The sequence below is a fragment of the Arvicanthis niloticus genome, chromosome 3 (assembly GCF_011762505.2).
Source record: "Arvicanthis niloticus isolate mArvNil1 chromosome 3, mArvNil1.pat.X, whole genome shotgun sequence".
In the NCBI taxonomy this organism is placed as follows: domain Eukaryota; kingdom Metazoa; phylum Chordata; class Mammalia; order Rodentia; family Muridae; genus Arvicanthis; species Arvicanthis niloticus.
In genome coordinates this window covers 92512253-92655689 of record NC_047660.1, presented here as the reverse complement: position 1 = coordinate 92655689, position 143437 = coordinate 92512253, and the positions used below count along the sequence as shown (strand labels likewise).

The 143437-nt window shown below is 43.0% G+C and overlaps 6 protein-coding genes and 1 pseudogene across 11 annotated transcripts in view; 2 read left to right on the top strand and 5 right to left on the bottom strand.

Annotated features, from left to right (window-relative positions):
• Positions 1-10155, top strand: part of Sftpd (surfactant protein D) — a 14192-nt gene extending 4037 nt beyond the window's left edge. The window contains exons 3-8 of the mRNA XM_034498556.2: positions 5311-5427; positions 5668-5784; positions 6112-6228; positions 6629-6745; positions 7809-7892; positions 9671-10155. Of these exons, the coding sequence (XP_034354447.1) occupies positions 5311-5427; positions 5668-5784; positions 6112-6228; positions 6629-6745; positions 7809-7892; positions 9671-10047 (929 nt within the window). The 3' untranslated portion in view covers positions 10048-10155. The remainder of the gene's footprint in view (positions 1-5310; positions 5428-5667; positions 5785-6111; positions 6229-6628; positions 6746-7808; positions 7893-9670) is intronic.
• A 13356-nt stretch (positions 10156-23511) lies between these two features.
• On the bottom strand, positions 23512-29222 carry Mbl2 (mannose binding lectin 2). The gene is made up of 5 exons (XM_034499020.2): positions 29065-29222; positions 26948-27110; positions 26439-26555; positions 24835-24909; positions 23512-23968 (listed from the first exon to the last, which is right to left on the bottom strand). Exons 2-5 carry the CDS (start codon positions 27099-27101, stop codon positions 23595-23597), a joined length of 720 nt encoding a protein of 239 aa, XP_034354911.1. The 5' UTR covers positions 27102-27110; positions 29065-29222; the 3' UTR covers positions 23512-23594.
• A 1988-nt stretch (positions 29223-31210) lies between these two features.
• LOC117705675 (pleckstrin homology domain-containing family F member 2-like) lies at positions 31211-32145 on the bottom strand (annotated as a pseudogene).
• Positions 32146-42656: 10511 nt separating this feature from the next.
• Positions 42657-47204, bottom strand: LOC117706038 (pulmonary surfactant-associated protein A). Of its 2 annotated transcripts, none has more exons than XM_076931516.1 (5): positions 47103-47204; positions 46365-46559; positions 46045-46164; positions 45282-45359; positions 42657-44907 (listed from the first exon to the last, which is right to left on the bottom strand). In XM_076931516.1, exons 2-5 carry the CDS (start codon positions 46534-46536, stop codon positions 44531-44533), a joined length of 747 nt encoding a protein of 248 aa, XP_076787631.1. In that variant the 5' UTR covers positions 46537-46559; positions 47103-47204; the 3' UTR covers positions 42657-44530. The 2 variants fall into 2 exon arrangements, with proteins under 2 accessions (XP_076787631.1, XP_076787630.1); XM_076931515.1 differs by having other exon boundaries at positions 42659-44907; positions 47062-47189.
• A 7814-nt stretch (positions 47205-55018) lies between these two features.
• Positions 55019-74055, bottom strand: Mat1a (methionine adenosyltransferase 1A). Its single transcript, XM_034498821.2, has 10 exons — positions 73836-74055; positions 73398-73752; positions 69383-69460; positions 67725-67847; positions 65141-65253; positions 64608-64751; positions 58737-58955; positions 57505-57687; positions 57064-57197; positions 55019-56482 (listed from the first exon to the last, which is right to left on the bottom strand). The coding sequence occupies exons 2-10, from the start codon at positions 73489-73491 to the stop codon at positions 56380-56382; spliced, it is 1191 nt and encodes a 396-aa protein (XP_034354712.1). The 5' UTR covers positions 73492-73752; positions 73836-74055; the 3' UTR covers positions 55019-56379.
• A 13022-nt stretch (positions 74056-87077) lies between these two features.
• On the bottom strand, positions 87078-96741 carry Dydc1 (DPY30 domain containing 1). The gene is made up of 6 exons (XM_034498363.2): positions 96577-96741; positions 96034-96135; positions 94957-95046; positions 92177-92230; positions 90993-91094; positions 87078-87230 (listed from the first exon to the last, which is right to left on the bottom strand). Exons 1-6 carry the CDS (start codon positions 96721-96723, stop codon positions 87201-87203), a joined length of 525 nt encoding a protein of 174 aa, XP_034354254.1. The 5' UTR covers positions 96724-96741; the 3' UTR covers positions 87078-87200.
• A 5306-nt stretch (positions 96742-102047) lies between these two features.
• On the top strand, positions 102048-114221 carry Dydc2 (DPY30 domain containing 2). 5 transcript variants are annotated; one of them, XM_076931510.1, is made up of 6 exons: positions 102055-102243; positions 104856-105434; positions 108277-108572; positions 109293-109448; positions 109778-109900; positions 113894-114221. In XM_076931510.1, the coding sequence occupies exons 4-6, from the start codon at positions 109302-109304 to the stop codon at positions 114041-114043; spliced, it is 420 nt and encodes a 139-aa protein (XP_076787625.1). In that variant the 5' UTR covers positions 102055-102243; positions 104856-105434; positions 108277-108572; positions 109293-109301; the 3' UTR covers positions 114044-114221. The 5 variants fall into 5 exon arrangements, with proteins under 5 accessions (XP_076787627.1, XP_076787628.1, XP_076787625.1 ...); XM_076931512.1 differs by lacking the exon at positions 108277-108572 and having other exon boundaries at positions 102048-102134; XM_076931513.1 differs by lacking the exon at positions 108277-108572 and having other exon boundaries at positions 102054-102134; positions 104856-104904.
• Positions 114222-143437: the final 29216 nt, after the last annotated feature.

The following is a 143437-nucleotide window of genomic DNA, read 5'->3' as shown; positions in this document are numbered from 1 at the left end:
TGCTGGGAATTGAACTGAGGACCTCTGGAAGAACAGTCAGTGCTCTTAACTGCTGAGCCACCTCCCCAGCCCCGAGTTTATTTCTTATACACCATTCATTTTGGATGACTCACGGTAGCTACAACAAATCTTAAAAGGTAGAGTGAGGACATGGGAGCCAGGAATGTGCTTCTGGATTTACAGGAAAAAGTCAGGTCAGATATAATTTAGCAACAGTTATTCTCAAGTGTAAAGCTCCAAGGAAGGCCTCTGTTGAACAAGTAATCTGCTGCACTCAAGTCTCAGTGAAAAGAACAACTATCATTAAATCTGTATAAGTCATGAAAATCTTACAAGACATTTGAGGAACAGTAAGCTTCTTTAAGTCCTTAGGTTCCATTGAATAGAGAAAGTACCCAAATGCTTAATTTCTGTTCATAAGACCAGGGTCTAATAATAGGTTTAGTCTTAAAGATTTTGATCTTGAGGGCAAAATTGAATGACAATGCTATAAAATAAATTGAAAGATGATTATTTCAATAAACATTATCATAAAAGCTATAAATAACTTTTTTGTATCTAACAATCCCCTTCTATATAATTTATATTCATTCATTGGCCTTGGGGTCAGATATCTATGTTGATGTAGAATATTTGTTGCCTGACTAAGAACAGTCTCAGAGTCTTGATAGCCACTGCCATGGCTCCACACAGGTTCAATCACGTAGCTCAGGGCCTCTTGCCTCTTTGAACGTTTGTATCTTAAAACACCTGTTATTTTGCCTCAAAGCTTTGTCTCTCTTCTTTCCTGTTGTCTGGTAGTTCACTGGTGCTTCAAATTAAAACAAGAAGACTCCATATGGAAAAGAAATACTATGTTTCTTGTCCCAATTTGCATTTTGGTTGGAAGGAAGCCAATGACATTTAGAATAAATAGTCTATATGGGTGACAGGGCAAGAGAAGATATGTCAAAGGTAAGACACAAAGTGACCCCCTATATAAATGGTCTGGGGCTTGAGAGCCATCCAGGAGTAGCCTCAAGAGCAATAGGACTTGGTGTAGCAGCTCCCTCTCTGAAATCCCCATTTCTCTCTTGATCCCAGAGGGAGCTGTGGATTGAATGTTGCATGGCCTTTTCCCACAGTGGTTCTAGAATCGATCTCACCTCTTTATATTTTCTGCTCTTTGGCTGGGCCTTGGGCAAAGAAACCACTAGTTACTTTTGATCATCTATTTGGAGAATTTTGAAACCTGCCAGTCCTCAGAATTTGTTGAAAGGAACAGTTGGAGCCCAAGAAGATACACTCTACAGCAGGTGACATGGGGGCAAGGATTAGATCTGTGGGTCACTACAGTGAGACATCAGGCTAGGAGATAGATGCTCAACCTGAGTCAAGGACTGCTTACCTCAGTAGGATGCATAGTTAGATACATGATGTGCCTCTACCATGATTAATCATGGGAAGGACTATGAAACCCAGGATCTTCTAGAAAATTCACATGTAACCCATCCTAATTACACTTCTTGCCTTGGGAAGGCCTTATCTTTCCTGTTTTCAAACCTAGAGTTTCATCTTTTCTCTTCTCTCTAAAATAATCTACATAGGATTTAGTCTCTAATCCCCTGCTAGTCTTGCTTCCTCTGAGGTCATAATGTGTTAGGCAGAGCTCTGTGGGGAGAAAAACATACTACACTTCCTCTTCTACAACAGTTGTTTTTGCCCCATGGTTTGTTATGAATCTCATGAAGAGCACACATGCAACAATGCAAGCTAGTCAAACCAGTCTACTGCTATCAATGCCCCAGCTTCCCAACTGTTCTCACTAGTCACTATTTTACATTCAGGTTGGCATATGTTTTGGTGCCATATAAAACAGAACATGGGGCATTTGTCTTTCTGTGTCTTGCTTTCACTTAATGTGATGTTCTTCACATCCCCCAATATTGCTACAAATGATAGGATTTTTTTTATTATGCCTAGATAATATCCCACTGTGGATTTATACCACATTACCCATTTGTCCATTGGTGGGCATATCCTAAGCTGTTGGCATATTTTAGCAATGATGAATGATGCTTCAATAAGCAGGTATTGCTTTGGTTTGTTGATTGCAGTTCAATTGGATATATTTCCAGGCATAATAAAATTATATGGTAATTATAGTTCTAGTTTTTTTTGGGTTGTTTTGTTTTCTACTTAGGAATCTCAACACTGTTTTCCACAGCAGCTATACTAAGTCATTTTCTATATAAACCTTCCCTTCTATCCACATCCATGCCACTATGTTATTTCTGTACCTATTGGGGGTTTTACACACACACACCCACACACACACACACACACACACACACACACACACAAGTAACAACATGTGGCTTATCTAGTTATATTTTGTAAAAGTTATTCTAACTAGTGAAAAATGGAATTTCATTGCAGTTTTGATTAATATCTCCTTGATAGCTACTGAATAATGAAAGTGAAACTGACATTTTTTTCATTTACTTTCTGACTTGTATTTCTTTTTCTGATTAGTCTGTTCAAATAATCTGCCCATTTTAAAATTAGATAATTTGCTTTTCATTGTTGTTTTTTTTTAATTCCTTACATATTCTGGATATTAACCCTGTGTCAGGGTACTGTTTGACAAGTGTTTTCTCCAACTCAGTAGGCTGTCTCTTCACTCTGTTGGGTATTTCCTTCATTGCACAGAAGCTCTTTAGTTTCCTACAATCTTATTTATAAGTTTTTATTCTGGGTCTCACTGAATGCGGAGGTAGCTTTGTGTGGTCTCATCATCGCGCAGCCGGGCCTACACGCAAGGAACCATGTCTAAGGGACCTGCAGTTGGCATTGATCTTGGCACCACCTACTTGTGTGTGGGTGTCTTCCAGCATGGAAAGGTGGAAATCATTGCCAATGACTAGGGTAACTGCACCACGCCGAGCTATGTTGCTTTCACTGACACAGAATGATTAATCAGGGATGCGGCCAAGAATCAGGTTGCAATGAACCCCACCAACACAGTTTTTGATGCCAAACGTCTGATCGGATGTAGGTTTGATGATTCGGTTGTTCAGTCTGATATGAAGCACTGGCCCTTCATGGTGGTGAATGATGCAGGCAGGCCCAAGGTCCAAGTCGATTACAAAAGGGAGACCAAAAGTTTCTACCCAGAGGAAGTGTCCTCAATGGTTCTGACAAAGATGAAGGAAATTGCAGAGGCGTACCTTGGAAAGACTGTTACCAATGCCGTGGTCACAGTGCCAACTTACTTCAATGACTCTCAGCACCAGGCAACAAAAGATGCTGGAACTATTGCTGGCCTCAATGTCCTTCAAATTATCAACGAACCAACTGCTGCTGCTATTGCCTATGGCTTGGATAAGAAGGTCGGAGCTGAAAGGAATGTGCTGATTTTTGACTTGGGAGGTAGCACTTTTGATGTGTCAATCCTCACCATTGAGGATGGAATTTTTGAAGTCAAATCAACAGCTGGAGACACCCACTTTGACAACCGAATGGTCAACCATTTCATTGCTGAGTTTAAGCGAAAGCACAAGAAGGACATCAGCAAGAACAAGAGAGCTGTCCGCCGTCTCTGCACTGCCTGTGAGCGGGCCAAGCACACCCTCTCCTCCAGCACCCAGGCCAGTATTGAGATTGATTCTCTCTATGAGGGAATTGACTTCTATACCTCTATTACCCAGGCTCGATTTGAGGAATTGAATGCTGACCTGTTCCGTGGCACACTGGACCCTGTAGAGAAGGCCCTTCGAGATGCCAAACTAGACAAGTCACAGATCCATGATATTGTCTTGGTGGGTGGCTCTACCAGAATCCTCAAGATTCAGAAGCTTCTGCAAGACTTCTTCAATGGAAAAGAGCTGAATAAGAGCATTAACCCTGATGAAGCTGTTGCCTATGGTGCAGCTACCCAGGCGGCCATTCTATCTGGAGACAAGTTGGAGAATGTTCAGGATTTGCTGCTCTTGGATGTCACTCCTCTTTCCCTTGGTATTGAAACTGCTGGTGGAGTCATGACTGTCCTCATCAAATGCAATACCACCATTCCCACCAAGCAGACACAGACTTTCACCACCTACTCTGACAACCAGTCAGGTGTACTCATTCAGGTGTATGAAGGTGAAAGGGCCATGACCAAGGACAACAACCTGCTGGGAAAGTTTGAGCTCACAGGCATACCTCCAGCACCCCGTGGGGTTCCTCAAATTGAGGTTACTTTTGACATTGATATCAATGGCATCCTCAATGTTTCCGCTGTAGATAAGAGCACAGGAAAGGAGAACAAGATCACCATCACCAATGACAAGGGCCGCTTGAGTCAGGAGGATATTGAGCGCATGGTCCAAGAAGCTGAGAAGTACAAAGCTGAGGATGAGAAGCAGAGACACAAGGTTTCCTCCAAGAATTCACTGGAGTCCTATGCTTTCAACATGAAAGCTACTGTTGAAGATGAGAAACTTCAAGGCAAGATCAACGATGAGAACAAGCAGAAGATTCTTGACAAGTGCAATGAGATCATCAGCTGGCTGGATAAGGACCAGACTGCAGAGAAGGAAGAGTTTGAGCATCGGCAGAATGAACTGGAGAAAGTCTGCAACCCTATCATTACCAAGCTGTACCAGAGTGCTGGTGGCATGCCAGGAGGAATGCCTGGTGGCTTCCCTGGTGGAGGAGCTCCTCCATCTGGTGGTGCTTCTTCAGGACCCACCACTGAAGAGGTGGATTAAGTCAGTCCGAGTAGAGGGTGTAGCACTGTTCCACAGGGACCCAAAACAAGTAACATGGAATAATAAAACTATTTAAATTGGCAAAAAAAGTTTTTAATTCCTTGTGCATTTGGAGCTCTCTGCAAATAAACAATGATCAAGTAGATAAATAACAATAAACAAGGTGGTATCTATCTGGTGCGATTTTTGATTTAAAAGAAGTAGCTTACTTTCCTGATACACACTCCCCATACACTTGCTCAGATATGCACACACATTTACATGCATGCACATGAACATCTACACTCTTGCCACTGATCAATCAATGCTGGCAGATTGCCTTCTGCTGACACAGTGGCTTTGGAGCAGGGGAAAGAACACTACATGAAAGGTTGTGAAGCTCTTGACTTGAATTCATTTCTAAGCCAAAGATGCCTATTTTCTCTAGGTGGAGAAACTAATTTTTATTAAGTGGGTCACCATAGGACCAAGCCAGGCTCAGCAGAATCCTAAAGGGATGCCAGGGACTTCATCTTATAGACACCGGTCTCTCCTGAGCACAGGACTAACTTTGGGTCCATTTCTTTGGTTTCTATAGGTTTGCCAGGACCTATGGGGCTCTCGGGGTTGCCTGGCCCTACAGGTCCAGTTGGGCCCAAAGGAGAGAATGGCTCTGCTGGAGAACCTGGACCAAAGGGAAACCCTGGACTAGGTGGTGAGCAATGGGTCATGGGATTAAGATAGTGCCTCCAGCTGCTGCTTCCATCATGAGAATGTGAAAGTGGCAGGCACAGAACCTGTCCCAGGAAGAGGAAAGATGAACGTTCTGAAGGAGGCACTGGGTTGTTTCAGAATGGACTGTTGTCTCTTTGACCTCTGCTCTGACACGCATCTTCTAAGCTCCCACTTCCAAAGGAGTTTACTGTCATTGACTGGGCTGATCCTTTTCTGCCAGGACCTCCAGGACTTCCAGGTCTTCCTGGTCCAGCTGGAAAAGAAGGCCCTTCTGGGAAGCAGGGGAACATAGGACCTCAAGGCAAACCAGGTCCTAAAGGAGAGGCTGGGCCCAAAGGTAAGTGAGGGCTGTGGTTCATCTGGGAGGGAGAGAAGAGGAATGACAGTGAAAGCTATTATTGTGATCTGAGGCATGGTCAGACTGACAGGAAGAATCCAGAGTAATAACACTATGAAGACCTTGGCATGCACACCTCTCTCACATCTCTCCACACTGATAAGATTTCTCTATCACCTTCCCCAGAGGAACCCTGGGCAGCAAGAAACAACATTCCCAACTCTCTATCTAACCCAGTAGTTCTCTGTAAGAAGGCCTACTGCTGAGGAAATGGTGCACACTGAACACACTCTTAGCAGCGTTTCTTTCTGTTTGTTCCTTTCTCAGGAGAAGTAGGTGCTCCTGGCATACAAGGAGTTGCAGGGGCAAAAGGCCCTGCGGGCCCCAAAGGAGAAAGAGGTGCCCCTGGTGTGCAAGGAGCCCCTGGCAATGCTGGGGCAGCAGGTGAGTGATGAATAGATGTAAGGCTGAATGAAGTTCTACTGAGCACCCTTTGAGGTGACAAGGCCTATATCCTTTCGTAAACTTACCCATTAAGTAAAAACTGAGCAGTGAAGGCAATCTGCTTCCAAGGAAGGTGAAGGTAAGACCCCTAGGACTAGTCTCATGTAGGAAGAGGGATGTTTTAAGCCATAGAGTGTCTTTTTTCAGGGAAGTTGTACACAAACAAAGTTGATTGTCAGATGCTAAAGACAGTCGTGGACAGAGGGAGCATGTGTCTGGGTTCTGTGAAGAGTCCATATGTAACGAAAGAACACAGCTGGGATAAAAATAAACTATGTACAGTTAAGTGAAAATGTTGGGAAATAAACATACAGTCTAGCCAGATCTTCTTGGATTCCAGGACCTGCCGGACCTGTGGGTCCACAGGGAGCTCCAGGTTCCAGGGGGCCCCCAGGACTCAAGGGAGACAGAGGTGCTCCTGGAGACAGAGGAGTCAAAGGTGAAAGTGGACTTCCAGGTAAGCCAGAAGCTTTGGGTCCTGGGACCTGCACTGGGATGTGGCCCTCTTCAGCTAGGCAGGAGCATCTCATTAGTATGAATGGTGAATGGAACTTGGGGTCAGCTGATAAACTTGAGGGCAAATTATGATCTGGCTTAGCTATCTCCCTAAGTCACATGGGAAGGCAAACTCAGATAATTTCATCATCTGACCATGGGGGATAGGTGACAACAGCTGACTTCCTAGTTTATAGGCTAGCCTTATACGTCTAACAATCCAGTGAGTGAGAATTTTACATAATGTGTGTTTCTATTCTTTCCCCAAGAATGTCGAAATGTCACTATATTTCCTGAACCTTGACCCAAGATGCTATCTGGTTTGATCTGCCACCTGCTTTAGGCTTAGTTGAGGCTCAGGGGCTTATTTAGGGACCATAAGAAATCCCTAGACAGAATCTGGGTATCATGAATCATACTTGTAAACCTAGTACTGGGGAGACTAGAGCAGGATTACTGAGTTGGGTGCTAGCCTGGGCTACATTAGATACTGTCTTGAAAACAAACAAACAAACAGACTAAGGAGATGGATGGGTGGGTGAAATGTTTGACATACAGACATGAGTTCCAGAGTTCAGATCCCCCAGTGGAGAATGGACATGACAGCCTCGCAGTAATCCCAGTTCTATAGGGGCAGAGATGAGATCCCTGGAGCAAACTGGCTAGCTAGACTAGTCAAATCAGCAAGCTCTGGGTACAAGTGAGAGACTCTGCCTCAGTACATAAGGTGATAGAGGAAGATGACCAACATAATTGTTGGGCCACGTGTGCACAGACATGTAACAAGTACAACACACACACACACACACACACACACACACACACACACACACTACCCCCAACCCATAAAAATTTTGAAAAAAGAAAGAAAAACATTCACAGCAGGGACCAGCTATGCCTACAAATGTAAAACTTGATATGAGTAACAAGACCTTTCCCCTTTTTCTGGGGCACCAGCTGAATTTATCCTAAGGCTTGCAGCATAATCTTCACATGGTCATTTCTCTTCTTTACCTCCTATATAGACAGTGCTGCTCTGAGGCAACAGATGGAGGCCTTAAATGGAAAATTACAGCATCTGGAGGCTGCCTTCTCTCACTATCAGAAAGGTGAGTTTCTGGATCCAAATAAAATCTGGCTGAGCTCTGCTCCTGGTCTAGGATGATAATGAGCAAGAACTAAGTCTAAGGCTGTACTGGGGCTTGAGCAAGACATTTGGCATCTATCAATACACAGGTGTGCATGTGTGTTACAGGCACACATGCACATCAGGATTGGGTCCTTCTATGTGCTTTGTATAATGAGTGGGTATATTCGTGTAGAACACACCAGTCCACCCAGGATCAACCCTGAGACAGCACATGGCTTTTGCATGGCCCTATTCAGGGCTGTTCTCAGTACCATACTGAGCCTATGGAGACTCTTCCCCCAGATCTTTTTAAAGATCACAGAGGAAAAGAACAGTGAACCAGAGTGCAGCTTAGATTCTGATCAGCCTCACAGGGTAGGACTGGGGCACAGACCTCACCAGTATCTAGTTTCTTTTGCTGACTTCCATGCATGGACACAAAGCCACAAAGATGGGTACACACTGAAGGAAAGATATATGACATGCTATAAAAGATGATGCTTTGGTGATGTCATCCGTCACTTCAGAGTCAAGGAAATGGAGAGAGAGTGACTTTGTCTTGCCCTCTCAGATAGTCATTGCTAGAATCGTAATAACTAACTTGATTCTTTTCTGGGATTCACTATTAACCCTACCCTCAATTTCCCCCAAATAAATGGACCTCTCAAATGAACTTCACCCCCACCACCACCAGCAGCACTTACAAGGCTAGGAGGCCCAAGGACAGCCTGGGACTTGACGCAACTCTCAGATGCCCTACTATTTCCTTGGCCGTTCCTTAACCCTGGCACATAGCACAAACCCTGGCTAACAACCTATGTTACTAACACTAGGGTGACTGTGGGTTTATTGAACTGTGTCTTCTGTACACTCAAAACCAACTTTCTAAAAAAGGTTGTTCAGTTCTATGCAGTTAATGGGATGAACATGAAAAGTCAGAGTTTTGTTTTGGAAGTAGCTTTGTGTGTGTGTGTGTGTGTGTGTGTGTGTGTGTGTGTGTGTGTGTGTAAGCTAGAGGTTGATATCATGTCTTTCTCTACCACTTTATACTTTATTTTTATTTAATTATGTATGTGTGTGTGCATGGGCTACACAGCCAAGTGTACCATGGTGCTCATGTGGAAGTCAGAGAACAAGTTTATGGATTCAGTTCCCTCCTTCTACCTTTATGTAGCTTCCAAGGGCTGAACTCAGGTCACCAAAGGGCAAACACCTTTACCTGTGAGCCATCTAATTAGCTTTCCATCTTGTCCCATCTTGTCTTTTTTGAGACAGGATCTCTCTCTAAACTTGGTGCTTTTTGTTTTAGTGATATTGGCTGGTCAATGGGACCTTCCACCCTACCCTAAGATCCGCCCGTCCTCATACTCCTCTGTACCCACATGTCCAGCTTTTATATGAATGTAGTGTGTCAGCTCTTCAGACTTACACAGCCAGAACTTTATCCATTGAGCTGTCTCCTCAGACTGTGTCTGAGCTCTGGTGTCAGAGATTCCTCCAAAATCATATCAACTTGGGACCTCGTATTGAACTTCTTTGAGCTTAAGTGCTCTTGCTTGTGAATGAGGAGAGATGGCACCCTCTCACAGAGTACACTGTGGTACTATGACCACAGTCTTTGCCTCGTCATTTCTGGTTCTCCAATGCTCTTCATTAGAAGGTTTGGAGGAGGTTCCAGCTCCAGCTCAAATTTCCCACAGGCCCAGAACTCTAGTTAGGGGCTGCCACAACTTCAACTCACCTTCCGTTTTCTTTCAGCCGCACTCTTCCCTGATGGTCAAAGTGTTGGAGACAAGATCTTCAGGACAGCAAACTCCGAAAAGCCTTTTGAGGATGCCCAGGAGATGTGCAGGCAGGCTGGAGGGCAGCTGGCCTCCCCACGTTCTGCTGCTGAGAATGCTGCCATACAACAGCTGATCACAGCCCACAACAAAGCTGCTTTCCTGAGTATGACAGATGTGGGCACGGAGGGCAAGTTCATTTACCCCACAGGAGAGTCCCTGGTTTATTCTAACTGGGCTCCAGGGGAGCCCAACAACAATGGTGGGGCAGAGAACTGTGTGGAGATCTTCACCAATGGGCAATGGAATGACAAGGCTTGTGGAGAGAATCGCCTTGTTGTCTGTGAGTTCTGAGCCGCTCGAGCTAGAAGACAGGACAATACTTGGCCAGGAGCTTGGCCAGTGTGGTATGGCTCAGACCTATATGTTGCCAAGATCCTAATAAAAGGTGTATAGCTTGGGCTTTCTGTATAGCTTGGGTTCTCTATAGAAAGCAGCCCAAAGGCAGGGCTATCACAGAATATGTCCTTCAGAGTATCATACAGGGCTGCTGCCTTCACATGCTGAAAAACTCTCAGGGAAAAAAAGGGCTGTGTTTTACCACTTGTGAGAGATAAAAATCCATCTCTATGGCCTGTCAAAGAACATAACTTCTTGGCCTGCTGCTTCTCCAACTTGCAGCTGTGTTTGGCCTGGCTGATGGCACCTTTTTTAAGCATTCTCCTCTGGGCTTTTCTCCACTCTTGCCTGAGGTTCCTGGTGCTCCTGATGGCTTTTTCTTGCATCTCTGTTGCTCTCCTTCACCATCTAACAGGAACACACAGGCCCTAACTCTCAGTTCTCATCCTCTGTAGGATGAAATCTTCCTGGATCCTGGCAATATATTCCATCTGTGGGCCATTTCTGGTCATGACATTTTGACATTTTCTTTGATGCTTCCAAACTTAACAATAGCAGCCTGGAAACCTCCAGTTACCTGAAAGCCCAGCAGAATGACCTGTCAGGGAATCTATCTGTTTCCCTACTCAAGGTCATGGCAACACCTAGGATAACATTCTTCAAAAGCCCTGTCAATGGGACTGAGAAGGACCTCTGTGCCATTCTAAACTCATCTGTGATCTCAGGGAAGCAGGAGAAGAGGGGCTAGCCATGATCATATCCACCCAAGCCTTCTGTAGCCACACAGTTCCAGAACATTCTATCCCTTCTGCTTCAAAGATATCCTAGCAAATAACCCTTATCTGGTTTTAAATTTTATTTATATTTATTCTATGTATATACATGTTTTGCCAGCATGAGTATTTGTGCATCACATGCCTGCCTGTTGACTCTCTGGAACTGGGATTATGGTTGTGAGCTGCCATACGGGTGTAGAAAATTGACCCCAGGTCCTCTGCAAAAGCAACAAGTGCTCTTAACTGCTGAGCCATTTCTCCAGTCCCACGCTCTTTATTTTTTCAAATGTGGAGAGTGAGGTCAGAGATGGGAGAGGACTCAGGTGAGGATGACTTGGGATGTTAGGGTTAGTGGGTCACAGACAAGTTTTTCCTGACCTCAAAGCTAACAATTCTGTGTACTTGTGCTGGTTTTGTTTTGTTTTGTTTTTTGACTCATTCCTCCAAACTTTATTTTAACTATACCTGTATTTTAAAAAAAAAATGGGAAGAACAGCTGGGTGGGCTACAAGCCCATAAAAGAAACAAAAATACCCCCTTTCTAGGCAGGAACCCTCACTCTCTTGTCCCAGAGACCAGAAGGAATTGCCCATTCTGTATAATCTCCTCCACTCAAACTGAATCCCTCTCTTCAAAGTCCCTCAGCGTGACCCATAAATAAGATACCATGTTTTATGAGACAAGCCTCACACGGTTAGACAACGTGAAGGCAATGACCAACTGAGGTGGGTTTTTTCCTTGTTACTGGGGAAAAAATTCTTGGCACCTCCTAAAAAACAAGTCAGTTGCACAATAAAGGACAAATAATTCTTGGTGCAGAGGCCTCACCCAGGCACACCTGTAGAGGGAGGTTAGAGAGGCACCTTTTATAGTCAGGAGCAGGAAGCAACTGGATTTTTTTTTAAACTAAAGAGAACCCTTTTCTATAAATAGATGGGCCCATGTGTGCTTCAGAAGAACTGGGGTATAGGCAGGGTCAGGCTGTATCCTCGGACCCTTCATACACCCAAGTCTTTCTTGCTCAAACCCTCCTATGTCCTGCAGCTAGAGCAGGAGCTCTCAACCTGTATGTCACAACCCCTTCAGAGGTTACATACCAAATATTTACATTACAAGTCATAACGGTAACAAAATTACAATTATAAAGTATCAACAAAATAATTGTATGGTTGGGAGTCACTACCACATGAGGAGCTGTATTAAATGGTGGTACTATTTAGGAAGGTTGAGAGCACTGCTCTAGACTCTCTAAGGGCAGAAAACAGACATCGAGCATAAAGGTAAGAATCACATGCCTGCTTCCAGCCAAAAACTCTGGTGGGGATAAGTCTGTTCATCTCAGATGTCCACCTTGGTTATAGTAGCTAAGTTTTGGGGATATGACCACACAGCACAAAACTGCCACTGAGAGTCCCTTAGTGTCATGAAAGTCTTGGGAAATCCTTTCAAAGAAACCATTGCTATTTCCAATAACAACACCAAATCTGTTTATAAATTTAATTATCTTTTTCATGTATATGAATGCTTTGCCTGCCTGTATGTCTCTGCATCACATGCACGCCTGGTTCCAGCAGTAGCCAGAAGAGGGTGTCGAATTTCTTAAAACTGGAGGTACAGAATGGTTATGAGTTGCCATGTATGTGCTGGGAATTAAAACCTGAGGTCCTCTGGAAGAGCAGTCAGAGCTCTTAACCACTAAGCCATATCTGTAGCCATCTCCAGCCTGACTCTTAACAACATGAAGGAAAGAGCACAAAACTCTATGAACAATCTCCTATCACGTCGAAGGTCTGGGATGTTGAGACTGCAACCGCTTTCAAAAGAACCTTCAGATTTTCCAGCACCACAGGCCATGAGAGCTTGGTTTGCTCCAAACACAGAGAACATATCAAGAAGGATTATTTGAGTTCTGTAGACACAGCCTGATTAAAAAGAAGAGTGACGCAAATAATTCAGAAGTTCACATTTTAAAGTTTAGAGCCACTAGGCATCCCCTGCTCAGCATACATATGAAGGCCAACATGAATTTTAAACTGTTAATCCTACCCTCAGCAATATTGGCCAAGGTCTCTTTTTAACTAGCATAAGGGAGAGTTGAGCTGGGATTATGGGACTTTTTTATTTAATTTTTTACATCTCAATTGCTGGCTCCTGTTCTCACCCACAGAGTCCCTCCCCCATCCTCCATCCCTCACCCTCTATTCCCTTCCCCTCTGAGAAGATGCCTCCCCTTCGTATTCCTCCATTTTGGTTCTTCAAGTGTCGGCAGGGTTAGGTGCATCCTCTCCCACTGATACTAATGCTTGCAGACAGGAGTCTAACATTAACTATCCTCTCAGAGGCTCTACCCAGCAGCTGACTGAAACAGATACAGATACCTACAGGCAAACATTAAATTCTTAAACTCTTAGGAAACATACCAATTTACAAACTTACAAACTGCCACTTGGCTCAAGAAAGATGATGGCATCCATATATATATATATGTCTACAGCAGAGTCTTCTTCAGCAGATATATCACAAAACCCTGTTTGGTTTAATATTATTCTTATTTTATTTTAAGTTGTTTATTTCTTCTTTTCTTCTCCTTTTTTCAAATTACTTTTAATTTTTTTACACCAGCCGTTGCCTGCCTCCTGGTCCTCCCCCTCCCACAGTCAGAGGATACTCCCCCTGACACACTCCCTGCCAGGCCTCCCCACTCCCTGGGGCCTCAAATCTCTCAAGGGTTGCAGCATACATGAGATGATCTTTTTCCTTTTTTTGAAAGAGAATCTCTCTATGCAGCTCTCCATTCACCTGCCCTCAACTTTCAGAGTCTGGGATCACAGGTGAGCACCACCATACCCAACTAGTTTAATGTTTGTTCCCAAGACTCCTGATTCTCAATCAGCCTGAGATGAGCCCTCTGATGTTTTCCTTTTCTAGGATTCTATTTTGCTCTGAATCCCTCTGATACACAATTGTCTGAATCCACTGACAAATAAATTACTTATTTGGGAAATTTTTAACTACTCTTTCCATTTCAAAATCCTTATTCAAGCTCAAAGGTGTGTTTGAAAAACAGAACAACCCCAGCTCGCAAAACCTTCCTGCTAAGGAATAAAAAAAATGTTAATTAAAATACCAAATATTTATATAGGGCTGGAAACAAAGACGAAATGGCTAGTCGTGTGCTCTGAGATCCCTAAGGATGCAGAGAAGTCATCTCTAGGGCTGAATTACAGCAGGACGCGGTAAAAGTGCTGGGCAGTAGATTTCGAATGAATGGACAATGATCTAAGAGCTCCTAGCCAGGACCACAGAGAGAGCCATCTTCTTGTGCTGCTCAGAGATCAAGACCTTTCATTGGCACATGGCCTCATCTGTGACTGCATGGCTTCTGTATGGACACTCATGGTAGATGTTCTGGGTTTCTCTAAGGAGACGGGCATAAACCTCTGGCATTTGTTACTTCCAGATGATCAGAATGGGATCTGTGCCCATTTCTATCATGCCTCTCTTTTGTGACCATGGTGATTAGGGAAAGATTGGTGGAGATGAAGTTGTACATTCAAATGTCCTATAACCTTAAACAATGAAATGGGAAATATTCACCTTGAGGAACAACTGGATTCACTTGGATTATGAGTAAGAATCGGAGTCTATAAGTAGATATTTTCAAATATTAACATACTTGATCTACATTTACTTGGGAGTCTGTAAACTCTGTCACCCTGCTTTGTTGAACCGCATTTGTGTCACAAACGGACATTCCTGAGAGAAGTGGTCCCTTCTATATTTGTTTAGTAAGAAGAGCAAAAGGAATGAATAATGAAGGGAGCTAAGAGAACAAGACTCTTAGTCTCTGCTTGTAAGTGCTCAATAAAGTCTTTCTGAGATGTCAGCTGTCCCTTTGATCTGAAGTAAGAGTGGAGTGACCTCACTGCTTATTCTTCTGCCTATTTATTTCACTTAACACTTTAACTATAAGTGCCAGGGGTCAGATCAGGACTGAAATGTGAGCCGGCAACTTCAGGAAAGTGGATCCTTCTATGACTAGAGCAATGGTTGGGGCATGAGTCAGAGTAGGAAGGAGAGGAAATCAGGTGGCAGGTTTTGAGTAAGCCTGACACCCTAGCTGGAGAGGAAGCAGCTAAAAGAGCAGAATGAGGAAGAGAGAGCTTTGTGAATTCTCTGAAGGATCTAGAAACTCACTGCATTTTCCATGAAATCTTCACCATGCAGAAACAGTGATTAAAAGTGGAATGATCTCCTGAAATGATTCCAAGGTTCCTAAGAAAGAAATGCCAGTAGCCAAGGGGGGGGGGGGGGAAGGAGCAAAATTGTGTAATTGGATAGGACTTGGAACAAAGAAACAATGAAAGAAAGGTAATTCATGTATTGATTTAAAAATTAAAGGAAAAACCAGAAGATATGAGTATTTTATCAAGTATTCTTGGAAGAGAGGCTATCTAAAAACATTGTTGGAGATGGAGACTCAAAATAATGATGATAATAATAATAATAGTAAACTGATGAAGAATGCAACACAACATACAATTAAAATAAGAGTGTTGGAGATGCAGAGCTGGATGAGTTGTTAAGAGCACTGGCTGCTCTTCCAAAGGACCCAGGTTCTATTCCCAGTACTGACTATAACTCAGTTTCCAGGGGATTTGACACCTTCTGTTCTCAGCTGCACAAGATGACGAGTGTCTGATCCTGCTTCCACCTCCCAAGTGCTGGGTTACAGGCAGATGTGTCACTACACCAAGTTTAAAGTTTGTTTTAGAAAGATGAGCACTGTTATGAGACATAATAGAGTATACCTGTAGTCCTAGAGTGTGGGGGCTCTTGACAGTTCTTGTATCAAAAAGGGAAAATGAACAAGCAATAATGATAAATCTCCCAAAAGTAAAAGTAAAAAACAGAAACAGAATTTTGACATACCAAAAAGAAATACTAAAGTTAATTAAATGCAAAACCAACAGCAACAACAAAAACAATAGAAACAATAAATTAGCTAAGAGGTCAGAATTTTTCTAAGACAGGCTTTCTCTGTGTAGCCCTAGCTGTCCTGGAACATGCTCTGTCAACCAGGCTGGCCTCAAATTCAAGAAATCTGGCTGCCTCTGCTTCTTGAGTTGCTGGGATTAAAGACCTGAATCACCATGCCTGGCTGAGGTCAGACTTTTTAAAAATTTTGTTTAAAAGACTATATCCTTATAAATCTATTTTAAAAATTCACCAAGATGGAAAAATGCCTGTTAATTTACAATGAAATTGTGCCCTCATAGACTCACTGTAAGTTAAAAATATTACACATTGAAAATTGATTTATTTAATACACCTGGCCTCTAGAACATTAAGGCTTAGGCTAGCTTGCCTTGAATATAAGAGCGCTCACATAAGCCTGTAGCTGGTCAACATTGTCTAACATAAAACTTAGTTTTTAATAAAATAGTGACTGTCACATATACACAATCATGTGTGTATTTTGTAATGAGTTGTAAGAACACAATACCCCAAAATATGCTGATCCCACTCATGGTCTCAGGAGCCCATCGACAACTACAGCTCTCTGCTGTTTGCCAGCACCTTGAGAGACAAACACACTTGAATGTTTCTGTCCTGGGAAAGTCAATATCTCAAATATGATTTTTACACTGTCATAAAGTTAAAAATTAGAAGTCAAACCCTTTAAAGTCAGGTAGCATTTGAATTAGCAGCAAGAAAGATGCCTATAAGCACAGATATCTTACAGGCACTGCCAGAACTGAAAGAGGCAAGGATGGATCCCGGTTGGCCTCCACCCCCTCGGTTTTTTGCTTTTGTCCTCTGTCCTGGGCTCACATTCTCCACCTCTTTCCCAGAAGCTCTGGGTGGTTTATAGCTCCCTGATATGAGCTGTGTTTTCCCTATGTGAACTAAACCTGTAGCTTTGGTCAGGAGCCACCAAACAACCATGAGAGGTATGCTCAGCTCCCCAACCATTTTGGGCAACCTAATTGGTAGAAGGACCATGATTCCTTAAGAGGTCCTAGGAAGTATCTTCCTGGGGATCATTAATGAAGCCTAAGGTGGTTCCTTTATTAGGTCCCTCTGTCTACAGAGAGAAGGGCAACCATGAGCACATGTACGGGCCCATCTCCTTCTTATCCGTGGCAGACAAACCTAACAAACTGGCACCAAAGTCTGACTCCATCTCAGGACTCTCCTGTTTTCTTAGCAAAGCTGAAATACATACCATTTATTCTTTTTTTAAAATTATGAAACATTTAATTTCTAACTTAAATAAATCCTTTACCCATGTTAGACATTGGACAGAGGATGATCCGATTCTTGTATTTGATCTAAGTATTAGAACACAAAAATAGCTTTTAAAAAGGCTTAAATATGAGTGTGCAAGTGTCATAGTTCACATGCTTCCCCATAACATACTGAACAGCCTCATGTGGCAGCGTGTGTCAGTGACAAGGGGCACATGCAAAAGAGGATGGCCAAACACTTAGGTGGCCTTGATTTGTGACAACACACTCTCATACAACCTAATCCAGTCCTAGGATATTTCACTCATTCCTGTGATATGAGATTTAATCCTGTCTGAGGCCATATTCCTATCAGTTTATTGCCCCTGGTAGGACCTATCTCTTAGAGATTCCACCATTCCTCGTTACTATTACTGGTTAACAGCTTTCCAGGATATGAACCTTTAGAGGACAAACAATACTCAGCCCATAACACAAGATATTTCACCTCACAGAGCTACCAGGCTGTTCCACCTTTCCTGATTCCTGCCTTAGGATTCTTAGGTAATTATTACAATATTATAGGCTTCCAGGGTCTTAGAGTGTCAGTGTAGGAAGTGGTTGATTTACAATGAGATTATGACCCCACAGAGGCACTGTAAGTTAAAAACATTACAAATTGAAAACACATTTATTTAATACACTTAGCCTATAGAACAGCATGGCTTAGCCCAGCTTCCCTTGAATATCTGTCATTGGCAAGGGTAGGGAATACAATAGATGTGCTAATGTCCACCACCCTTGGCTTAAAGGACACCACTCAGTAGGCTGGAAGACACTGATCAAGGGGAATGTCTTTGAACCTTATTAGTGAGATAAGTAATGATACTTTCTAGGACCTCTGAAAGAATCCTGGTGCTTCCTCCCTTTGGAAGGACCAAAGGCAAGGACAGTGCAAAGAGTTTAGTTACAGTTAGTGACACAACAATACCCTCCTCTTAGGAGTTATGGAAGATGTATCCACTATCCCACTGTACACTGACCCCCTGTCTCATGGGTCCCCAACAGGCTGCATAGTATCCTTAGTTACAGTACCCCAGTGAAACATCCCTTCACTTTTGAGATTCTTTGAGGTCACTGTAAACATTGCAAGTGAACTATTTTGTTGTGTCCTCAAACAGAACCTATGCGGGGTTGTTAGCTCATGCGTGGGCGTTCATGGGTCCTGTTGGGCTGTTGTGGTTCCCACGTGTCTGTCGCCCTAGTCAGCTGGAACTGCAGCTCTGGGGAGCAGAAGCACAGGATTTTGACTGAGTTCACTCCACACAGCATCGGGCAGATGCTGTAGAGCCCCGCCTGGGTGCAGGGAGATCTCAGTCAGAAGTCCCACAGAGGCAGAGCTTTTGAGTGGTGATCTCCGGGCCTACGCAGCTGACCCAGGAGGCTGGTGGTCTGTCCTTGAGCTCCTAGACACCATTGGGAACCACAGAAGAACAGAGACTGGGGGCTTACAGGCTGGCCCGCAGAGGAACGAGGGGGAGGGAAGCCCCAACATCGCCCCGAGGGTTGAGACTCTTGGTATACTCGCTGGGCTGGATCAAGGCTGGCTTGCTTGAATTGGCGGCCTCCACAGCGGAATGTAGAGAAGTCTTCAGCAGATTAGACGGCAGCAATAGCTCATTAGTTAAAGGCCTTCTCCATGGTTCCCCATGTCAGGGGCCCCAAAGGCACAAGGAAGTCCATGTTTTAAAAGATTTATTGTCATGGAGGAAAGTGGGTAAATCTGGCTGTAGCACCCCCCCACCCCCACCCCAGGGCGGACCTGAGTTAAATAGGGAGGGAAGAGGGAGAAAGGTCTGGGTAGAAATGCTTAATTGGCTATGCCCTCTGGCCCTTAGGTATCTCATTAATATGTAGATCTTTTGAGGCCCTAAGGCCTGTAGTCATGCCCTCCACCAGTGGAGGGGCTGGCAGGGGTGTTGCCCTACATGACTGAAAGGCACGGATCAATGGAGGTCTTTGGCTGTGTGTCAGGAGTGAAATGTATGCTGTCCCTTGTAGGGTCTCCAGCCATCTCTAGCCAGTGCTCCAACAGAAATCAAGCTATCCTTTCACGGTCCCACAAACCTGCTTCTGAGAAAATCCCCAATTTTCCCCTGCTGCTGCCAACAAAGAAAAATGGAAGTTCGTTTGACTCAGAAAGCCATTCAGCAGCAAAACCTCCTGTTTTGAGGGAACATGAAGTCACTCTGGACATAACTGTGTGGGCAGGGAAGAGGGTGGAATGGCATGGGAGTCCTTCTATAAAGAGCTTACAGTCTAGATTTGAAATGGAGCAGACACTGATGTAAGGAATAGGGTATTGCTGCAGAACCTTGGCACGCAGAGGATATATAGTCAGTAGGAGCAGCCATCTTCATGTGGCCTGGAAGTTGTACCAAAGATCCAGGTGGATGCAGCAATAAGGGCAGTGGAGACAAAGCAACAGGACCAACCCAAATTGTAAACAGTGGGGCTTATGGGAACCTGAGGCTCTTCTGGATCCCCCTGCTTGTGAGACTCTCAGGGTGTGTTGGCCCTGCCTTCAAAACAACCAGCAGAGGGCAGCACAAGCCCACTGCTGACAGGACTAGGGCTGCATGAGAAAGTAGACTATGCTCATACCCATCTTCCAAAATGAACCCACTGCTTTTCTGGAATCCAGCCGGGCCTCAGGTTAATCTCTAGAAATGAGTTGAATCTCACATCCTGGGGATGGAGTCAGATTCACTCATGAACTCATTCATGAATGTGTTTGTCAGCCATCAACTGTGCTTATAAATGATTCCCACCCATTTCTAGACACTGGATCTGTTGAGGTGAGTGATACAGCTTTGGAAAACTCACTGAGGCATGTCTACGGCTAGTGCGGCATTATTTCCAAGTAAAGGTTGTTGTAATGGCTTCACTGATAAGAGCTTATCTGTCCTTGATGACAACCTTCTGACATAGGCACAATTGTTATTCCAGTTTTACCAAAAAGAACACAGGAGCACAGTGACTGTATGCAACCTCCCAAGGGTAAATCAGCTGCATCATGTGGAGTCAGAATTTAAATCCAGACAGTCTGGGATCAATCCTTACTTCTAATGACATTGTCAAATATATATTTGACCAAACTACTATCAAATATCTACAGTTGCTGAGAGGAAAATAAAAACAAGTTAAAAAAAAAAAAAGACTTAAGGCTGGGTTTGGGGCCAACTTAGATTCACTGGTCAGATGAGTTGGACAAAGGCAGTATTGGCAAGATCTAAAGTTTGCCTAAGATTATACCAGTGCCTGAACAGTCGTTGCCGATTCCACAGCCTCCTCAACATATCAACCGCTGTTTGTGGACAGTTTGCACATGACCAACACACATACTCTTCACCTAGAGCCTCTGGAATATTCATCAGAGAAGGAGACAGAGACATGCACACAGATGAAAGAAAGCTGGGATGAGTTGCTGCCAACAGGGTGCAGGGAGTTTCAGGCTTTGGGTCTGTTAATTCCATACTTACACTTGACATACATGTGTGCACAAAAATATGTACAACAGCCTGAGTCCTAGTCACACAAGTGCCTGCATGAGACCTCATGAACCCAGCACCCCCCCCCCCCATACTCTGGTAACTCCTTGGGGCCTTTCAGTTCTAGTTCTATCATTCTCTAAAGTCATAGAATGTGGCAAGACCTTATGATGTGTACAGATGGGTTTAGACTAGCAACCAGTTATATGTAGGGGTAATTGGGAGAGAGTGTTAATGAACAGACACTATGCATAAAAGCAGAACCCCTTTACATTAAGAGAGGCCTCCAGAAAATGAAGAGAGCCTGCCTCTGCCATGGGTAAAGATGTACACAAGTCACCAGGGTGATTGTTATTTCTTGGGACAATGATTTCCAAAAACCTTGCCAAACATCTAGATCACCTGAGAACCTCACAGTGGCAGGAGCTTTCTTAAAAAAAATTTAACAGGACCAGAGATTTTAGACTATGTCATGATTCTAGTCAATTCTGCTAGCCCTGCTCTAAAGAGATACATAGAGTACACAAGCTCATGGATTACCAGGACAAGACAGGCTAGACCACATGCCGCCAGTGGCTAACCTAGTCTAAGGCTTGTGTTGACTTTGTAAATGTCTACCAGAATTCTATCGCTTTTGAATGTGGCAGTTATATCTGCCAAGAGCAGACTGTTTCATACATGGGGACCTTCTATCTACACAGGTCACTGTTTCCCAGCTGGTCTCTTGTCAGGAGCACCTCTCATTTTTTTTTTTTTTAACAATCCATCAGCCACTTAAGGTTACCATGGTGATGTGGCTTTTTAAAACCCACTTCCTGGCATCTCTAGCCTGGGCCTCAGATGACAACTGATCCTTTTCTGGCTAATATGTATGTGGAAAACCCCAAATTCCTGACAATTACCAAAGTACAGATCTGTTACATAACAGTGAGCAAACAGCCTTAGGGCAGAGGCTCTACAGTGAAACCATGCCCAAGGGTCAGGACCATGGCCTGGCCCTTTGAGCTGATTGACATCTGACAGCCACAGAGAAAGGAGGCGCCTGGACCCATGAAAGATGTTGTCTAGTGTGAGTGACAAGCCTTCAGCTAGAACCCTATGTCCCTACCTCTGGCTAGAAACCAGATGTCAGTATCAACAGCAGAGATGTCTGAGTCCCGAGAAAGACTGCCCTGATGAGCAGGCCCTCTCATTGTAGGATGCAGAATTCAGGCTGGAACCTGGATCATGAGTCTCTCAGTCTTTGAATATCAGTTTTCCCTTTTCACAAACTATGACCCCAGTAGCTGTGTCCTGCATGTCTACCAAAGGAAACTCACTCACAGACACAATTTAAACCCCAAGTCCTTATTTCCTGGATAATCTACTTTTATGATTCTAATTTATCCTGTAGAGGTACTCTATATCTTAAGCCATATCTCCAGTGCCCGTGTTTAAGCATCTGGACTCAAAATGAACCAGTGAATAATTCTATTATATATCAGAAGTGTATGTTGTCTGAAGAACATTCAGTAATGTGACAGTATGGGCGTGCTAGAAACCAAGGCACGTGGTCCTTCCCTCTGAAGGTCCCAGCCTAGTTTTCATACCTGCTGGGAAAGTTTTGTAGAAGCAGCACACAGCCAGATCTTGACTGCTCAGTAGCCAACTTATCCATCCATTTGTAAATGTTTGCTGTATCCATTGAACAAACATCCATCAACCATGAAATGACTGCAGAGTGCTTTCCCTGGCAGTTCAGGAGAAGTAAACTACAAATGGAAGTGAACAAAGCCTCCACCGTGAGTGAGAATGACTATTAGCTCCTTCGGGAAATGTTTTTCAATTTCACTTGTGAACAGTAAGCAGCTGGGGCCAGAATTCACCTTCTTCTGGATCGACTCATTGTGCTATTAAATCTCAGCTCAACTTACCCTCAGATTAGTGGAAAACAAAAATCTAGTGGGCACATAGATAGATCAAAATTTTGGACCAAGAGAGAACAAGAGCTGCGCAGGAAGGAGGTCCAGTGCTGGCCACTGTGGTGGCATCATTTATCCCTTAGGGGAAAAAGCTAACTATAGAACTTCTCTCTATGAAGTGATAATGGGCTCACTCATCCATAATGAGATGTTTCAGTGAAAGGGAGAGATGCTGGACAGTGGAGACTGACATTGTGAGATGAACCCCCCCTGGATGACCATCTGCCTCTTTCTATGTTGTTCGAACACAGTATCACATCAACCTCATACATCAATGCAGGGAGAAAAGGCAGCATTTTGCTTTGGGGAGTGAGTAAAGGAAGGACACAGCTATTTGGCAAGGTTTTCTTAGGACCGAGTGTGGTCACTCACAAAGAATACTGCCCTTTGCTATGGTCAGGTAGACAGAGGGCCCCTGGGGCAGCACATGGACTCTAAAAGCAACAGCTCTGTCACAGAGAGGACCTAGCTCACCTATGCCTGGGGTATAGTAAGTGTCCAGAAATGTTAGCTCTCTTCCATTCTCCACCAGATATAGATCCCTGTAAAGGAACACACAAGAGCCAGGAACACCTTTTAAACTGAGGATGGCTTTCAACAGGCAAATTTGACACCACTTAGTAACAACTCATGGAGAAAAGGAATTGAATCCTTTTATAGCTGAGATCAGCTGCCACTCTGGCACAATTATGGCCCACCTTTGATTTTTTTTTTTTGGGGGGGGGAGATATTTATTGTAGGTTATCCACAGTTGACTCCTTGCTTTGTTATTAGCAAAATGGATGCGACCTTTGCTCCATGCTCATCTAGACCGTGGTGCCTCATGGTCAGCTTCCCTTCATGTCCTCATGCCACAACCAAATCTATCCTCTCCCCTCAAAAGAATCACTGAACATTAGACTTGAGAAACCAGTACTGAATTTTCTTTGGAAGCAACTGAGAGTTCAGAGAGGAGCCAAGGAAAAGATGGAGGCACTAGTTTCCTCAGGCTGGGAACTCACAGACAGCCACGAAGGAAGCTTGGCAGGAAATGTCATTCCACAAACCATTATCTAATATAATGACACAGTCTTCCCCAGAGCCATGGTTATTGGGCTCGTCCTTTTTCCAGTTGCTGTAGGTGAGTCTCCCCCCTGTCACATACATGAATTGACCTTCAGTCACCTCGTCTGTGATGCCTAGGAAGGCAGCTCCTGTGGACACTTCTTGGATGGCCTTGTTCTCCTCAGCATTCCTGGGGATAGCCACAGTGCCTTGGAGCTCTGTGCACAGAGCCTTCACTTTGGAAAAGGGCATCTTTTCATGGTTGGTCACAAAGAACTTCTTCCCAGTCTTTTTGCCCATTGAGAAGGCATGCACTGAAATCAGAGTAGATGAGACTCACTCAGTGCGTTGACCAGTTAGGACCTTAGTTGAAGAAGTCCTCTGGAAATTCAGGCCTCTAAATAGTAGTTTCAGGTCCAAACACATGAGGCCAGAATGGAGGAAAAGGGTATGACCCAGAACAGCAGTAGAGCCATGAAAGAAATCTACAACATCATAAAATTAGTCATAAAAAGCCTCCTGGAGTAGCCCACCATTGATATCAACATGAGTCAAAAACAGGTAAACATGGGGTGGCACTGGTGGCCCTCCCTGCCCCACTTAGGTACCAGAATAAGAGAAGGGTACCAGTATTCACCTAAGAACAGTGAGTAGGGAGCAGACAAGGATGTTGGACAAAACAGACTTCCACTCGGCCCTTTCTTGCTACTGTCTGCAAGCTGTATGGATATAGAGTAAGTTATTATACTTCTTGATTTCCTTTTCCTCATTAGTGAGAAGAATAATATCTTTTTTTAAGTGTGTGTGTGTGTGTGTGTGTGTGTGTGTGTGTGTGTGTACATAACATGGCACAGTGTTCCTGTGTAGGTCAGAGGACAACATTTGGGGGTTGATTTTCTTCTTCCACTGTAGGTTCTGGGAATTGATTTCAAGTCATCAAGCTTGTGTGGCAGGTGCTTTTTACTACTGAACAACCTCCCCCAATCCCAAGATAAGTATAATGTCTCAACCAGAGTTGCTGAGGAGATTGAACGATATTACCTCATAAGAAAGAGCCATGCCTGCAGAGATCTGGGGTAAGAGTGTTCAGAACTGTTAGCCCTCTTCTACTCTCTCCCCAACTCTAGTCCTGCAGGGAAACTTTGGAGTGAGAACACCCTGGGGCTCAGGGAAAACTTACACTTGTTGGTTAGTTCCAGTTTTGATTTCAGGGTCCTTATCTCTGCCTCCATATTTGCCAGCTTCACCTCAATGGCTGCAAGAGCATCAGGAAGAGGGTACTTAGTGAGAAGAAGACTTTAACCTGGAGACTCAAATAGTGGGGTGGAGGGTAGGGGTGTTTAAAAAAAGCTCATAGCCTGGGGAGAAAATGCAATAGGTAAAGAGTTTGCCATGCAGACACGGGGACATGATTGATTCCTAGAACCTACATAAATGCCAGGCATGTCATCCCCGTGCTGGACAGACACAGAGAGTTGCAGACAGGTAGATCTCTGGGGCTTACTAACCAACCAGCTTAGCCTAGCCTACTTGATAGTTTCCAGGCCAATGAGAGACCTTGTCTCCAAAAAAAAAAAGAAAAGATGGATTTTATCGTAAGAACAATACCTCCAATACCTCCATATGACATCTGGACTCCACATTCATCATGCACACTTATGTATACCCACTACACGTGCACTTGCATATACATGAATATGTATGTACATGAATATTTTTATACACACAAATGATAAGGCTCATCAAAAAGTAAGCTTATTCCAGAAAAATCTGAGCGCTAAAGAAGCAAATGGGGAAAAGTAGCCTTGCTGTTTTCCCAGCTGTATGTTAGTTACCTAATGACCTGTTACAGTCGCTCTCCTTCCTTTGTTTTAATGAAGTGCTTAAACAGTATAATATTATATTAATTTCTAAAAAATGCTCTCTAGTCTGTGATTTTTCTATATGATTCTCACTATTGGTAAATTCTCTCTGTGTTGTTCATGTGTAGATGCCTATGTGTGTGTTGGGGGGCGTGTGTATGTGTGTGTGTGTGTATGTGTGTGTGTGTGTGTGTGTGTGTGTGTGTGTGTGTATGTGTGTGTGTGTGTGTAGAGGCTGGAGATCAACCTAGAGTGTTATTCCTTAGGAGCCATCTTTCTGTAAAGACTAGATTTCTCATTGGTCTAGAGCTTGCAGAATAGGCTAGACTACTTGGCTAACAAGCTCCCGGTATATGTCTATCTCTGCCTTGCTGGTGTTAGGATTGCATATGTGTGCCAACATAAATATTGGGTTTTTTATTTTGTTTTGTGTTATGTGGGTGCTTGGGATTGAACTTAGGCCTTCATGCTTGTGCAGCAAGTATTTTACCAACTGGGGCTCCTCCCCAACCTCCAGGCAAACTCTTTAATTTTTTTTTTTTTGCTCAATTTCACTCTGAAGCAGTTGCTATGGTATTCTCCATTATTCAGAGGCTCAACGAGACAGACCACGTTCATGCAGCCCTACTTACAGTAGACATGAGGAAGGGCCACAGTTCCTCCCTCATAGCCTGGATCACACACTGGACTTCCATCTGAAGAAAAGCTAACCCATTGTCCTAAGAAGAACTGATGGGGGAATGGCCCTGGGGGGTGGGGGGGGCATTTCTTGGGGACATAGTGACACTGAGTCAGGGAACAACACTGTGCATGTCCTTGTGAGGCATGAAAACCAGAGGCACTTCCCCACATGTCTCCTTCTTCTTAGAACAATCCCCCACACACACACACTCAAGCCAGTCATGCTAAGGCATTCTCTTACCGCTATTGTCTCCATGGTCCCCTTTTTGGCCTTTTGGTCCTGGTGATCCAGGGATTCCTACATTTCCTGGAGGCCCCACTTTTCCCGGAGGGCCCTGCAAGCCCCTGAGCCCTTGACCTGTTGGGAGATAAAGGCAGCATGTCCCAGTGGCTGTTATTCATTCTTTTTCTCTAGAAGATCAATGTGTAATCCACACTGACTCCAAGAAAGAGCCAGAGAGCTAGTTATTGGTGATTCAGAGTTGAGAGATTCTTCTGCCTCCCAAGTCTGGATATCTGTTCTGAGAAACAACCCCACCTCACAGACCCTGTGTGGAAGTACGAGATTCAAGAGAGCTGTTAAGCACTGTTGATTGGGAGGCAGTGATATTGTTGAGAGATTGTTATGATGAAAAGAACATGTCATAATGAAAGCCGAGCCTCCCCAGGTCCCTAGACTCCATCTCTGAACACAGAACAGTCCCCCACTGGAGGTAAAAGTATGGAAAGCCAGAGTACAGTGCTCCATACCTGGTTCTCCCTTCTCCCCTTTGGGTCCATCTCTCCCATCTCTGCCACAGGCTATCACAGAGCAAGTCTTCAGGGTATCCTCACAGGTTTGTGACCCTGATGAGGACACGGTCAACACACACAAAAGGACAGGTAGCAAAGGAAGCAGGAGCATGGTCCTTACCTGAGAGGGGAGAAAGTCAATGATACGAATTTCATCTCTCTTGGCTTATAGCTTTTGTTCTTAACTATAGCAATCTGCACCTCTGGCTAGGAACCGCAGATATGAGGAATATCATACCCTTTGGGTCTGAACTACTGAAGATACTTCACAACCAAGGCTACTGAAATAAAAATGGAAGTTGGGTCAAGGCTAAAGCCAAGAAAGATTCAAGAGGAAGGGGGCTTGTTTTCCCAAGGGGCCCAGAGTCCAGAGTCCCTGTGAGCATGATGCTTGTGTCACCCTGAGACCCTACGAATTCTGAACATTATAAACCAGCCGTGCTTGTGGTGGTCTGGCAGAAATGCAGACTGCTTAGCACCCAAAGGACCCTGGATCTCTGTTTCTTGGCTCCTCTTCTACTTCACAGGAGTCCCAGTCCCCTACTTTTCCCCTTCCACATGGGTCCTCAACCCAGATGGTAGAGGGGTCATCTAAAGACTCACAAGATCTATTTTTCAGCCAGCCATGGCTCATATTTCAAGTAAAAATGCCTATTTTCATGCTGAGGCCTCACCTACTCTCAGAGTTGTATTTTCCCAACATCTGGTCAGTGTCATGTTCAAAGTCTCTATTTTGTGACAAGAACTTGCTGGAAGCAGACCACAATCAAAGTGGGGACTTCTTCGTTCATTGATCCTTTCCATAGGAGACTTTTCTTGCCCTGAAATCTCAGCAAAAGGTCAATTCCATAAGGATGAACTCAGGCTCCTACCATGCCTGTTTATGCAGGCCTGGGTGTGTCTCAGCATGCTTCTCCCAGCAGAACAGTCTGGCTATCCAGGTCCCACTGTGAGCCACTGGCCTCCCAGGGCTGTCCCTCTGCTTTGACCTAATTCCAGCGTCCTTAGTCCTGGTTGACCAGCTGTTGTATTTGTCCCTGCTGAATCTGCTCTGCTACTTCCCATCATTTTTTTTTTTCTTTCTCCAGCACACAGCAAGAGATGACCAGTTGGGAGGCATCTCCCATGACTGCATCCTTCTCTATCTTTCCTCTTTCTAACTTTTGTACATGTTTTTAAGACTCCTTTGATCCTGCTGAGGACCATTCCCGGTTACCCATGAATGGTTACTTGTTGGTGGCACCTCCCCACCTTCCACTCCTACTTTTCCCTTTAGAAGTGATTGTCATTTAGTTTGCATATGGTCAAGTCAATCTAGGAAGGGCACAGATGAGAGAAACAGGCCTACATGGGCTGTCCCATTAGACTCTTGCCTAGCCCTTACAAGGTTAAAGCTGAGCGACCAGACTCCAGACCCAAGACCCACTTTCATCCTGAAAGGATTTACTGCCAAGAAACCTTGCTGCTATGGTTGAAATCTGACATTAACAAACTGCCCCGAGCTCGGTACAAAATGATTCCCTTTGTCAGCAGGGCTTCTTCTTCTCTACCTGGGAGATCCTGGACCCAATCTGAGGAATGTCAGTAGTCCAGCACCTGAGATTCCTGGAATGCCTCCCCATGCTAATGAGGCATCTCAGTACCTTAGCCTTCAGCCAAGGAATGACCTTTGCCCACCCTGGATATTCTCACCCCTTCCCCAAAACTATATATAACCCTCAGTTTACTCCAATAAAGTGTATGCATACAAGCCCACCCCAAATAAAGGAATATGCACAAGCTAAGATCATCTCCGAGAGCTGTTTTATTGACGATCATTGGAGAAGGCCTTCACCTAAAAGAGATGTAACATTAAGATCCTCAGAAAAGAAGGCCTTCTCCATGACAACCCTCCCCCAACCCTCTTGCCTCCAGCATTTACTCCCAGCCTGACCAGGATCTTGCAGAACTTCACCCATCCCAGGCTCCACTTTCGCCTTCCAGATTGCTGTACAGCAACATCTAAACAACCTGAGAGGAGGAAAGCAGAGGACACAGAACCACAACTGGACCCCAAAATTCATACCACAACTTACTAGGGTTTCTTTAGAGTAAAGGAGCAGTGAAAGAGAAACTGTATCTCCAGTCCAGCTTCTGGTAGCTTCCTCCTCAATGACAGGCCCATTAACCTGGTGACCCGGGACAAAGCTGGACTGGCCTTCAACCCCAGTTTAATAAGCAACTATCCTTGGAGCTGTTGTAATTGGAAAGCTGTCCAGAACTGCTGGGATCTCTGCTCAGTGCTGAGTAGCTCTGCTTTAACCGTCTACAATCTTCCTACCCCTGTATTCCCCTCCCAGATCTCCATCCATATAGCTTAGACACTCTGATCCTCTATTGCCACAGGCTCTTGGCATGGCTCCATCAAGATACTTCTTTTTTTTTTTTAAGCTGCAAAATATTTTTATTGTAAAAATAGTCAATAGAAGTCAACAATCCGAAGGTTATCTCAGGACATTTCCCCTTGGTTCCTGAATTTCCAAGTTTCCATCAACATTTCTCTGATTTTTATGCTTACTTACTACATGTATATGTTGCTTTGAAACAAACAAAAATCTACCTGATAGTAAAACCAACCAAATCAAAAAGCAGGAACAAAGCCCCTAAGCCATGTTCTATTGTGGTTGTTTATTTTTTCTCACATTTTCTACAGGGAGACCTATACAGTTCATACACTTTCAAAACCAAACAGAAAAGTAAAATTTGCACTGTAACCACATAGTTAGATACCAATGACTCTTCCATTCACAAGTTACTGAATCAAATCTTAGGACAGAATCATGCAGGTTTTAAAATTTGAAAAGGGGGCAGGGTTTGAAAAGAACTCTGGGGAAAAAAAAAAAAAGACCTTTCAGCCTGCTGGTTTCCCGTATTTGAAAACCTAGTTACTGCAGCACGCCAGCAGCCAGAATGTGCACGGCACATCCAGTGAGTGCTATGCACTGAGTTTGCCTACTGCCTAACGCCTGCCTCCAAACACAGAGAGAACAACTACCAGTTCTCAAAGCAATCTCGACCGATGGTCACAATTTAGAAAGATCAACTGCTACTCTATCTCCATATACTGCGAAATGATTTCAGAAACAGATTAAACATTCAACTGTTTTACAAAAATAAAAATTGTTTGGGGCTCTGCAAAATAAAACACTATGTTGTAGATCAAGGTTATTTCACAAAAATATTGACAATGCTTGCAGACAGGGAATCTGGTCAAATTCTGATCTCTTCCAGGTCTGTAAGACTCCATGTTCTACTGTGAGAATTCTCTTAAAACTTTTGATTTTTGCCAGGTGGTAGTAGTGCCTGGGGAGGCAAAGGCGGTGGATTTCCGAGAATTCAAGGCTAGCCTGGTCAACAGATTGAGTTCCAGGACAAACAAAGCTTCACAGGAAACTATATATGGAAAAAATAAGGGTTTCCTCAGATTTTTCCTTCTAGAAATATTGTAAAGCAAAGAAAGGTATATGTAAAAATATCTTAGGAAAGTAGAAGCTTATGAATATGCCACTTCTATACTAGTGATGAATTTCAAGTCAAATTCCTAAGAGTGGAAACTGGCTAATTTTAAACATATGTGACCATTATAATTTGGTGAGTAAAAGAGGTAAAAATATAATCACAACTATCTTATGGAAAATATGTATTCATATAAGAGTGTAGATACCTCTAAATTTAGTTCCTTGTAGCTGTCAAATAAATATTCTTACCTATATCCATCAAACACTCATTCTCCACCAGTAAGAGCACCAGTGTGTTTAAATCAAAGAAGAAGGTAGGGATTACATTTAGTTCAATGACAATGCTGCCACTTTGAATTGAGAAAGGAGAATAAAGAATTTCCAAACCGTGTTCTCTCACTGGTGTCTTAACCATTACATAGAAAGCTTGGGAGAAAATCACCAAGATTCTTGTTCCATCATTCTGTGCTTTGAGTTTTTCCATATCAGAGAGAAAATATAATACAAGATCTCTTAAATAAACATCTTCTCTAACTTACAAGAAAATCATCTAGAAATAAGGAGAGTAGAAAGCCAAGACCCTGCCGGATGTATATGCAACAGTTTGTCCCTGTGAGAGTGTAGACTGAAGCAGAAAGCACAGGCCTGCTTTCTATAGGATACAGAGAGGCACAGAGGTTAAGACCTTCTCAGGCAGTCAAGGCTAGAGCAAAACCGAGAGAGCCTAAAATTTTCCACGTCCCCCAAAGCTGATTCTCAGGCAGTCAGACCCAATTAAATATTTCACAGCATGTCCTTGGTCACTGCTATCAACATCGTCATCATCATCAGAGCATCATTTAAAGGAGACTTCAACGACTGACTGTAAAGTCTGATCTAGCTGGCTGACACAGAGCTCCATCCCCAGTGGAAAGCGGGTCATAGCAGAAGTCACACATCCACACAAGCTTAGAAGACTGGCTGGGAAGAAGAAATCTCTTTTCCCAGCAGGGACCACACAACAGAGCCACATTTGCAGCAATGGTGCCACCGATTCACTGGTGTGAATTTTGCTTTCTGACAGTGCATATACACAGGTATCTTCTCACTTTTGGAGAGTAAATCAGCGACACACTTATTTATGTGACTTCTCCTTGGCTGTGGCAGCATAAATTGCAAACGACTTAGTTGGAGGTCTTAATAAGCCGTCCATTCCATAATTCCCCTTCACCTTTGATGGAATCAATGGTTGACATTTTTCCAAGGGAATAATGTGTTCTTTGTTGTACTTTTTTCTTCTGGATAACAATATTGTCGTATATATTAAATAAGACAAACTGCCTTGCTTGTTAATTCTTGGCTTCTAGCAGCATTGTGTGGCAACAGTAGGTACCAGCAAGCAGCAGCAGGTGGACCTTCTTGAATTACAGTGCTCATACAAGCCATATAGTAGCATACAGGCCTACCGTGTCAGGACCCTCAACCCTGTACAGCAGCCTACAGTGATACTAGTAATTCTTGGCTTCTCTCTGCACAGCTTAGTCGTCAATGTTCCTTCTCCAAAAAGCACCCATCCAGGATGGTCAAGGCTGACCAGCTGCTCCAAAACAGTTCTCCACAATACTTAATGCGTCTAGTATTTGCTTCACTATTTGCCAGGCGATCCACCATCTTTTGCTAATAACCAAGCCCAGCACTGGGCAACAGTGCCTTCATCGCCAACTCTGGGAGTGGACTCTGCCTGCTCCCCAGCCCCAGTCTCATAGAGTGTGTGGGGCGCCATCTGGTCGCATAGGGCAGAGCCACTCACAGGTAACTTCCAAGATACTTCTTTCCATAAGAAACATTCATAGATGTTGTACCAAACATTCTCAATCGGGCATGCACAGAAACAATGGAGATAACTAGGACTGTGAAGAGCTGAACTGTCTGCCCTGGTCGTTGGGAGGGTTTCAGGGAACTACTTATTAAGCCTTTGTAGCCAAGGGTCTCACACACTCTAGACCTGAGAACTGTATCACTGGCTGCTGTAGAGGGCTGAGGGTCCTGACATGGTAGGTTTGTATGCTATTATATGGCTTGTATGAGCACTGTAATACAAGAAGGTCCACCTGCTGCTGCTTGCTGGTACTTACTGTTGCCACACAATGCTGCTAGAAACCAAGAATTAACAATAGCTGTTAAGTGCTGGGGCCTTTGGTGGTAAAGCTAGCGTCATAAGCCTCCGATCTAAGTGCCCAGAGCCATATGTCTCTTGCTTCTAGAGGCTATAGTAAATAACCTCCTACCTTCAGGGTTTGGAGTCTTAAAGCTCTGGTCTGCCAGTCTGTATACACTATTTCTTGACTGTTAGAACTGAGGATTGTCAGCACCAAATGAGCTTTACTTTGTCTGCTAACAGTTCCCACTTAGGTGGAATAAAAGAACCCAGCCCACTTATTGGTAACCTGCCTACCTGGCAGAGCTTCCAACCTGCCGGTGCTCAAGAAAGATCTGTAGAACAAATGAACCCTCAGTGCTATGTTCTTGGAGCAGCCCTTGTGACTTCCCTTGTAGAACTACAGCTGGGCCCATTCAACAGTGTTGATACTTTTCTTGGCCAGGAACTAGATCAGTCCACTTTACCCAAAAGTGTAACCCAGGCCTGGGCACAGAGGATGCAGTGAGAGATGGAAGAAAGAAGTTTGGCAGCTGTCTCTCTGCCCTCTGATTAGTCTGACTAAGGGTTTATCTATCTTGTTGCTTTGCTCAAAGAACCAGCTCCTGGTTTTATTGTCTTTGTATAGTTCTTTTTGTTTCTACTTGGTTGATTTCAGCTCTGAGTTTGATTATTTTCTGCCACTTACTCCTCTTTGGTGTGTTTGCTTCTTTTTGTTCTAGAGCTTTCAGGTGTGTTGTCAAGCTGCTAGTGTATGCTGTCTCCAGTCTCTTTTGTAGGCACTTAGAGCTGTGAGTTTTCCTCTTAGCACTGCTTTCATTGTGTCCCATAAGTTTTGGTATGATGTGTCTTCATTTTCATTAGATTCTAAAAAGTCATTAATTTCTTTCTTTACTTCTTCCCTGACCAGGTCATCATTGAGTAGAGCATTGTTCAGTTTCAGATTCAGTCTGGTTTATGCAATAAAAAAGGGGGAGATGTGGAGAGCTTTGGGGGCTGCCTGGCAGGAATCTGACATTGGCCAAAGATAAGGAAATGGGCTGCTTGGAAGGAATCTGACATTGGCCAAGGACAAGGAAATGGACTGCAGGCAAGAATCTAACATTAGGTGAGAACAAAGATGTAACTTCAGGCAGAAATCTAAATCCTAGGCTAGAACAATAGAAGTAATTACAGACAGGAATCTAAATCTTAAGCTAGAACAAAGAAGTACGCTTTAGGCTTGAAAATGACTTTGGGCTAGGACAGGGAAGTAGACTCAGACATTTTGGTCATCCTGATAAGTCCTTAGAAATAGTGATCACAGGAGTGATCACACAACTCTGTTTATTGTTCTGCATGTTCTTTGACTATTTGCATCTATTGTATTGCTATTTCCTCAACCTAAAACTGACCTTAATACTTGCATGTAATTAAAATGGTATAAAAGCAAAAAGGGAGGAGGAGGGATGGGATAGGGGATTAATGGGGGTGGGAAATGGGGACAGGGGATAACATCTGAAATGTAAATAAATAAAGAATTAAAAAAGAACTAAAAAAAAATAAAGAAGAAGTTTGGCAGTTCACAGACTAGGTTGGGGCTCCTTGAGCTTGGGTTTCTAGGAGTGTCCAGTGCTTACAGTCAGAGACTGATCAAATGACCTAAGTCCCTGATGTGACATTTGACGTCCATTCACTGGAACTCTGTCTTACCAAAGAACTTGAGAGGTTTGTTTTCCTCTGAACAGAGTGGGTGGGCCCAGGCTACTTCCTATGACTCTGGTTGCTATTTTGGCTTCTCAAGGACCATCAGTCCATGTTTACGCAAGACACCATGTTCTCTCTACAGTCCTGTTAGAGGAAGCCTGCCAGGTACCTAGAAGAGCCTCCATGGTTAAGAAGATGCCTTTCAGGGTTGTGTTTTTCATTATTGATACAAGCCACTGGGTCCATAGGTTTAGAAGAAAAATGGCATTTATTCTATACAGCCAATGAGTAGATTGCTCCTGAAAATGGAGATTTAAAAGTTTACATAAAACTCCATCCTAAATGTGTTATGGACTCAGAAAAGGTAGCTGAAGAGAGAGAGAGAGAGAGAGAGAGAGAGAGAGAGAGAGAGAGAGAGGTATTTGTGAACGAGGAAATAGTAAAAAGATTGTAATCTGCCTTGGTATAGTGGCACATGCCAGTCACCATCATCCTTGGAAGTATAATAGGAGACCATCCTGAGTTGTACAGTGAGTTTCAGGCTTTCCTCTGCTGCATATTAAGATCTATGCCAAAAACCAAACAAAAGAAAGAAAAAAGGGAAGGATGATTACATTAACAAAGTAAAGTAAGGAAAAAATTCAGAAATTGTAATAAAATATAAATTGGTTATATAAGTAAATAAATATTTGGCAGACATGACCCTGGTGGTTGGAATTCTTGTTTCCATATGTTTGTTTATTTCTTATTATAGAATTACATGCCCATGCTCTTTGCTAAAGCACTTTGTAGAAGGGTCCACTTGAGCCTAGAGAGTAAACATTCAGCCCTTTGATGTTTGTCTTGGCTTTATGACTGAGCAGTTTGGGAGGAAGCAGCAGCCTCAAGAGTGCTCACAGGTTAGATGTGACCTATTGTGCTTCTTTCTCAGCCCTAGGAAGAAAATGCTGCTGATAGCCATTACTAACAGGATCATTGCATGGACAGAATAGATACAAACTCACCTAGATGTCCTGTACACAGCACTTGAGTCCAAGCAAATTCAACCAATATTTTCAAAGCTCAGCACACAGTACAGGAAAGAAAAATGAGTGCTGTGTTGTAAGCTTCTGAGATTGTAACTTATTTTGTTAATATCTGACATGTCAGATAGGTGTTAATACCAATGACTGTAGAAACAGTATAATATGTAGACAAATCAGGAAGAAAACAAAATGTTATGCTGATATAGATATTGTTAACAATATAAATCTATGCTATGTTCAACAGACCTTGTGGCAATCTGAAAATTAGATAAAATTGTTATTAGAAGGCAATTTTAAATTATTTAAGTTGCTGGGCAGTTGCGGTACACACCTTTAATCCCAGCAATTAAAGACAGAGGTAGGTGAATCATTGAGTTCTAGGCCAGCCTGGTCTACAGAGTAAGTTTCAGGATAGCCAGGGCTACACAGAGAAACACTATCTCAGAAAACAAAACAAAAAAATTGTTTGAGTTATCCTAATGAATGTTAGAATGACTGATACATTATCAATCATAAAGTATTGTAATAGACACTATTTCACTAGACTAAGTAAAGTCACTATCAAGAAGTAAAGCTTTAAGATGCATTTTATTAAATCTTTAGAGATTATTTCTTCCTCCTATCAGTGGCTGGAATCAAAAGGAAACTGTACTCAAATGATTAGCTAAATGCAGTTAATCAAAACTCAAAAGTTCATCACAAATGAAAACAACTCTTATTTATCTTTATATTTTTACTTACTAATTCTTTAAAATTTTATAAAATAGATTTTTTTACTATATATACCCCTCTTCCTGATCCTCCTCCTCCTATCTCTTCCCAGATCCATACCTAACTCCTTAACCCTTCAGTTTCCCAGTCTTTGTCGTCTTCTCCTTCTCCATCTTCTTCTTCCTCTTTTTCTTCTTCTTCTCCTCCTCCTCCTCCTTCTTCTTCTTAATAACCCATCAAGTCTAATTTGTCTAATCTAGTCCTGAGTGTGGGGCTATCCACTGGAATGTAATCTTCTACCAAAAGCCATACTCTTAAAAAAAACTGATTATTTTTCCCCCAGAAACACCAATTATCAATAGTTCCTCAGTTAAGAATAGGATCTCGTGACCCTTACTCAGCCCATGCTAGAATGTTGACTGACTTGATCTTCCACAAGTCTTATGCAGGTAACCACGGCTGCTGTGAGTTGAACACAGCAGTTCTATCATGTCCAGAAAACACTCTTTCACTCCAGACCTCTCTGACATCCAGTTCTTGCAATATTTGCAGCCCCTTTTCTGTACTAGTTTCTGAGTACTGGGGAAAGAATGTCAAATATAGATGTCATGTTTATGGCCAGGAACACTTATTCTTAGCACCTTGACCAGTTGTGACTTTCTGTGCTAATCACCATTCATCATACAAAGAAATTTCACTGATGAGGTCTAAGAGCTGCACTAATCTATCTGTGAAAAGATATTAATCTAAAAGGAAGTCTGATACTATGTCCATTTAGCATATTCATAGTACTAGGTCTGCCTGTGGAACCTAGAAGCTCGCAAACTGTTGAGGTTTGGTATGTTGCTGTGTATTGTAATGCTAAATACTAGCCCCCAAGGTTTGGTTGCCCTGAGAGATCAAGAGATCTTCATATACACCAAGTGATGCACATGAAGTAACCTTGTCCTACAAGTTATCCCTGATTGGTCAATAAAGATGCCTGCAGCCTGTAGCTAGGCAGAAGAGAGGTAGGCTGGGCTTGGGTTCCCGGGCTTGGGGTCTGATTCAGAGACCATGAGGAGAGAGAATAGTAGAAGGAAGAAGATACCATCAGGTAGGCGAATCATGAAAACATGGTCATGAGGGCTGGCCCATTAGAGAAAGAGCATCCCAGGCATAACATGACAAGTCATAGCTTGGGATTATAGACAATAAAGTATACAAATAACACAGAGAGTTGATATCTGCCCAGCTCTAGTGATGCTAAAGCTTATTATAAATATAAAAGTTTGTGTTATTTATTTGGAAACTGAATGATCTAAGTTGGGATAGAAACCCCCATTAGATATTTACCACAACACCCAGACTTTGGTTCTTAGATAGATTTACAGCACCAGATATATGTTTCTTCCTGTGAAGCTGGCCTTAAATCCAATCAAAAAGTGGTTGATTGTCCCACTAATATTCATGCTGTTATTGTACTCATGGGTATATATTTCTACTCCAGCCATAATTGTGGTTCACAGAGTTTACACCTGGTAAAGATTGTTAATGATTTCCTCCCATTCCCAGTACCCTACCTAGGGCCTTGCTAGCTATCATTGAGAATGCTTTCTGGTCAATACGAAATTAATTTATCCATGTCCTCTGGTCCTTGTGTGTAGTGTTGTCAGAAAAGAGGATCTTACTATCAAGTTCTGGTAGGCAGACAAGAACAATAGCAATAGCCCGTGTTGATTTAGATGACCCTGGGACACCTGTTGCCAAGAACCTGAAGAGAAGTTTCCCACATCTGCCATTGGGTTTTTACCTGGAAACCCATGGTTTCTATTTTCTGAGATGAGCATTACCTGCTGTGTAGGATAAGTCTAATTAAACTCTCTTATGTGAATATATATGAAGCTTATAAAACAGTAGGTTTCCATATGAATTTTTTTCAAACATCATTCATATTAGCTATCCCTCCTCCTCACATCCTCTCCTCCTGATACCAACAAAGAAGCTTCCTCCCTTCAAGGAGGAAGAGAAATCTTAAAGAATATGTGTGTGTATATATATCTTAGTTAGGGTTTCTATTACTCTGAAGAGACACCATGACCACAGCAACTCTTATAGGAAACATCTCATCAAGGCTGTCTTACAGTTCAGAGGTTTAGTCCATTATCATCATGGTGAGAAGCATGGGCGCACACAAGTAGACATGGTGCTGGAGAAAGAGCTGAGAGTTCCACATCTAGATCAGCAAATAGCAGGAGGAAGGTGAGACGCTGGGCCTGAATTAACCACCTGAAACCTCAAAGACCATCCCTAGTGACATACTTCCTCCAAAAAGGCCACACCTCCAAATAGAGCCAGTCCCTATGAGCCTATAGGGCCATTTTCATTCAAACCATCACAGTATGTATGTATGTATGTATGTATGTATGTATGTATACATGTATGTATTATGTGTGTATTTATGTAGAAATACAAACACAAAATGACGTAATTTGAAAAATCACTACTAGAGTCTAGCAGCACATTTATAGTGTGGCCTCTGAAATTTGACTTCATGCTTTCACTAGTCTACAAATCGGCTGTGTGAGAACTGGTAAATATTTTTGACCTTTATGTACCTCGGTATTCTATTTTATGGGATTTTTGTTGGTGGTGGTTGGTGGTGGGTTTGCATTTTTTCCTCTCTCTCTCTCTTTTTTTTTTTTTTTTTTTTTTGAGACAGTTTCTTTGTAGCCCTGGCTATCTTGTAAGTCACTCTGTAGACCAGATTTGCTTTGAACTTAGATGTCCACTTTCCTCTGCCTCCCAATGCTGGGATTAAAGGCATTGAGCCACCACCACCCCACTAATATTCTAATTTATAATTGAAAAGAGTAATAGCATCTAGATTACAGTCCCTGCTACAGAGCAAAGGACATGAGAATATTAACTACTAGACGGACAGGCATCTTCTCTCCCTTAGTGACACATACATAGGCCAGATTAGACCAGATTAAAAGTCGATAAAAGCAGGTTTATTAGGAGGCAGCTCTCGGGTGGGTTCACCAATCTCACAGGTGGAGGTCAGTGAAGTCACAATCTGGGCTAAATGACAGGGTTTTATAGAGCTTAGGTGAGGAGTGATGTCGTGCCAGCTAGGAGCTGGAATTGTGTTCACACATGGTCAAAAACTGAGCCTCTGGGTAGAGACTCTGGGGTGGGTTGCCAGAAATGTGGAGATAGGGAGTGATGACATGTTAGCCTGAAGCTTTCTCCAAGAGGGCAGGGGAGTTTCCTCTGTATGGGCCGGGTTGGGAGAAGAAGGGCAGATGGGGTTTCACAGCTTAAACAGAGGATGAGCAGGAGTTCCAACATAACGCATGTGCATAATGCAGAAATTCAAAGATGGCTCAGTGCTAAAACAAAATAAACCAATATAATACAATAAGTTAATATACATAAAGTTTTGCTAAAATTCTCAATTCAAATGTGTACAAGCTTAACACTTGAAGCTTACTCTGTTCTCAATACAGCTACAAGGTTTCAAATTCTATACGTACTCTCCTCAAAGACTGTTGCAATGCCAGACTCCTGGGTTTGATTTAAAACATACTCTAGATGAATTTGTCCCTATGTTTGTAATTAATATTTCTTATTTTATACTCAATTCATCACTGCAACCAAAAGTGGTGACAGGGTTTGAAGCTGACACTTCTTAAAGTAAAGAATAAGTTCAGCCGTGCCCTTCTTCCCGAGTTCGAATCCCACTGTCTCTCCCGCTTCCCGTGTGTGACTCTCTCACCGAGTCTCATGGTGACAAAAAAGAGTAAGTTGAGGCCTATTTTTTGCATGTGTGACTGTTATTGGTATTAATATTAGTTTGGAGATCATGTCCCTGGCAGCTCTAAGAAGTCAGGTTCATTTACCATACTCAGTAAGACAAGTGAAAGAGCCAAACTGATTGTAAAAATCAGAAAAGGGAGATTTATTCAATGTAGTCATACATTGAAATAGGGACAAAGAGATCCAGTGATCCCTAAGCCTATTTTCAGGGTCCAGGTATGAGATTAAAATTTAAGAATTATGATAGCCAAGCATTCCTAGTCAAGGTATGGTCCCACTCATCTTTAATTCAAAATCATCTTGATTCTAGTCTCTTCTCTAAGGTTGTGTCAAGACTTGTCAGAATTTTGTGAAATTCCTCTTGGAGAAGCAAATCTCTCCTCTGGCTGGCATCAGGCTACCCTTTTCTTTCTCCCAACATGAGATTCCTGGAGGAAATTCTAATCCACTGGGATACTTTGTTTCATTGTCTGATAGCCAAGGGGGTAACACAAGAGTCAGTCTAGGCTCTCCTCACTCCTTTAGGTTTGTATGACAGTGGCATGAAGTTGTAGGCATGGGTGTTGTTTTAGGTTACATGACAGAGGAAGAGAACATTAGAACATCCTCCTCTAAAGGGGAGACATGTCTGGTCTTACAGAGAATTACTAGCCAGTGAGGATATTGTTGCTTCCCAGAACACACTGACTGGTTGTGTCTGATTGTTCAGTGGCTTTTGACAGTTCCTCTTGGGAACTAGTTCCTTTGGAAAAAGAATCTGTGAGCGCCTCCCACCAAAGCATAGCATCAGTTGTGTGTGAACGTCCATACTGTCTTGTTGCTGGGGTCTTATGTAGTGAGTAGATGAGATGATGCTTCTGTGACTTGGCATTCAAACAGCCCATAAGCAGGTTTCTCCGAGCAGTGAGGTGGGACCACATTCTCTGAGCATTGTGAAGTTCCCAATTTCCTCCATTCTTCTGGTTTATTTTTTGATGTCTGTTACTAGGTGGTTTTTATTTATTTATTCATTTTTTGAGATTATAATATAACTAAAATATTTCTCCCTTCCCCTTCTTCCCTCCAAACATTCCCATATACCCCTCCCTGCTCTTCAAATGCATGGCCTCCGTTTTTACTACTTATTATTATATTCTTAAATGTAACCTACTCAATCTATATAATGTAACTTGCATAAATGTTTTCAGGACTGACTTTTGGCACTGGACAACCAATTAATGTGCTTGTCTCTGAGGAAGATTGTGTCTCCCACTCCCAGCTTTCCTCAGTTGCCTCAGTTGTTCCTTGTGTAGGGTTGAGGCCTCTCGTTTCTTTTTTCCTCATGACTCAGCAAAAACAGACCCTCTCCTGGTTCAGCTCCTAGAACTGGGAATGACTCTTCCGACTTCCATAGGTAGTACCTTAATCAGGGAATCTGAGGAAATTTAAGTATCCTTACGCATAAAGACTAGAAGGATGATCTCCTGGGCAAGGTAAGGGGAAGGATATGTTTCACTATGCAAGCTGAGAGATCACCCAAGAGTGGTCAGCTTCCTTTTCTCCTTCTACTCTTCCTTGAACTGGAAATGGAGGTTGTAACTCTCCTATTTAATGAAGAGCCTCCTCTCTCCAGGCCCAGTGGCGGCAATCCTGGAGTCCTCCTTTAGACTCGGTATCTCTTAGTCTCAGCTGAGCACTGGACACCAGCACCCAGGACTAGGAACTGGCTCCCTTCATTCTTTACTTTCTCTGTGTTAGCAGATCAAAGAAAACGCCAGAGAATTGTGGCAAATTTCAAAATACACATTCTTGACTTAAACAAACAAATGTACCTTAGTGGACTAGGGCTATAGTTAGTAGCTGTGTGGTACATGGCAGCCTACATTTTATCCCCTACAAAAATAACTGAAAATAAATCTTAGAAAGCTAAGAAAAAAGAGCATGCTTCACTACCTTGGTCCAAGGTATCTCTTAGAAACCTAAAACATGTGATTTAAAAAAAAATACAAAATTGGCCTTACTATGACATTTTCATACATGCATAATTTGTGTATTGCTGTGTTCATCTCTTGGTCTCTTTACCATCTCCAACTTCTCCCTCCCTTCCACCAAGTCCCCTATCTGATTTCGTGTGTGTGTGTGTGTGTGTGTGTGTGTGTGTGTGTGTGTGTGTTGGGGTATGTACACAAATGTACAGAGATATATTAAATATGGTTTTTACACAAAAGAAAAAGTAGAACTTTTTTCTGAGCCTGTCTTAGTTCACCCAATATGTTGATTACAGTTCTTCAGTTTTCCTGGAGATAATTCTGTTGGTTTTTATGTTAGGATAAAACTAAATTTTGGACATATGCCATGCTTTCTTTGTCTACTCATCTGTTGATGAACACTTAGGCTGATTTCATAACTTAGCTTTGTGAATATTGACACACTAAGTAGGTATATACAACTATCACTGTGTTATATGAATTCAGAACCCTTCAGGCATCTACTCAGGAAAGATGTAACAATAAAATTTCACTGGTGAAGTATTAGAAATTCTCCTATGACACATTAGGAGAACATATGTGTATGTTTATAGCCTTCAGTGGGTGGCCCCATATCCATGCATGCATGGGCAGCACATGCACTAAATGAATTTAGTGGTTTAAGAAGAAGATATGAAGTTGGGAGGTAGATGTGTAGTGGGAGATTGAGAGGTGTTAGAAAAAGAAAATGAGGGTGGGTGTGATCATATTTAATTAATACACATGAAATTCTCAATTTGAGAATATATATATATATATATATATATATATATATATATATATATATGCAGGAAAAAAGCACCATCATTTATAAATGCAATGATATATGTAGAAAACCAAAAAGAGACACCTACATTGAAAGTATTACAGGAAAAGTAAGAATCCAAAAAGATGGTTGAGTATATGATCAATTTTTAAAAAATCATTTTCCCCCAAACCAGCAATAACTCACTAAAAATGTTTTCAAAAACAATATAGTTGCAATAGCAAGTAATGTCATAAAAATATAGATCTAATGGGAAATAGGGCAGTGTCGGCTTTTAAAGCTTTAGACTGCTGATCTATAAAACTGAGAATATGTATCTTTTTCTGGCTCTTTTGATCTCTGCAAACCCTCAACAGCTTATATGTTGAGTCCTCAGCACACAGGTGGAAAGGTCAGCTGGGCAGTTAATATTCATGAAAGTGTAAGTAGCAGTTCTCCAGCTGGCTGTTCCTGGGCTTCCTTTTGCCCAAGAAAAGATGGAAATGTGGGAAGAGTGTCACATGAGAGGAGCACAGGAGACTTCTAGAGATAAGATGAATAGGTAGCTGTCCCCTCAAGGCATAGTTACACCCCTATGGATGGATACCTGGAGTATGGATCATAGTCACATTCCACACAGCTGAGACTAGGATGGGTCTCATAATCCATCCGACGCATTTGAGAGTAGGATAACTCATAGAAACCTGTGCCTTGAGTCCCACCTCCACCCAAGGCACAGTAGATTCCATCCCAGTGGCTGAGTAGAAATGAAAAAGATGATGTCACTCCTCAGCATGGACCATATGGGTGCAGATCTGGAGTTACCTTGACCCCAGCACGGATGTCATGTTTTTCCTAATACCTTTTGATCTCCCATGCCCCTAATCTGGTTCTGTGGCACATTTAAAGATTAAATGGTATCTAATAATAAATGTTATCAGTGCTTGTCAAGGTACTTGGTATGTACCATGTGATCAGTCTTTGCTTTAGTAACTGTTATAAGTAGTGATTTTGGTAGGTTGAGAAAATGAAATAATTACTTTATTTGTATCCCATAGTGAAGAAGTAGGCTCAAAGAAAATAGCCCAGAAGATGACCTGACACCTGGAGTGCAGTTGGCTTTAGTGGAATAGCTGACTGAGTTCATAAGAGGAGAAAATAGAGTTCAGTTAGTGTCATGAATGCCTCAGTGATGTAAAGTGAACTGAGATTGTGTCTGTTAGCAGGAAATTACTTGGGTCTGGACTGGGAAAGTGATTCTCTCAAAACCCAGGGTGGCTGCTGTTAAGTCAAGAGGTCAAGTTGGCACCTCCAGACCCAAAGAGGAGGTCATACATGCCAACCAGGGAGGTTATGTTTCCCCAGTACTGTGTTGTAGCCCTACCTGGTTGTCTGGCTTCTTAGAGACAATGTTTGCCTTGAAAGCCATGGATACAGATGGCACTGAATGTGGCCTACATCCACATGCTGGGCATTTCACAGAAATCCCCTACGGATATCTTTTATGTTTACCCTGGACTTCTAAATCTTGGGACAGTGAGCTGCAAAAAAAGGGTAGAAGGGTCAGGGAGCAAGCATTTTCTGTGTAATTTATAGGGCCCTTTCATGCTGCTTCTTCATGGCCACCATTTATAAATAAAGACTGAACAAGATAAGGAAAAAGGAAGTCTCCATCCATCTTATCACAGTGAAGGCCAAGGTTGACAGTGGCTGCCTTGAGTGAATGCTCAGATGAGACTCTAGGGGGACACTCAGGATTACTAATGAATATGGAGAAGAGTTTGGGGGCTGTGTGGGAGATGGGATGACTAAGGATGCTTCTAATTCTGATGGTCACAAGTAAATTTTCTTGAAAGGGAGTTGCAGGGTCTTATAGACCGGATGGATCATCGAGATAGAAGCTTAAAGACAATATGAGGTTTTTATCTTTTCATCAAAATTCACAAATGGCCAGCCGGTACTGCAGGCAGCCCTTATCATTCCATTTCCCATCTGTATACATTTCTACACATTTCTCCTTGCCCCGACCCCTGGGCTCTCCTGGGTACCAGTTGGTGTAGTTCACAGAAGCCCCATCCAGGTAGCGGAAGTCTCCAGGAGTCTGGTCTTCAATCACACCCAAGTAGGCATAGGTGTTGTGCTTCTTTGCAATGCTTGCGATGGCCTCGTTCTCCTCAGGACTCCTCGGAACAGCAATGTTGCCACCTGCTCTGCTACACATCTCTCTAATGGTGTCAAAGTTGACCGACTGCCCATTGGTAGAAAAGACTTTATCCCCCACTGACAGCATGGATCCTTGCAAGCTGAGGACTAAGCAAAGGGGTCTGGGTTAGAGCCATGGACCCCTGTTTCTCCATCTATTCCACCGACTTAGGCTCTTGCCCTTAAGCTTTCTCCACACAATCTCAGCATCTCTGCTTTTCTCGGTGTTTTCACATTCTTTTCCAGGCCTAGTTTTTAAATCCATCTCTCTGTTCTCATTCACCTAACAATTACTTATTGCTAGAATCTATACTTTCATGCTTTCCAGTGATAGTGGGAGTAAATCCTTTCTATAAGACCCATGTCCACACTCATTTGCTAGGCACTTATGTTCTGGATTCTGGTACTGAAAATTATAGAAAAGAACTGAGGGTAGTGTGCTTGGTGGGACACCCTCCCCCCCCACCAAGCAGTCCCTTTACCTCCCATTGTTTGCAGAATCTGATGTTTGATCTCATAGAGTTCAGTCTGGAGCTCCTCATCTAGGTCAGCTGGAAACCCTGTGAAGGCCACACACATCCAGGATAGGGGAAATTCAGCAAAGATCTCCACTTGCTACCAGACAGGTATTCTGCCAGCTGTAAGACTGGAGTTCTGTCATCTAATGCCATACTAAGAGCCCACATCCCAGTTTTAAGAGCCCAGAAGCAGTTTCCATACTCATACACACCCATCTCTGAATATAGCTTGAACCTGCTCAGCTTTCCTGTCCTATTTTTCTGTATCCCAGAAAAAGACATGCCCATCTATGTCTTTTTCTGACTTATAAAAAAGACCCTCTCTCATATACTCTACCAAGATCAACAATGATGACCTCTGAACTCTGCAGATAGGCCACTATACTGATCTATATCCTGGAGCTTTTGTCATGTGGGATTCCTGATCACACTGTCTGCTCAGATTCCAGGTCCATGTAGCCCTCTCTACTTTTTGAATGTCCAGAGCCTTGGCCCTAAGAAGGACCCCTAGGCTTCCTGATGCTACTCCCCTTCCCCTACAGGACACTCTGTGTCTCTTAATCAGTAGCCATGATGCTTGTCAGTCTCTGAAATAAGTTATTCAAACTTATGTGGTTTTTCTCTTCAAATTCATGCTTTCTTACTTAAGCTTAGCAGTGTTTCTTGAACCCTTCCTTCCATCCCTCATGTGACATCACTACTTTCTACTGGCCCTGGTCCTGCTCACCTGGAGGGCCCCTTTCTCCAGGCTCTCCCTTGTCTCCATGTTCTCCAGGTGCACCAGGGGCTCCAGGAAGCCCATCACGTCCAGGAAGGCCTGGCATTCCTCCAGGAGGACCCATGGGACCTACAGAGTGAAGAGAACACAGATATATGGACCTCCATTAGCATGCGGGTGACTCACTTGTCCACCCACAGGAACTTTGAAGACACATGCTCCAGCTTAAGGACTCCAGAAAAGTCCCTTCAGATAAAGCCCCAGACAGATGATCACCCAGAAAACAGGCCCCTGTCCCTGAGCTAACGATGGGTTCTCCCATACAGTACCTGGAGGTCCAGGATCTCCTTTGATACCATCTCTCCCATCTCTGCCGGGCAGACCATGGTTTCCAGGAGTGCCAGGGATCCCAGGGCTTCCGGCACAAACTTCTGTCCCATTGCACTTGATACCAGCAACAACAGTCAAGAAGAGGATGAAGGCCAAAGAACCTAGTGACATGGCTACCGTACCAGTGGCTTCTCCTGCAGGAGGGAAGGACCACCAGCCAATCTGTAGCATTAGTGTAGCTCTCCTCTGATCCCCATTCCTGCTGCACTTTGCAGGACCCAGGAACACAGAAGAACATGACAGGCAGACACAGCCAAGAATACCAAGAAGACTCAAACTATTTCTAGTCAGAAATCCCCAGCACCATCTGGTGTCTAACCCAATCACTGCAGGCCTCTGACTTCAGATCCCTGAACAGAGGAGGAGCACTCTGGTGAGTCAGAGGCCTGAGTTCTCTGAAAAGTCTTGTCTGTTATAACTTTGCTGTGTTGCCTCAGGGAATTCACTGTGCCTCTCTGACCTTAGCTAATCCTGCTATGCTCTGTAGACAATCCTAATAGGGCTGTCTATTAGGAGGTGTGTAGTCACCAGGTTACTCTATCTGTCCCTCGATATTTTAAGTTATTCTGTTTTGGGTTCTCAGATAAACAGAAATGAGAATGGTCCACAGTCCTGCTAAATTGTCATTAGCAGTACCTTTCTGCCCAGTCAGCCCTCGATTAATATGTGGTTCTTACTGCCAGAAACCCAGACACCAGTGGATACCCAGGAGCTGGTGGCTAAGCTCGCCCACACACAGAGCCTGCAAGCTGTGTGGATATCTGCCTCTGAGTCAGAATGGACAAGTGGACAGCAACCTTTATAGACATGTAGGCTGATAGCTCTCCCCACCCTCAGAGGCCCTATCACAAAGGAGGGCCAGGAAGGAAGCAGCCATCTTGTGTACACAGCCCAGTTTCCTTCAAAGCACTTAACAAGAAGAGCACTTAGAACCCTTGAGGCGAGCACAGAACCGCAGAAGGCAAACTCCATGTGTGGGGGAAGGGAATCTTTCTGTTGTCAGGGTCACCCTCTATTCTGAATTAACACTTGTGGTAGCAGCACAAAATGGAAGCCTTTCCCAGGTCCTGATGAAGATCCACTACCATTCAGAAAAGAAAGCAAACCGTCAGAACAAATGAAACTATAACAAAAAAAAAAAAAAAAAATCAATCAGTTAAGCACAGCTACTCTATCACCAATGGCCATAGGAAAGAAGCAGAAAGAAAATAATAATGTTGAAAATTAATTTAAAAAAATAATGGGAATAATAACAAGAAGGTTAAATAAAGGGGGGGTCAGGGAAAAGAAAAAATGAAGAAGCTTGGTTAAATAAAAAAGCATGGGGGGACAAAGGGGAGGAGAAAAAAGGAAGAAAGCAGCAAAAACACACAAAAAAATCTGTTTACAAACTAAAAACACAAAATCAAATAAAGGTAAGGAGGAGAATGGAAGAATTAAAAAAGCGTTTTTCAGAATAAAATAAAGTGTGAAGCAGGGCCTGAAGAGTTGTTTCAGTGACTAAACCATTTGCCATGCAAGTGTGAGGGCCTGTGATTGCGTCCCCCAGGGCAACATGAAGCAGGGCTCGGTGGCACCTTGTGTCCCAGCTGTCCTCTGTCCAGACAGGAAGTGGACAGAGGAGAGCCTCCTCAGTCTCCTGTCACCCAGCCTGCGGTGCTCAGTGGCAAACCAGACCCCGTATGAAACAAGGTAGATGGTGAGGACTGACACTCAAGGTTGTCCTCCTGCTTCCGTATGTGTGCAGTGCCAGAGGCATGTCCGTACTCACACAAACATGCATGGAAGACATACAACCTGACACATTAAAAGGGAGTCAACACCACTGTCAACCAGGGAAATACAAACCAACACTGTGACAGGATGCTGCTATCCGGCCATTCCGAGGGCTACCACTAACGCAGCAAGTACTGAGCGCACAGCGAACCTGGAAAGCTCAAACGCTGCTGGTTGGATGGAAGATAGTACAGTGATTTCGAAAGACAACGTGGAAACTGCTGGAAACATGAAACAAAGAATTATTCTTACAATGCAATTCAATTCCTAAAATAATTGGAAATATGCATTCCAAAGCTTGGACACAGCTGTTCATATCGAAAGCCCAACTGTTTATTATCGACTCAGTGATGAGCAAACAAAATGTGGCACCACGTTATTTACTCATAAAAAAAAAAGGATGGAAGTAAACTTTGAAAGCATTTTGCTAAATGACAGGTGCGAAAAGCAGTATATTGAATTATTCTAATTATATTAAATACCCAGAGTAGGCATGTCATCCAGACAGGAAGTAAATAGTCAGCACTAACAGGCAAGGGAGAGAGGAGCTGAGAATGACTGCTTAATAGAGGGATTCTTGGGGGAAATGATAAAAAATAATCCAGAATTAGATAATGGACGTGATACAGCATGTAAGGCCATTGGCTTACATGCTTTTGAATGATGAAATGTATAAAATGTGTATTAATTCATTTTTTGTTTTCTATAACAAAATGCTTGATTCCCAGTCAATGCACTTTAAAAGGCAGCTATTTATCTTAGCAAGATCTTACCTATTGTAAAAAATCCTGGACTACAAAATAAAATCTTGTCTCAAAAAGCAAGCAATCATGGGGTTCAAGAGAAGGTTCGGCAGTTTAAGAATGGTGGCTGCTCTTCCAAAGGGTCCAGGTTCAATTCCTAGCACCCACATGGCAGCCCACAACATCTGTAATGTCCAGTTGCAGAACACCTGCTACCCTCACACAGACATACATGCAGGCAAAACATCAATGCAAATTTTTTAAAGTACCTATAAATAAATAAAAAGCAAGCAAACAAAGAACCAACAAACAAAAAAAAGTTTACTTATCAACAACTCACTTAAATGTCAATGGACTAAATACTTCTGAAGTAGATGAACCTGGTGGCAAAGACCTATAACACCAGTAATCTAGGAGTCTGAGGCAGGAGGATGCAAGCTCAAGTCTTGCCTTCGTTACAGAGTAAATTCAAGGCCAGCCTAGACAACTTAGTAAGGACTATATGAAAAAAAATAAAATAAAAAGATGAAAAGGAGGCCTGGGGATATAGGCCTGTGGTTCCTACATGAGCAGTTTACCTACATGACCACCTCCAAAGAAAGCAAGAACCTGGCAGAGACTCACTGTGTCTTTCAGGCTCTTCCCAGGAGTAACAGAGTGGCACTGTTTACATCATGGGATTCCAGCCAGGCTCAGGGCGACTGTGGTCCTGGTGAACATGTCAGTGCTGTACAGGAATTATAAAGTTCTAGGATGCCACAGCATGTGCTACACTGTGGACATGGGCTGATGTCCTTAAGCAAAAAGACCCCTGAAGCCCTCAAAAGAGTGTTGTGAATCTAAGCTTGTGGCTCTCCTCCACTTCAGACCCTAAAATGACTGTGACCCAGCCAGCAGGTCCTAGGTTATTCGTGAGGGACAAGGAGGATTACAACCTGAAAGAAGAACGGGCGAGAGAGAGAATGGACTCAAGGAAGCAAATGCTTGTCAAGAGTCATATATTTGGGCACAAAGTGCTTATTTATAATACATTTTGCAAAGGGAGGGGTAAGAGGGATCCAGGTGATGGGAAAGTACAGAATCTTCTTGGCCTTTGCCCTGAAACAATGACGGTCTAACTGCTTACTTCAAAAGATACGGTACACTGCTTTACATCTAAAAATCTATTTGTAACTATTAAGCAGAACCTTGTGGTTGCTAGGAAGATGAAGCTGCAGGGGACATTGTGCAGGTGGGGAGAAGTAGGGGGTGAGGGTAAGAGGCTAGGGTCCTGGCTTCTGACAGACTGTTCTAAGATCAATGGAGCCTGGTGCCAGACACTACCTCTAAGCCATCTTTCCTCATAAGCACCAGGCTTTTGTACCTCAAAGAGAACCAGAGGGAAGACAGAGAACATGCACATACAGAATTCACCTCCACACTTAACTGGGCTCCGTTACTTGTTGACCATAGTAACATTGCAACAGGCTTCAGTGATTATATTTGTAAAATAAATTGTTGCATTTATAAAACAATTTTTAGCAGTTCGTTGCTGCAGGCATTGCACGGAATAGCATTTTTGTGTTTGGTCCTATTTTTTAATAAAGGACTCTCTCAACAAAGGAGAAAAAAAGAAGCATTATATTAGACTGGAGGGTTCTGAGACGCAGGTACAGTAAGGCCTCCAAGAGCCCTGGGTGGATGGATAGGGAAAGTAACAAATCAATTACAGAGGCTCATCCTCTCTCAGAATGAACAGAACTTTCAAGAGGGCTTTTCCAGTGTTGTGTGAGTCAGCTCTGCCCTCTGCTGGTTGCATGGGAAAATGTAGCCAACTGAAGTGCTGTGTGGTCAAATGTTAAACAGAATGTGCCCTCCCCGTCAGGTTCCACATTTCTAGAGCTCTGTTTTGACTCAGGAGGCTTGTTGGGGACGGAGATGGGGTTATTTTGCTGTCTAATGAATTTCTCTCCTGCTTCTGCTATCCTTGTGACTCCGTCTGAGAGACAGAATCTTTGTTCTTGTGTGTGTCCCTCTGTCGATGCCCTTCTGGAAGATCGGTGCTGGGAACTTGGAGAAACCTAATGGGAACCACTATCCACTCTGGTGTTCCTGAGAGGTATCAGGTACTGGCTAGATCCTTCATGTCTTCTACATTCATCTCTCACTCACCTCCCAACAGGATCCGTCTTTATTCCCTGTAATATATAAGGAAACCAAGTCTCAATATAGCTCTAGTGACTTTCCAGAGATGATACAGCCTGCAAGTTGTGAAGCCTTGGTCAGACCTCATCCTGCTGGGCCTCTGAAGGTCTGTTTTGAATTTTCCTGAAGAATCCAGTGCAGGTTCTGTTCACAATAACCAAAGCCATGAGCCAGGCTTAGAGAGGCCTTTCAATTTACACGGTGGATCCAGCCTAAGCTTCAGCTCCCAAGACTGTGCACCACATCACACCAAAGCACTGGCCTTACTCATTCTTTGTCCGTGGTGCACACAGCCTTGACATGCTTGATGTTAGTTCAGCCTAGCTACCGAGTACAACAGTACTCACTTCCCAGCCTTGGTCCTGAGGTTGTAGATCACAAACTCAGTACAGGCTTGCCCAAAGCCTTCAGCATGTGAACTGTAAGAATGGTAGTGGTGTTGAGGCAGGCTCTTGTGAACCAGATGCTCTGAAGAGGCGAAGAAGGGTTGAGAAACTCAAGAGACTACTTATCTTCTCCTTCCATGAAAAGCTGTGCTCAGCCCTGCCTTAGCCAGTATCCTGGTGGCCACAGGGTAATGACCCTGCTGAAGGCAGACCAGCAGCCTCCCCTGAGACATCATCATTCTATCCACATGGACTTCACAAACTCAACCTAATCCAACCATGACTGAATCAAACCATGGAAAGCTACAAAGAGCTTCTTCTCTTCACTAAGATACATAAAAGCAGGATCTTACGATGTTCTCACATTTTAAACATATCTGGCTGAGCTGCTCCCAGACAGTGACGTCATATATTTAGAAAAAATGAGCAGTGTCGTGTAGTTAAAAATGATTTGTATGTTCTAGAAATGATAATGTGGATAAGTTAAATGGACACAATTTATTAAATACTGTAAGTTTATCATAGTGCTGGGATGCAACTTGAGAGAAAAATATACTTTTGTTTCAAAATATTAACTAAAAACATCTATTGATAATTCACAAAACATGCTTGCAGGAAAATAAGAAGTTATACAGAACCTCACAAAGAACAGATATTTGGCCCAGTATGACATTCTTAACCTCATATTACTGAACTCACAGCAGTATTTCTCATAGCCTTGACTTTCAATGATGACCTATTGGGTCTCCTCCCATGCTAGAAGTCCCCTGCCAACACCCTTTGCATCTTCTATGATGCTGTTTGTTTAGTTGTTGTTGGTACTGCTTGTTAGGGCAAGCGGTGTTTTGTTTTCTCAGTTTGGGTTTTTTTTTTTTTTTGGTCGTTTTTGTTTATTTGTTTGCTTGTTTGTTTTTGTTTTTCTTCTGTCAACTTGACACAAACTAGGGTCTTCTGAGGAGAGGGAACTCAGTTGGGGAAATGACTCTCTCTGATTGCCTATTGACAAGCCTATGGGTATTTTCTTGATTGCCTATAAGTAAGCCTTTGGGTATTTTCTTGACAAACCATTGCTGTGGGAAGTACCAGCCCTACTGGGGGTGGTGTCACTCTGGGCTGTCCTGGATTGTATAAGACAGTAGACTGAGTCAGCCATGAGGAACAAGCCAGTAAGCAGTGTTGCTTCATGGCTTCTTTCCTCCAGGTTTCCGCCCTGACTTCCTTTTACAGTGGACTACAACTGTAAGCTGAAATGAACTCTTTTCTCATCATGCTGTTTGGGTCACAGTATTTTTATCACAGTGATAGAAAATGAAGGCATCCATATTTTGCTATGATCTTGACCTTTGAGTTTTCCGTGGCTCAAAAGTATATTTTCTTTCTTACTTTCTGCGTGTGAGTGCATATGGTGTGCATGTGAATATGCATGTCCTTATGTGTATTCTCACATGTGGAAGCTGACATTGAGACGTGTCCACAATCACTCTTAATCTTATTTCTTAAGGCAGGCTCTCTCAACTGAACCCAGACTTTGTTGGTATTGTCTAGCTAGCCACCTGGCTCTGGCCTATTTCCACCTCCATCTTCTGAGTGCTGGAATTATAGGTAAGCTGTCACACCCACCTGAAACTAACCTGGGTAATGGGGATCGGAACTCTAATCCTTCTGATTGCCACTTGCATAGCAAGCACCGTAACTGTATGGCCGACTTCCTAGCCCTTCCCTTTACTTTTGGTGAGAATGTAAGATACGCGTGCAATGCATTTCGACCAGATCCACCCGTTTTCCTCCCTTTCACTTTCATCCCTATGTCCCACCACTGTTTTTCCCAACTTCATATGGAAAAAAAACACTAACAACACAAATAAAACAAAACCTAGAGTCCATTTACTGTGCCTGTATGTGCATGGATATAGTGCCATCTACTAGAGCTGCTCAGGGGTTGTACCCCTGAAGGAAACTGACTCCGTCCCCCAGCATCACCAATCGCCAACAGCTCTTTGGTGGGTGGTGGACCTCCATGAGCCCCTCTCCCACCCATGCTGGAATTTCGAGCCCTTCACTTTTTTTCCTTTTAGTAATTGCTTTTTCCTTTTTTCATTCATAAACCTCCGTCCTGCAAACAGGCATTCCCAGATGTTTCATGGGGGCCTTGCTGCTCACAGAGGTTCTTGAAGAATGTCACTTTTCTGTGAAGTTACTATCTCCTGACTCTCAAACAAAAGGCTGTTCTAAATATAGAACCAACCACACCTAAGACCCGAGACCAGATGTCTTTGGCTGTTGTTGCCTTCTGTCCTCTCCTCTCAGCAATAGGCCTGCGTCTCAGTTAGACTCCAGTCCTTACTGACACCTAGCTCATAGGAATAAGGAGCAGTATTGACCTGCCTGTCAGCCTGTTTCAAGCACATGTCCCAAAATTGATGCCTTCCCCAATATCTCCTCCTAGGAAATTGCAAGAGTCCCAGCTCCACACTTGCTTCAGAGCTCCAGGACTGGATGGCTCCCAGAGGAATTACTAAGAAACCTTAGAGGGACATGGAGCAAATACAGTAACTCACTGACAGTACAGGAGCGAGTCAGTGAGAAAATGTCAGTTCACAGGTGTTGGAGGGGGTTCCATACAGGTCAGGGCTGGGGGAATCCTGAAAACAGCACCCAGCTTTTCTGGGAGTGGGAGAGTCAGAAGTGCTTCACAGTGAAGCAACTCAAGTTTTGCAAACAAAACCAAGCAGAGCGGGTCTGCAAAGATCACACTCACACACACACTCACACACACACTCACACACATACACACACTCACACACACCATAAACTGTGAGTAGAGTCGTTGCTCCTTGAGTTCTTTTTTCACCATAATATCATCAGGTAATATTAACAAATAATGGCTTTGTTTCGTATGAAATGTTGAAAGAAAAAAAAAAAAAGGATCATTACTTTCAGGGTTAGAGCGAGTATACAATTCTGGATTTTTGGATTTTTATTTAGATAAAGCTTAAGTTACAGGAACTCAGCCTTCTGTGCACCCACCCTTCCTTCCCTCTGCTGTGAAGAACTTGGCTCCCAGGCAGCCCCGAGCCCTATGGAGAGAGAGACGCAAGCTTCTTTTTTTTTTTTAAGGTTTATTTATTTATTATATGTAAGCACACTGTTCCTGTCTTCAGAGACCCCAGAAGAGGGCATCAGATCTCATTACAGATGGTTGTGAGCCACCATGTGGTTGCTGGGATTTGAACTCTGGACCTTCGGAAGAGCAGTCAGTGCTTAACCGCTGAGCCATCTCACCAGCCCCAAGACCCAAGCTTCTATGCCACACAGAGCTTCAGAATCTGTTGGCCACTTGGAAACAGCTTTTCCCTCTGCTGTTCCCTGACCCTGGTGGAAAGGGGAAAGCTGGGTCTGTCCAGTCAAGGCACAGATGCAAGGTGTCTGCTCCTTGATGAAGCAGCTCAGCCCTTCTCCTAGCCAGAACCATCACTATGAGCCAGGTCCCTTTTTGATCCCATGTTCTTGGGAGCTATGAAGGCAGTATGCTATGGGGAGGCCCCAACAAGGGACAGGTTAGGTATGTGGTGCTAATCATGATGGGACACCTAGAAACATGCGATTCCCAGGACCCTGCTGGACAGACATGTCCTGCAAAGGCTACCTGGTAAAAGCTGGTTCTCATGAGATTTTGGGCAACTTGTCAACTGCTTGGAAGCAGGCTCTACACCTTGATCACTCACTTTCCCAGCAGCATTTAGACTACATAAGCATGAGGGTCCAGGGAAGGAGAAAGCCTTGAAGGGGGCAGGGTCCCCTATTAGAGGATAGTTGTCTGTGGTGGAACAACCGGCTGTCTGTCCTCTGTGCAGAGGGAAGTACATGTGCCTGTCTATGATTAGAACCCATGCCCAGAGAACTCACACACCTATCTTTGAGTGTCAGGGAATAGGGCCATAAAGCTCCTTCTTAGTTCCAGACTCCAGTCCAGCTTGATAGGCCAAGATATCCAGCTTTTCTTAAACCCTCTTCCAGAACATGTTTCCATTTTGATTCTCGGGAACACTATCCTGGGCTCACCAAAAGCCACTAGGTTCATCGCCTAATTCTCAGGAAACCCAGGCCTTAAATAAGAATCCATAGCCTCAAGTCAATCCACTTGTCATCACTCTGGTCAACATCTTGTTTGGGATACAGATGTGAGGGTTAGAGTCAAAACTCCTAAATCCATTTCTTGGCTCTGATACATGTGGCTATGGAAACTTGTCACAGCTTCATAGGCTTTCCTAGCCTCTCTTTCCCATGTGGAAATTACTGTGGATAATAAAGATACCACCTTATTGTGCTGTGATGAAGAACACATAGCTCAGTCCCTCACACAGTGCAAATGCTCAGGGAATACTGACCATATTTTATGTGGCAGATGCCCAGTCTTAGAGGGGCCCTGAGAGAGCCCTGGGTCAGGATCTCTAGCTGTAAATGTGAAGGGGAAGCCAGAGGTCTGTGCAATATATTCATCTGGGCACATGTCCAGGACAGAGGAAGAGATGGCCTAGTCAGGTTCTGACTATGGGAGGAGGTGAGGGAGGGGCTTCCTGCCAGTCAGGAGTAACTTTTACACAAAATTAACATTGTTGTCATCTGAGGGACAGGCAGGGAATATTGACTATCCTTGCAAGGAGACCTGATAACCTAGCACCAGAAAGCCACCTGCCATGTCATTTATAAGATGTTTGCAGATTGCTGGGTCAGGGAAAATTACAAGAAGCTGGCTTCACCCTGAGGGTGGGAGGCAGGGAGGGCACTCTGGAAGAGGCTAGGAGACCAGGGAGTTGAGATCCTGGAAAGGTGAGTATGGGATAAAGCTAAGCTTCCCAGCAGCTCTAAAACACAAGCTTCTTGGGGACCTCCCAGGGAAACTCGATTCTCCCGAAATGGCCATAGCACGCAGTCTTCTGGTAGATGGGCTTTTTCAGATCCAAGTCCCTGCACAGTCAGAGGAAGCAAAGGTCATTTTTAAATGGAAAATGGTAGTGAGCTCTAGGGGTAGTCCTAGGAGAGGCTTTCCCTCCCACACCTGCAATCTCTCTATACCGCAGTGCTATCCTGTTTAGGTTAAGAAGTGGAAGCTCCAAGGTCAGAGACAGTTGTGCACTAACATGCCAGGGCCAGGATATGAACTCTACCTGAGGTAACTTTCTCTACTCTACTCCACTGGTTTAGCCAAGGCCAGTGGCTCTCGTGGCCAAGAACCAGAGATTTGGGATGTCATGAAAGCATGTAGGAATACAGTTGCCTACTGGCTTCTTAGATATCTGTCCTGAGATGCTCCAGCTGCTCAAAGATGGACTCATTAGGGCTAATATCTGCTGGACCTCCTTCTGCTTAAAAGCAGACATCCCACATTGGGGGCATGTACTGGTCTATAAGTCCAGGCACTATGCTGAGGGGCCAGGCACTCGAGACCCTCCTGTTGTAAGTGCCTGAAAAGTCCTTTCTGTTTGGGTGTCCACCTGAGTGAAGGAGTGGGAAGGTCCAGGCCAACAGCAGCATAATGGCACTTTTACCTGACAATAACACCAGGCCGGAGGTCAAAGTTCTTGTTCACCACCTCTAGCAGCTCCCGCTCGGTCTTCTTGGAGGTCCCGTAGGTGAAGATGGAAATGGACAGAGGTTCTGCCACACCAATGGCATAGGACACCTTCAAGAAAGATCTGGTTCAGGCACTGAGCCTCTCACAGACTTTACAGTGCAGAGGCAGCAGGCACCACACTTCTGCCAACAGGACCCTACCTCTCCTGACCGGCATATCTCTGTCTTCTGGTATGCTCTCTCCTTCCCTAGTTTGCCAGGGCTCTAGACACAGTAGCCAGTGCAATATATGCAGAGATGCAACCAATGACAAAAAGAAGGATTTCCCACTGGGCTGATGTCTCCCTACTCCAGGTTGGGCTGGAGTCTTTGGTAAGGACAGGAAGGAAGGATTAGAGTAGGTGGGGACAACCTACCTGAACAAGCACTCTCCGGCAGAGTCCAGCCTTTACCAGGGACTTGGCCACCCAGCGGGCAGCATAAGCTGCTGAGCGGTCCACCTTGGTGTAGTCCTTTCCAGAGAAGGCACCACCACCATGGGCACCCCAGCCTCCATATGTGTCCACAATAATCTTGCGGCCTGTGACACCTGCATCCCCCTGCAGAGGGAGACAAATGGACAAGAAATGAGAACCACTGATACTGAATGCCAGATTGGGCAGAACAAACTACACTGAGTCTCCTGTGAGCATTCTCAAAGGCCCCTTTAATCGGGCAGAAACCATGAGTTTTTCTCATCTCAGTTCTTCCTGGCACTGACCAGCTCTAAAAATTAGACAATCTGTCAAAGCCTCATTGGAAAGTTCTGGAGATGGGCCAGAGGTCATCTGGGATCATGCCTTCACTTTTGAGTCCACCATAAGAAGCCATCCACCCGCAGTAGGAATTGTACTGCAATAAATACAACCCTGGGCTGTCATCCTGGCCAGTGCCACCATGTGGCTCACTTCACAAGTGTGCGCTGTGCAGCAGCAGTTCCAAAAAAACACCTTTAAATGGAGCTAGATTTAACAATGTGGGGAGAATCCAGTAACTTTAAGCCTATTTAGAGAATCACACTTTGTACTTACCTGTCTGGACTTTGACACATCCTTCAAGAAAACAAGGAACTTAACCTTCTGCCTTATTCTAACACTATTTGATCATAGGAGCTATTATGGGGGCTCAACCTTGCGACAATGCTCTCAATTCTTCTAACCCCTACCTCCTCCGTGGTCTTGTGTACATATAGCTGTATCCGCTTTTATAAAACTCACCTCTGCTCTCCTGACAATAATAGCTGGAAAGCCCCATAGCAAATTTTGAGCAAGTCAGCCATGTGCAAGTACTACAGAGATGAGTGAGTGCATGACCAAGTAGGGAGACATGACAGTGGCTGTGGGCAGGCATGGTGACATTTGGAATGGCTGGGTGGGAGGGCTTGACAGCACTAAATGGGAGACTCCTGTGACCACCTCCCTCTTTTTCCATATTGACACATATACAGAGGGTCTTCAATGTCAGCCAAAGTTCACTGAGCACAATTAATTCATGAGCAGTCACTGCTGAGATACTCAGAACTACATCTTGTCATCTGTATACTCTGGAGCACGAACAGTCCAGTCATCAAGAGCCAGCAACAGGGCCTTATCCAGAGACAAATACGCACCTGGGGACCTCCAATGACAAACCGTCCACTTGGCTGCAGGTGGTAGATAGTATCTTCATCCAGGTACTTGGCTGGCACCACAGCTTTGATCACCTGTTCCTTCAGGGCCTCTCGCATGGCTTCCAGTGTGATGTCTTCGTTGTGTTGCACAGAGATGACTATGGTATGGATGCGCACAGGAATGACTGCACCATTATCCTGCATGTACTGAACTGTTACCTGTCCATTGGGGGAGATACTGTGAGGCCAGGCCTGAGCTGAGGGCACATGGCTGTCAGGCACAAATCTCCAGGAGGCAGCCTGAGCTCCCAAGGGGCCAAGAGAGTCCCATTGTCCCTAAAGGATCTTTGGAGAGTGAATATGACACATACTTATATTTGTTAATTTGCTCAGTACTGTGATGACAGCATTAAGGCACACATATGCGGCACTATCTTTCAACTGTGATGACCAGAGACTGCCAGTGCTAATGACCTTCTCTGGCCAAAACCCTCTGGCCACTTCCCATGGACATCCCCCACTTTGATGAGTGAACACAGGAATTCATTGGCAGAGACAAGGGTACGTTGGTCCTAGAATGTGAAGGACCATGAAGGATCTTTAGCCAAGGCTATATTTGTTGGCATATAGAACCTCTGAGACAGAGAGAAGGAGCCTGGCAAGTGGCCCTCTGCCCTTAGTAAAGGATCCTGGAAGTACATTGGGACCAGCAGACTTTGCCAGCTGTGTGGACAGGATGAAAGAGACTCTAATCAGGACTGTTAAGCTAAAAGGGCAGGAAGCTCTGAATCCACATTGTTTTGGTGCTTTGCCAAAAGAAGGAAGAGTGGTACGCACGGGGGTGGGGTGGGGGGGGTGGCTAGGAATCAGAATCCTGCTTAATAAGGTCCTGTCAGGGCAAGCCATGGAGACCTCTCAAATATTTATTTCTACCATGTCCAGTTCTGTTCTTATCCTATGTATTACCAATTAAGATCAAAGATATCACAGTGAGGGAGCTATCATGCCTCCCACACTTTACAAGTGACATAAACAAAAAGATCAAAAATTGTCTGACATTATACAGTCAGTTTGTGAGAAGCTCAAGATCCAGACCTTGCTCAAGCTGAACCAAAGCTTGTCGGTCCCACTGTAGCGTAGACAAAATGCTAGTAGAGACTCTGCCCTCTAATGACATGTCACTGGGCACAGATACATATCTCAGGTGGCAAGGAAAAGCAGGTAGGTCCACTTAGGTTTGCAAAGTGGAAGGGTTGGTGGGAGGTTAGCAGATGAGGAGGTCAAGAAAGATGCAATGGGTGAACAACCTTTCATGCTAGAAGCCATGATATAAATTGGTCGCCATTTTGCCTGTTCTATAGACAACAAAACTTAGGTAGTACCACAATGGAAACACTTGGGTCAAGATCACATGCAAGAGCTGAGTCCTGACCCAGAGATGTATAGCCAAGGCTCTGTTTAGAAGAAAGTTGCTACTTAAGATCATGAACTATATGCTGAATGACAGGGTCCATGCTGTCCAAGACAATATGTACCTATCAGAGCAGTATGGTCTGATAGCTTATGGTCATTAGATGCTCACAGCAGTGTGCTTATAGCAAAAACCTAAGTAGGGGTCTGGCTGGCTGACTAGGTAGCACAGAATAGTTTTCTATCCTAACCCTGCAGCAAGCAGTCCCTTGCTGGAGCTGTGCTGAAACATGGTCTCTGCTTGGCCAACGTGTGTTAGGTGGTCATCCAAAGCTATCTGTCACTTTCCAGTCTTTCAGCTAAGATCAAGTATAGCCAATGGGGTACATATCAGAATTCTGCTCAGTCCTGCTGGTCCAAAATGCAACAGAGAGACATCCAGAGGAAGAGGTATAAAGAGGTCTGGCCACCTACCATCTGACCCTAGTGTGATAGGCAGGTGCAAAATCATTTAGGACTGACAGTTAAATCCTGCACTTTCCACACATGGGAATTATCCTCACATAGGACTCCACAAGGGGGAGCTAGAGTGGGGATGGGGACTTCCAAAAGAGGAGACCCTTAGCAGGCTGTAGGATCAGAATTATCATGTAGCCTTGGAAGGAGGTTCAGTCTTGAGGCAATTCCCCAACCTAGCTGTTTTCCACTGAGCCCTGATGTCTCTGTCCCCACTGGGCAAATACCAGGCTGCATCTTTGCAGAACTGGCAGAGAAAAGGCCCGAGCTCTGCTCTTATCTCGTCATGTCAGCAAATACGGAGAAAAACACGATATGGAAAAAAAAAAAGAGCTCTGACCTGGGACAAAAATAGCCACTGGGCTGCCAGCTCTGATTCTCGGTATCAGCAGCAGAATTTGTTCAGGTGGAAAGACTCATCCTGGTCACAGTCAACACAGGTGACAATGGAAATCCTTTACAAAGAGGCTGTGGAGGAGGAGGCCTGCTACTGTCCTAGCACAACACTCTCTGCATAGAGGCAGACCTAGCAGGCAGCTGGGCTGCCCAGTGTCTTGTGGCCCCCTGTAATAGGCATATATACTGGACTCTTATAGAGACTCAATGCATCCTCTCAGGAAAGGGAATTCCATTAGACTCCCTCTTTCTCTCAGTGCTCCTACACCTTGGAAGTCTCTTTCTTGTGCAGGGGAAATGAACGAGCTCTTTCTTACTGCAGGTGCAGTAGCTCAAAGCATTCCCTCTGTTCCTCTCTTACCAGAGGGAAAGGAAACGTCAGGGGGTCTGTTGTCTTCTGCCCACCTCTACTTTGGGATTGTCTTTTCTGTGGAACAACACATTTCTAAGCCCTTTCCTTTGATACCACCACAGTCTACATGTTAGCTCTTCTGTCCCAAAACCTCCAGCAATACCTGAGAGATGCTGATGACCCCAACTCTACCTTGAGAAGCATACGAATAGCACAGAACGCCCTAAGAAAATGTTCTATTAGGACCATAAGCACACTCAGTTGCCCCAAGTGGAGCCAGTGTGATACTTCTGCCCAGAGAGAAGAATGCATTTTGGTGGCTGAAATGACTAGACATAGCTTGATGCACTATAGTGGGTCATAAAAGCATCTAATGCAATTACAAATACAAGAGGGAGAAAGAGAACAGTCTGGTGGGGGCCACAAGTGGCATTCACAAGGATATGGGCATTGCTGCCCTCAAAGAAAAAAAACACAAATAAGATAAAGGATGGTACACAAGCCCTGTGACCTAAGGATGAGCCTAGTGGAATGATGCTGGTGAATTGGAGACGCTAAAAAAAAGGACTGGCAGAGGAAAGTTATGGTGGGATACCATGAAAGTCTGAATTCTGGAATGACAAGTGGATTCTGCCCTCCTCTCACAGGAAGTGAAAACTTATATAGAGAATTCTGAAGAGGTGGTGAAGATGAGGAAAAAATTAACTGCAATTCTCAAACAGGGACAACCTGTTGGGAGCCTAGAAAATTATTACTGGCTTGGATGAAGAAGGAGGGACCGGTCCAGGAAAGGCTGAACTACAGTGAGAGGGATACTCATCTGGGGAAACATGAGACACTAGTACCATAAAGACAGATGGCACCAAGCAGGCCCGGGGAATGTGTTGTGCTCCACTCAGTCCCCTGCTGAGGAAAAGATGACAGTGAGCAGCACGTGGTAGGCTTTCAGCCTGTGAGCCTACGAAGTGAGTGGGAAATGGGGCTGCTGATGTGGAGTGACCAGGGTTAGAAGATTCAGGAGCCAAATGTGTGAAGAGATGGAGAAAACATGTAGGGGAAAATGTGCCAAGACCTTGGGACATCATACTTTGGAACATGGAAAAGGAGCCAGGGCAGGTAGCCATTGGCCAAAGGTCATTAGGAGACTGAAGAGTGTTAGGAAGCCTCCATGTGTGCTAATGTTTGCATCACCTCTGTCCTTCAAATAGAAAGGGATTTCAACATGATGGGGAGGAGGGAGGTCAAGGCCCACAGGGCTAGAATGGGACATGTCAAGGGTAAAGACATGGAAAAGGGTCCCAGAGAGATGGCCTGCTCATGGTAGGAAGGCCTAGGCACTCATAAAGGCAGGGGCCACCATGTCTGAAACTGGTGAGATAGAAAATGAATTACCATCCGAGTCTACATATGCCAACAAAATAAAAATAGAATTATTTTTAAGCCTGTCTGATTTTTTTTGAATAATTTTATATTAAATTTTGATGAGGGTAAGGATGGGAAATGTGTCTAGAGTAAGAGAGTTCCAAATAAGTGATTCCTCTTAAAATGGATAATGCTTTGGGTGCCTAAGCAGAACATTTTCATCTTAAAAATAGCATGATTAAGGTGTAATCAACCACTTTCTAATTAGATCTGAGGCTCCCTCCACAAGAGGAAATGCGTGTCTGACATGGTAAACCCCATGGCTGGGGAGAGCAGAGCCCTAGTGAAGAACCTACTACTGTTTTACTAAACAGACATGATGTGAAGCCGACTTCTAAATATTTACTACCAAACTGCTAATGTGTTAACCTTGGTTGGAGAAGGCCTTGTCTGCAGTGGGTGATAGCAATGCAGAGACTCGTGGCTGATCAAAGTGCTGAGGATAACTGTTGAGTGCCTATTCCTAAATGGAATGTTTCCATCTCCTCGAACATTCAGGAACAAGGTAGAAGAGAGGGTGGAAAGAATACAAGAAGAGCCAGACGTCAGGGAAGAGGGCTGTGGAATGCTGTCTTCTGGATATGACATGGCATTGCACCCATCAATCCACAGGAGCTTTGGATCTCTGCATGATATCTGCACAAGGCTGGGCCCATTAACGTTTCATTATGGATAGGAGAGTGGCTCATAACATCCCACTCTCCCCGAGCAACTGCAGGCAATAAATGGTCAGTTACAACTTCATTCAAATAAGTGACCCCTTACCCATGTTCATGCAAGCAACTGTAATTAAATGCTGTGGGTTATCCATACAAAGAAATACATAAAAGTGGGAGGGAGGACTTGTTAGAAAAAAGGAGGGCTTGATGGAGGTGGGAGGGAGATAAGGGAGAATAACAGGGCACGTAACCAAGCATGTGGGGGGGTGTGCATTTGTGTATAACAGGACATACAACCAAGCATGTGGAGTGCATGCATGGGGGGGGGGGGTGTATAATAGGGCATGTAAGCAAGTGTGTGTGTGTGTGTGTGTGTGTGTGTGTGTGTGTGTGTGTAATAACAGGGCATGTAACCAAGCATGTGAGTGTGTGTGTGTGTGTGTGTGTGTAACATGACATACAACCAAGCATGTATGTGTGTGTATGTGTAATAACAGGGCATGTAACCAAGCATGTGAGCGTGTGTGTGTGTATGTAACATGACATACAACCAAGCATGTGTGTGTGTGCATGTGTGTAATAACAGGGCATGTAACCAAGCATGTGAGTGTGTGTGTGTGTGTGTGTGTGTGTGTGTAACATGACATACAACCAAGCATGTGTATGTGTGCATGTGTGTAATAACAGGGCATGTAACCAAGCATGTGAGTGTGTGTGTGTGTGTGTGTGTGTGTGTGTGTGTGTAACATGACATACAACCAAGCATATGGTATCTGTGTGTGCATGTGTGTGTGTGTGTGTGTGTGTGTAACAGGACATACAACCAAGCATGTGATGTGTGTGTGTGTGTGTGTGTGTGTGTGTGTGTGTGTGTGTATGTGTGTAACAGGGCATGTAACTAAGCATGGGGGTGTGAGTGGGTGGTTGTGTGTGTGTGTGTGTGCATGCATGTGCATGTGTTGTAAATGAATGAATTAAAATATAGATACTTTTAAAGCATTTTGGCAAGTGACAATAAATACGTATTACGTGGGGAAAATGTGCCCAGAACCCAAATGATTTGGTGTACTTGAAGTTTCTGTAGGGAGGTCTGCAGGGTTGATGGATGCAGCTCACCTGAGTCTTAGAATCAGGTCTCAGCCAGGGAAGGACACCAGAGCGCCTCAGATCTGCCATCCGGGTGTTGAGTTTGTGAGCGAGTACAATGGTAAGGGGCATGCATTCCTCTGTCTCATCAGTGGCATAGCCAAACATCAGACCCTGGAGTAGGACAACTGCTTTAGAACTCAGGGCAGCAATATTCTCCAAATCTTTTACTTTATTTGGTACTTCAACCGTTATGCAGTATCTCTCTCACACACAGAGAACACTGCTGAGTTTGGCATTTTAGAAGACATTGCCTCTGACCCCCAACACTCTGGCAGGAGGACACAAGCCTACATGTGTCATCATCAATCACAGGCTTCTACCACACAGCCTGACATTGCTGCCAGGTAGCACTGCTCAACTTACTGCAGGCATGATCCTCCCCAGATGGTCAGAGTGATGAGACCACCCAAGAGTGTAATTAAGTCAGCAGGCTTCTCCTCACGGATCATAGCTCAGTCCAAACACAGCACACTGGTCCACCCATCACACAGTTGACATACCTGATCTCCTGCACCAACATCCTCTTCAGTTCTGTCTAGGTGGACACATTGGGCAATATCTGGGGACTGCTGCTCCAGAGCCACTAGCACATTGCAGGTCTTGAAGTCGAAGCCTGGGCAGAAGCAAGCCGAGCGGGGACAGGCGTCAAGACAGAACTATAAGTTTCTTGGTGGACTTCTCAGTGACTGCTGTGGCATTTAGTGTTAGGGGTGGTAGCCTCTGGTTCACAGTTGAGGCCCAGGTTGTTGAAAGACCACATATTAGCCTCCATGGTCACGTAGAACTCTTTTAAAAGAGAAGATTCTCCGTGATATATTTTACTGTATTCAATTATACCTTGGTTTAAAAAAAAAAAAAGTATATCCTACACAGAAATGTGACAGCCCACAACAGTGGTACAAACCCGACAGCATCAAGGATATTCTGACTGATGAACAGGTGAGTTACATATGACCTTGCTCCCCTAGGTATCCCAGAGAACCCTCCAGAATCCCACTTGAAAACCAAAGGACTAGTAGGGCATGGTGCCTGCTGTAATCTCAGCACTTTTGAAGTGAAAACAGACAGCCACTTTTAGCTAATCTAGACTACTTTGAACCCTGTCTACGAGAAAGGAAAAGAAAGAGAAAGGGCGATGGATATAGGAAGAGAGGGAAGGAGAGAGGGATGGAGGGGCAGAGGGAGAAAAGAGAGAATATCACCGCAGTGATTGAAAATCAAGGGTCTTTCAAACGTATCATTTAGAAGCCCAACTATATGCCTTACCCATATGTATATGTGTGTTTATTATTTACACACATGCTGAATAATAAGTACCATGAATATGAACCATTGAGAGAGACTCCTAGAGCTGGGGTACTATGACAAAGCTACAACTCTGGGACCAAGTCCCCCTCTGCAAAGCTGCAGTGTGAAGTTGAGGTGCACCTCTGCATGCTATGTGCTTGTTCAAGGAAGCCTCACTAACAGCTACCCCAGTCAGGGAGCCAGAACTCCTTTATACAACAAACTTAGGTCTAGCCTTAAGGATGTGTACTTTTCCACCTCCCCTACATTTCTCTGGATGAAATGTTCCTCCTCTGGCTCCGCCCCCAATACCTAAACTTGACCAGCTCCCAGTTAGTGTCCTTGGACATTTACCCATGCAGTTCTATTCCCCTGTTGCATAAGATGAAAAGAGATTCACATAGAAAACCTCAGAGTTGATCATTTGAAGCCAAGCAGACCCTTTACCCCAAGCATGTGGCTTTTTTTGTTCTTTGCCCCCTCCTCACCCCCACTATTCCCCAGTGAATGTTTTTGATGTAGAAATCAATGAATAATCTTTAGAGAGGTGCCAAGGGCTCTGCTCTATCTATTAAGATTTTTTTCATTTTGCCTGATCATTGAGTCGAAATAATAGCTCCTCCCAGTGCTAACTGAGTTCAATTTTGCCATAGTTGGGCTCTGTCACTTAGCCCTGTCTAAAGAACACTGTCTTATGAAAATTTTCTTTGCAACCAAATACAAGGCATGGTATTGAATAAAGTATAGATGCACGTAAGTAAATTGACTTCTAAGAGTATAACAGGGAAAGGCTATACATGGTAAAATCCCAAAATGCTGTTCTTCAGGATGATAAGTTTCTTCTATAATGGTCACACATCTTAAGTGGGAAAATTAACTTGCATGTATTGTTTCTCTTCCCAGACATTCTAAAACATCCCCACACCCCAAGAAGTGGTCTTTCTCATGACTTTTCTAGGTCAATTCATCTGACCTCTGGAAATTGAAAGAAGTCTAACAGAGACTCAAATGGAATTTTTTTTTTTAGATAAATAAATCTGAATAATTAAAACTGAAATTACATGAATATTTATTGCTAGAGGCTATAGTCGAACCTTGAAGGAGTAAAGTCTGAGCCCTTTCCAGGAAACTGGTATGGATAATGGGCAGATGGAAGCTCCACCAAAATGCCTTTGCAAACAGGTGCCATGCCCCAAGTCTTCTGACACATCCCCAGGCCTAGCCTGAACCTCTTCCCTGGGTTCTACCTAGCATGGGTGCTAACCTGGGCTTCGCAGTCTCTTTCACCTGTAATTAGGCCCAGGTGCTTGAAAATGAGGCCTCATTTTCTGTATCTATAGTGAAATGCAGTATAGCTCACTGAAAAGTCCAGGAACACCCACCCTGGTGGTGTCTCACTGTGTTTATGATCTAAGCCAGGATATCCTTATTTGCATAAGAAACACTCCAGGGTATTCTGGAATGATGAAGTCAGATGACATAAGCAGACACTAGCACCTGTGATTGGTACAGAGTATGCTGTCACTGGAGGGCTGCCCCCTTCATTATAAGCTTCATTTAAAGCTTCTGCCAGCACAGGGAAAGCAGGACCTTAAATGAGATTTGTCAATAGTGATCAGGTACATGCTGGCCCCTCCAGCTGTAGTCCTCCACAGAAGGTGGCCAGACCTTGGTCTAGGAATGTTTACCCTCCAGACAGGATTTGTACTTCTATAAAATTGAAAGATAAGATTTGATTCAGGAAAATGGATACAGCAGAGACCTACATGCACATAGACCCAGCAAGCCCATCCTCACCCTTGGCAGAGTCATCATAGCCAATGTGCTTGATGGTGTCTCTCACCACCCGCTGGTAGTCAACCATGGCCACTGAGGTGATCTCCCCACACAGCAACACCATACCTGTCTTGCACACTGTCTCTGTAGGGAAAGGAAGATAGGTAAAAAGTCATGGGGCAGCAGACAGAAGTCCAAGTGTCTAGGCCTCTCAAAGCAGAGATGGGATGACTCATTAGGGGCTTCATGAGGAGTAGTTTCTAGGAAAGAATAACTGTGCCAACAAAAAGATCATCTCCAGCATTAATCACTGAGCATCTGCAAGTGTCGACAGATGAATGAAGCTTTGAAAAGAATGAGTTGTATTTGAGTTGTGTGCAAAGTACTCACTGATTCTGTTATCTTGGACAACCTACTTAACCTGTCTCCAGTCATGTAGCTTTCATAATCAACATGATGAATGCATATGACACATCTTCTCCCAACACATACACACACACACACACACACACACACACACACACACACACACACACACACACACAGCCCATGATGCCAGAACATGTAATCCTGATCCACAGACCAAAGCAGACCAACTTTCTCAAAAGGAATTTTTCAAGAACTGGAATCGTATGAATATTTACTCCCAGAAGTTCTCATGGAATCTTTAAAAACAAGAGCAAGAGCTTTATCTACAAACCTATTGTGGATACAGTGCCAGAATCTTATAGAAAGTGCCACTGTTTGTTTCAATACTGTCAGAGTGAGATCTACTCTCAGAGTAACATGAGTATATGTCATGGGCTAAGATGCCTCTAGAGAAGGGAAAAAGGTCTTCACAGAGGACAGGACACAGCACAGACAGTGACAGTGCATGCTGGTCTCCATGCTGGGGTCTCCTGCACCATAAGGTATGGCAAAGGGCCTGGTGTGAGCAGCACTGTTTCCCCATCAGTAAGGTCAGAGATTGGACATGGACCTTTCACACTCTGGAGTCAAGGGCTATGTTGTGTAACAAAGCCTTCAATCAGACAAAGACTTGATGCTGGAGAACTTATACCACAAACAACAGTAAAGGTATTTTGCCTACGTGGACCCCAAGAGGCCATGGGTGGATAGCATGGGTGGACAAGGGCTTCAGTGCTTTATTCAACACTGATGGCCTTTTGAAAAGCTGTCGGTTTGGGTGTGGATAGTTAATGGAACTGCTGGGTTTTCTTGCTGGTAAATGGAAGGCATAAATTAATTTAACATCTGAGGTAGTACTACAAACTAGGAAAGAAAATAAAAGGAGGCAGACATGCGTAGCCATCAAATGACAGCCTCAAGCATTTCCAGCTCTTCACTTTCTCTGAAGGATTCATCTAAGAACTTAGAAAGGCCTCCCCTTACCCCCAGATCCCAGTGAAACCTTTGCTAGGAAGGCCATGTTCCCACCAAGCCCTCTGCTAGTTTTGGTGGCGATGACATCTAACATCAACTCCTAGGTGAAGAATCTGTTTCATCATTAGAGATGTTTTCTGCCCTGATACAACATAAGAAAGTCACTTAAAGAAGAACTATCCTGTAGACAGGAGGAGACTGACTTTGGACTTGAATATGACTCTATGATCTATGTGCACCATGAACTTTGTCCAGCATACTCAAGTCTCCAGCAAAAAAGGGAACTTGTCTCTTACCACAGGCCACCTTGGCATTGGGGTCTTGCTTGAGGTGGGCATCCAGCACTGCATCACTAATCTGGTCACAGATCTTATCTGGATAAGAACAAACAAGTAACATAATTGGTAAGCATGGCAAACTTAAATGCTAAAATAGACATCGTATGAGTCAGCCTATCAAAGCTACCTATCAAAAATAGAAGGAATATTCTCTTATATATAAGAAATGAGAATTGTTTTGCCTAATAAATCCTTTTATACATTTTGAATTTTTCCCTATCCTTTGACAGTTTCACACACACACATAAATATATAATATAAATATAAATGCACAATATATGTTGCACATAACCAATCCCCATTACTCTCTCTTATTTCCTGCCCCTTATTTCCCTTTAAGCCTTTTCTTTAGGGCCCTCCTCTACTTTGCTGTTTTGTTTCGGTGACTCACTGAGTTTGACTGGGGTTGCCTGCATGAGTGTGGGTGTATTGTTATGTACCAAAGCATGACAGACTTGTCAGTGACTATACCACAGAGATAAAATGACCTTCCCTTCCTTCCCGCCATTAAAAGCCAATACAATAACTTCTTGGCTAGGTGTGAGGCCTCATGAGCCCCCAGAGATGAAAAGTATTTGAATTCTTAATTTCTTCTAATTCCTACCTCATTTTAGATGGCATGCGTTACATAAATTTATAGAATGCCTTAAAAGGAAAATACATTTCAAACCCGGCTCTTCTAAGAGTCTAAGCAGCTCACAATCACATTATACTAAGAAGTCTTTCATTCCCCAACGCTATTCCCTAGTGCTAACATCTAGAAAAGTTATGACTATAGTCTAACATCTTTCATAACGTCAGTAAGATTAGGTACTAAGTGACCAGACAAAGTCCATATTGAAGGATCCATAGATGCAAGCTAAAAGATGCAAAACAAACACCCAGGTAGATGGCAGCACCCATGATTTCCTCCACAAGGGAACCCATAGGCACCATTGCTGTTCGTGAGAACACTACCATAAGCAGCTCTCAGATCCTCCCTCTGGTCAGTCAGCCTCCTCTAAGTCAGATGTCCTGAAAGCTACGCTAAGATGGGGACTGACAAAGATTCAGCAAGAGCCGAGAACTAACGTTCTTCTGCTGTTTACCTTGAAGGACTCATAGTCTAACATGTAGATCACCAAATGACATTTTGCACAAATTCACTCCAGCTTTGCAATTAAAGTGTGTCTATTAACAAATTAAGAGATAAAGGTCTCCTATTTAAGAAATACTGTCTTTCACTTAATGTTCAAAATGCCTTGCAAAGAGTCTTTTCTTTAAGAGTGTTTTAAAGATATCTTTTTACTTGTATATATGCAAGTGTGTGATCTGTGTGGGAGAATGTAGACATGTGGGCACAGACATATATGGTATCTAGAAGCAGATGTTGGTCCTCTGAAGCTGGAGTGGATGCTGAGAACAAAACCCCAGTCTCCTGCAAAAGCAATGCGTGCCCTTACCACTGAGCATCTCTGCAGCCCCTGGAGATTACTGTTGAGCATTCAGATCCTGAGTCAAGGAGTTTAGCTACCAAATGTAGGTACTAAGATATTGATTAATTTGTCATTAAAGGGCAACTTTCTAATTTGAAATACATGATGGATTTTATTCTATCTATCCTCCTGCCAGTGGCAGATGCTGGTTTTAAATCTGGGAAGGTATGAGTCCACAGCCTCTGCCACTCGTATCAGTGAAGGCCTCCTGACATCCTAAAGTAAATTACATGGTAGCCAATATTGACCTGTCAGAATGCCTAGAAGCTATCTATAGGTTAACTACAGAAGACATCCAGAAATCCCATTCATTTACAGGGCCCAGCTTACATAAGGTACCACTATGTAGGGAAATACAGGTACAGGGAAAATTTAACAAGGTCTTGAAGATAGTTACTTGATATTTCCTAAATCCCTGAGAGACTTCCCTCTCTCTCCTCCCTCTCCCTCCCATCTGGGATTTTTGAGAGTCACCCAATGAAGTTTGCCTTGAACTTGCTCTATAGTCAAGGGTAATCTTGATGTCTTAACTCCCGTCTCCAGCTTCCAAGTACAGTGATTACAGTTCAAATCTTTTTGTGTGTGTGTGAAGCCACTAAATGCGGGGCCTTGCACAAGCTAGGAGGCAAGCTCTATCTATACTACTGAGCTACATCAATCCCTGGAAGAGTTTCTTTCTGTGGAGTCTGCTCAGGATTTCAGTTTCTATCACTCCATAGTCTTAAGACAGTCATTTTATCTTTCTGATAATGGAGAATTCTACCATGGAATGGTAAACGGGTCACCAAGCCTTCAAAGAAACCAACCAACTTGTACACTTAATTTATAGTAGAAAGTGAATAGTGAATGAGACCAATTGATAGGCTACTATTAAAAAGGCAAAACAGTCAGTGGATTGGCAGGTGTCTTCATGCTCTGTCCACTAAACACATTGCTGTTAGGTGCAATGAGCTTCACTTGAGGCATGTAGCCACTGAGAAGGACTCACTTGCTCTGGACATAGTATGTTCTTTTAAATATGGTTGACTATCAGAAACTATGGTGTTGCCCAGTGAGTGTCAAGTACCAGAGATACACCTATGACAAACAGCTGCACTACTGACATTTGAAACCAAATAATTATTGGTTATGGGGCTCGGTCATGTGTTGTGGAATATTTAGCTGCAGGTCTGGTCTCTACCGAACAATCTCCAAGAGGATCTTGCCTCCAGGCCCTAGGATATAACAATCAAAACAATGGTCCTAGATATAACAAAATGCTTCTGAAAGATGACAGTCTGGATTATCCTCAGTTGGGGGAACATGGGATAAGGCATACAGGTGTAGTGAACCAAAAAATCCAAAGTTTCAAGATATGAAGTTAAATCTCTTAGAGGGAGAAGGAAGGTAGGAAAATTAGTCTTGGTGACAAGTCAACACTCACCATATCACCCAGAATGGATGTGAATAAGTTCTCATTCAAGTCCTCAAATCAGTGTTCCTAACCCCAGGGTTCTCCTAGAACAATGGTTATCAACCTCAGAGTTCTTCTATATCAGTGGTACCTCAATGTGGTGCAGCAGAAGGAGCACCTCCTAAAAGCTGTTACAAATGAGAATTCTTAAGCATCTACCTATCTAGACCTACCAAATTGGACACTATGAAGGTAAGTCCCAGCCCTTGGCTTCATCAAGGCTTCTGGTGTGATGCCTCTGTACTACACAGCTTGACAACTTCTGTCCTAAAATCAGAACTTGTGACTACTCATGGTCCTGTCGCTGTCTCTAGCTTCTCACCACAATGTGTCCCCCTTTCAAGGACCAAAGCAATGCTTGATGGTTCCTCTTTAGCAGTGGTTCTCAGTCTTCCTGACCTTTAAATACAATTCTTCACGTCGTGGGAACCCCCAACCATAACATTATTTCCGATGCTACTTCATAACTGTAATTTTGCTACTTTTATGGACAATTCATAACAGTGTTTTCTGATGGTCTTAGGCGACCCCTGTGAAAGGGTTGTTCGACCCCTAAGGAGTCGAAACCCACAGGTTGAGAAGCAATGCTCTTTAGGAAGTTTATACAGTATCAGAAAGCATCTCTGAGATCCTTGCCATCTGGAGCTCTGTCTCGGCACCCATTAAAATGCAGTGCTACTCCTTTCTAACCTGTGCATGGTTCATGTGCAAAACCTGTTCCTATTTGAGAACCATTCTCCACTGACTTTAATAGGTCACTGGTAATAGATAAAAGCGTTACTCAAAAATATATTATTTAGTTTAATTCTGTTAGTACACATGGTACATAGCAACCAGCCCCTTGTTGCTGAGATGCTGAGTGGGCGGCATCATGGACCTAGGCTTCAAGATGAGTGACAGCTTTACAACCAGCTCACACTTTGTGCAAACAGTCTCTACAGCACTCGCTTGTATGAACCTTGTTTTTAAGGTACTTCGTAAAAGTGACTCTCTGGGCACTGGCTGGGGATAGCAGGCTTGCCTGAGTTCAGGACAACTTACTTACCTGGATGCCCCTCTCCTACAGATTCTGATGTGAACATGAAGGCTCCCTCTTCACTCAGAGAACGGTCACACAAGCCATCCACAGGTCCATTCATTGTGTCACACTTTTCGACTTCACTTCTCCAAGGTGACAACTTCAAAGCTGAAACTTTGCCTGTAGTTTCTTTTTTTCTTTTTTCTTTTTCCTCCCCCTACAAACCCAACAGGCAGATCTTTGGCAGAATCACGAAGAGATGACTTCTGCCTAAGTGCCTATGAGCCTATGAGGGCAGGGTAAGGATGGGCAAAGAGGGAGAGAGTGGATGGAATACAGATGTGTCGCTCCCGGCTGATCACAGCTTGCTCCCAGGTGACTCCTATATATGGAAAAGTGAAAGTGCCTGAATAACCAAGTAAGGACAATGGAGGAGTCCATTTCCTGGGAGGGGAGTCTTTTTACCTTGAGGAATTTCAGCCTTCAGCTCTGATGTCTCACGTGGGAAGCCTGTGGTCCATGAGAGACAAGGAAGGTTGTTTAGCTTCTCGGACCGGAAGTGCCTCTCCGACTTCCTTCAACTCCTTAGCTGATCTCTGAGTGGTTCCTGGGACACCATCCCACTCTGGAGATTTGGAGGCCTGGAGTTACTCACAGGCAGCCAGAAACTCTCCCAGAGATTTGGTATGGGCTAAGGTTGCAACACTGTGCGGCTCTGTTGTGAATGCCTCCCTCCACCCCCACACCTGATCTGGATTGGGCTCACCCCCTCTACCTTCTGAGGGCAGAACAGGAGCCAAGAGCATGCACCTGCACTCTGAACCAGCTGTACCATTACACAACGGATTCGTTTTAGTTCGAGGGAAATCCTTGGCGTCCGCATTTTTTCCCCCGGCCACAAGAAATCACCTAAGCTGTCAATGTCTGTAAGAGACCTGCAAACAAATTAACAAGCTAGAGGTTTGGTAGTGGCGGTGGTGGGTGATCCAGGACACAAAGATTATTACTTTTTTTTTTTTTTTAATGAAATGTGAGAAACAGATCCATTATGTGCAAATTAGTTTACATGTGATAAACTTCCATGAATTCAGTTTTGTTCCTCTCATAAACACCCAGTTCCTATAACTTCCTCCTTCTTTTTGCTTTGCCCAAGGAGTATGCAGGATTGACTGACAGTGTCCTTAATTAGCTTGTGTCATAAATGATAGCGTCTGTCGGCAGCTTTTCTCCTACTCTCAGATCTATGATATTTGAATAATGAGGAGGTAGCATCAGACAGGAGAATGGTAAGAAACCAGTTCCTTTTAGAATACAGTAAAAAGTAACCAACCAAAGCTTTGTGCATACAGAGTGGACTAGCAGAAGCTCGAAACAGGAGGAAATGAGGCCCAAAACAACTAACCTTAGTGACTAAAACCTCTCCTGCACCTTCACAGACACTTAATACATTTTTTCCAGCACAAATTCTAGTACTCCATAACTTGAGGGTAGTTAATCAACACATTCACTCTAAAAAATTAAAACTATATTAAATTAAAAATTAAAACTATATTAAATCGATGTGTGATGCTATGAGGCAACTTGTAAGTACACAGCTATCAAAGCACCTAACAGGAAGTGAGCTAACTTGCTTAGGCACAAGACTGCTATCCGGGTGGGAGTGGAAAGAACCCTGGGAAGGGACAGAAAAATGAAGGATCAGATTGGAATTTTAGATCAAATGGCCAACACACAAGATCTTTCCTGCTTGTTCTGAAAGTATTTCAACATCATTGTCTCTTTGTAAATTACTTTTAGGTACACTAGTTTCAAGCCTAGAAACAGTACAAGCTAATGTTTAATTTGAACCATAGACCTAGGTTACGCCAGCTAAGTAGAGCTGTTATAAATTGTGTTATAAATTTGCTTCAAATGTGGCCTAAAGTCTAAATATCAAGAATCCTTCAAAGTTCTTAGATCCAGCAAGGAGACAGAAAACAAGACACCTCTCTTTTGAATTCCAAAATGAGTAATAACATCATGGGGCAGAAGGTGCCAATTAGAAGGTGTCCTTGCAAAAATGTGTGCCACCAATTCAAAGTAAGAGAAGAATCCTGTAGGCAACTGATTCAAGCCTAGCTCCTATGTGAGGTCTGTACAACACGGCCACTAAAGATGAGGATGCCTCATGTTTTTACATAAAATAAGTAACAAGAACTCATAGAATATGGCAGATGGCCAGGCGGTGGCGGCGCACGCCTTTAATCCCAGCACTTGGGAGGCAGAGGCAGATGAATTTCTGAGTTCAAGGCCAGCCTGGTCTACAGAGTGAGTTCCAGAACAGCCAGGACTGTCTCAAAAAACAAACAAAAAAACAAAAAAACAAAACAAAAAAAAAAGAATAATACAAGTAGTCGTAGTCAATAAGGCAAGCAGCCAAATGAATAAAGAAAAAAGATACTCAAGTTAATGTATTTTAAAACTAAAAGTGATGTTAAAACAGATGGATACCAGTAAATTCAAGATGAGCAATAAAGAATATTTTGAAAAATTATGTTCCAATATACTAGAAAAACTAGAAGGAATGAACGGATTGCTAGATACATAAAACCTACTGTTATGGTTAAGCTTGATTGTAAACTCAATAGAATGTTGAGTCACATGAAAACAAACATCTGAATATGTCTATGAAGGGGTTTCTAGACTATGTTAACTGAGGTGAAGAAATTTCACCCTAAATGTGCTGATGTCCTGAACTGGATTTTAAACAGAGAAGATAAAAGGGTGTTCTATCTGGATGAAGGTGGTGAGTGCCTTTACTCCCAGCACTTGGGAGGCAGAAACAGGCAGATCTCAGAGTTTACGGCCAGGACATATTGAGTTCCAGAACAGCCATAACTACAGAAAGAAACCCTGTTTTGAAAAACAAAAAACAAGTGAGTTTCATACCAGGACTCACTGCCTTCTGCTTCATGACTGTGGATGTAATATAACCACCTACCAAAAGCTCTTGCTGCCATGTCTGCCCTGCCATGCTGGATTATACTTTCCAGCTGTGAGCCAATGTGACTATTTCCTTCCTGGAGCTGTTTTTGTCCAGTACTTTTTCATAGAAACAAGAAAGGCAACTAATGCAAAAAGTTGGTACCAGGAGTGGAATTATTGCTGTGGCAAGTTTAGTTGGGTGGTTATAGGTCTTGGAAAGTGTTCTCAGGAGGAATGCGGATAAGTCTGGAACTTTAACCCTAGATTGCTAGATTGCTAGACTGGAGGTTAGTGGGCCATTGCTGTGGGTTTGAGAGTGCTAACACATACAAGGACCTTGAAGGGTTAGCTTCGAAGGTTTTGGAGAACAAGAACTCTATTGGGAGCTGAAGTCATAATCTTATATTCTGAAAAAGAATATGGCTGCATTCTGCCTGTGTCCTGAATATTTGAGTAAGACTACAATTTTTTAAATGGATTAACTTGTTTAGCATATGAAATTTCAAGATAAGATAGCATCATGCAGGCTGTATGTGTGTGTGTGTCTGATACACACACACACACATATATATATATATATGATATCTGAGATATATATCTGATATACATATGTATCTGATATCTGATATATGTGATATATATCAGATAAGACAAGTTTAAAATATCATATATACATATATGTATATACATATTAGATAAGACACATTTGAAAGCAGTTATAATTGTTAAAGAGATCTAAACTATTAAACACCCAGTGCTCTGCATAGCTACAACAGGAGAGGGGCACCCAGACATTACCAAAGAAAACTCTGTGTTATAAAAACAAAAATGTATTTGGGGAAAGAATCTAAACTGTGAATGCCACTGAAAGAGTTCCCACATCAGAAACAACTGTCTAGGAAAGTGTTATCCCAGAGTCATGACACAGAGGCTCACAAAGTCTGCTGCAACTGAAGTCCAAGGAGGCCCGGCTGCATACTGGGCTAGCAAAATGAACTTAGAAGCATTGTCCACATAGTACTTCAAGCATGAATGATTCAAAATGAAGTAGTTCTAGATCTTGAATCAGTTTCAGAGTGCTGCCGAGGCAAGCGAATGTTTGAAGAGTTGAAATCCTGCAACTCGACTGTTGGGAAGCACTGTGGAAAGCCGGAAAGAAAAAAGCTAAGTTACAGTGATTCCAGGATGTTGGAGGTACAAGAATCAAGGAATACACAGTGTGTGGTGTTGTATGCACGGAGTGGGGCTGGGTCAAGAAAGAGGCTGTCTGTGCTGTGAGCAACAAAGCTAGAAAACCGGGCTGCCCAAGCCCTTTGCAGCCCATAGAAGATTCTGTTATGTGGTCTAGATACCGAACACAGAATTGCCTGATTTGCTGTTCACCATCCTGGGAAATTGCTTTGCTTTTGTCGTATCTGTCTTTGATATGCAACCCATCTTCATTTTTATGAATGAGAATGTTTACTCTGTACCATTGTGTATCAGAAGTATATAATTTTTTGTTTGATTATTTGACTGTGAAGAGTTCATTATTAAGAGATTGGCTAGAGTTTAGAGAACACATTATATGACACATTTTTGAATAGTGTTGATTTATTAAAGACTGTGGTAATTTAAGTTACACTATGTTCATTTTGTGTGATGAGATGTCCATGTGCCTGGGGAGGCCAGGACTAGAAGGCTTAAAGTGATGTGCTTGGGTATACAGTTGACAAGAGGTAGAGTTTCAGTGGTTAATCTTAATTGTTAACCTGATGGGATTTAGAATCATCATGTGAACAAACCCCTGGGTGACGTGGAAGATTCTGGTTGTGTCATGTAATTCAGACTCGTGGTGTTTTGCTGAGGCAAAACCCATGGGAGGTCACGTAAGGTTTGGAGATCATATAAATGGGACTCAGCATACAGCGATGGGCCACTTGCACAGATAACTGTGCAACTCTTCATTGGTCTCTCATCTTCTCTGATCTTCACTTCATTGAGAGAAGCACAGCAGAGAACTCCTGGCACTCCATCTGGTCCTGGTTGCTCCCACCGACTCCTGCCAATTCAGCAGAGGCTTGGTGGTTTCTGCTGGATCATGATGCTGTTTGGTGACACTTTTGAACTGGACTGTTGCCATCCTTCCTGACAACAGAGACTGGAATTGCCTCAAAGAATACATCTAAACAGGACAACATCCCCTTGTCCTATATACCATCTTTTCTTCCCTAACTTTAGGGAGTAGGTTTTGAAAAATATAAGCCTACAACTTAGAATACCTATTGGGTCAGTTTCTAGGTTATGTTGGGAGCATTATTCCATGGGGTCCTGATATAACATGACCAGCTGCCTCATGTTCCTGCTGCTATGCTTATCATCCAGTGAGAAGTGAAACAAAGAATACTACATGATGCGTAAGCTATAGAAAGAATTAGGAACTACATTCGAATTTTAAAACTGACTTCCTGAGTCTTTCTTATAGAGAAAACCTTGGAGGAAGGCTAAGGTTGGACACCAAATAGCCTGGCAACCTGGCAACAAACGAGGTTGATTTTGAAAGAGGAACAAGTTGCTACCCCTCAATCAGTTAATTCAAATTTCCTAGGGAGAACCCACTTTCCTAATCCTAGTTACTATTATTCTGAGTCTAGAGTTATGTCAGAAAGCCTTGGCCTTTCGAAGCCAAATCGGTGCTGGGCATCAAGACTTAAATAGAAGTCCTCCGGTTTTGCTGGAAACCTGTCTCTGAATTGGCCATATAGACATCCATTCATCCATCATTCTTCCATTCTATACATTCTCTGAATGTGATTTAAAGACCTGCCGTACATCAACCCCATGTTAGGTTCTCTACAGTAAACGGACCTGATGCAAGAGAAAGAAAAGATACTAAGCCCAGGAGTTAGAAACGCATGGAATGTTAGGGACACTTCTAATGTGCTATGAGGCTGGGTCATGGAGTGCCATCTAGTAAACAGCCAGAGAGTATCAGAGGAGTCAGGAGCTATGCCAAAAAGAGCTCTCTGAGTTCTGTAAGTAGTTTAGTTTAGTCTTGATGACAGAGATAAATTCATGAAGGCTATCAAGTAAACTATGTCAGTTGACATGGAATGTAATCAGATACAGTTGTTTGTAAGCATGTTGCTGGCCACTGAACTAGACAAGACTGCCCTGGAGGAGTTAATTGACTGGTATAGTCAGAAAGTAGGAGTATAGTCTGATACTTCCTTGAGCATGATAAGCAGAGGAATACAAGAATTCAGGGGTGACTTTCAACTTTCTGGCCTGAATAAATATGCAAGAATCCAGAAGAAATAACAATAGCAATAGACACAACACTGTGTCCAGCATAGGCATAAGGTAGTGCTGGTGCCCTGGGTGAGGGTGGCTACTCTTAAGGTCCTTACTTGACCTTTCTACTGTGCTTAAACTGTATAATTCCCTTGTATAGGTAACTGAACATCTTGCTCAATGTGAAGGATTTCTTTAACAAGAATCTCAGAAGTGTGAAGTAAAACTTTTTTTTTTTTGAAGTAAAACTCTTTAGTGGATGAAAAATGTAAAAGTAAAAAGACTCTGGCAAAAAGGGAAATTTTTACAAGTCATGTAGAGTCACGTGACTCTGCTAACTATGTAATATTCTGAAGCCTGTTGGTGTCACTAAGTCAACAAAACTCACCTTGCATAAGGCAAACACACTCACAAAGATAAATGTTCCAGCAGTGTCAAAACTAAAACGAGCATGGGTATGTTTAGAATTAGCCAATAATTCCAGAGGAAAAACACAAAGTTGGGTGGGATGGAAGAGCAGGGTAGGATTGGCCAGTCCATCTCCCAACCAAGATAACCACAGTGAGGGGAGGAAGAAGGAACATGATGCATGCCCAGTATGGGAGTATCCTGCTGAGGACTCCATCCAGCTAACCGAACTTTATTCTAGAAAGGTTTCTAATACTTTCAAGAAGTTACTAGGCCAAATCTATGAATCAATTTACAGCAATTAATATATTAAATTCTATACTAAGGAATCAGATGTTGCCTCTCCATTCTAAACCTTTTTATTTACAGCATTGTTCTGATTTATTGAGAATTGTGTAGACATCTGGAGGCATCCCTGAAGCCACTTTGAAATAATGTCAGCATGGCCATAGCTACTTAATGTGAAGTGGTCTTGTTTTTAAAATGGTCTCAAAAAACCTTATTAAATTTATAGAAATTTCAAATATGTCCTAAGTCAATTCATCAAAATTCAACAACAAAAGTAGGAAGGCTAGAAAAATACACTCCGTCCAAACTGAATGACCTCAGTCTTTGCTTCCCTAGCCAATATTAGGTCATCATCCTAAGGTTGTGTAATATTACCAACAGCTGTGGCAAAGTCACTGACAGTTCATCTTTTCCCCAAAACAACTCCTCCACTAAACAAATAATCGTTACATCAACAAAGCAGGGATTTACAACACTTTAAAGACAGAGATTATGGAGGAAAGAAATGAGAGAAATCTTGATTTTTTTAAATTATCTTCTGTGCTTTAAAAATATCTTATAAGATTTATTTTATTTTCTTTATATGTCTGTCTGTGTGTGTGTCTCTCTGTCTCTCTGTCTCTCTGTCTATCTCTCTGTCTCTCTCTCTCTCTCTCTCTCTCTCTCTCTCTCTCTCTCTCTCTCTGTGTGTGTGTGTGTGTGTGTGTGTCTGTATGCATAAGGGGGTGCCCATGAATGATGTCAGATTTTTTGATGCTGATAGTTACAGACATGAGTACTGGGAACAAAACTGCAGGAGCAGCAAGTGTTCTTATCTGCTGAGCCGTCTCCTCTGCCTTCAGACTCTGTCTCTGTCTCTCTCTGTCTCTCTCGATTGCTCACTCTCTCTCTTTGTGTGTATACACATGTATGTATGGTTGCATATACATATGTGTACATGTGAATGGAAAACAGAGGACAGCCTGGGCTGTCCTCAGGAACTATGGACTTTGTTTTCTATTTGTGAGATGGCTTCTCTTACTCTCCTGACTGATCCTTGTTCATACAGCTAACGTTGCTGACCAAGACCCAAGGATCCTCTGGCCTCAGCCTCATCTGCTAGAATTGAACAAATGAGTTTTCTCCTTTACCACCTGAGTTCAAAGTCAGTCCATCAGAGTAGGTAGCTAGCACATTTACTGATGAGCCAACCTGCTGCCATCTTTTGTCGCCACCCAAGTTTCTTATGTACCTTAGGCCCGAAACCTCTACGTAGTCAAAGGTGACCTTGAACTCCTGGTTCTCTTTTGTTTGTCTGCTAAGTGTTGGGGTTCTTCCCATGGCTTCTGATTAATGATGATCACTTGGAACATCAGAAAGGGTAAAGTGACAGCAGCCCTTGGACTGGATTCAGATCCTCACTGTGGGCCAGAGACTGGTTAGCACTGTGTCCACCACCTACTTTTTCACCAGAGGCAGCCCTTCCAGGCCTTCCTCAGGGCTCTCTCTGTTCTGCTGTCAGACGTCTCCAGCAGGCCATGTCTGCCAAACCCCTTTTCTCTCCAGTCCATGCCATCTGAACTTGCACTTCTGCCTCTATAAAATACAAATACTATCGAAGCTAAACAGAAGCCAGATAATGTCGTGTCTTGCATCATGCCTGGATCATAGTACATGTTTCCTTCCCTTTAAAGGAATGAACCATAATGCCAGAGGTAACTGAATTTCAAAATAGGATTGACGCAAGTAAATAACTAGTTGGGCAGAATGGTCACATGGGAGTTATTTTGCAGCATGTGAACATTTCTTGTGACTCATAAAATTCATCCATGGTCAATCTCACAGTTTGGAAAGTCAGTCTGTGTGCCTCCCAGATGTGAACCTTCCCACACTTAACTTGCACTTTGGGATTCAAGAAATCTTTCCTTTTTCCCTGAAGAAAGGAAGTCAAAGCACTGGAAATTGCAGCAAGGCTGGGAGTAGGCTGACATGCTTAAGCTGCAGCAGATGGGTTCAGCTTCAGCACCTCAAATGCCATTCGCCACCATTCAAGTCAGGAACCAGAACCCCTTTATTCCGTACAACTGCTAACAGTACATTTGACCATACTTTTAAATTTTAAGTTTGACTCTGGTCAGCTTGGACTAGAATAAACTTGAAGAGATAACCCTTTTTGCCAAGTGACCTATTCTAGAAGATTTAAAAATAGCTGGTTAGTTTATGAAATGGTTAAAGACATGAATGAACTATTAAAATAAAGTAAAACCAAACGCTTTTTCCAAACAGTAAGCACGGTAAGGCAGGTGAAGTCAGCCTACCACCTGAGTGGTTTCCCAACACATATAATCAACAAGGAAAATCAATAAGACAGAGACAAACAAATCAATACAGTGTGTAAGCAAATACTGAGCCTGTGGTTCCCGGAGGAGCAAATCAATGAGCAGTAAATACACCCAGGCATCATCTTACTAGCAAGAGAAGAAAATGCAAATGAAACCACATAAAAACTATGAAAGTGTGCTTCCATATCGGGATGGTAGAAGTGGAACATTCCCAAGTACCAGAAAGGACAAGGACAATAGGGACTCCCATGCCCAGCTGAGAGAGCAGTGGGAATTCTCATGACTACTTTGGAAAGCAATGTTAACGTTCTCTAGGATCTTGGGAATGGACACAACCTATGCCCAGGGCTTTTACAAGTTTCCCTTGTGTACCCTAGAGTGCCTGAAAATACTAATTCTCAATCAGGGTGTGATGGTAGACACAGGAGAATTGAGAGTTCAAGGCTACATGAGACCCTTCCTAAATAAACAAAAAAATGAAATAAAATAAAGGAAAAGCAGAAAAGAATGTAAGTTTTTCAGCCCCAGCCCAGACTTACTGAGTGGGAGTTAGAACACTGTGATTTTTAAATCTGAAGGTCAGCAGTGAGGAGCAAGTACTGACCCAGGAGGAAGAGCTGCCTGGGGTTTCTATGGTTGAGAAACAAATCTGTAGCAACTGCTTAATAGTGCTGAAATGAGACTGTCTTAGAAGCATGAAGCCTATGCATTCTAAGACTCTAAGATGCTGCTTTTGGGTGGAGATGCTACAGGGTTCAAATGAAAGCCCTTCCTTGCCTATGGCTAAAGAAGCCTGAAATATTCAAGACTGTGAGCAAGCATACATTCCTCGTTTACTATCGCCAGAACAAGAAAGCCTGGGTATAGCCGAGCGGTGGTGGCGCACGCCTTTAATCCCAGCACTTGGGAGGCAGAGGCAGGTGGATTTCTGAGTTCAAGGCCAGCCTAGTCTACAGAGTGAGTTCCAGGACAGCCAGGGCTACACAGAGAAACCCTGTCTCGAAAAAAAAAAAAGAAAGAAGAAAGAAAGAAAGAAAGAAAGAAAGAAAGAAAGAAAGAAAGAAAGAAAGAGAGAAAGAAAGCAAGCCAGCCTGGGTAATGGCAGCATTGTCTGAAGACTGGTCTTTAGACTATTATATTCAACAGGCAAGAGTATTCTACAAACTAAAATAGCATTACATTCAAGAGTCTTTTGATCCTGTGGGTATCCAAAGTATATGGGCACCATCCACACTAATGACTAATGTAATGTTGTTTACCACCAACTGTGACCAATGTGCAAGAGCTTTCTTCAAAGCATCCGATTTACAACAAATGGTTGCTCGGGCCATTGGATATGATCAAATCTAAATGAAAGCTGCCAGAATTTTTGAATAGTATTAATGCTCTATTCCCTGAAATGATGCAGAAGCATTGAGAGAAGTCGTGTCAGACACACCAGGGGCATTTGGGAAAACAATTTTAAAAACATACTCAAAGGTTAGGGTTGTCCTCAAGGCAAAGATTTATTAGTGCCTTAGCAAGCAGTGGGGCAGGAGTTTGAAATAAAAAGCATCAGTCCTGCTTTTGTCTGGCAAAGTTTCTGATCTTAAAGGTTTCTGAGGGGAGGAGAGGCTTGTGTTGTGAGGAGATGGGCTCAATTAATATATTGCCTGTGCCGTGTGACAGACAATTTGTGACTTATGCTGTCTGACAGATAGTCAGGAAACAGTCAGAACTGGGCATTGATAAAGATCTTCACGAGCCCCTTGGGATGGAGGCTGAAGAGCTTTCCTATGACTACCTAGGGAACTGGATGAAGACAAAATCCACAAAGTGGGAGCAGAGGCACCAAGAAATCTCACAAGGGAACTGGCAGATGTACACGGTACTCTCATCAAAAGGGCACAAAAGTTAAGAAGAGGTGAACAGCACAGGTTTACAAGATCAGGCAGGCAGATGCAGGATGCTCTCGACTACCATGAGGAAACAATATCAAAAGAATAAACGAATGGTGTAGCCAATGCTTGGCATCTTCCCAATAAATGCTGTACCTGCTAAGCCAGCAGGTGTCGAAGCCCTCGTGCCTTCTGCCTCCTGTTCCTGCATCTCATCAGGAAAGAGAGAAATCCATGAGTATGCCATCATAGCTACCACAAGCGATCTTAGTGAGATGCTTTAAACATCCTCAAGACCACATGTACCTTCAGCTCTGCGGGCTAGGAACCTGTTCACCCACTCTGTTCACATTCCATACAACATACAACAACATAGCTCCCAAGTATTAGATAGACACTTTATTGTAACATTGGCTTTAAATGATTCTGTCTAACTATAGACTTAAAGTCTCCCCAGCATATTTAAGTTGGTCTAGGCTGAATTGTAATGGTTGAGAGGATGGCCATACTAAATGCGGATTTCTTGGGCTGTAAGGCAAGGAGCAGCTCTGGTTGAATTGAATCATTGCGACATCTTGTGGTCACAAGAAGTATTACAGCAACACAACCAGAACCGAGTACAATTTAATGAATTCTTAATATCTGGGTTCCTGGATTTTTCTGCTTTCACCTTTTAGTCACTGCTTCCAGGAATCTATATATTTGTCTTTTCAATGTGTAGGGCACTTTGGGACGGTGTGCCATGTATACATGAATTATGTGGTTTAGCTGCTAGCCTCCCGGCAAATGTAACCATTATGTCAGTTCCAATGTTCCTGGACAGGTACCTCGTAGCCCACTCTCCAGGTCAGAGGGAGCAACAGGAAAAAGTTCTGAGCTCTTGATTTGTGTTCCAGGAACCAAACTTGGGTCCCCTGCAGGAGCAATCTGCATTCTTAACTGTTGATGAGCCATCTCTCCAGCTCCAATAGTTTTAAAGTAACACTGGGGCTGGAAAAAACGGTTCAGTGGGTAAACGGCTCACAGCACAAATGTGAGGCCCTGTGTTTAGGTATATCAACACCCACTTAAAAGTCAAATGTGAATGTGAAAGCCTGTACCCCACTGGATCTGGAGGGCTCACTGATCAGCCACTCCAGCCAAGAGGCTCACTGGAGAGAATCCGTTTCAAAAAAATAAAAACGAGAGAGAAAAAGGAAGATTCCCAAAGCCAACTTCTAAACTCTACAAGCACACACAAGCCCACCACCACCCCCATCATCATAGTAGCATAAACTGAAGATTAACATATCAGTTAAATATCTTAAATCCATAGTAATGAATATCAATTAGAAGAAGCTGAGGTAAGGAAAAAGGCTTAGCGAATAAAAGTGCTTGCCGTAGGAGCCAGATAAAACAGCTGGAATGTGGTGTTGTGTCTCACAGCACTCTCAGGACAGTGAGATAGGAGGTGGAGACAGGAGAGTTGGAGAATTACCCAGAAGCACGTGCATCTGCCCTTGGAGATACAAACACACACACACACAATTCATGAAATTAGATTTTTTTTTTAAATCCAGAAAAAAGTCTCTACTTGCTTAGGAAAAGAATATTATATACAGAAGCACATTTAAGAGCAAAAGGTTTCTTTCTAGCATTTGTGGTTTTATACTTGTGTCATTTATTTATTTACTTACTTACCTTTGTGCGTCTTAGTATTTTGCCTGCATGTATGTCTATGTGAGAGCATCAGATCGCAGAGTTACAGACAGCTGTGAGCTGCCACATGGGAGCTGGGATTTGAACCCTGGTCATCTAGGAAGAGCAGTCAGTACCCTTAACCGCTGAGCCATCTCTCCAGCCCCTATATCCATGTCTTTAAGAACTGAAAACTCACACCCTAATCTTGAACTTAGAAGAATTATGTAAAGGGATTTCTCCCGAGAGCCCCAGATATATACGAAAGCTTTACAGGTACCAAAAATCTGTCTGACCAAAGTGCCCTGCTTTCTATGCCTACTGGATGACCAAGAAAAAGAATTCTCCAGCTTCTCCAAGACTGTTTCCCCGCTCCACTGTCTCTGTGTGAATACTCATTGCAACAACCCGACTTTCACAAACCCTTAAAAGACAGAGAGGACCTGGCTACCCAATTGCACAGAGTAAAGAAAAGGAACCAACACCACCTGTTCTCCAGTGGGGATGGCTGAGCCAAGCTCAAGAACACACACCTCCAAAGCAATGGGGAAAACACTCCCTCCAGCTCTGCCTACATCATGGGAGTTTGATTAAATGCTCTAAGAGGCTTTACCTGCCAGCAATCTGGAAAATGCTTTGCAGTTCAATCTCAAAGGAGAAGCCATAACTGAGGCTTGCAGAAACTCTTGAGACCTCCAGCCTTCGTATGGTAGTAGTTTCTAGAACTCTCCTTCCAGGCAATCTTGTTCTTTGTAGAGATGTACATTCTTTTGACTCATCTCTTGCCTCTTTTTTGTTGCTTCAACAAATTCTGTCACACTTCCTCAGTGTATCACAAGCAACCAATTTGTATTGTGATAGCTGAACTTTATTTTAAGGATACAGTTGAGGCCTGTTTATAAAGTTAGTGGGTGGAGGGAGGGGAGTAGGGCTAAAATTTGGCAGGAGAAAAATACATATCAGGGCCCTTGTGATTTGAAGTTTGAAACAGGTGGATAATATTTCTTTTCAGTTGGTGGGTCCTACAGATCTTGATCAATGTTTAACGCAACCTAAAAGCCAAACACAAGGTAAATAAACTTTACTACAATGAAAAGACACAAGACAAAGAAAATCAAGCTTAAATAATGTCAGTGTGAGCCTATAAAGGTGGCTGTTTGAGTTTCAGGTGATATCAAAGAGTACCAAAGTAGTTTATAATTATAAATGATGTTCCTAAACAATGTCTTATTCACTCCTTTCTTGTCCTTCTTGGGAGGGAGGCACTCCCTTTCCAGAGCCACCCCCTATTGGGAACAGAAGCCTTGTCCAGTTGTTTATGAGCCTTGGCCTTTAAGAGTCTGGAATCCCTAATGGCTTCTTTCTAGCTAGACCTCAGGCCTTCACACACTGTGCTCTCCTCAGTGCTGTGCTTCCTCTCCTATCTCAGTTAACACACATACCCTTGGCTACTGAATTTGAGTCTTCTGTATGGCCCTCCTGTCCCTACCAGAGCTGTACCATACATAAAGTGGTTTGGGGTCATGTGTCGATCTCATTATCACCTAAAATTCAGCATCTCCCTGTGCAAAAGCCCTACTTCCTTTTCTTATATCCACCAACTCATCCAATGATAACACTCACAGCTCAGCTGCTCGGGGAGAAAGGCTGGTTTCCTTCTCGGCTCCCTCTCCCCCATCTCTTGAGCCAAACTTAAGTCTATTCTGGTTATAACTGTGCTGCCGCCAGGATTCAGGGAAGCACCGAGACACCGTTCTGGGGGTAGGAAAATGCAGTCTGAGATGTGGGAAGCCTAAGATGACACTCCCTGGCCCCCCTCCCCCCAGACATCTAGTTGTCACTAGAGTGCCACACAGAGGAGTCAGGAAGGAAGGCTCAGGGATCCACTGGCCTGCAATGAGGCCAGGACCATTGGGGGGCCATGGGCTGAGGATGGTGTCTAGCCTGGGGCCAGGGCTGGGAGCTCCAGCTTAGCTCAGCAGTGATTGTCCTTAGCTTGGAGGGAGTTGTCTGGCCTTCTACAGGAGACATAGGAGGTGCAGCTTTGAAGACGAAGGCCTTCTCCATGCTCCCCATGGTGGTGGTAGATAAAAGAGACAGTCCTTGGTTCCAAACTGTTTATTGGTTGTTCATCATGGAAAATGGATGTGTACCAATTTCTCAGGGTGGGCCAGAAACTAAATACCTTTTTGCAGGGAGGGATGTCTGGGAAGTGGAGCTTATTGGCTAAACCCTCAGGGCCTCTAGGTACCTCATTAGCATGGAGAACTGTGTTCTGGGCCTACATAATCACAGGTCACGTTTCCTTATGTGGGAAGTGTGGTGCATGTTCCAGGCCAGGAATCTGGCAGGGAGCAGGGAGCTACTTACTGTCTCAGGTGTGTGTATATCCCGAGTGTCCGGGGACTCACACCTGTTCTCCCTTACCAAGTTTCCTGCCAAGGTCCATTGCCCCACACCAACATGCGCAACCCCCATGTGATCTGGCTTTTCCACCTCCCTGCCTTTAAGTACCACCCCTCTCCCAGCTCTGTGACACCAAGCTGGAACACTGGGCTGTTTGGCAGCTTCTTGCTATCTCTAGTTCCAAGTCTCCTTGCCTGGTCTCTTATAGCCCCTTCCCAATGCCCCACGGGCTCAAAGGGAATGGATTATTGATTGGTTCTAGCTCCCTGCTGTCTATCACCAAGTTCTTCTAGACCTGCTTTCTTAATAGCTTTGGAAAACAGCTTTTTCTTCTACTTCCAATAGGCACTATTAAATATTGCAACACCCAGTGGTTCCTACACAAACCTGCAGGCCTTCTTACTCTGTACATTCCCCTTGCTCCTCCCGTGGCTCGTTTAGGTCTCTCTTCCCCTTTCTCCTCCCATACTATAGCTGACACATGATCTTTCCAAAGTGCATCTCTGACAACATAGATCTCCCTGCACTGCTTGCAGGTAAACATCGGAAGCCCTGAGTAGGAATTACAAGTCCTTTCAGGGTCTGGCCCCTGCTGTCTCCTGGTCATTGCTTTTTACTCTCTCCTACCTGGGTCTTTACCCTTCTTGTGTTTTCTGCCTGTAATCCTTCCTTGGAATTCCCTTTCCCTACCACTGAGTAACAGTATCTGTCTCAGGAAGTAGGTCATAAGTCATCAGCTTCATAAAATCCCCCATCCAGAGAACAGCCTGGACATAACCTCGAGAACGGGGAAATAGCTCAGGATTGGTTATCTATGCTTGGCAGCCTTGTATGGTTTGGGTATCTCATCCTGTGGCTAAACATTCATGACATAGAAACGCAGACCACAGACCACCTGACACAAACCAATCAGAAACCGATCCACTTCACATCACCATCACCCACCAATGAAATTTTAGATTACCTAACCCACTCCCTAAGGTCTCACCAAATATAAAAAAAAAAAAAAAAAAAAAACAAAACAAAAACTAACATAGTAGTCGATCAAAATTCTATGAATGTCACCACTTTGGCCCCTACCAATCACATTAGAGATTACCTGATCCTTCTGGAAAATTCCTCTAGCCCTATATTAAAAGGGGCTGGGAGCTCCTCCAAGGTCAGGTCACCATTTTGATGAATGGTTGGCCCCCACATGCTAGTTATTTCCGCAGAATAAACACTCTTTGTTTTTGCATACTATTTGAACCTGGGGTCTTCCTTCAGCAATTCTAGACCCTGACAAGACTACTACTTGCTCACTTTATTTCTTTTTCAGCCCAAGCCCACAGTAGCTCTCCTACATTAATTAGCATTCAAGAAAATGCCCTGCCCACCGGCTAAGCTGGTGGAAGAAATTCAAATTCAATTCCAGGTATGTCAAATTGACAACCAAGATAAGACATTGCAATGTGCTCCTGGCAGGACAGTTCTCCTGCTGATCTGACTCAGTTATTCATAGACCTTTCTTTCAGCCATGAACCACACTGGTATGGATAGATTTCCTGATCATTCTCATGACGAGCACCTAATACTATTCAGATTGTGTTTCTCCTCTAAACAGGAAACTCCAGCAGATACAAACCACCATATTCCCCACTACATCTGGCCCCATGCCTGGCATGGACACCACAATATGTTTGGTAAATGAAAATGTGCACTTACATACCATAAAAACACTTATTCACACTCAACTATCTATGTGTTTACAGTTTGTGCCAGAGAGCCAAAGAAGTTTTTCATTATTATTATTATTATTATTATTATTATTATTATTATTATTATTTGTTTGTTTATATTCCACCCATTACCCTCCCTCCGACTCCCTTACACATGTATTTCTAAGAGGTTTTGATGTTTTCAAACTCTAACTGTAAAATATGTAGATACAGATGATTATATATTGATAGAAGTATAGATAGATATGGAGCTATACATGTAAATAGACAGAGATATGGCAGTGTTGCCTCCTTCACAGGCAGAACATCACTTAAGAATTTGGTTAGTGGGGCTGGGGAAGTGGCTCAGCAGTTAAGAGCACTGGCTGTTGGAGAGGACTTGGATTTAATGTCCCTGTACCTATACAACCTTCTTCCAGGGGATCCAGTGCCCTCTTCTGGCCTCCAGTGGTACTGCATGTGTATGGTACACATACATACATACATACATACATACATACATACATACATACATACTGACAAAATATCCATACACATAAAATAAAGGTTTTTTAAAAAAAGAATTTGGTTAGCACCTGCACTTTTGGTCTTTTTTGCATAAAGGAAAACTATTATTTGCCAACAAATCCCATACATACTAGACTTTATCAACATGAAAAACACTGTGTCCTGAGATGTCTTGATACTTACATCAGACAACATTGGCTCATCCAGCTCTTCCACTCGGCTCAGGTTGGGCGCCCCATAACGGTCGCTGATCTCTGCTAGGGTCTTGCCCGAGTCCATCGATTCCTACAGTCATAAAATTCGGTTTCTATTTTCACATGGCTTCAAAATAAACATGGCCCTTTTCTTTCAATTTTGAAATAAAATTTCTGAAGCCCTCAGACTCAACACTTTTAATTGGTAGAATTCACGTCTACCACTACCTGCTAATGGTGTAAGAATTCTAGTAAGAAGCATTTAAAAAAATTTTAAATCCATTTGGAATTTCAAAATACATAATTTGTAAGCAATTTATGGGCAAGATAATAGGACATTGTAGCTTTAAAATATACCAGTACATATAGAATGTCTTAATTGTATTCACTTTGAGATTTGTTTCAAAACACTGCATGCACACCTGTGACTTATCACTAAAATATCCATCTGGACTGTCACTTTCACAGGGTTTTTGGTTTTGCTTTTGTTTTATTAAGGCAAGGTCTCACTCCATAGCTTTAGGCACGCCTGGAAGGAATCACAACTTTTCAGCCTCAGGCACTGTGATCACATGTGTATGGCACCATGCCCATCCTGGTATAGACAGTGCCCTTATTAAAACTTTAGCCACTTGTGATGGTTTGTATATGTTCAGCTCAGGAAATGACACTATTAGAAGGTATGTCCTTGTTGGAGTAGGTGTGACATTGTGGGGGTGGGCTTTAAGACTTTCATCCTAGCTGCCTGGAAGCCAGTATTCTGCTAGCAGCCTTCAAATAAAGATATAGAACTCTCAGCTCCTGCACTGTGCCTACCTGGATGCTGCCATGTTCCTGCCTTGATGATAATGGACTGAGCCTCAGAACCTGTAAGCTGGCCCCAAGTAAATGTTATCCTTATAAGAGTTGCCTTGGTCATGGTGTCTGTTCATAGAAGTAAATAAAACCCCAAGACACCACTGATACAAAAAATAAAGTGTCTGTTCTAAGATATGTGTTCATTTCCCATGACACATAGTAGGTCTTCCCTCTCACCTCTGACTACATGGCCTCCTCACCTCTAGCAGTGCTATCACATGACACACAGTAGGTCTTCCCTCTCACCTCTGACTGCATGGCCTCCTTACCCCTAGTGGTGCTATCACATGACACACAGTAGGTCTTCCCTCTCACCTCTGACTGCATGGCCTCCTCACCCCTTGGCATGCTCTCCATGTTCATCATGTCCTGCATAAAGTCAAGAAAACATTGAATACTGCTCATTTCCATTCTATGTTTGGTTTTTAAGTTTTATTTTTATAAAGTGCTATGATCCATCAAACAGCAAAAGCAATGTCACCTTCCGAGGATTCATCAGAACAGAATGCACACAAAGCAATGAATCACAGTTTAATTTATTACTACATACTAATAGGAGAAACCATTTTTTTTTTGTTTTTGTTTTTTGTTTTTTTTTTTGTTTTTTTTTTTTGTTTTTCGAGACAGGGTTTCTCTGTTAGCCTTGGCTGTCCTGGAACTCACTCTGTAGACCAGGCTGGCCTCGAACTCAGAAACCCGCCTGCCTCTGCCTCCCAAGTGCTGGGATTAAAGGCGTGCGCCACCATCGCCTGGCGGAGAAGCCATTTATAATTAAATAAAATTATTATTTTTTTAATGAGAGGACCAGAGGTGGAAGGTAAATCTCAATTCCTGAGGATACCATGCCCTTCAGACACATAGTCCTGGGCTGAAAGAGACCTGAGTACCCTTTATCCTGGGGACCAGTTTTTATGGTACCATGCAAGCTTTCAAAGAAAAGAAGCAATAGCTATGATGCCTATGAACCACAATGGCCACCATGGCAGGATAACCCAGATGGTCCGGTAGTGGCACATATACACACATAACAGTAACCAACAGCTCTAATGGACTTAAGATCTCACCAACAAGAGCAGCATCCTGCTTTGTCCTGGAAACCTAGCTAACTACTCAGGCTTAGTGACTTCATGGATCTTAAAAGAGAACCTACAACCACTACTTTACTAAATCCACATAATTCCTAACAGCATCCTAAATATTTGTCCGGAACCCATATGTCAATGTTTGGGTTCATCTAAAGAAACTCATTAATCTCTCTGAGCAACAGACAGAGACTATTACAGAAAAACACATTAAATTAAATTGAAACCACTTTAAAATAAAATTAATATAAAAACCTCATTAAATTAAAATGCAGAATTGAGGAGTCCAGTTCCAATGAATACATCTACAAAATAATTCATGCACCTAAGGCTCAGACATGGATGAGGGGCAAAAAGATAGTAATAACCAGAGTTCAAGGAGTTTGCAATCAGACTGTATCTCCTAGTAATGTCAGAAGCTACATACATGAAGTCTTACAGCCATGACTGGATAAACACAAACTGAACAAGGACAACAATAGTCACAGGGGACAGGGAAGCTGGTGAGATCTTAACCCTACACAAAGAACTACAGGCAACTAAGGAATACTGAAAGTAGGAAAAACAGTCTTCCCCAGAGAAAAGCACACTAATTACTTATCCAATGCCAAATGTTCAGCCCTGAAAACAATAGACAGAGCAGATTCTATTTAGGAATATATGGAAACAATGGGAAATTATTAATAACAATTAATTAATTATTAATGAGAAATAATTAATGGGAAAAGGCAATGAATTTGAAAGAAAATAAGAAGTGTATGAGAGGGCTTGATGGGAGGAAAGGAAATAGAGAAATGATGTAATTACATTATAATCTTAAAAATAGGAGGGAAATGTATAAAAAAGATACATTGTATGAAATTTTCTAAGACTTAATAAATGTTATGAATTTTAAAAATGGGCTGAAACATTAAAACTGAAGCAAATATTCTAACAACTATGAAAAGGCAACAATATTAAAATAACAACTTAGAATAAGATTTTTAAAGAGAACTTGAAGTTGGGTTTTATATAAAGGAAGAAAGGAGTGCATATTTCTAAATTGAATTAACCTTGTCCAAGCTACTGTGCCATGCCCACGTGGTCTCCACAGGTCTTCAGCAGCACATATCTTTAGTGGAAATGTTTGCCCAGCATGGAAGGCCACTTCTAGATGAGAAAGCTTTCTTCTAACCAAGCCAACCTACTATGGCATCCTTCTTTTCATCACTATGATCTTCAGCCAGGTCACATGACTCATGCTAGGTTAAGGCTCTCTGTAACTCAGGAGTCCTCATACATTTAAAATGACAGTTTGTGGTTAAGTGTTTCCAAGGTGGAGAGAAACCCTATCTCAAAAAAAAAATTGAAACAAACAAAAAATGTTTCAAATGATGACTTTTTTTCATTTAATGTTTTAATAAACATATCAAATACATTTGATAAAATTTGCTTCTGATTTCAGTGTTAATTGAGGGTTCAATAAAGAGTATTTCAGTTAAATAGGGAAGACAGTAGCCATAGGCAGTCATTCAGAAGTCTGGCCTATATGGTACATTTTCAGGATATCAGGAATTATTACCAATGAAAATGGGTGTTTTTAAAAACTAACTCACTTCATTGTTTATTTTCATAAAAGACATGAAAATCAACATAAGAACAGATTTTTTTAGATGTAAATAATTTTTTGATAAATGTAACATGAAGAAAAGTGACATGTGGCTATCTCATCTATCAAGTACCTTCAAATCAGCCACCATAAGTAACTCCAGGCGTGTCCTGACAAAATCATTGGCAGAAAGGCACTCATGTGACTGTGCTCACTTCCTGTGTGATGCCTATGGTCCTGTGCTGCAACCACTGTCGTGAAACAGGAGAGCAGACAGAAAGCCTAAGGCTTGATCCCATAGCTGATGGGAAGTGGGGTGTCTGGGTTCCGCATCCTATAGTCTTTCTGCTGACATGGCTGGAAGAAACAGCCTGAGGAGTCTAGAAGCTTCTAATAAGCAGACATATAACAAAGCTTCAGATTACCTTACTTGATTTTTCTTGCCCTGTCTTAGAATCTTCTGTCTTCTGTTTCTCTTTTTGTTGCATTTCCAACTCCAGCTGGAATGCCAACTGCTGCTGGGAAATTACAAGCGTTGAAATCATACGGCAGATACAGCATATCAATAGCTAGACCTTAGCTCTACCACTCGTTTTTGCTTCTTTGTCTTAGACTGGTCTTACCACCATACATTCCACATGCCTGGCAAATAAAACGCTTTGGGTTCAACAAACCAAAGGGTTAGCTTTTTTTTTTTTTTTTTTAACTTTCCGCTTTTTAGCATCATGCAAGCACACAAAAACTTCATATTTAGGGATTTTTTTTTTTTCAGATTAAAGATGTTCAACACATGAAGCTTGGTCAACCCACTCTTCCATCCTCTACAGTATTATTTCAGGCCTTCGCCACTCTTTTCATCCCTCTGACCTCATCACTTCATTCTTCGTGTGTGCTCATGGTTGGTCCTTACTTTGTAAAGACAATAGAGACAGTAGCATGCAGTCTGCTTTCGACTTGTCACCAGCTGACACACCTACCTATACAGAGGCCAGCCATTCTCTGTCTCTGAACTACAATAAGAAGCATTCATCCACTTGCTTCCTAGACCCATTTTCTCTTATTCCTGTGGGCAGAAAGCTCTGGACTATTTTTTCTATTCTCTAATGTCACTCATTGTGTTCCTAAATAAAATCAAAATAAAACCCATTGCTCTTTCCCTCACGAGCTCCATGAAAACATTATGCTCACTCACCACTCCCTCCTTACCTTCTGTGCTCCACCCTGTCCACTCTTCCTAGACAACATACCTGGCCTTGGAATGGGTACCAGCTCAGCAGTGGGGCCCTTGACTACTGTCCCTTGGCTTCACTGAACCCTTGGCCTCCACCACAACATACTCTCTGGGTTGTCCTATTATCTCAGGCTATAGCCTTTTCCAAAGAGAAAAATAGGGATACTAGAGAATCATGTCTAAGTGTCCAGAGATGGTCAGTATTTCAGGATATGGGGTGCACACACCAAGGGTGATGTTCCCTTCAGCCACATCTGCCCTCTTGCCTCACCTGCTGAAACAAGAGTTCTTCTGCCTTGAGTCGTTCCAGCATCTCCTGCTCCATCATGGCTAATTCTCTCTCTTGCTCCAATGCAATCATGTCTCTCTGTCTCTAGCAAATGGTAAAAAAGCAAGAGCACACAATTAGAGATCCAACAGTCTGTAAATGCAGTCTCAGAAGCACCTCAGCTACAAGCACTAGAAAGCAGCTTAAACAAATGATGGTCTGTTCATTTGGAAACTATGCAACGATTTGGGGGAGTTTTAGGTTTTAGCTGAACAAAGAACACAGAATTAAGATTATACCCATAAACATAAATGAAAAAGCAGAAAAAGAAAAACTGTACAGATAAATATGTCAACATACTTGACATATTTAAAGACAGACAACAGAGAGGAGAAAATGTTCCGAATCAAAACAAGCTTTCTTTCCGTTTTCTCCCCTCTCTATTTTTATATATTGTAATAGAAAAACAGGTTAAACATAAAAATATAGACAAGAAGAACCAGTTGTCATGCTCTTCTCATTTCTTAAAAAGAGACCCATATTTACCATTAGCTCCATGTTCATGTTTTCCTTGTGCTTATAAATCCACAAGGCTAAATATTCAATTGGATCCAATGGACGAACTCTTGCAACTTCTGCGAGGCCTTGAGTTAGGCATGTCCCCAGGCACATTTGAAGATATCTTGATTCCATTTCTAACTCCTAAATAAAACCAGCTACAGAAGTTTTTGATTAGAGCCAAAGTGTTCTCAGTAGGCACAATTAAAAGTGAAGCTGGGCTGGGTAGTGGTGGCGCACGCCTTTAATCCCAGCACTTGGGAGGCAGAGGCAGGCGGATTTCTGAGTTCGAGTCCCGCCTGGTCTACAGAGTGAGTTCCAGGACAGCCAGGGCTACACAGAGAAACCCTGTCTCAAAAAAAAACAAACAAACAAACAAAGAAACAAAGTGAAGCTGGGCAGTGGTGGCACTCACCTTTAATCCCAGCACTAGAAAGATAGAGGCAGGTAGATCTCTGAATTCACGGCCAGCCTGGTCTACAAGTTGAGTTCCAGGATAGCCAGGGCAACACAGAGAAACCCTGTCTTGAAAACCAAAACAAACAAAAAGAGTAAAGTCAAGGGAGGCTACCTGAACATTCCCACCAGGTCACTAGTCGTGGTGCTTCTTATTAGACATGGCATAAGCAAGTTGGCCTCAGGAAACTTCAAATCGTGTACAAAAGAACTCGGCAGTAGTCACAGCTAAATTAGCTTCTACATCCCAAAGGCTCTCAAACTTAGTCCCAAAATCAGAATTAGACACTAGCATTATTGATAGCATTGTTCCAAGTAATGCTGGTGCCAGTTTATGCCTACAACATCCGAGGCAACTGGCAGATAAGGAGCCAGACTCAGATAGTTTAACTAAACAGCTATGAGCACTTGGCTGGCAGATTAATGTAGGGTTTGTACTCACTTCTTGACCACAGGGACATAACTCTAGTGACTCTAAGATGCTTCTCCTAAGCATTTTAATAAAACATCAGGAATTGTCCATCTCTTCTTTAAAATCATGTATTGTCAAAGCCAGAGAATATCAATTTAAATTCCAATAAATAGCATGAAGTTACTCATAATCTGGCCATAAACTTCTGTATTAGTCAGTGTTTCCATTGCTGTGAAGCAACACCATGACCAAGGCAATTCTTATAAAAGACAGCAGTTAATTGGGGTTGGCATACACTTTCAGAGGTCCAGTATATTATAATCATAGCAGGAGCATGGTAGTTTCCAGGCAGGCACAGCTCAGAAGAAGCTGAGAGTTCTCCATCTTGATCTGAAGGCCTCCAGGAGAAGACTGACATCCTCAGGTAGCTGGGGGAAGCTCCCAAAGCCCAACCCCCCCACCACCACACACACACACAGTGACCCACTTCCTCCAACAAGGCCACACCTCCTAACAATGCCACTCCCTGAGCCAAGCATATTCAAACCACCACATTCTATTCCCTGGCCCTCATAGGCTTGTTCAAATACATGAGTCGGGGGGGGGGGGGCATACCTAACTGTAGAATAATGCAAAATACATTTAGTCCAACTTCAAAAATCCCCATAGTCTATCCCAGTCTCATCAATGTTTAAATGTCCAAGTTTGAAGTCTCTACTGAGATTCCTGAAATCTCATAACTGTAATCACCTATAAAAAATCAAAAATCAGATCATATACATGGCACAGTATATACATTACCATTCCAAAACATCATAGCAAGGAAATACTGAACCAAAGCAAAACCAAAAGCCAGCTGGGCAAACTCCAAACTCCACGTCTCCATATCTGATATCAAACTCCTTTGATGACTGCAACAAACTTCTTTCTCCTGGGGTGGTTCCACTCCCTGTTAGCAGCTTTCCTCGGCAGGTATCCCATGGCTCTAACATCTCTAGCATCTTGGAGTATCCAAGACAACTTCAAATTTACACCTTCTTGTTCCAATGACTGAGATACATACATGATCCTCTGGGCTCCTCCAAAAGGCTGGCGTCACTTCTCCGGCTCTGCTCTCTGTAGCACTCTGGGCTCTGGTTGACTCTATTCCACTGTCGCTGCTGTTCTTGGTGATCACCCCATGTTAGTGGCATCTCCAATTCACTGGAGTCTTTTGTTGCAACTAGGATTTGCCAATAGCCTCTCATAGGTTCTCTTCATGATGCCAAGCCTCAACTTCTTTGCATGATCCCTTCAGTCCTGGGCCATCAACTGCAGCTGTGGCTGAATCTTCACAAATGGCCTTCCTTGGCTTCTAACAGTGCCAAGCCTCTCTCCATTACCCCTTAATTCCTTCAAAACCGGTACCACCTGGGTGATTCTTAAACATTCTAAGTCCAGTTGCAGTACCAGGTACCACCTTGGCTATCTCTGAAATGCAGCTTCTTTGTGGTCTCAAAAAACACCTCCAGATTTCACCTCAGTGATGCTGGTCTCTTCTTAATCACCACTAATTTCTTAACTCCAGCTAGCCAGCATCAATTGCCCCAGTAGTCCCTTGTATTTTTGACTCTAAAGCCAGTGTCATGTGGCTGAAACTGCTGAGTTCTGCTGCTTGCTGGGGCTGGAACATGCCCCTCTTGTTCTATGACATTATCATCAGCTTTCTGTTTTCTAACTCTCACTGTCTAAGCTTGGCTCTCCTGGAACTTGCTCTGTAAACTGAACTTCAACTCAAAGCTGTGCATGGCTCTGTGTCCTGAGTTCTGAGATTAAAGGCATATACCATCACATCTGAACCTAAGCTTTTCTTTACTTAAAACTTGCTCTGTAGCAGACCACCCTTGCCTCTGTCTCCTGGGATTAAAGGCACATACCACAATGCCTGGACCTAAGATTTTCATGGCTACTATTCCTCAAGATCTGGATCAAAAGCAAGTGTCATCCCACATCAAGATCTGAATCAGAAGACTATCTTCTAGCTTTAAGACATGGATCACAGATGTAACCCCCATTTCTGGATTGTAATTCATTCTAGATTAGAAGTTGAAATGAAAACAATAACCAGGTAATAACACCTAACGTGATATATAACTATTTCTTGTTCAACTGCAAACACATAAACAATAAGCTTAGATGGGTGAGATTTGCCCTGATGTCACCGCTCCCTTAATCTATTTATTCCTGGACACAGGATTTAGTTCCATTGCACTTCCTGGTGCCCCTTGATTACTTGAACCATACATTTTGTGTTTTATTTTTCTTTTAAGGCTTGCTATGCTTGATCAAAACAATCTTCATGAGAGTAGTCCAGAGAACAAAGTCTATGCTGGGTGTTTCTGAGAGGTTTTTTTTTGTCAGTGCAATTAATCTGAGTCTTTTTACCTGAGCCTCAGACAGACTCTTCAGACAAGGGAAAAGAGCAACAACATTTGTCACCAAAACATAAGAAAGATCTCCAGACTTCAAATCACCCTCAGTACCAATGTCTTCCATGTTCCTACTAGAATGAACCATTAAGACTCACTTAAAGTGTTCCATGGCTTTCCAAATCCAAAGTTCCAAAACCAACATTTCCTCCAAACAAAAACATGGTCAGGCTTATCACAGCAATACCCCAGTCTCTGGTATCAATTTCTGTATTAGTCAATGTTTCCATTGCTCTGAATCAACACCATGACCAAGGCAACTCTTATAAAGGCCAACATTTAATTTGGGCTGGCGTACACTTTCAGAAGTTCAGTCTATTATCATTATGTCAGGAACATAGCAGCATCCAGGCAGGCATGGCAAGGAAGGAGCTGAGAATTCTACATCTTAATCTGAAGGCCTCCAGGAGAAGACTGGCATCCTCGGGCAGCTAGGAGGAAGCTCTCAAAGCCCACTCTTGATGTGACACTCATCTTCCAACAAGGCCACACCTCCTATCAGTGCCACTCCCTGGGCCAAGCATATTCAAACCACCACAACTTCCCTTTAGACTCATCTCAAGCACTTCCCAGTCATCATATATCCTGGGCTCTTGCTCCACTGAGTCTGTCATTCCACACATCACACTCTGTACTTTCCCATCTAGACAATCCTTTCCTTCCTCTACTCTTGGAACACAGCTCCTTGCCTTTAAGCCACAGATCATTTCTGACTACAGAGTTTTGTTAAGCAGTACAAGGGAGTTTCTCCTGCTTCAAGTAGCCCATGTAGCCCTTGTCATGCTGCCTGAGAAGTGTATGTGTGTGTGTGAGTGTGTGTGCATGCATGTTTGAGTGTGCATGCTCTCGAACGTGTGCATGTGTGTGCACCACTATCTCTCCAAGTGAGCAAGTAAGTACCCACTCTCAGCTGTTTCCCAGTCTTTTCAGATATGAAGGCAGATGCTTGAGTTTTGGGGGAGCTGACTATTTCTATTTACCTCATATGCACGTGGACAATAACAGACCAACAAGTGATTTCACCCAAGCCCAGAATTTTGACCCAATGAGAATAAAAAGCCAGAATATGTTCACCATTGCAGTTCTCAACTCCTGTCTCAAAGGTGCAGACTCAAGACTGAAATGACATGTGAACATGTTACTCTCACATTATTACCACAGTCAGACTGAAATGGCATCTGAATGTCCAGGTAGAGGGTCAATTGCGTACAGTAACATGGAATCCAGAGACAATATAAGGGAACGGAGATGCTCTCTAAGGAAGGAGGTGGTCTCCTAGTAAGTCACAATGTAAGAGGGAAAGGGTGGTATAGAAATTGCTTCTGCTACCAAAGGAATATACACGTGTATGTGTCTGTGTAAGTGTAGCCCTCGGAACTGACTGGAACTGGCACAAATGAACTGATTTCCAACTAGGTTGTCACTGGTGTCCACATAGAGAAAAACATATGGCAACTGACTGGGCTGTGTCTCCATAGTGCTTCTTCAGTGGGAAATCCTCTAGAAATAAAACCACCACATGGACGTATCAATGTCATTTGAAGTTCAGTTACATAAAACATGGAAAATACTCTTTCTGCTGCTCCAAAAACAAAACATAGAACCTGGGAAAGGGACAATGGTTGTCAAGGAGGGACCTCCTATCTAGAAGTTGGCCAGGGTCTATCTGGAGCTCTGGCAGCTACTTAGCATTCTCAGTGGGGCTTTCATGAGGTCTGTCTGTCATCTCTGTAGCATACATTTCCTGGTCATGTGAGGAACTAATCTCTTCTGTCCTAAGAAATGTTACTTCCCAACAAACACCAATAGGCATCCAGCTCCACAGAAGAAAATCCACTCCCACAGAAACACCTGCCTCCAGGCGGAAGCAGCTGCTCTGAGCCGCTGAAGGAGGTCGTACGCCACAGCCTGGGAAGAGGTGCTGGATTCGGCGCTTAAAACTACAGCAGACCTAATTCAACTTGAATTCCCGAGAATCAATGAATAATTGTCTTATAGTATATCCGTGCTAGAAAGTAACTCGTTTGTTTAAAAATAAATTTCAGTCAGGCAGCCACCAACCTAGACACGTTAGTTTTCCTATTGGATGGCTAGGGGGCGGGAGAAGGGGGAGGAGGAAGAGAAAGAGGAGGAGCCGGAAGAGAGGAGGGAAGAAAGGGGGAACTAACCCTCCCTTGTCCTCCGGCTTGAGACCTCAGCCTCCGGGAAAGGTGAAAATTTGAAAACTGCTTCTGCAGAGACACTAAAGGACCTGCTCGAAGGAAAAACGCTTCAGCCTCCTTGCTGCACGCAACTGATGCACGTTCTGGCCACCTGCCAGTGAGTCGCGTCCCGTTGCCTAGCAACGAGAGCACGCTCAAGTGTAGAGCTAAGGTTCTATTACTAGACAAGCTGTGGAGGCCAAGGGCAATGAAAGGGGAATTCTTGCACAAGGGGAGGGGGCGCACTCTAGACGGAGCCAGGAATGAGCACTGTAGCGGATGGGGCACGCAGGTGGGAGAACCAGATTTACAGCAGAAGGAAGCACTGTGGAGAAACAGCGGGACAGAGCCTTGGAACCTGGCAGGCACAGGGACCGTTAGATAGTAGCCCTGTGGACCAGCAGATCTTTGGAAGTCAGGGGAGACTCCTTTGATCCCTGGGGATTAAAGCTGCAGGCTTGTTGGCATGGTAATTCTAAGACTCCACAACTTTCAGAGCAAACTCAAACATCAGTAGGCACCAGTAGGTTGCCCAAAGACACCCCCCACCAAGCCCTAGTATGCACTTTCCCCTGATGTGCTTGGTTAGTTTTTTGTCAACGTGACACAAACTTAGACATACCTGGGAGGAGGAAACCTCAATTGAAGAATTGCCTCTGTCAGACTGACTTGTGGGCATGTCTGGGAGGCGTTTTCTTGATCGCTAATCATGAGCATATGCCCACTATGAGCAGTGTCCATCCCTGAGAAGGTGGGCTTGGGCTGTGTAAGAAGGGTAGCTGAGTCGGCCAGGGAAAGCAAGCCAATAAGCAGCATTCCTTTCACGGTTACTGTTTCACGCTCTTGCACTGCGTTCCTGGCTTGGCTTTCCTTGATGAAGGACTGACTGCCCAATTTGGTTTTAGTCATGGTATTTATCAGAGCAACAGAGCAAACTATGGGCATGGCGTTTCTCAGTGTTAGAGGCTTTCATAAACACACTGATGGACCGAGAGAGTATGAGCCCTTCCTTTACCCACCCAGCCCCAACACCAGAGCATTCAGACATATTTACTCAGTACTTAGTGTGTGACCAGTGTCAGGGGTAGAACCTCATAGGGCTTGTCACATTTAAGCAGTGTAACAGTCACCTGACAACCTATGCATGGAAAGATGTTCTGGGAATGCAGTTGGTGATTCTGTGCTAGGATTCTAAGAGAATAGAGGATGAGTGGCTGGGGATTGCACTGGGGATTTTGTCAAGTCACACATATACTGAATCTGAGATGTTGGAAGTTGCACTTCACCAAGCCCACCAACAATTTGTCATCAGATCCATAGAACGCCAAAGATATGGAAGCCTGTTTATCCACACACTGGCACAAATAGAGGATGACTTGCCCCAATCCTCTGACCTCCACACCTACCTCAAACTTCGGTTTAAACACAAATGTATACAGGACATACATACTCTTTTGTAGATTCCAGTTCCTTGTCTTCTGACTTCTAGAAGCTAAGTTTGGGCATGATCTTGAGTCTCATGCTGCTTCTTTCGTGTGTTTTGTCACTATGCCATGCTCCATGTCTGGCCTTACTGACAACTCTGGCCATTACAGCTGTGCCTATGTGATGCTTTCAGTGAGATTCATTCCCACGGGATCATATATTTGAATGCTTGGGCGCTGGTTGCTGCAACTGTTTTGAAAGGATTAGGTGTACCACAGGGGGTGGGCTTTGAGGTTTCAAAAGCCCACAGCAGGCCCAGTGTGTCTGCCCCTGCTTCCAACTTGCAGATAAAATGTAAGCTTTTAAGAACTGCTCCAGCACTGTGCCTGCCTGCCTGCCTGCCTGCCTGCCTGCCTGCTGCTGCCATGCTCCCATCTCCATGATGGTCATGACTTACCCTCTAAAACTACGAAGCTTCAAATTAAATGTTTTCTTTTATAAATTGCCTTGATCATGGTATCTCTTCACATCGATAGAAAAGTAATTAAGATGTCCTGCTTGTATAAATGCACACTCCCTATTTCAAAATCCTTAATCACAATTGCAAAGCTCCTTCTAGCATATAACGTGACATTCGCAGGCTCTAGGTCTGAGAATATGAGCACCTTTGGGAGCAAAAACTGTAGTACTGGAACGAGTCTTCAAGATGGCTCCTGTGTCTACAAACATTGTTAGAGTCTTCTTACTTTCTGGCATAATAAATTGTCTCTGGCTGGTTATATTTCTTGGCCCCAACCCTGGAACCAAACTTCTCTTTAAAGATCTATGATCCCTTAAGTAATGAACAATATTTAATCCCCCTTTGAAGCTGGGTATGGTGCAGCACACCTCTCATTCATCACTGGGAAGGGATAGGCAGGAAGAAGCCCAAGTTCAACAACCCTAGGCTACCTATACAGTTGCAGGCTAGCCTATGCATAGTAAGACTCATTAAAACAAACAAACAAGGTGTGCTCACAGCACTCACAGCTTCTGGAATGTTTGGGTTTCTAAACTCTGATACTGGTGAGGGATAGAATGTATTTATGCTTTCTATGCCAATGTCTAGTTATTCATTCTTAAGCCGAAAACCTGGAAACATGGAGGCTAGGTGCCAGGAATATATGTTGAAAAACTCTTGTTCCATAATAGCTCGTGTTTCTTAAATTCTTGCTGTGTGCCAGGTTCAGTGCCTTTCATGTGATTAATAGCTCAGTGTGTTCTTTCGGTATTATGAGGTATGTATTTTACTTCTGTTTTCCCAAGGGCACCAAGACTCTGAGACACCAAGCAACTTGCCGAAGATCACACAGCCGTAAGTGGCAACACCAGACATCGTCTGTCTGGTGCAGGTGTCTGTGCTGCTGTGGCTCTGCTCTGGTTCACTGCAACTTCTAATGTGGCATTCTGTCTCACGGTGCATTATCTGCCACTCTTGACACCTATTAGGAAATCTAGGATCATCAGCTCCACCTAAAGTGATGCTGTGGAATAGTGTGTCAGCAGAGGCTTGACAGGCCCATCATTTTCTTCCTTCTCGCTCCCTGTAAAGTAACTGAGCCTCTGTTGTCTATGTCATAGACTAACCTCCAACCTCACAATAGCACAGCTTGTTGTATACCCAGAGTTTTTCTCCAGGACCTTATTTTCTCTGTACTTAAGAGTAAATATGTGTGGGTTGATTAAAAGCCTTCACCACCACTGACTAATAATGAGCCAAGCCCTCTCAAGACTGATGACCACTGGGACTCATGGTCTGACATATTCCAGCTGAAAAGCCATAAGAAAGAAGGCTGCTTGAATGTAACAGCTGTTGGCAAGTATTGGTTGGTTCTCCTAAGAAAGGTAAGGTCATGCTTTGGATCTTAAAGACTCCCAAAGCTACATGCTAAAGTCTTGGTTGCCAGTCTGTAGTGTAGGCTCCAAATGAAATTACAGTTCCTCACACTCCAAAAGGCAGTCCAAGTATCCAGATATGGGATCTGGGCTCAGCTTGAACTATAGGAGGATTTCTGGTGGTCGATAAAAAGCCAGCATGCCTCAGGAACTTGTGAAGCCAAAGCCAATTCCTCTCTACCAAAAGAAGTATTTTCCCTTATCATGTGGCATAATTAGCATTCCGATGTTCACACTGGCCTCCAGGCTCCCTCCTTATCACAAGTACCTGTTTCAAAGTTCACACTAGCATCCAAGGTCTTCTTACCTTCTCTCCTATCCTAAACTTTCTCCATCATGGGTTTCCCTTTTTCCCAGCTACTCATTCTCCTTACAACCCTGCTTTGTCCTCCCCTCCCATGGTCAGGTCCAGTCCACTGGCGCCTCTGTCTGTTCTCTCATATCTACAATAAGAGCCTTCCCTTAATCATACCATGGAACATTCATGTTGTCAGTTTGTGCATGTAGTGTTGTTGGAGGCTGATGAAATCTTTAATGGGTAGGGTCTACTGGAGGAAGGTGCATCAGTAGGGCATGCCTTGAAAGGGAACTGCAGGACTCTGATCCCTTATTCCCTCTCTCCTTACTTTCCTGAGGTGAGCAGCTTTGTTCTCTTATGTTGCTCCATACCCTGAGGTTTCCTCTGCTTTCTACATGCCCAAAATCAATGACGCTAAGTGACTATGACATGAAACATTTGAAGCCTTGCCTCTTTGGTTGATTTTCTTAGCCACTCTGTAATAACAACAGAAAGTTTACTAATACAGAAAATTGACACCAAGAAGTCAGGCTCATTGTTTTGATGACTTGCTAATGTGCTTCAGAAATCTTTGGAATTTGAAAAAAGTTTGAAGAAGTAGGCCTACAATGCTATAGGCAGAACTTGATGGGCAGTTATGGCAAGGGCTCAGAAGACCAGAGTATCAGTAAGTATATAAATTGATGATATGACGGATTGATGGTATGGAAAGGGGAGGGTTTTATTGTAGATAGGAGGATGAGAAAAGCCAGAGGTATCTGGAGAGTCCAGAGCAGAGAGAGAGAAAGAAGTAGGCTGGGAGAGGTGGGGCTAAAGAGAGACTGAGAAAGAAAAACAGGAGGGAAAAGAGACAAAGATGGAGGGCATGAGAGAGGGGAAGGCAGGAGACAGAGAGAAGACATAGCTGAAAAAATAGAGTTATAAGAAGAGTAGCTCAGAGGGGAAAGGAAGCCTGTGAGCTGGGAGAGGGGAGGAGGTGAGAAGAGTAGACTGGACTTTGAAATGTGTAGCAGGTACTTGGATACTGAGGGAGGCTGGAGACCAGCAAGTGCTTTAGTATGCTAATAGAAACCGTGGGGTTTTGTCCCATCTGCCTTTTGGAATTGGGGAAAATGGAGTTTCCTTTGGACCTGACAATAAGAATGTGAAGACAATGTGGAGCCAATAGACAGGCTCCTGAGGCTTCAGCTAGAGAGGACGACCCTACTTAAAACTGGACTAGAGGTCCTTTGTGTTGTATTCTGGCAAACTACTTGTCAGCATTTGTCCATGCCCTGAGATTTTACATGAGACTGAGTTTAAATGTAGGACTATCCTGGTAGAAGAAGTTTCTAAACAGTAGAGCATTCAGGCTAAGTATTGCCAGCTGCTTTTTACCAGATTTACCATGGAATATGGGAGTAAAAAGTAAAGAAGAAGGATTTGAAAACCTTGCAGTTGAAGGAGTGTTGCATTTATTATTATATTATTAATTATTAACGCTCCTCAAATCGTCCTGCCGTCGGCTGTGGAGGGAGTTGCTCGCCACCCATCAAAAGGCTCTGGATTCTCCAGTGAAAAACTCACACACGCAGCCTTTTATTTTACTATGCCTTAAACAGCCTAATGGCGGGGCCAATCTCAAACTTCCATGTAGCTAACATTTCCCCTCCAATACTCCTAAATCATTACTTACTAAAAAATCAATATCCCATCTTTGCTACCCAGACCCTGGTCCCCAGCTCTTACATGGCTGGTTGTCTGTCTTCTGCCGCTCTCAAGCCTGCATCCAATTCTTTTTCTGGCATGGCAATTCTCAATCCTTCTTCTTCCGGTGATTCCCTTGCCCAGGAAATCTAAAGTCCTGCTTCTGTCTCCCTGCCCACCATTGGCAACTTTATTTACCAATTAGAACTAGCTGGAGGCCAGGACCCTCAGAGTCTCACACACAACAGAATTCCTATGTAATTTGGGAACCCAATTAACATAATATAAGCAATAAACCAAATCCACAACAAAGAAGGAGAGTCTTTACAGTCACAACCAAGCAGGAGGTGACAAGCCAAGCCAAGGAAGTGACATCCTTAATGTGGTGGACACACCTTTACTTGCAGCACTCCGTGGTTCAGGGAGACTGAGGCAGGTAGATCTCTATGAATTCGAGGTCAGTTTTTTTTTCTACATAGCCCCTGTCTCAGCTGTCCCCCACCACTAGCCCAAAGAAAAAGAAGTGGTCAGGTACCTCATACCAGCACCATTGAAAGGATCCCTTGAGGGCATCTCAAGAGCCAACAGTGCCCTATCCATCACAGATTTTAAAACCTGTTTGACAAAGTCATGGAGTTTCATGAATCTGGAAGCACAGAAATGCACAAGGGATTGCTTTCTCGGGCCTCGTCTCCCTGTATGTAGCCATCCAGGCATTCCAGAGCATCTGCAGCTGTGATCCAAGTTCAGCTACTGCCCATGCTGGTAACAGGCTGTGCTTTTGTCCATGTCATGTTCTTCTTTCAGGCACACAAAATGGATGAGCTGTAGGGTCATGAAGGCTTCCGCTTAAAACTCAAAGCAGGCAGTGTGTGACAGGGACAGAATCCCTGCAGGCAGCTCCAGAGAAGGCAATATCTGAGGTGTCCTGTGAGTTCCAGGACAGCCAGGGGTAACACAAAGAAAACCTGTCTCAAAAAACCGAAAAACAAAAAAAAACAAAACAAAACAAAACAAAAAAGACAAACACCCAAACAACAACAAAAACAGCAAAAGACTCCAGAGACTCTTGAAGATATACTGAGTATATTTTTCATTGTAAGGTAAGTACCCACCTTTGGGAGCCAGTGGCAGAATGTTGTGATTCAGATCATAAAGATTCCCCAGATGATCACATACTAAAGGCTTGGTTTTGGATGTAGCAATACTGAAAAATGGCAGAGTCCATAAGACAGGGAGACTAGTGGAAGGAAGTTAGGTCATTGGAGAGGACTCTTTCTTCCTTCCTCCCTCTCTCCCTTCCCCCCTCTCTGTCTCTGTCTGTCTCTGTCTCTGTCTCTGTCTCTGTCTCTGTCTCTGTCTCTGTCTCTCTCTCTCTCTCTCTCTCTCTCTCTCTCTCTCTCTCTCTCTGTGTGTGTGCGTGTGTGTGTGTGTGTGTGTGTGTGTGTGTGTGTGTGTGCGCGCGCTCACATCTGTTGTGAGGAAGGGGTTGGGAGTGTATGTCCCTCCCTTCCTCTTTTCCTCCTTCTTTCTTCCCATCCTTTTCCTAAAGTGGGCTAGTCTTGCTCACCATGCACCCTTTCTTATAATGTTTGGCCTTATTATAAGCCAAGAGTGATGGGCGCAAATGATCACAGAGCCAAGCCTTTCCTTCTTTAGTTGATGAGATCAAGCATTTTGTCACGGTAATGTAAAGCTAACTCTAAGTGTGATCCAGGAATATTTCTTATTTTTTCTGGAACAAATTTAACTCATTAGAATGGCTCTACTTTCAAAGTTAGATTTGGTTTGTAAAATAAAGTATCTGATTTGGTGTTTCCCAGGTCCCCAGCATGGAAACTGCCTACCTGAAGAAGTGCTTTGGAAACTGCCTGACCCAGGCACTGGCAGAGGTGGCAAGAGTTCGGCCCAGTGACCCAATAGAGTACCTGGCTCACTGGCTTTACCATTACAGGAATATAACTACAGCTGAAGAAAAGGTGTATTGTGTACTGGGCCTGCTAGGGAGGCTGCAGCTTGCTCAGAACAACTTGAAATCCAAGTCATAGTTTTGAGCTGGCCTGGGGAGTTTGGGGCTCATCTACCTTCTGAGGATTGCTTTGTCCCAGCTATCTCTGAAGTATGAGGACTCAGGGGAGTAAGGAGGAAATCTAGCTTAGTGGGCTGTAGAGTTGGGTTTGCAGCTACTGGCTAGCTAATGCTTGCAATAGGAAATTCAGTAGGCTTCATCGAACCCTGCCTATCTCACACGAGGGAGGGCTCCTTTCTAAGGGATGTGACCTGATTTGTCCCTGTCATATTACCCTAGAAAAGGCAAGAGGAGCTACAGCTTAAGGAAGCATATGACAAAAGCTCTGAGGAAGCAAAACCTACAGAAACGCTGAAAGAAGAAGGCCATCTGATTCAGCAGAAGTGTGAAAAGTGTCACCAGGTAGGAAGGAAGAACGGAAAGTCAGCTCAGCCTCTATCAGCCAAGGGTTTCAGGAAATCTTCTAGGTGCCTAACACAGGGTAAAACATACTGAAGCTACCCTGGGCCAGCTTGTCCCTCATAGCCACACATCACGCATACCCTCTATGATGAAACACAGACATCAGTTACCAACTCCAGACAGTTGAAAGTAACTCTGCCTTCTTCAGACTGGCAAGCAAAACTTTAGTATTCCATAGTCTTTTCTACAAACCCCTAAAAGTTGTGCCATTTTCCACAATAGCTGATTAGAGAACTCACTCAACTGTAATATTGGGATTGACACCAGACAAGCTGTCTTAATAACAAACGTGTCCTCAAAGTCCTTAGTGAGGACCTTCCTATACATTCACCAGCTTTGCTGTTTCTTGAAGCCAAATTGGAGGACACTAAGCTTGTTTAAATTTGATGCTAAGACATTCAGTAGTCTAATAAGCTCTCATAATTAGTAGGCTTATTTGTAAGGCTTACATGTCTTGTCAATACATTAAAAGGAAGATACACTAAGTTTGGAAGCCTGGACTACACAGTAAGTTCAAGGCCAACCTGACAAATAAAAATCTTAGAGCTGAAACTATCTTTCAGTGTTAGAGAGCTGGCTGGATTGTACCAGTGCTAGGTACAATCCCCTAGAATAAAAGGAGGGGGGTGGGAAGAGGGAAAGGGAGAAGCGGAGAGGGGGAGAGAGATTCACTATGTAGCCCAGGAACTCATTGTGACCCTCTTGCCTTCATCTCCCAAGGGCTAAGAATTACAACCACATGCTACCACACCTATCAGAAAACTAGTTTGATAGTACTTTTGACAATCACGAGAGTCCAATTCATGTATTCCAAGGTAGCTATGAATTTGGGGGAATGTATTACAATATATTTTTGTGTAACCCTATTGTGTAGGTCTCAAACTTGAACTTCGTAGTTGGCCACATTTTTGCAGTATCAGAAGGTAGGGCATGAATGAGTGAGAATTCGTCCATTACGGTCCATTCTTTGAACAGCTGAGATGGCAGAGAGGAAGCACATTAAGCAAATTTCTCATGCTTACTGTTCATGCCAATTATTTTCCAACACTATTTTCTTGTGACTAGAAAGCAATCAGAATGTAAGGCATGACTCATCCACACCACCTTCTTTTCATCTGCATTACTGGAGAAAGCTTGGCTTACACTAATTACACTAGCAGTGTGAATTGGCCCTCCACGTTTTCCCTCAGAAGGTTTTTGCACCTTGTAGCAAGGGTTAGATAAACAAAAAGTATGCCATTCTTTCCCCAAGTGTGCAAGGAAGCCCTTATAAGCTTTTTTTTTGTTTTTTTGTTTTTTTTTTGAAAAGTGTTTATAGGCAAGTTGTAGTCTGATTCCCTTTGTTAGAATCAAGCTGATCAGATTGCTTGCCTGGTCTCCTGACTCAGGTATTCCTTAATATCCCAATCGGATTTGAAAAGATTAGGAAAAGTGGTGAGGGGTGGAACAGTAACAACAATTGCAGTTTCTGTTTCTGGGATGACTTGGTGTAGATTTCAAACTAATGCTTGCTTTTGTTCACCTTCAAGTTTTGTGTCACTAGTAGTGGGAAGCTTGGTTTCAGACAGGCTTAGGATGACTATAGTAATATTTCAGATGACTTGCTGTTGATAGTTTACCTGATACCTTACATGCACTTTCTTGAGAGATTTTTCCTTTTGGGGGTGGGTGGGGTGGCTTGGTTTGGTTGTTTTGGGTTGTGGCATGTTTAGTTGTTTTGTTTTGTTTTGTTTTGTTTTAGTTTTGAGATTTTTTTTTCTTTTTGAGACAGGTTCCTATTGTATGACTCTGGCTTGCCTGGAACTCTCAGTTTAGCCTAGGATGACCTTAAGCTCATAGCAATCCTCCAGCCTCAACCTCCATAGTGCTAGGATGTCAGGCATGAGACACCATGTCCACCTGTACTCTCTTAAAACTATGCTTGGATCTAAGTCTTTGAGTTGCTAGTAGAAGTAGATGTGTCAAAAGAGAAATAGAGGCTGCGTGCCAAGTGTTCGAGAAACAATATCCAAATGGGACTCAAGAAGAATGTCATGGAGGATGTAGCTCACGAGTTCAACCTATGAAGGAGTTTGCAAACATGGTTTTCAGTTGGTTCCCATTTACTAAGCAGAGGGACTGTAATCAGGCAACCCATAAGACACAAAGCATCAGAGATCATTGGGCAGGTGTGGCGTGGGACTCTGCTATGATCTGTGGGGTTCACACTGTAGAATGGACGTCTGAGGTTTCCATACAAAGATTACATAGAAGTGACCCATCAAGCTTCCCTTCCAAGTATTCTTGCCTTAGCCAGAGACTGCAGTAACATCACTCCACACGTCACTGGAGCTCTGGTTGCTATGGTTTCTGTATGTGTTGTATTTGAGTGTGTACATGTGACTGTGTGTATGTGTGACATATTTGTATGTGGTATGTGTTTGCACATGTGTTCACATGAGTATGCAAACCTGAAGCTGATGTCAGGAGTCTTCCTCAACTGCTCTCTACCTTATTCATCTAGGCAGGATGGCTCAGTTGGACACAGAGCTTGCTGAATTGGTTAGTCTAACTAGCTAGCTTGCTCTTGCCACTGGTGGTTTACCCACAAAACCATCTCTTCAGCCCTCTCATTGTTGTTCTTCTGGGCATGCCATGCCCAGAAAACTGTGTTCACCACTGTTCCACTTCTTTCTTCTGATCTTATGTTCTTTCTACTCTCTCTGCTGCCTTGGAGGAAGTGGTAAAGATGTTCCATGTCAGGCTGAGCATCAAAACAATCAAGCCACTTATTCTCAGAATCTTTTCTCTCAGCTTCAGGTTGGATCATTTCTATTGATTTGCTGTCAAGGTTAAGGCTTTTTTCCTCCCAGGGCCAGCATTCTATTTGGAAATTTCCATGATAACCTTCTTTTTCTTTTGTGTGTGAGTGGCTATTTATGTATGCCTACATGTGGAAGTCTCAGGTACCATCCATCTTGGGGTTTGTTTTTTTTTTTTTTTAAGATTTATTTATTTTTATTTTATGTGAATGAGTGTTTGTGTGAATGTGTATAAGTGTGCCATGTGCATACAGGTCTCATAGAGGCCAGAAGAGGGTGTTGATTCCCCCTGGAATTAGAATTACAAACAGTTATAAGTGTTCATGTGGGTGCTGGGAACCAAACACAGGTCCTCTGCAAGAGCAGCAAGTTCTCTTAACTACTAAACCATCTTCCTAGCTCTCATCTTGGTTTCTGAGGCAGGGCCTCTCAGTGGCCTACAGCTTAATGATTAGTGTAGGCTGACTGGTCAGTGAGCCCAAGGGATCCACCTGTCCTGGCTTTCCCAGAACTGGAATTACAAGCGCATGCCCCCATTCCTAATTTTTGTTTGTTTGTTTTGTTGTTTTGATTTTTTGCTTCATTTTGGGGATCAAACGGAGGTCCTCCTGCTTGAATAGCAACTTCTCTATTGGTTGAAGTATCTCTCCAAAACCCTCTATGATTTTTTTAAATGCAGATATTCTTTTCTGCTCTAGAGTTTCTCTATTTCCATTTTCTTGCCTGCCCTCCTTAATTTTCATTTATTATGTCTGTGGTTCTGCCTTACAATTTTGAAAATATTGACTGACTATTTTAAATCCCTGTCTGTTGTTCCCATCATCTGTGACATACTGAAGTTAATGTCTCATGTGTGCCTCCTTCCTCATTTGTGTAGTAATTGCTCTGTGCATGCAGTTGATGTTTTGCAGGGAGTCCAGAGTGTACTGTATTAGGTATTATCTCTGCAGGCTGTTGACTCCCTGGTCCACCACTTTGATCCCAGGGAGACTGATCTCATGATTCTTTGGAGTAGGTTGATTTCAGCTTTGTTCTTTGTTGGTATTCAGCATGAAAATAGCAGTTCTGTGTGCTTGCTATTTCTATGTTTAACCTCTACAGATACCTTCTTTCCTTTGTGTTTTCTTTTTAGGAACTTCCCTCAACTGCTCTTTCCTCAGACAAGACCCCAGCTCTGCAGGAAGACTCGGCACTCCTTGAGGAGAAGACTATGAGGCAGGAATCTCAACCAGGTGTCTCGAGTGTGATTTCTGAGATGCCTCAACGGACTATTCCCTCATAAAAAAGAAAATGGCCTACAAGAGGAGTGCTCATCTCATCTAAGATTAAGAGACTAAGAGGAGGGGTCTACAGATTCTCTGGTCTGCTAGCCATACCTACCTTTAATCATGTTAAGTTTTGAATTATCTGTTAGAGAAAAGTGAACTAAGAACAAGAATTAAAAACAATAAGTCATCAAACCAGTGAGGCCTTTTTCTCCTGACATTACAGAGTGAGAACACATCCCCCTACTGTACTCATCTTAACTTTAGCTATGCTTTGCTGTCAGGGCTCTGGTAATCATTACTGGTGTCCTGGAGGCTGCCAGTGGCACTAATAACAGATGTTTTCTTCACTCTAGGGCACCATTTTTTAAAAATATGTTTCCATTTTTATTATGATAAAACATATGACATAAAAATTTATAGTTCAGTGACCTTAACACATCCATATTGTGCAACTCTCCCTACCAACCAACATTCAAACTATTTCTTTACCTTGTCAGGCTGAAACTCCATCCCACTAAATAATAACTCTATTTTCCCTCCCCTGCCCCAAACCCTAGAAACCATCATTCTACTTTGTCTGAGTTGTTTTGGCTACTCCAAGTACCTAATATAGTTGGAATCATATGGTATTGGCAGAGAAGGACCGTGTGTGTGTGTGTGTGTTTGTGTGTGTGTGTGTGTGTGTGTGTGTGTGTGATTTCATTCAGAATTCCGTAGCTATCCTTTGTGTTCTAGTGGCTAGGATTTAGAACTTTTATTTGGTATACTATGTCCTCAGGGTTCACTCATACTTAACATGGATCACAATTTTCTTCCTTCTTAAAACTGATCAATATTCTACCCTAACAAGGAACGCAGCGAATATAAGCATTTAATTGTGCAGTATGTTGCCTTGTGGATATGAGAAATAATTAAGAAGGCAACTGAAAGGGATTCATTTGCTGACGTGATAAAAAAAGACTGGGAATAAGGGTCGTGCGAGATGATTGCTGTGTTTTTCAATCATGTCCCAGGAGTGGATGGAGGTAGTTTTTCCTTATAAGACAGAAGAAAAATGTGATATGCTGAATATATGGTATCTGTGAAAGGAACAGGCATGGGAACATCACAAAAGAGAACGGCCTTGGGATATTGCTCTCCCAACCACAAGAATAGTCAAAGACTCAATTACATACCAAGGACCAGCCTTGGCTTCCATGGAAGTCCTCAGGAAGTGGTATTTGGGAGCAGTGAAAAGAACAACTTGAAGTCAACTCATGGGTACAAGCTCACAACCTTGTGTTCTGCTCAAGACAGTTCTCTCCAGACAGCTCACCCAGATAACTCAGTTCTAGTAGATCAAAGCCCAGTGTTTATTTGCAAATCAATTCAACTGTCCACCCCAGGTTCCCTTTTGATTATTCCATGAACCAGCATTTTATGACCTTAGCCACTTGATTCCTAGAAAAAGAAAGCAGGTATATATATATATATATATATATATATATATATATATATATATATATATAAAACATGACAAATGAATTCAGAGATCTTCCTGCCTTTGTGAGCAATCTGGGTCAGATCTCATGCTGACTTTGCCATTCCCGCCACACCAGGGCTTGTCCCAGGAGGATCTTGAATTCAGGAATCTGCCTGCTTTTGTTAGCACAAACAGTAAACTTAGCTGGGTGTGATCTTGCCTTGTGATCACCACTCCCCCAAATCTTTTTATCTCCTTCCTTATCTTTATCTTTCTGACAAGCTGGCTCATGGTGAAGCTGCCTCTTACCGGGCAGTGGTGGCGCATGCCTTTAATTCCAGCACTTGGGAGGCAGAGGCAGGCAGATTTCTGAGTTTGAGGCCAGCCTGGTCTACAGAGTGAGTTCCAGGACAGCCAGGGCTACACAAAGAAACTCTGTCTCAAAAAACCAACAAAAAAAAAAAAAGTAAAGCTGCCTCTGTTTTATTAGGTTCATGAAGTCCCTCATATGATTCATATTACAACCTTACATTTTGCATAGTTGAGTAATTATACATTCTTGAACTGATGTTTTCAGTGTTCTTTGCCTTAAGGGCTTTTCTGAAGGTCACAGTGTTTGCCATTTTGCTAAGGACATTAAACACACTCTCTCCTCCTGGACTCCTGCTGTCTCTGATTATCATAGAGTCATTAACCTTGCCAGATAGGACATCCCCCTGAAGGAGGAACATAAAGTAAAATATACAAACAAGCCTGACACCTAGCAACTAGAAACATTCATAGAGGCCCATGCCCTACTGGCTCTGCTCCAGAGGTGGGAACCATGCCATACTATTTCTTGCACACGGTCATGGAGGCCTTGGCAATTACATATATATGTATATGCATATGTATATGTGGAGTGTGTGTGTGTGTGTGTGTGCTTGTGTACATGTGTGTGGATGCATATACCACAACACACATGTAGATGTCAGAGGACAACTTTCAGGAGAACAACACGGGTTCCGGGGATGGAACTTGGATCATTATGTTGCTTTGGGAAGCTAAACCATCTCATAGATTCATTCTTAGATATGTTTAAGCTTATATTAAAATGGTTCTGCCAAATACAATTTGGAATTGTATAATGGAATTCTGATCAAAGTGTGGCATATTTTGCAAATAATTTCATATCCTATATGTATACTCTCCTTCCAAGTACTCATTCCATTAGCCACTATTTGTATGGTTCCTACCCTTGCAAGTGATTAAGAAAAGTACTGGGACGATTATCCTAGAAAAACATTAAATTTTGCTTTTAGTTTTACCATTAATGCTAATGGAATCCAAACAAAATGGTACTGTTTGATGGTAGTGAAAAGTCAACTTTGAGTTAGAATGGTCTTATTATTCCTCAACATGATTTTCAAGCTGTGTCTTCTGTGCTTGATAGTTTTGTGACAGCTTGACACAAGCTACAGTCATCTGAAAGGAAGAACCTCAACTGAGAAAATGACCCCACAAAATCCAGCTGTAAGGCGTTTTCTTAATTAGTGATTGGTGGAGAGGACCTAGCTCATGGTGGATAGTGCCATCCCTGGGCTGGTGGTCCTGGGTTCTAAAAGAAAGCAGGTTGGTCGTGCCAGTAAACAGCACCTCTCCATTGCCTCTGCACCAGCTCCTGCACTCAGGGACAACTTCCCTGTTGTACCCTGTCCTGACATACTTCAGGAAATGTAAGCCAAATAAACTCTTTCCTCCCCAAGTTGCTTTGGTCATAGTGTTTTATCACAGCAATAGAAAGCCTAACTAAGACCCCTTCCATTAGTAAGCTCCCTGTGGAACTACCCAACACTCTCCCTCTCCCCCACTTCTGGTCCCGAGGCCCACTTCAGATTAATAGAAACTTTTCCTCTTGAACCAGCATTTTACAGAGGAGCCAGGCCTGGGTTTGAGTCTTTGACTATTTTTGTGGTTAGGAGAGCAATATCCCAACATACCCAGCAGGTATGTCCAATCACTAGGACTATGAAGCAGACATATATTGGGACATGCAGAAGTTAGAACAGTCCTTCCATCTTAATACAAAAGACTGGGTATATTTATTTTCTTTCACTGAGCAACAAATACCACCACCTAGTACTTAGAACTAGACCCATGAGTTTCTTAGGTCACAGGATGAAGCAGCTTATAGAATCTTGAGGTAGAACCATAGTGTTGTCCATGGCAACCATCTTACTAGAGAGTTGAGGTTCCCTTTCTTACATTTCTGTTTTCCTTTTTGAGATAGAATCTGATGTGTCCCAGGATGGAATTAAACTCACTGTACAATATACTCTTATACTATTGCCTCTACCTCTTTACAACGTAGATTGTAGACATATAACCAGTTTTGGTAGTGCTGGGGAATCAAACCTAGAGCCTCATGCATGCTAAACAAGCACCCTACCAACTGAGCTACATCCCTTTCCCAGCCATTTCACTTTTAAGTAACTCAAAGTCAATTGATTATAGTTCAGTCATGGCCGTAATATCCCCATGTTGTTCACCAGCTCTGCACACACACACACACACACACACACACACACACACACACACATTAAACACAGACATACACCAAGGAGTAAGAACCCCAAGGCCATCTCAGAGTTCTAAACAAAAAGCTTTTCGGAAAACAAAGGGTTATGACTATAAGTGTAAAATAGCACATGAGGAATTCAGTGACCGTAGTCAATGAGGTGCATACCCCGGAGGAGCCTTCAGTGAGCAATGATGATCAAAGATCCAGAGGGCTGAAGTATGGATGGATGGAAAAGAGAGATGGGACCAGTGGGGAATCCTGGGAAAACCACCAACAGAGAACAAATAGATATACACACTGGGGAAAACTGAGAGCTCACTCAGCACAGGCTGCTTGGGAAACAATGACCTAGAAAGAAGGAGAGCCCAGTCTGATGTCAGAAAAGATACATTTCCACGGTGAACTGCATGCCTTTCGCTGAGAAATGCTCCTACCTCACTGAGCTTTTAGTCTAAGCACCAACTTTTCAAACCCATGCTAATTCTTATTAACCAGGTGCTCAAGGTAAAAATATCACCTAAACATTCCCCAGTTAAAGTTTAGAGACCCTAATTTAACCTCTTCATCTTGTAATGTTGTAATATCTATCAACTAACATGTGGTACCCATCCTTAGACTAAGGTCTTGAGTTACATGAAATGGCATGCAAAGACCTTTTTAAATTTTTTATTAGCATACACTTACTATTCCAAGAGTGAGTTTCATTATGACATTTTCATAATATATTTTGACTGTATTCACCTCCTATTACCCCATTCTATTCTCCTCCAACTCCAGCTGATTCCCCTTCCTCTTGACAACTAGGCCCCTCTACTTTCTATAAAAAATATTCCACAGAGGGTTTTGATGTGTGGGGTAAGTTGCATGTGTTTTGACAGAGTTTATCTATATAGCTCAGTCTGGCCTTGAAGTCATTAGGCAGCTCAGGCTGGGCCTTAGACTATCTTTCCACCTCAAGCTCATAAGTGCTCTACAACTGGCTTAGCTGATATTAATGGTTAAACATGGTAGCTTTCCCATTAAGATTATGAACAAGGTAATGACATCCCTTCTCACCACTCCTTGTCAATGCATCACTGCAATCATAGCTAATGCAACAAGATAAGACAAAACAAAGTAAACTAGAGACAGATGCAGTTATGGTTTATATATGCTCAGCCCAGGGAGTAGCACTATTAGAAGGTATGGCGCTTTTGGAATAGGTGTGGCCTTGTTAGAGTAGGTGTGTCACTGTGGGTGTGGGCTTTAAGACCGTCATCCTAGCTGCCTGGAAGTCAATATTCTGCTAGCACCCTTCAGATGAACACACACACACACACACAAACAGACCTGAACTCTCAGCTCCTCCTGCACCATGCCTGCCTGGATGCTGCCATACTCCAACCTTGATGATAATGGACTAAATGTCTGAACCATAAGCCAGGCCCAATTAAACGTCCTTATAAGAGTTCCATTGGTCATGATGTCTGTTCACAACAGTAAAACCCTAACTAAGATAGTTGCACATCTGTAACCCTGGTGCTTGAGAAGCTGAGGGAGAAGGGTTATGAATTTGAAGCCAGCTTGAGTTATGAAGTAAGTTCCCAACCAGACTGAGTCATATAGAGAGACTCTGTCCAAGAGTTCAGTTGTGTGATTTGTCAGCTTGTGGTATTTATATGAGAGACTTATTTCAAATTAAAAAAAAAAACAGAAAAGTAAAGAAATAGAGAGTATGAATTCAAGTTGTTTTCCTTTATGATGTCACAATTGTTGGTGTAGGAACAAGGAACAGAGAGCAAACAGTTATTGAATCTGATAAGCAGTTTGCATACACTTGCAGGCTGCAAGGTCAACACAGACTGTCATATCCCTATGTGTCAGCAATTAACACAAAAATCAAAATTAAAACATAATACTTAAGGCCAGGTTGGACAGTGGTGGTACACACCTTTAATGCCAGTACTTGGAAGAGAGACGCAGGTGGATCTCCAAGTTTCAGATCAGTCTGTTCTACAGAGTGAGTTCCAGAACAGCCAGGGCTACACAGAGAAACCCTGTCTCAAAAACAAAAACAAACAAAAAACACCATAATATTTAAATTAGCTTCCTCAAAAATACTTAGGTATAAATCAAACAGAGAGAGAGAGAGAGAGAGAGAGAGAGAGAGAGAGAGAGAGAGAGAGAGAGAATCTTTACTTCTTTCTTCTTTGTTCCTATACAGATTGGGACACACATACACACAATCTTTATGAAGAAAACTGCAGGGCTCCAATGAATGAAATCAAAGAACTAAAACAAAAGAAATGTTCTGTTTCATGGGTAGGAAGGTTCAATGCTGTGAGAGTATCAGTTACTATCAATTTTATAGATTCAGTACAATTAAAAATAGCAGCAAACAAGTGCATACTGGTAAAATGGTTCTGAGGTCCCTATGGAGAGGTAAGAGTTCCCCAAAAGCTTACACAATCTTAACACAGTGTCAGAAATGGATCCTGTGCAAGTTCAGGTCTTACAGTAAAGCTACTGCAATTAAAATGATACAATCTTAGTGAAAGAGTAGAAAAGTAAGTCATTGGAGCATAATAAAGATCCCAGAAAAGCCCACGTAAGCATAGTCAGTTGACCACTGACAAAAAAGCAAAGGTAAGCTTTAAATCTGCTCCTCCTACCTCATCGGAGTAGCTTGGATTACAGGCCTGCACGATCAGGCTCAATTTTGAAATATTTTTTTTTCTGGTTCTGAGTATTGAACTCATGGCCTTGTACATGCTAGGCAAGTGCTCTGCCAATTCAGCTAGATCCTTAGCTTTCAAAATAAAAATTTTAACAGATAAGTATATAGATAAGAATACACCAAAAGAAAGGGTTGAAGAGATAGCTTAGTAATGAGTTCCAGTTATAGTCAGTGTGGTGGTTTACACATGCTTGGCCCAGAGAGTGGCACTATTAGGAGGTGTGGCCCTGTTGGAGTAGGTGTGTCACTGTGGAAGTGGGCTTAAGACCCTCATCCTAGCTTCCTGGAAGTCAGTCTTTCACTAGCAGCCTTCATATGAAGATGTAGAACTCTCAGCTCTGCCTGCGTCATATCTACCTGGATGCTGCCCTGCTCCCACCTTGATGGTACTGGACTGAACCTCTGAACCTGTAAGCCAGCCCAATTAAATGTTGTCCTTTTTATGACTTGCCTTGGTCATGGAGTTGCTTTTAATCCCCTATGTTCTTAAATTCCATAGTACATTCTCTGCCACATGCCTTCGTAACTATTGACTGTGCACTTATGTGTGCTGGCAAGACAGTCATACAATTTGTAACAGTCCCAGAGTTTTGCTTGCCCAGGGACTGAGCACCATAAAGTAAAAAGGCCAAGCCTCCTTCAGATGGTGGGTACTTTGATGTCATTGTCAATGCCGAATCTGAAAGATACATTCTCTGGGCAGCTAGGGCAGTCTTTCCCACCTCTCTCTTTGGATGATACCATTATGTACTGTAGCTCTCACAGGTAAGCTGAAGAGACCGGATTGGTTTCCTCACTCCCTTGTTCCTTGCCAGCTCACCACCAATGCTCTCTACCTCTCGGGGCTGCTGTGACAGAGATGAGAATTGAGAGCTTTTGTTCAGAGCATGCAGGAGGTGTCCAATGACTACTGCAAGATTCCTGGTGCTGAGCAACAGATGCTATAAACAGGCAGGTGGAGCACACCACATCTCAAGACAGCACAGCACTTGCAAGAGCACAAGGGACAGCAGTGAGCACTCACTGGAACCTAAGAAAGGGATGCTTAGAGGAAGTGCCGAGAAGCTCAGGGGCACATAGGAAGGTCTGGATTTGAGAAGGCTAGCAAGACAGACTCAGTGGTGAGGACGAGGGCTAGAATGACTCCCGTCTTTCATTTATTAGGGACAAATTGAAGATCTGAGTAAGTTTATTTCCCCCCAACGATGCCTGCTTTTTAAGTGACATAGATAAAAGCCACTCCCAACGATCTATGGTCAAGAATGGAAACACTTGTGCCTCAAAGGTGGAGATAGGAGAGTCAAAAGCTCTGCATCATCCCTGGCTACATAGCAAGCTGGATTTAAAGACAGCTTTGACTATATCAAAACCTGTCATAAAACATAAAATGAGAGGAGAATGAGACAATCTAAATCAATTAAAAGCTTGAGTATCAGAAGATGTCTATTAGCTAAGTTAAAGCCAATGTGTAAAATTCTGAGGCAGTATTAAAATTCATGACCTCTATATGAAGATGATCAGATGTTTGAGCCCTCAGTTCCAGCTGCATGGCTGGCTGAGGAGTCACAGCACAGGCCAAATGAAGTGAAAGAAACTTCCAGATCTCTTTGCTTTCCTGTTTGAGTCTATTTGTTAAGAAAGAAAAGTTCCGGGCTGAAGACATAGCTCAGTGGTTAGAGCACTGACTGCTCTTCCAGAGGTCCTGAGTTCAATTTCTAGCAACCACATGGTGGCTCACAACCATCTGTAATGGGGTCTGATGCCCTCGTCTGGTGTGTCTGAAGATAGCTACAGTGTACATGTAAATAAAATAAACATATCCTGAAAGAAAGAAAGAAAGAAAGAAAGAAAGAAAGAAAGAAAGAAAGGAAGAAAGGAAGAAAGAAAGAAAGAAAGAAAGAAAGAAAGAAAGAAAGAAAGAAAGGATGAAAAGAAAGAAAGAGAGAAGAGGAAGGAATGAAGAAGGAAGGAAGGAAGAAGAGAGGGAAGGAGAGAGAAGGGGAAGAAGGGAGGGAGGGAGGGAGGGAGGGAGGGAGGGAGGGACGGAGGGAGGGAGGGAGGGAGGAGAAAGGAAAAGTTCCTCTGGTGTCTTTCAACAATAGGCAATTGCCCTGTAAGAGTTCTCAGAAACCAAACCCAGGAGCTCTACTTTGGACCCCCTGGGTCTGAAGAACTCTTTAGTACTGGTCAAAACACACTAATTCCAAAAGAATCGCTACGGTATTTTCAGTCATAATCTTCAAAAGGATCATCTCCACAAAAGAAATGACAGGACCCAAACCTCTCACTGTCCACACAACTCCCAGTTGTAGGAAAGTTTAGCCCAAGCAGTGTAGGACAATCAAGAGTGCCAGAGGGAGGGCGTGTGCTGCGCTCTGAGGACTGCACTGTGTAGCACAGATGAGACCCTGGTCTGGATCCTCATCGCTAGAAAAACAAAAAATATACAGCTTATAGGTAAGATTTATTAGGCAAAATTGTTCCACAAAAGACATCAGAAAAAGAGCTGGCTACAGAGACAGCTTGGAGGTTAAGAGTGCATACTGATCTTTCAGTGGTCCCGAGTTCAGTCCTCGGTACCCTTGGGAAGCTCACAACTGCCTATAATTCTAACTCCAGGGGATCCAACAGCCCTGACCTCCACAGGCACCTGTATTCACATGGACATGCTTACACAGATATATGTACATACACAGGATTTAATTTTTAAAAATCTTGTTTTAAAGACATCAGAAAAGACTCCGCATACAATGTCCAGAAAGTGTAAGTTAATGAAGAGCCATCAGTCCTAATGATGCCACCCTAAGTCAGCCAAATTACAATTATCCCATAACAACAAAAGTCACTATAGAGAATAGATTCTAAGCCCCTAGTGGGCCAGGATGAAACACCTCCAGATCATTGTCTGAGGGCATGAGCTGTATGGCTACAAATAGCTTAAACTGAGACTTTGCAAGAATTATCACCACAGGAAAGAAGTTTACAGATGAGCTCAGCCAGCGAAGTTCCTCAGGAACAATAGTGTTTGGATTCCTGTGGCTTGCTGTGACAAAATGTCCTGAGACTGAGGAGTTTATGAAAAGTAATCATTTATTGATTATAGTTGTATAGATTATAAGGGGTCCAAGATTGCCAGGCAGTGGTGGCGCATGCCTTTAATGCCAGCACTTGGGAGGCAGAGGCACAGGCAGATTTCTGAGTTCAAGGCCAGCCTGGTCTACAGAGTGAGTTCCAGGACATCCAGGGCTACACAGAGAAACCCTATCTCGAAAAACCAAAAAAAAAAAAAAAAAAAAAAAAAAAAAAAAGCGGGGGGGGGGGTGTCCAAGATTAATTATCTGGCATATTTTGTGTCTAATACATGTAGTCTTTATGGATAGTGCCTTCTGAGTGTCCTCAAGCAGACAGAACAAACACATTCAGGGCAGAACCTAGTGCCCAGATTGCCTTCTGAAAGCTCCATCTCTTGCTATAGCATTGAGGATTGAGTTTCAGTATTTGAATGGGGGCATGGGGTAATCAGAGTATATAAATGGCCAATAAGAATCAAAAATAACATGTTTATGAGACCTCTCAAAAATCACGTTACAAAAATGAATTAACCACAAAGTAACCTGGGAGCCCCATACAAAGAACTGAATACCCGAGTCCAAAATGCATGGTGTGTGTGTGCATGTGTTTGTGTATGTGCATGTAAATGAATGTGTGTATTTGTGTGTGTGTGATTTGTAAGGGTGCTTGAGGGCACGTTTCCTCAAGTGACCTCAATGAGTATGTCATCAATATACAAATGTAAGTAAGACTTAATTCCCCAAGCACCGATTTCACTAAAGGTCCCCACACTGAAAAGAGTTTGACCAACATACATCTCACAAGTATTTCTCAGATTATTTAAGTCAAAATGATGGATAAATCTAGAAATAAAAAGTTTCTAAAATTTTGACTGAGGTGAAAACATTTTCAATGCCACAATTAGAACATATTTAACTGAAAAATTAGCCTTAAAAGTGGGTCTGGGGGCAGAGTTCTATAATTCTATCTCCTAGAGAGGATAAGGTATAAATATCAGAACTCCAAGTTCATCCTGGGATTCAGAGTGAGCACAGAGCTATCCTGGGGGACATTGTCTCAAGTATTAGACGTAAAAATAAAAAATAAAAAATAAATAAAGTGAAAAATATGCTAAGAATTTGCTCTATGGTAGAGTGTTTCCAGCACACATGCCCTGGGTTCAAGTCCAACTATAGATGGGAAAAAGAGACGTCTTTATCAATAGGATTAACTGGATTAGAAGATGTTCATATAATTTATATATAAAATAACATCCAAAAATTAAGATATTCAGAACAGAACCCTTAATGGGGAGGATTTTGAAGAGTGACTGGCTGAGTTCATGAGAAACAACAAAACCAAGGGAATCCACAAAGGGTTTTTCAAAGAATGCGCCTACATTTGCATTGATAACCATCATCAGATCCTTCCCAAACGGAATACCAGAGGACTTATTATTGCCATGGGTAAAACTCCCAGGTTAAGAGCAAATTTCTTAGGAACTCTCACCAAAAATAACAGTATAATATAGGGTAGCTACATGTGTGCATATTTAAATAATACCTCCTGAAGATTGGGGATTTTAATGTTCCATAATGATAAAACTCTTCCTGTCAGTTCTTTAAAAGAGGGAATGTAGTGACTTTCAGGGAAGGCAGTTGTTCCCAGGAGACAGAGGAGTGCTGCGAAAGAATTAGTGGCTGAGACTCCCAAGCAAGCACAAAGGTACAAAGTCTCCAGAGGAAGACAGCCAACCCCAAATGCCGTAGGACCTGAAGCAGTTTGCAGCAGCATTGCAGCATTGAACGGATGCTGTGCTCAGCGGCCTGTGCCTCATCACGAAGACTTGCCTGGTGCTTCTTTCCTGCAGAAACCAAGCTGCAAAGAAGATGCTGAGACCATACCAGCTGTCTGGAAAAAGCAGAACCATGCTGAGCTACCAGGAAGAGATTTAGACCAACTGGGCTACCTGGGAAGGACACTCTCCAACCTGTTGAGTTGCCTGTAGGCTGTGTAAGTGTGCGGTTTCAAGCTTTTGAGCTTTAACTATGCTAGAATAGGCTTGGGTGATATAGCCCTCTTTGAGTTATTTCTGCTCTTATAAGTAACCCCTCATCCATATTCTTGTAAGTAACCCAAGTAAAATTCATTGGCTCACCAAGTTGAACTTTGGTGGTATCTATAATTTAGTCTGTTGTGGGATCCATATCTGGTGTGAGTAGATGTGTGTTGAGTATCCCCAGGGGAAGTTTTGTCACAAAACAAATCTTTCCTCATTTTATGACTTTTTTCTTTCAGATACCCAAGGGAGAAGAATACGACAGGCTTAACTGGAGGTTGCTAGCAAGAGCTTTGTTTACCTCTCTCCACCACAAGGGGGCAGTATAAAGCCAAGAGAGGTAAGTGAGGAGGCGCTACTTGCCTCCTGTAAACATTTCAGGTTTCATAATTAATGGATTAAGCCCCAGAATCGTGCTTTATACACCAGATTCTGCTGCATAGATCTGCTTAGCATCTAGCCTTTTCTTAAAAGATCTGAACATTTTCTTAAGCAGCCTCACAGAACAAAATAAGAAGTGCAGAAATGTGGACTAAACAGAAGTTAGAAAAGGGATTATATAAAAAATATTTTGACATGGCAGTTACATTTCTTAAATATTTCAGGTATATAATTAGATGAAACAGAATTCATCATGGAAATATTCCACTGTGGCTATTATGTAGCTGAGGGAGTGATACTGTCTTTAGTTGTCCAAACAAATGCATCATCTAAGGGTGAGCATGTGTGTGTACATACATGTATGCATTCATGTGTTTATGTATGCATATTTGCATGCATATGCAGGTGCTCACGCGTATTTACATGTATGCATGAAGAACTATCAAGAAAGATGGCCATTTGAGTGATAGGATTACTACTAAATTTGTGTTTTATTATGCTTTTCTGTGTGGTTTCAAATGACTCTCTAACATGATTCTGAGTCCTTTATAAAACTCAAGACATATACACAAAAATTTCATGTGCAGAAAATAATTTTAAGCAAACCTTGTTAATGTGCAAATGATCAACTCTGTTTCTTCATTTTCCCCAGTGTGGAATCCTATTTATATTTTAGCTTTGTTGTGACTTGAATGATGTGGTAGTGTGGATGAGAATGGTCATGCGCTTGCATGTTTGATCCCAAGTTGGTGGAAGAATTTAGGAAGAATTTGAAGGTATGGCCTTGTTGAAGGAGGTGAGTCTCTGGGATCAGGCTTTGAGGTTTTAGAATCCCACACCAAGCTCAAGCTCATTAGTCTCTCTCTCTCTCTCTCTCTCTCTCTCTCTCTCTCTCTCTCTCTCTCTCTCTCTCTCTTCTCTCTCTTCTCTCGCTCTTTCTCTCTCTCTTCCTCCTTCCCTCCCCATCACCCCCTCTCTCCCTCCCCTCTTCCTCCGTCCCTCACTTCTGTCTCAGGGCTGTGAATGAGTTTTCAGCTACTACCTCAATGCCACGCCTGTCTGTCTGCTATGATGGTCATGGTCTTACCCTCTACAACTGTAAGGTCCCAATAAACTTTCTTCTGTATGTTGCCTTGGTCATGGTGTCTCTCTTTTCATAACAATAGAAAAGGCCCCAGCACCAGACAATCATGGAGTAACATCCCTGACTGCTTCCCTTTCTGTCCTGCTCTCTGGCTATTTGGATGGTGAGGGATCTGCTAGTCCTGGGAACCTCTTCTTCCATGGGGCAGGGCAAATGCATTAATATTGCACTGTGTGGTTTGTCCTCTTTGGACTTCTGAACTTGCTGGTCCTTATCCGGGGTTCAGTGGGCCTTTGGGGGCTTTCTAACATCGTTCTACTCCATGTGTAACGGAAAAGCTAAGCTCTGAGAGGGAGATGTGATTCTAGTCATGTTGTTCAGTTCATATGATTATCTACCCACCTAAACAGTGAAAGAAACCACTGAAATGCCCCTATCCTCAGCTTCTCTGACACTCAAATGAGTTACTCTGTGAAGAACACATAGAAGGACATACCTGGGTCACCAAGAATTCCCAAGATACCATGGTTCTTACCATCATTGATATTTTCCTGGACTCACATAATTTTAAGCCACTTCTTGTAGCTGCAAGTAATTAATGCAGCTCCCCACCCACCCCTTCCTGTGCTTTCACTATATGTGAATGAGAGCCCTACTGCTTTTCCTTATATAGCCACAGGGTGGCAGCAGTGCTTCATAATTTTAACTTGCCTCTAATCCAGCTAGGAATTGTTCTGTTGGGGGGTTGCGGGGTGGATTTTCTTTATTTGTTTGGTTGGTTTTTGTTGTTGTTTTTTTGGTTTGTTCACTTAAAAAAACCTACATATATTTATAGTATACAACATAATGATTTGAAATGTATACATTGTGGAATGGCTAAATATAGAAATAATTAGCATAGACATTATTGCTCTGTTTCTTTTCTTTTTAGTAAGCTCACTTAAAAATATAGTTTTTTAGTGATTTTCTTATGTGCAGACCTGATTAACTATAGTCTGCATGCCAGACAGCAGGTCTCTTAACTGATTCCTTCTATCTATTGAAAATGTGTCTTTAACCACTTCCCAAACCACTTCACACACGAACACACACACACACACACACACACACACACACACACACACACACTGACACTCTGGTAACTGTCTTTTGAAATGGATAGTTCTTAGTTCCAGAGGCCCATCAAAAGCAAGGCTCCTAGAATCAGTTCATTGGCTTATCCAGAGTCAGAAGACAATGAAACCTTTCATGAGCTTCAAAGAGTAGTTGTGGACTTCTCGGTCACTAATGAAACTATTACAGCACAACACACACACACACACACACACACACACACACACTTATTCACTCACACACATCCCAAGGGTCAACTCAAGAGAAAGGGTAAAAAGCAGTAAGAACCAGAAGTCAAGAGGAACCCATATGTTCTGGACACGACAGGACTGCTGCTTTTATGAGCTCACAACTGTGGTTGCCTGCACAAGACAAAGCCACTTTACAATCCAGCATTGAGGAAGAAGAGTCTCAAGAGCACCCAGCCCTAGCTAAGTGCTACTGACAGTCATAACATCCAGTGAAGGGAGAGTCAGCCTTCTTGAGGGCTAAAGCCCCTGGTAAGTTAACCCCATTCTCTGGTGGATGGCCCCACACTTGTGAGTATAGGGGCAGTGCAAACTGAACTCAGTGGACCATTAAACACAAAACAGAAGTAGATAACGCAGGTGGATGGGGCTTAGAGGAGTCACAGGGGATTGGAGGCTAAATATGATCAAAATATATTGTATGCATGTATCAAATCGCAAAGAATAAAATGCTTTTAAAGGGCTAAATTAAAAGTTCCCTTTTGTGTTTTTTTTTTTTTCATGGAAATTTAATTAGCACACAATTTTCTGTAAAAACAAAAAAAAAAAACAAAAAACCTTGCTTTGGCTTGTATAAGTCTCAGTAATTTACAAGACTATAATGCGACAAACAACTCAAAAATACCAGTGACAGTTTATTGAGCACCTACCAAGTTCAACTACTCTTTAAAATGTGCTTTCTTTGTAACTGCAAAGAAAGAAAGTAAGAGTAGACATACTATAAAGGAAATAGAGGCCCATGAGGAAGAAGTCATATTTATGCTTAGTCCTGTCTGGATCCCTTTTCTATTTCTATAGTAAAAACGCATAAGGCTGCATAATTTATGGGAAGTGAGGTTTTTGTTGTTGGTTGGTTGGTTGGTTGGTTGGTCGTTCAGGCACTTCATTTTGAAAGCAGAGATGGAAGTTAGAGTACCATCCATGTTCCTGGCTTCTGATCAGGGCATCGTGCTACATGCATTACAACATGGTTGTTGTTGAAAAAGCAGAAGGGGAAGCCAGCATGGACAAAGAGAAGGCATTCAAGCCAGAGAAAGGATAGAAGACAACGACTTATTTTCTACTAACCAGCTGTTGTACAGCAGTATCCTCTGTGCAAACTGCCACCAACTTTAAATTCGTTTGTGCCTGCTTGCAGACTGTTGACTGTCCCAAGTACAAGGAGGGAATGGGAAGGTCATTTGAACCTCACTTGAATATCCATCTGGACTGTTCACCCAGTCATCTACCCTAATTGCATATGGCACCTGGGTCTAGTGGGAGAGGCTATAGTAGACTGTTTGAGGGAACTTCGGGAAGAAGCCTTCAGCTATGAGGCTATGGGGGAAGCTTTTCCAACATGGCTGCCTTGGGGTCAACACACTCCTGTCAGTAAACCCTCACCCGTGCTTTGTAACTAAGCCCAATAAGCTCACTGGTTTCCCAGGAGGAAGTTTGGTGGAATCCAACTGTGGTCTGTCATTGGGACCTTAGAAGGAAGGAATGTAGACATTGCCTAGCCCTCTCTTCCAGAAGGAGAAAATTGCCATGGCTCCAGCTTTCTTGGTTACCAACTCATTTCTTAGTGGTGTACTTTCCGGGTTGGTACTTTCATGACCTGATCACCTCCCGCCTCTTAAAGGTCCTACCATCTCCCACTACTGTTATATTAAGGACCACATTTTCAGCACATAACCCATAAGGCAATTCACTACATTCAGCCCATAGCCAGGTCTGTGATTCATTTTGAATCAACCTTTGTGGAAGGTTCAAGGTGTGTATCCAGATTCTTTTTTATTTCATGTGTTTATCTGATTATTCTGGCACCATTCATTGGAAAGTCTGTCCTTTCTCCTATGAGTCACCTTTGTGGGTTCATCAAAGATTGTTGTCTGTACTTGCCTGACTCTATTTCTAGACTGTTTTCTGCTCCACTGGACTGTGCATATGTACAGCTGTTGGGCTACAGTTCTAAGCAATGCAAATGTCTAGGAAGTTCTGAGATGCAATCTCAAAAAAAGTTTTGAGAGTGCATCAACACTTATTACTAAACTAGTTATTTAAATTCTTTTCGTTTCAGATAAACTTTAAATTGAACTCGTTGATCTCTACAAAATACCGTGCTAGAATTTTACTGAGATTTTGTTCCAGCTGTAATTTGAGTTGGAAACAATTGGCATATTAACCACATTGAGTTTTCTAATCCATGAGCATAGAATAGCTTTTACTAATCCAAATTGTCTTTGTTTTCCTTTTCCACTATCTTGTAGCTTCCCACAAATAGTCTCATTGGGTTGATCTTAGCATTTGGATGTGTCTGAGCAGTGTGGAAATTCGGTCGACCAAAAGCTTGGCTGTTCTGGTTGATCAAGACAGTTATTCGTCATAAGAATGCAACCTGGTTGTGGTTCATTTCAGTTCCTTTCTTAACGTTCAACACATATGGAAGGTGCTTTAGGTAAAATTAAGTTCACTTGAATTTTTTAAAAAGAATGTATTTTATTGTTATTGAGTGAAATATTTTATAAACATTAATAAAAATTCAATTGATTGATAGTGTTGCCTAGGTGATTGGATACTGTCTTAGTCAGGGTTTCTATTCCTGCACAAACATCATGACCAAGAAGCAAGTTGGGGAGGAAAGGGTTTATTCAGCTTACACTTTCCACCTTGCTGTTGATCACCAAAGGAAGTCAGGACTGGAACTCAAGCAGGTCAGGAAGCAGGAGCTGATGCAGAGGCCACGGAGGGATGTTACTTACTAGATTGCTTCCCCTGGCTTGCTCAGCTGGCTTTGTTATAGAACCCAAGACTAACAGCCCAGGGATGAGGCCACCCACAATGGATCCTCCCACCTTGATCACTAATTGAGAAAATGCCTTACAGCTGAATCTCATGGAGACTTTTCCTCAACTGAAGCTCCTTTCTCTGTGATAACCCCAGCCTGTGTCAAGTTGACACACAAAACCAGCCAGTACATATACATACTGATTTCTTCCTATTTGAGTTCCTACCAAGAGAGAGAAGCTAAAGTCCACCACTCTACTTCTGTCTGTTTCTCTTTCTACTTTTATCAATTTGCATCTTACTGCATGTTGTACTGTTTGTAGAATCCTTGAAACGGCAAGTTGCCAAGGCCAAAGAGTAATTTTTGAGAATTCTGAAGCCTAAGAAGTCCAGGGTCAAGGAGCCTGCCTGCATCTGGGAAAGCCCTTCTTTCTGCCTCATGTCCTAGTAAAAACAGAAGAGCAAGAAAATGTGTGTTTGGAGGGTTGGGGAGGCAGGCAAACATTTTTTCATCAGAGCCCATGCCTGCAATGGCAAAGCTACTTGAAGCTACTTTTGCTAACAGTGTTCATCCATGAGAGCTGAACCTTCCTAATCTCATCACATCTTAAATGTCTATCTAAAGAGCAATAAGTGTGCTAACGTGGATCGAGGAAAGCTTCGGAGGCCCCAGCCCTCAGCAATGAATTAAAGGCAACTGAGCAAAGGCAAGAGTCAGAGAAACAGTCTTACACAGAGACCAAATGGTCAGTCTTACCAGTACCAAATGATTAGTCCTGAAAACAAGTAATGGTATACTGACCAAGCAGGTTGTATATGTATTTAAAAAGATACATATGTGTCTATGCATGTATGTGAGTATTTCTATGTGTGTGTGATATATATGTGTATATATACATATATATTATATATGGGTGTGATATATATACATATATTATGTATGGGTGTGATATATATGTATATATCATATATACATATATATGATATATAGGTGTGACATATATGTGCGTATATATATTATGTGTGGGTGTGATATATATCACATACACACACATACACATATATACAGGTCTTAACACCAATTAAAGAAAAAGCAACCATAAATTTGGAAGAGAGCAATGGGGAAGGGGTGCATGGATGGGAAGTTTGGAGGGAGGAAAGTGAAGGGGAAATGATACATTTTCAAAAAATAAGTTTAAATGTCTCATCTAGCAACAACCCTCTAACATGAGTTTGGGGGAGTAGGTTGAATCAGTAACTTTCTCCTCTAGCCCTCCCACCCAAACCCTTCTTGTATGCACTTATTCTATACAAACAGCTCCAAAGTTCAAACTTCTAGCACCAACTAAGAAGTTCAAAGTGCCAAGTTTCATCTGAATGAGCTCTGGTGAGACTAATGTGACACTCGCCTTTTGGGAAAGTTCTCTCTCCAACTCTGAGCTGATTAAAGGAACAAAGTAGCCAGTGTCAGCACACTCCTATAATCCTGGCACTCGGGAGACACAGACAGAAGATCATGAGTTCCAGGCCAGCCTGGGCTAAGTACCTAGACCCTGTCTCAAAAAAAGTTTTTTTTAAAAAAAAAAGAAGAGGAAGGAGGAAGAAACAAAGGAAGGAACAAAGGAAGGGAAAGGGAGAGGAGAGAGATGGGTGGGGGAGAGAACAGGAGAAGAAAGAGAGGGATTAACAAATGGCTTCTAGAATGAGGCAGTAGAGCAAGTATATAGTTTGCATCACATTCTAGAAAAGGAGAAACAACAAAAGAAAATGGGTTACTGCCCAAAATAAAAATAAAAAAAAAAAAAAAAAAAAAAAAAAAACTGAACAAAGAAAGTAACAGTAGCCATAAGGCTTGAGGAGAGTGAGTCTGCTCCATCCCAAATACCCTAGGGTAGGCTGTGAAAGCCCAAGGCCTCAGGCAACCCTACTCTTCTGGCTTTGCTAGGCTCCATAGTTTTACTAAAAGCTCTTTTAGAATATAGTTTCAAGCATTTTTCTAGACTAATACTTTAGATCAGAAGCACGCTGTGATTCTGGGGTCTTGGATGCTACCCCACTCCATAATGGCAACTCTCTGTGGTGGGGCACTTTTATTTGGATTATTTTTGGCATTTCCACTTCTGATTGCATGACCCAGCAGTTCTTATATTTCATCCATTTTTTTCCCATTCAGGACCTACAGTATGTCAATCATGGTTATGTTGCTGTCTCTGTCTATTGTAATATCTGTGTCACATCTGCTTCATCTTGTCAAATCCTGCTTTTGCTTGCCATTTAGCAGCTATTGTGACTTTTATTGCAGAAGGACAGCCTTGTATATCAGGCAAATAGAAAATGGTCTAAGTAAACCTTCAGTATGAACTGTTCTCATCAGGAGGAGTTGGGTGTGTTTAGTGTGTGCTGTCTACTGCTGTGACAGGCAACTATTCTCATGCCCATGTTTCTCTGTCTTCCCTTTTGGTTCCCTATATGATCTTGGAAAGAGTCTATGTCTTTCAGCTGCAGTCTATTTATTTATTTATGTGAGTGTGCGTGTGCATGTGCCTGTGTGTGCATGTGTGTGTTCCTGGGTGGGTGTGTGTGTGCCTCTGTGTGTGTGTGTGTGTGTGTGTGTGTGTGTGTGTGTGTGTGTATTACAGAATGGCTGTAAAAGCCTAAAGAAACAAAGACTTTGTTTGTTGTTTTTGATTTGGTTTGGTTTGGTTTTGATTTTTGGTCTTTGGTTTTGGTTGTTGTTTGGTTGGCTTGTCTGGTTTTGCTTTGTTTTGGCTTGGGGGGTGGGGTTGGTTCTCTGCAAAGCCCCGACTGTCCTGGAACTCACTTTGTAGAAGAAACTAGCCTCATCTCACAGATCTGCCTGCCTCTGCCTCCTGAATGCTGGGATTAAAGTCATGCACCACCACTGTCCTATGAGACAAGGGATTTTTAAAGAGGCCTGAGAAGCCAGAACTAGGAAATAACTGGGAAGCAAGAGTCTGTAAGGTTGAAATAAGTGAACCAGCTTGATCTCTCTGAGAGCCACTACCTGTAACCATCACAGCTGCTAACTGCCTCTGTCACCAGTAGCCACAGGGTGGAACAGGCCCAGCTGCAGAAGTGAGAGGACAGGGCCAGGGCCAGGGACAGGGACAGGGCCAGGGCCAGGGCCAGGGCCAGACAAAGGAGCAGGTGAGGACAGACAGCAGAGAGCAAGTCAAGGACCAGCCAGCAGCCAGGACCAACCTGTGCTGAAGACCCTGGCTTAGTGAGAGTTTTCTGCCTGTCTGTCTTTCTACCTTGACACATTCCAGGTAGATAGAGTCCACTGACATTGTAGTGCTACCTCTTTATGGGGTCCAGGTAAAGGAGTTCTAGTCTGTCCTTGGTGTCCTTGGTCTGCTGTGCTCAGTAAGTTCTTGGGCCTGATTTTCTTGATGCAGTTTCCACTTGCCTGTGTGCACCTACAGTCCCAGTTCAACTCACCCAGATAAATGTTCTTCTCCAAAGATTAAGTCAGTCTATACCACAAGGCAGTGTCAGACAGATGGTGCCATTCACATGTCTACCCAGGTGCAGCAGCATCCTCCATCTTCCAAACCGGGTCAAAAGATGCTTATAAGATAGAGTCTGGCCGGGCGGTGGTGGCGCATGCCTTTAATCCCAGCACTTGGGAGGCAGAGGCAGGTGGATTTCTGAGTTCGAGGCCAGCCTGGTCTATAGAGTGAGTTCCAGGACAGCCAGGGCTACACAGAAAAACCCTGTCTCAAAAAAACAAAAACAAAAAACAAAACAAAACAACAACAACAAAAAAATGATAGAGTCTGTCACAGCAAGGCAGTGTCTGAAAGCCTACTGTTCTATACAATATGGAAGAACTGAGGGCAGAGACAACACCATCTCAACACTAACCTGAGATAGTGTATATGGTGATCAGCACTGTGCCAGACACATGCCAAGCACCTGGTCATTTGTAATAAACATAATTATTAAAATCATCATATCAACCCATAACTGTTAAGAACCTAACCAATGAATACCACAGCATGAGCCACACGCGCTTGATGGCAGACACGCCAAAGAGCAATTGGAGCTAAGCATAGGAGCGTACATGTGTAATTCTAGCACTTTGGAGGCTGAGACAGGTAGACACAGTGTGTTTAAGACCAGTAGTGCAACACACATGTTATACTGCAGCCATACCTCAAGACAGGTACCTCAAATCCTGAGAGCATTCAAGGCAAAAATACTGGCTCTGGGGGAGAGCAGGAAAAGAGAATTGTCCTGGACTTTGAGATATAACACAGGCAGGAAGTGGAGGGACAGAGATCAAGACTGTGGACTCAAAAGGGAAACCAGCTGCACTGCCCAGAGTTTCATTTACTGGGTGAATTGAAGCACAGCTGACAGCCCATCAGGACCTATGTGATGTTCTTCAGAGAGCCTTTTTCAGTCACATGCTCTTGTTGGCCAAGGCTCTTGCACTGGCCAACAAGACGGCTGGACCCTTTACCTAATGGGGTTTCATAGACTTAGTTTGGTGACAGGAGCTGTGATGTCTACAGAGAGAATGTTCCCACATGCTCAGAAGGAGCCTAAGCAACTACGCATAAGGCACAAGCATCCCTGGGGGTACTCAACAAGACCTACCCAACTATAGCAATTACCTTACAGCTACATTACAGTCCAGACATGTGATCATTTCGTAGAGACTATGAATCAACACTGGTGCTGCCTGTAGGGGTCTGTAAAGCCTTTAGGAAGAAGGTGGAATAGGTCTGGCCTTGGTGGAGAGATGCTTGTTGTAGAAAGAGCAGAAGTAGAGGTCGGGACTAAGACGATGTCTCAATGTAGGAAATAAACCCATTCTGCTGGAGCAGAGGGTTCCTCCATCTGTGACCTTGGCTTTGCTGAATGCTTGAAAGAGTGCTCCTTGTTTGTGGCTCTAGGGCTAAGACCTGAAGGTAATGTCTCATCAGCTCCCACGCTGACTAGGTACTGTTACCTCGTTTGCTTCAGAGAAAGCACAGCTGTAGTGAGAGATAAGTGACTATCTGTGCTCACAAAGATAAAGCCCTTCGAATACAGAGTTCAACCCTGGCCCCATGACTGAAATTTAATAGCTATGTAATGTTGGTTTCTAATAAGATAAGAGTGGAAATGTAATGTAGGGCCAAGGAAGGGAGCCTCCAAGTGTTTTGTGTTCAGTGACATCACTTGCTCTGCAGGCAGAGGAATTTCAGAAACTCTGAGGTAACAGATCTCTAAAAGCAAGAGCTAAAAGCTTTATCCAGGCCAACTAGGAGACCTAGAAAACTGCTATGAGGTAGGCCAGTGTCTGCTGGGATTGAGGCTTCTTGTGCCAGGCTCTGAATATCCCCTAGGGACTGTGTGTGCTTATTCTGTCATTCATTGGCAACACCCTGGGCTTCTGCTATCTTCATAACCCAAGGCACTGGTGAGACTTACTCCCTGTACATATTCTAATACAATAAGAAACCCAACACCACAGTAAAGAAAACCACAAGACTGTTGAGAATGAAGAGGTTCACAGGCCAATGTACATGTATGCTGTGTGTGTGTGTGTGTATTCACAGGGATATATATATGTGTGTGTGTGTGTGTGTGTGTGTGTGTGTGTGTGTGTGTGTGTATCTACTTGTGGGTTGGTGGGTATATCTACTTCTGTGGGTGTGGATGTACCCACAGAGTTCAGAAGGGGACTCAGAATTACAGACACTTGTGAGCCACCTGGTGTGGGTGTGGCTATCTGAACTCTGATTCTCTAGCAGCAGTAAGTGCTCTTCCTCCCATCCCTCAACTGGGTTTCTCTATGTAGCATGGAACTCGATAGACCAGGCTGGCCTCAAACTCCAAGATCCACCTGCTTCTGCCTTCTGAGTGCTAGGATTAAACTGTGAGCCACCTCTCCAGCCTGAGTTCTGTTTATTTAAACTTTTTTTTATTGTGGTTTCTAGAAAGCAGAACATCCAGTTTGACATTTTAACCAGTTACTCAGCTCAGTAGCATTTGTACGCTACTGAATACTGAATTGTATGCTATTAGTGTCCAAGACTTCCAGAAGCTGTTTGTCTCACAGAATCGAAACTCAATCCTCATTAAATAATTCCCTGTTTTTCTCTGAACCCTGCAACTACCGCTGGGCTTTCTGTCTGTGAATCTGACCATCATCATATGTACTTCATAATGTGGAATGTTGTAATATTTGTAATTTTGTGACTGCATTTCTTCACTTAGGATAATGTTTCCATTTCCACAGTTCATTCATGTTGTAGCATTTGTCAGAATTCCATTTTTTAGGAATGAGGTTAGATGGATGGATGGATGGATAGATAGATAGATAGATAGATAGATAGATAGATAGATAGATAGATAGATAGATAGGTAGGTAGAGGGTGGATATTTGCATGTAAATACACATATGTATTTATATGTGGTAATTGAACTGGCAGGTATCCATATTGGAATACATCCCATATAATAAAAAATGGGATAGACTCAGCACAGCACAGCACACTGAGCAGGCGGGGGTACAGAGTGTTTAAGCACAGGCTACCAGTAGCAGAGGTGCCTACTGGTTAGGGTATAGAAATAACTAATCATTAGTAGCAGAATTCTCTTTGGAAAAAAAACTGTAGCAAAAACTTGGACCATTCCTCAAAATGTTTCTGAGTTGGTTTCCATTCTGAATATGAGAATGATAGACCAATCTATCTCAAATTTTGTCCATTCATCTATGGTTGGATTCTTGAGTGGCTTCCACCCACTGGCTGCTGTGTTTGTTGGCATTGCAACAAACTTGAGTGTGTAATAAGGTTTTTTTTCTTTGAATCCTCATTTGACTCTTCAGTTTTTTTACAAAGTTATAATAATGCCAAGCCTCTCAGAGAGTGACTGAATCTAAAATACTATTTCAGATGGCACTGAATATGTTCATTTTAGGAAATGTGATCACTCAAAGCTAAAGTCTTGGCATACCTGCAACTCCTAAAGCCATACTACTGGAAGGAGCTAGAGTTGATCCTTACAAAGGCAGCCCCAGTTTCCAGCACAATTACAGCTTTGGTCACAGTGACCTAATGAAAATCCTTTCATGATGATAATGAGTGCCTATCAATATAAATCACTTACTGAATAAGCCATGAATTGAGTTCATGGAAACATTGGAGATAACTTGCCAGGTGTGCAAAAGATTTAGAATCTGTATATTCTCTAGTGACAGAAAGATTTAGTTTTCCCTTCTGGGTAGCATGGTTGAAAGACTTGAAAGCATGTTCATCAATACTGGATCCCGTTCCTCTAGTGTGGTGACTCAATGGGCCAGTGATTAAGATGATTGATATTTGAGTGTAGGTGTGCCTGCTTACTCATTGACATACAGAAAGAACTAATCACTAACCACAAAACCTTCTTTAGGGGGAGCTATAGAAATGGTTGAGTTGATCCACAGACACTTTTTGAGTTCATGCCCATAATCTAAATGCCAGCTCCATTTGGGACGTCATTGTAACCAGAATAAGTTTGTGGCGCCTGTCATGACAAACATCAATATGCAGTCAGGAAGAGAAGAAAAAGGAAAGAAAGGAGGGGAGGGGAGGGGAGGGGAGGGGAGGGGAGGGGAAGGGAAGGGAAGGGAAGGGAAGGGAAGAGAAGGGAAGGGAAGGGAAGGGAAGGGAAGGGAATCTTTAAATGATTCTGTAGTGAATCAGCAGTTGGAGAAGGCAACAAATGAGGACTGTGAAACCAATCTGTTTTACATCTCTTCTCCAGCCAGCAGATTATACAGGGATGAAGGAATGAAGACAGTCAGTCATTTCATAGTTTAGTCTTGTCTTTCTGATCAGGTGATCAGCCACATATCTGAGACATGAGATCTCTCTCTCTCTCTCTCTCTCTCTCTCTCTCTCTCTCTCTCTCTCTCATTATTATTATTATTATACTCCCCTCACATTTTCTAGGTGCTTCTATGGAGCTATATAAGGTGTAGGGTGTTAACTCAATACTATTAATTGTGTCTTTGGCTATTGATGACTGTGCAGATTCCTTTTCACAACATGAAGTGAATATGCATGCTTATAATACAAAATATAAAAATGTTCTTATCCAAATCCCCTCTGCCCCCTATGTTTTCCACTGTCAATAGTAACTAATATGTATAAAATCTGTTTTATGGAAGACTTCAGTCTGCCCTTATGCCTTTAGTAAGTTGTATGTATTCAGTGTAGCTTCTTTTTTTAAGGTTTTTGTTTATTATATGTAAGTACACTAAACCTGTCTTCAGACGCCCATAACAGGGCATCAGACCTCATTACAGATGATTATGAGCCACTATGTAGTTGCTGGGATTTAAACTAATGACCTCTAGAAGAGAAGTCAGTGCTCTTAACAACTGAGCTATCTCACCAGCCCCAGTGTAGCTTCTTATTTGCAGGAGATTCTTGAGCACACAGTAGTGATATTGGTGCTTACCAAACACAACAGCAAACAGTTATTCTTAAAGGAGCATGGAAACCAAGGCCAACAAGATGGCTCAGCAACTGAAAAATAGTCCTTGTCATACAAGTCTGATGACCTCACTTGGATCTTTGGAAGCCACAAAGAACTGACTCCAAAAAGTTGTCCTCTGATCTCCACATGTGATGCATGGGATACACATGTACCTGTGCTCACACATGGATCATACACAATAAGTAATTTTTATAATTAAAAAACGTATTCAAAACTAAGAAGGCTTCCCTTCCTAGTGGGGTGCAGGAACCAGGAGAAAAGAAAACAGAAAAAAATCTTCAAAACAGAAGAAATTGTCCGTTTTTTTCTTTACAGAAGAGGCATTTTTATGAGGTATCTTAACCTTCTGTTAGATTTATACAATTTTTAGTACATCTTTTAAAGAACAACACTTTTGGGGGGCAGAAAGATCTCCTCTCTTGCAAGGGAAGTTATACTATGAGCAGAACCAAGTCACTATAAGAAGAACCAATGGTTCTTCCTAAGAGTCAACATTTCCTTGCTTGGGATGTGGACAGTAAAGGATTTATAATCTAGCCGGGCGGTGGTGGCGCACGCCTTTAATCCCAGCACTTGGGAGGCAGAGGCAGGTGGATTTCTGAGTTCGAGGCCAGCCTGGTCTACAGAGTTCCAGGACAGCCAGGGCTACACAGAGAAACCCTGTCTTGAAAAACAAAACAAAACAAAACAAAACAAAACAAAACAAAACAAAACAAAACAAAACAAAAGGATTTATAATCTAAAAGCCTCAGATGGTCTCAGAAACTCCCTATAGGAAGAGTTGTCCAGGTCTTAGGAGCTGGAAGGCTTCTGACAAAACATCAAAATGTCGGGAGAACTAGCACTCATGCCAACATGATCAGACCCCCACCAAAAATCAGTCTTGAACAAAATCTTGCCACCCAAAAATTCCATTTTCTGCCCTATAAGACCCCTGCCTCTTGTGACAAGACTGACCTACCGCCATTGTTCTGATTAAAGGAGAATGCTCTCCTGTAGAGGTTGGTCTCTTCTTTTAGCATCACATCCCCTCAATCAATCCTGATCTAACAGATAGGATGCACCAAGTCTCTGCCCTTTATAGAGGGACTCAGGTAGAGAAGGCAGTACTGATATCAAGAACAAACTCTAGAAGCCTCAAAGAAAGGAGCTAATCCAAGAAGAATGTAAAGGGAAAACTGATGCTTCACCTAGGCATTGAAGCATGAAGACTTTCATAGGCAAATAAGCATGAGGAAGGGCAGTCGAGAATGAGAAAGGTAACATCTGTGCAAAGACCTGGGAGTCTGAAAGGCAAAACCGCAGTTTGGCTGAATAGAAACAGGCCTGTGTGTTGAGATGTGTAAGGACCTTTTAGTGAAGTGCGAGTGCTTCTGAACTGGGGCCCTGGCTAGATCCACTCCCTTGACTAGCCAGCACTCTTGGTGCCAGGGAGAAGTCAGAGCTATCACTTTGGGCTCTGGAGGAAAGAAAGCTTGTTTGCAGGTTCCATGGGGATCAGTTCTGTGGCAACTGACAGGGTGACAGGGATTCCAAATCACCAAAGAAAAGGCAAAAGCTTTGAGCTGATGTCTTGTGAAGGGAGGGCGGAGTGAGCACAGGAACACCTGCTGCTGGTTTCTCCCTGAAGTCGCTGGAGTCACACCAGTTCTGACAGCAAGTTGAGTAGCATTCCTTAGACACAGATACCAAGTGTACTGCTTCCACCTTAGCGCCTGAGGTTTCTGTCCTCTGCCAATGAGGAAGTCCACTTGGTACTTTAGGATATCATGAAGAGGGTCTCCCGTGAGGTGCCAGGAGGGAGCTGGTGGCAGTATGCTACTCAAAACCTGAGAGACAGAGCTTGTCATCATCCCAACTAAGACTCTTGTCTGGACACATGTCGCATGAACAGAATGCTAGGAAAAGGACTACATCTGCAGACTTTTTCTGCAAGGCTTTTTCTTTCTAGCATTTCTAGACTACACCTGAGCATGCCCATCCTGTGAATAGAATAGCCAGTCTTTCTAGACAAGGCTTCTTCTCATAGCACCCAGCCTCTCCAGTCTCAATGACAGTACAGATGATTTTTACTTAACAACAAATGATTAAATGAGAGAGGAGAAAGCCATTTTCCAGAGCTCAGGTACCCAGAATATGATGTGTGAGAACACTTTTCGTTTCGTCAGTATTCTATTTTTAATTACTTAGTTTTAAATTTTCTAACAATACCCATGTCTATAAGTTTCAAAGGGAACCTCTCCCTCATCTTTTACCCCTGTGCTTGTTTCTCACCAAAACCATTGTTACCAACAGGTAATGTTCCCTTCTGGGTCTTCTATGTATATACAACCTTAGCATGCACAGGGAGGACCAATGCATCCTTTCCATCAGCAGTGGCAGGGAGCCACAAGCCAACAATGCCAACAGTTGCTGTAGGAGTTCCCCTTCCCATTTGGAACCTCCACTCAAGTAAAAATGGATTCTTCTTGACTATGACACAGAAAAAGATTTCAGATCAAGGCAGAGTGAAGCAACATTAGTTAATTATTATAGAGAACAGAAGGAATGAATAAGGGCACATTTCTATTCCACCTTGTAGAAAGGAATCTGGACATAAGTATTATTACTAGCTGAATGCATCTTCACTGTTAATGCCCTACTTGCTCTGAACTAAGTCTCCAGCCCACATAGCACATGCAGAATTGCAGGACTGATACCAACAGACATATATAAGACTCAATATCACTGGAGGTACCAGAACCCAGCTCTTTAGAGAGACAATAATAAAGAAATCCAGGAATGATAAGGCAGGAGGTTGTGATGAAAAAAAAAAATACCATGGCCAGAAGAAACTTAAGGAAGAAAGTCCATTTAAACTTATAGTTTGAGAGTTCTAGCATCCACGTGGCAGGGAGAGCATGGTAGAAGATGGCAGGAAGCCAGCCGATCATATCTTTCATCTACAACACAGAAACAGAGAAAGTAAGAACTGGAATTAGGGTGAGTCTATAAACCATCAAACTCACCCCCAGTGATGTAATTCCTCCAGCAAGCCTCCATGTTGTACAAACTCTATAACTTCCCCCCAAGTAGTGCTGCCAACTGATAACAAAGTATTCAAATGCATGAGCCCATGGGGGACGTTTCTCATTCAAACCACTACAGGCCAAATACATTAAGCCACTGAGCAGCTTCAAGGGTCCTGTGTGGTATGCTTTCAGTGGGGAACACATGCAGGAAGGTTGATGTATTGAGTCAATACAAGACTCAGTACAACGGGAAATCTCAAGCATTGCTGGTGGGAATGATGGTGATACTCTCCAGCATTCATGTCTCTTCATAAAATTTTAATATTCTATTGGTTATATCACATTTACATATAAGTAACAGAAAATTGCTTAATGCTGGTTTAAGCAATATGAACTTTTACTATGTACAAGATGCCCATGAGTAGACTGTCCAAGATTAGACAGAAAATAAA

Coding starts and splice junctions, on each gene's coding strand:
- Mbl2 (XM_034499020.2), bottom strand. CDS start 27,101: ATGCTCCTGCTTCCTTTGCTACCTGTCCTTTTGTGTGTGTTGACCGTG. Junction 26,556..26,947: donor AGGGGAGAAGGGAGAACCAG/GTATGGAGCACT, acceptor ATCTCCCAACAG/GTCAAGGGCTCAGGGGCTTG. Junction 23,969..24,834: donor ACTGGAACTAACCAACAAGT/GTAAGTTTTCCC, acceptor CTCTGATTTCAG/TGCATGCCTTCTCAATGGGC.
- LOC117706038 (XM_076931516.1), bottom strand. CDS start 46,536: ATGTCACTAGGTTCTTTGGCCTTCATCCTCTTCTTGACTGTTGTTGCT. Junction 45,360..46,044: donor TGGAGAAAGGGGCCCTCCAG/GTGAGCAGGACC, acceptor TGGCCTTCACAG/GGTTTCCAGCTGACCTAGAT. Junction 44,908..45,281: donor GATTCTGCAAACAATGGGAG/GTAAAGGGACTG, acceptor CCCTTTGCTTAG/TCCTCAGCTTGCAAGGATCC.
- Mat1a (XM_034498821.2), bottom strand. CDS start 73,491: ATGAATGGACCTGTGGATGGCTTGTGTGACCGTTCTCTGAGTGAAGAG. Junction 69,461..73,397: donor TGTAGGAGAGGGGCATCCAG/GTAAGTAAGTTG, acceptor GTTCTTATCCAG/ATAAGATCTGTGACCAGATT. Junction 56,483..57,063: donor CGGCCTGGTGTTATTGTCAG/GTAAAAGTGCCA, acceptor CTGACTGTGCAG/GGACTTGGATCTGAAAAAGC.
- Dydc1 (XM_034498363.2), bottom strand. CDS start 96,723: ATGGAATCAAGATATCTTCAAATGTGCCTGGGGACATGCCTAACTCAA. Junction 95,047..96,033: donor AAGAACTCTTGTTTCAGCAG/GTGAGGCAAGAG, acceptor ATTTCCCAGCAG/CAGTTGGCATTCCAGCTGGA. Junction 87,231..90,992: donor ATGAGCCAATGTTGTCTGAT/GTAAGTATCAAG, acceptor TTTGGCTTTTAG/GTTGCGTTAAACATTGATCA.
- Dydc2 (XM_076931512.1), top strand. CDS start 109,302: ATGGAAACTGCCTACCTGAAGAAGTGCTTTGGAAACTGCCTGACCCAG. Junction 109,449..109,777: donor TAACTACAGCTGAAGAAAAG/GTGTATTGTGTA, acceptor ATATTACCCTAG/AAAAGGCAAGAGGAGCTACA. Junction 109,901..113,893: donor AGTGTGAAAAGTGTCACCAG/GTAGGAAGGAAG, acceptor TTTTCTTTTTAG/GAACTTCCCTCAACTGCTCT.